This window comes from Salmo trutta, chromosome 38 (assembly GCF_901001165.1).
Source record: "Salmo trutta chromosome 38, fSalTru1.1, whole genome shotgun sequence".
In the NCBI taxonomy this organism is placed as follows: domain Eukaryota; kingdom Metazoa; phylum Chordata; class Actinopteri; order Salmoniformes; family Salmonidae; genus Salmo; species Salmo trutta.
In genome coordinates, this window is record NC_042994.1 from 30321694 (window position 1) to 30438090 (window position 116397).

At 41.2% G+C, this 116397-nt stretch overlaps 4 protein-coding genes and 2 long non-coding RNA genes across 6 annotated transcripts; all 6 read right to left on the minus strand.

Annotated features, from left to right (window-relative positions):
* Positions 1 to 4169: 4169 nt before the first annotated feature.
* On the minus strand, positions 4170 to 7483 carry LOC115177720 (uncharacterized). Its single transcript, XR_003872467.1, has 2 exons — positions 7398 to 7483; positions 4170 to 4632 (listed from the first exon to the last, which is right to left on the minus strand). It is a non-coding gene; the product is annotated as an uncharacterized LOC115177720 (long non-coding RNA).
* A 13134-nt stretch (positions 7484 to 20617) lies between these two features.
* On the minus strand, positions 20618 to 39135 carry LOC115177647 (golgin subfamily A member 6-like protein 22). The gene is made up of 3 exons (XM_029738582.1): positions 38640 to 39135; positions 22258 to 22963; positions 20618 to 20791 (listed from the first exon to the last, which is right to left on the minus strand). The coding sequence occupies exons 1-2, from the start codon at positions 38866 to 38868 to the stop codon at positions 22332 to 22334; spliced, it is 861 nt and encodes a 286-aa protein (XP_029594442.1). The 5' UTR covers positions 38869 to 39135; the 3' UTR covers positions 20618 to 20791; positions 22258 to 22331.
* A 10188-nt stretch (positions 39136 to 49323) lies between these two features.
* LOC115178586 (zinc finger protein 850-like) lies at positions 49324 to 52140 on the minus strand (the record flags this gene model as incomplete). Its single annotated transcript, XM_029739842.1, has 1 exon — positions 49324 to 52140. A coding segment is annotated over one exon (2304 nt), but the record flags the coding sequence as incomplete, so codon positions are not given.
* Positions 52141 to 74861: 22721 nt separating this feature from the next.
* Positions 74862 to 86686, minus strand: LOC115177708 (uncharacterized). Its single transcript, XR_003872455.1, has 2 exons — positions 86215 to 86686; positions 74862 to 76531 (listed from the first exon to the last, which is right to left on the minus strand). It is a non-coding gene; the product is annotated as an uncharacterized LOC115177708 (long non-coding RNA).
* Positions 86687 to 90342: 3656 nt separating this feature from the next.
* LOC115177670 (zinc finger protein 239) lies at positions 90343 to 94570 on the minus strand. The gene is made up of 2 exons (XM_029738616.1): positions 93913 to 94570; positions 90343 to 91496 (listed from the first exon to the last, which is right to left on the minus strand). Exons 1-2 carry the CDS (start codon positions 94250 to 94252, stop codon positions 90694 to 90696), a joined length of 1143 nt encoding a protein of 380 aa, XP_029594476.1. The 5' UTR covers positions 94253 to 94570; the 3' UTR covers positions 90343 to 90693.
* Positions 94571 to 106824: 12254 nt separating this feature from the next.
* On the minus strand, positions 106825 to 112667 carry LOC115177662 (zinc finger protein 501-like). The gene is made up of 2 exons (XM_029738603.1): positions 112107 to 112667; positions 106825 to 108667 (listed from the first exon to the last, which is right to left on the minus strand). The coding sequence occupies exons 1-2, from the start codon at positions 112438 to 112440 to the stop codon at positions 107751 to 107753; spliced, it is 1251 nt and encodes a 416-aa protein (XP_029594463.1). The 5' UTR covers positions 112441 to 112667; the 3' UTR covers positions 106825 to 107750.
* Positions 112668 to 116397: the final 3730 nt, after the last annotated feature.

Genomic DNA, 116397 nt, shown 5'->3' on the forward strand with positions numbered 1-116397 from the left:
CTTATGTCAGGTGAAGCGTTGAGTCCTCACCAATGTAATGTTTGGATTCAGTCTTGTGTCAGGTGAAGTGTTGAGTCCTCACCACTGTAATGTTTGGATTCAGTCTTGTGTCAGGTGAAGGGTTGAGTCCTCACCACTGTAATGTTTGGATTCAGTCTTGTGTCAGGTGAAGTGTTGAGTCCTCACCACTGTAATGTTTGGATTCAGTCTTGTGTCAGGTGAAGGGTTGAGTCCTCACCACTGTAATGTTTGGATTCAGTCTTGTGTCAGGTGAAGGGTTGAGTCCTCACCACTGTAATGTTTGGATTCAGTCTTGTGTCAGGTGAAGCGTTGAGTCCTCACCACTGTAATGTTTGGATTCAGTCTTGTGTCAGGTGAAGCGTTGAGTCCTCACCACTGTAATGTTTGGATTCAGTCTTGTGTCAGGTGAAGCGTTGAGTCCTCACCACTGTAATGTTTGGATTCAGTCTTGTGTCAGGTGAAGCGTTGAGTCCTCACCACTGTAATGTTTGGATTCAGTCTTGTGTCAGGTGAAGCGTTGAGTCCTCACCACTGTAATGTTTGGATTCAGTCTTGTGTCAGGTGAAGCGTTGAGTCCTCACCACTGTATTGTTTGGATTCAGTCTTGTGTCAGGTGAAGTGTTGAGTCCTCACCACTGTAATGTTTGGATTCAGTCTTGTGTCAGGTGAAGTGTTGAGTCCTCACCACTGTAATGTTTGGATTCAGTCTTGTGTCAGGTGAAGCGTTGAGTCCTCACCACTGTAATGTTTGGATTCAGTCTTGTGTCAGGTGAAGCGTTGAGTCCTCACCACTGTAATGTTTGGATTCAGTCTTGTGTCAGGTGAAGCGTTGAGTCCTCACCACTGTAATGTTTGGATTCAGTCTTGTGTCAGGTGAAGGGTTGAGTCCTCACCACTGTAATGTTTGGATTCAGTCTTGTGTCAGGTGAAGTGTTGAGTCCTCACCACTGTAATGTTTGGATTCAGTCTTGTGTCAGGTGAAGGGTTGAGTCCTCACCACTGTAATGTTTGGATTCAGTCTTGTGTCAGGTGAAGCGTTGAGTCCTCACCACTGTAATGTTTGGATTCAGTCTTGTGTCAGGTGAAGCGTTGAGTCCTCCCCACTGTAATGTTTGGATTCAGTCTTGTGTCAGGTGAAGCGTTGAGTCCTCACCACTGTAATGTTTGGATTCAGTCTTGTGTCAGGTGAAGCGTTGAGTCCTCACCACTGTAATGTTTGGATTCAGTCTTGTGTCAGGTGAAGCGTTGAGTCCTCACCACTGTAATGTTTGGATTCAGTCTTGTGTCAGGTGAAGCGTTGAGTCCTCACCACTGTAATGTTTGGATTCAGTCTTGTGTCAGGTGAAGCGTTGAGTCCTCACCACTGTAATGTTTGGATTCAGTCTTGTGTCAGGTGAAGCGTTGAGTCCTCACCACTGTAATGTTTGGATTCAGTCTTGTGTCAGGTGAAGTGTTGAGTCCTCACCACTGTAATGTTTGGATTCAGTCTTGTGTCAGGTGAAGTGTTGAGTCCTCACCACTGTAATGTTTGGATTCAGTCTTGTGTCAGGTGAAGTGTTGAGTCCTCACCACTGTAATGTTTGGATTCAGTCTTGTGTCAGGTGAAGCGTTGAGTCCTCACCACTGTAATGTTTGGATTCAGTCTTGTGTCAGGTGAAGCGTTGAGTCCTCACCACTGTAATGTTTGGATTTAGTCTTGTGTCAGGTGAAGCGTTGAGTCCTCACCACTGTAATGTTTGGATTCAGTCTTGTGTCAGGTGAAGTGTTGAGTCCTCACCTTTGGTCTGATAATTTCTCCATGTTCTCCAAATTGTTGTCTTTTAATTGCTACCATGGGCATATGCTTATTATATTTCTTCTGTTAGAAACATTTCCATCTGGCTCAATCCACACAGGACAATTTCCACCAGTCTAAAGGGTTGAACCAACTTTGTATTTTTCCCCAGAACAATCACATGATGTCATTTCATCTTGTTTATAAAAAAAAAAAATCAATTTCATGTAAAAGTACAATGTCAAAAATGCCTATCTTCTCCCTTGGATTGAACTGTAGCCTAGTTGCATAACGTAGAGTACTAACCTGTGGTCCACGGTGGTACTGCAGGTGATCAGCTAATGTTATTTTATTTGGATTTTTTTACCAGTTGGGAGTGTACAAAACATTAAGGACCCCCCCCCCCCCCCCCCCTTCAGCCCTCAGAACAGACTCAATTCGTTGGGGCATGAACTTTACAAGGTGTCGAAAGCATTCCACAGGGGTGCTGGCACATGTTGACTCCAATGCTTCCCACAGTTGTGTCAAGTTGGCTGGATGTCCTTTGGTTGGTGGACCATTCTTGATACACATGAGAAACTGTTGAACGTGGAAAAACCAAGCAGCGTTGCAGTTCTTGACACAAACCGGTGCGTTTGGCACCTACTACCATACCCTGTTCATAGGCCCTTAAATCTTTTGCCTTGCCCATTAACTCTTTCAATGGCACACATTCACAATCTATGTCTCAATTGTCTCAAGGCTTAAAAATCCTTCTTTAACCTGTCTCCTCCCCTTCATCTACCCCGATTTAAGTGGATTTAACAAGTGACATCAATAAGGGATCATAGCTTTCACCTGGATTCACCTGGTCAGTCTATGTCATGGAAAGAGCAGGTGTCCTTAATGTTTTGTCCACTCAGTGTACGTCTGCCCAAAGTGTGATACATCAGGCAGATGTAGTATTGAGGGCGTTTGCACATAGGCAAGATGGCTTACATATGTATTTAGAATGCCTACATTCTACATTCTACAGTTCTACATAATTTACAAGTTGGCCAGGCATCAACATTTATTTTCTATTTGTAACTTTTACCCCTTTGGTCGCAAATGTTGTGATATCCAGTTGGTAGTTACAGTCTTGTCTCATCGCTGCAACTCCCGTACGGACGGGAGAGAGGCGAAGGTCGAGAGCCATGCGTCCTCCGAAACACGACCCTGCCAAACCACACTGCTTCTTGACACACTGCTCGCTTTAACCCGGAAGCCAGCCGCACCAACGTGTCGGAGGAAACACTATCCCGCTGCCGACCGAAGTCAGCGTGCACTGCGCCCGGCCCGCCACAAGGAGTCGCTAGAGCACGATGGGACAAGGAAATCCCAGCCGGCCAAACCCTCCCCTAACCCGGACAACGCTGGGCCAATTGTGCGCCGCCTCATGGTTCTCCCAGTCACAGCCGGCTGTGACAGCCTGGGATCGAACCCGGGGCTGTTGTGACGCTTCAAGCACTGCGATGCAGTGCCTTAAACTGCTGCGCCACTCGGGAGGCCCAGGCATCAACTTTCTATTCTGAATCCTCAGCAACGTCTTGCAATGTGCAAACGCTCTCCAAACTACATATTCTCTATCTCTTATATATCCTCTACCCCTCCATCTCCTCTTCCCCCTCCATCTATCTCCATCTCCTATATCCCCTCTACCCCTCCATCTATCTCCATCACCTCTACCCCTCCATCTATATCCTCTATCTCGTGTTGTAGTATACCCCTCTGTAGGGCTCCAGGAATGACACACAAAGAGAGTGAGTTTAAAATGGGCAATTTAATCACAGAGCATCTACATTCTTTCTGACATACTCCATATTCAGGTCATGTGTTGAAATAAAAACACACATTTATTTTTGAGTCTGCTTTTTATAATTTGATTTCATATCTCTTTCCACACTGAGAGCATTGATAACGTTTCTCTCAAGTGTGGACTTACATGTTGCTTTAACCAGGTAAGTTTAAATCCACAGCGAGAGCAGTGGTAAAGCTTCTCTCCAGAGTGTATTTTTCAGGCTCCCTAACCAGATAAAACTCTTGCAACACTGGGAGCGGTAATGAAGCTCATTCTGTGTGTTTCCTCTCATGTCTTTTCAGGTCCCCTAACCGGGTATAACTCTTTACACACTGAGAGCATTGGAAATGCTTCTCTCCTGAGTGTGTCCTCTTGTGTGATTTTAGGCACCATGATGAGGAAAATCTCATTTCACATTGGGAGCAGTGGTAAGGCTTCTCCCCTGTATGTATTCTCTCATGCCTTTTCATGCTCCCAAATTCTGTAAAACTCTTTTCACACTGGGAACATTGGAAAGGTTTTTCACTTTTGTGTGTCCTCTCATGCCTTTTTAAGTTCGCTAGCTGGGTAAATATCTTTTCACAGTATGAGCAGTGGTAGGGCTTCTCCCCTGTGTGTGTTCTCAAATGCCTTTTCAGGTTCCCTAACTGGATAAAACTCTTTCCACACTGGGAACATTGGTAGGGCCTTTCGGCAGAGTGTGTTCTTTTATGCTTTAGCAAGTCCCCTGATGAGAAAAAAGTATTTTCACAGTGGGAACAGTGGTAAGGTTTCTCTCTTGTGTGTGATCTCTCATGTATTTTCAGGCTCCCTAATTGGGTAAAACTCTTTCCACACTGGGAACATTGGAAAGGCTTTTCTCCTGTGTGTATTCGTTCATGTTCTTTTAGGTAACATAACCACTTAAAACTCTTTACACAGTAGGAACACTGGTGTGGTCTCACTGGTTTGGGCGTCTCTAGGTCTTGTTCCCCTGAAGGACTCTTCCTGCTGTCAGAGTGACAATGTGGTCTCTCTCCTGCCAAGGACAAACAGTGTATTTAGGTAAATACTAAACAGGGACCTGAATAAAACCTGCACATGATAAAACTGTCTTCCTCTGAGGTTTAATCCAGACTAGATCCCTCAATAACCCGAGGTCAGTATTTTAGGTTGTTTATTCCAAATCCAAATGATAATTTGTTGTTTTGATTCTGTCCTCTTCATCATTTGAAAAGAAACAAAGTCAAGATCTCAACCAAATGTCACAAAATCAGACATTAGTTGTAATAATAAAAGACATAAAATGTGGAGAGATTTCAAATCAGAACAGTCTAACATTTTAGTAATTTAGCTCTTATCCAGAGAGACTCACAGGAGCCATTAGGGTGACTTGTCTCCCTATACCTTATAGCTGAAATATTAAGGACCTAATAAAGGACTACGTGTCTCCCTTATAGCTGAAATATTAAGGACCTAATAAAGGACTACGTGTCTCCCTATACCTTATAGCTGAAATATTAAGGACCTAATAAAGGACTACGTGTCTCCCTATACCTTATAGCTGAAATATTAAGGACCTAATAAAGGACTACGTGTCTCCCTATACCTTATAGCTGAAATATTAAGGACCTAATAAAGGACTGTGTCTCCCTATACCTTATAGCTGAAATATTAAGGACCTAATAAAGGACTACGTGTCTCCCTATACCTTATAGCTGTAATATTAAGGACCTAATAAAGGACTACGTGTCTCCCTATACCTTATAGCTGAAATATTAAGGACCTAATAAAGGACTGTGTCTCCCTATACCTTATAGCTGAAATATTAAGGACCTAATAAAGGACTACGTGTCTCCCTATACCTTATAGCTGAAATATTAAGGACCTAATAAAGGACTACGTGTCTCCCTTATAGCTGAAATATTAAGGACCTAATAAAGGACTATGTGTCTCCCTATACCTTATAGCTGAAATATTAAGGACCTAATAAAGGACTGTGTCTCCCTATACCTTATAGCTGAAATATTAAGGACCTAATAAAGGACTACGTGTCTCCCTTATAGCTGAAATATTAAGGACCTAATAAAGGACTACGTGTCTCCCTATACCTTATAGCTGAAATATTAAGGACCTAATAAAGGACTACGTGTCTCCCTATACCTTATAGCTGTAATATTAAGGACCTAATAAAGGACTATGTGTCTCCCTATACCTTATAGCTGAAATATTAAGGACCTAATAAAGGACTGTGTCTCCCTATACCTTATAGCTGTAATATTAAGGACCTAATAAAGGACTACGTGTCTCCCTATACCTTATAGCTGAAATATTAAGGACCTAATAAAGGACTACGTGTCTCCCTATACCTTATAGCTGAAATATTAAGGACCTAATAAAGGACTGTGTCTCCCTATACCTTATAGCTGTAATATTAAGGACCTAATAAAGGACTGTGTCTCCCTATACCTTATAGCTGTAATATTAAGGACCTAATAAAGGACTGTGTCTCCCTATACCTTATAGCTGTAATGTTAAGGACCTAATAAAGGACTACGTGTCTCCCTATACCTTATAGCTGTAATATTAAGGACCTAATAAAGGACTGTGTCTCCCTATACCTTATAGCTGAAATATTAAGGACCTAATAAAGGACTGTCTCCCTATACCTTATAGCTGAAATATTAAGGACCTAATAAAGGACTATGTGTCTCCCTATACCTTATAGCTGAAATATTAAGGACCTAATAAAGGACTGTGTCTCCCTATACCTTATAGCTGTAATATTAAGGACCTAATAAAGGACTACGTGTCTCCCTATACCTTATAGCTGAAATATGAATGACCTAATAAAGGACTACGTGTCTCCCTATACTTTATAGTATAACTAAATGGGGATCCCTAATAACCCCCAGGAAGAGTAACTGCTGCCTTGGAAGGAACTAATGGGGATCCATAATAAACCCCAGGAAGAGTAGCTGCTGCCTTGGCAGGAACTAATGGGGATCCATAATAAACCCCAGGAAGAGTAGCCGCTGCCTTGGCAGGAACTAATGGGGATCCATAATAAACCCCAGGAAGAGTAGCTGCTGCCTTGGCAGGAACTAATGGGGATCCATAATAAACCCCAGGAAGAGTAGCTGCTGCCTTGGCAGGAACTAATGGGTATCCATAATAAACCCCAGGAAGAGTAGCCGCTGCCTTTGCAGGAACTAATGGGGATCCATAATAAACCCCAGGAAGAGTAGCCGCTGCCTTTGCAGGAACTAATGGGGATCCATAATAAACCCCAGGAAGAGTAGCCGCTGCCTTGGCAGGAACTAATGGGGATCCATAATAAACCCCAGGAAGAGTAGCCGCTGCCTGGGCAGCAGTTAATGGGGATCCCCAATTAAATACAAATACATAACAGCACTTACAGTAGACGGGGTCAGCTCTAGCAGGGCAGACATTTTTCGAACTGACTTGTTGGAAAGGTACCATCCTACGACGGTGCCATGTTGAAAGTCACTGAGCTCTTCAATAAGGCCATTCTACTCCCAATGTTTGTCTATGAAGATTGCATGGCTGTGTGCTCGATTTTATTCACCTGTCAGCAACAGGTGTGGCTGAAATAGCCGAATCCACTAATTTGAAGGGGTGTCCACATACTTTTGTATATATAGTATATTGTTAAACATACTTTAGAAACATGGGTATTTTGTAGACACACTTCCTCTCTGCTTACCTCATGTCAAAATAAAAGTCCCCCACAAGTTATTCCTTTTTTGTGCACACCTGCAGGACAAAATAAGCTCTACTTACTGGTGTTAATCAGATCTTGATCCGTCTCCTCCTCCTCTTTCACCCCCAAAACGTCTTCCTCCTCCAGTTTTATTGAGATCGCCTCCTCTTCCTCTTTTACTCTAGAAGGTTCTTCCTCTTCTTTCACTATAACATCCTCCTCCTCTTTTATTCTGAAATCTTCTACCTCCCCCTCTTCCACTGTGACAGCCTCTCTCTCTTCTTCCACTCCAAATGTTTTTTTATTTTCTTTCACTGTAACATGATCTTCCTCCTTTATCGTTCTGAAAGCTTCTTCCTCTCCTTTTACTGTAATATCCTCCTCTTCCTCTTTCACGACAATGTTCAGCCCCAGAGCTTCTTTCTCCGCCCAGCATACATTATCTTCTTTAGCAGGGGAGGAGTAGTTTAGTGAGCTCATGGTTGGGGTTGTCAGCTAGCTAGCTAGTTTGCATTAGCGACTAGCTTAGTGCTAGGCTGAGTAACAATTTCAACAAGCAAATTACTTTTAAGTTAACTAGTATATACGTTAACAGGATTGTGTTTAAAAAGAACTTCAATGTTTCGGTTTTACGTTGGCTAGCAAGCTGCCGAAGGGGTTGAATCGGTAGCTTTGTTGTTGTTGTTGTTGAAGATGTGTCCCGTCCACTAGATTATACGTCACCCAAGAAGCGCCACCTGAAAGACTCACATCGCCTGCTGCTGACTGTAGTGGGTAACGAAGTTTAGAAACAAACGCAAACAATTTCATAAAAATGTACAGACAATATTTTCCTATACACAGACTTAGACCTGAATATGAATATGTACATTATGAAGTAGAATAGTAATTGTTACAAAAAAAACGTAGCTAAGCCAATGTTGACAATATAATGTCAATTGGTTTCCATGAGAGTGCAGCACTAATTACATAGGTCCATTAGCTTAAACACTTACTGTTGTGAAGGGTTATGGCACCCCTACATACATGACTCTAATTGCCTCCAATTACCAAAGGCCACACTCCTTCCCTCCACACCTGTTCCCACTCCCTTAATCACCTCTCCTCTACATTTTTCACTCCTGTTTCCCCATATAAGCGTTCTGGTTCTTCCTGAGCACTAGTAATCCGTCATGCTTAGTGTTGCCATAGTAATCCGTCATGCTTGGTGGTTGCCATAGTAATCCGTCATGCTTGGTGTTGCCATAGTAATGGTTAATGCTTGGTGTTGCCATAGTATTGGGTCATGCTTGATTATGCCATAGTAATGTGTCATACCCCATAATGATGAAGGAAAAACAGGTTTTTAGACATATTTTAAAACAACATAAATACCTTATTTACATAAGTATTCAGACCCTTTGCTATGAGACTCACAATTGAGCTCAGGTGCATCCTGTTTCCATTGATCATCCTGTGGAAAATTGAATTGATTGGACATGATTTGGAAAGACACCCCCCTGTCTATATACGGTCCCAAGTTGACAGTTCAGCAAAAACCAAGCCATGAGGTCGAGGGGATTGTCCGTAGGATTGTGTCGAAGCACAGATGTGGGGAAGGGTACCAAAAAATGTGTGCAGCATTGAAGGTCCTTAAGAACACAGTGGCCTCCATCACTCTTAAATGGAAGAAGTTTGGAACCACCAAGACTCGTGACTCGTATGTGTATATTATATATATACACTGCTCAAAAAAATAAAGGGAACACTTAAACAACACAATGTAACTCCAAGTCAATCACACTTCTGTAAAATCAAACTGTCCACTTAGGAAGCAACACTGATTGACAATAAATTTCACATGCTGTTGTGCAAATGGAATAGACAACAGGTGGAAATTATAGGCAATTAGCAAGACACCCCCAATAAAGGAGTGGTTCTGCAGGTGGGGACCACAGACCACTTCTCAGTTCCTATGCTTCCTGGCTGATGTTTTGGTCACTTTTGAATGCTGGCGGTGCTATCAGTCTAGTGGTAGCATGAGACGGAGTCTACAACCCACACAAGTGGCTCAGGTAGTGCAGCTCATCCAGGATGGCACATCAATGCGAGCTGTGGCAAGAAGGTTTGCTGTGTCTGTCAGCGTAGTGTCCAGAGCATGGAGGCGCTACCAGGAGACAGGCCAGTACATCAGGAGACGTGGAGGAGGCCGTAGGAGGGCAACAACCCAGCAGCTGGACCGCTACCTCCGGCGTTTGTGCAAGGAAGAGCAGGAGGAGCACTGCCAGAGCCCTGCAAAATGACCTCCAGCAGGCCACAAATGTGCATGTGTCTGCTCAAACGGTCAGAAACAGACTCCATGAGGGTGGTATGAGGGCCCGACGTCCACAGGTGGGGGTTGTGCTTACAGCCCAACACCGTGCAGGACGTTTGGCATTTGCCAGAGAACACCAAGATTGAAACAAAACTACATAAAACTACATAAAGAGAGACCTAAGAACAACATAGCAAGGCAGCAGCACATGACAAGACAGCATGGTAGCAGCACAAAACATGGTACAAACATTATTGGGCACAGACAACAGCACAAAGGCAAGAAGGTAGAGACAACAATACATCACACGAAGCAGCCACAACTGTCAGTAAGAGTGTCCATGATTGAGTCCTTGAATGAAGAGATGGAGATAAAACTGTCCAGTTTGAGTTTTTGTTGCAGCTTGTTCCAGTCGCTAGCTGCATCGAACTGAAAAGAGGTCAACACAGAGATGTGTGTGCTTTGGGGACCTTCAACAGAATGTGACTGGCAGAACGGGTGTTGTATGTGGAGGATGCGGGCTGCAGTAGGTTTGTCAGATAGGGGGGAGTGAGGCCTAAGAGGGTTTTTATAAATAAGCATCAACCAGTGGGTCTTGCGCAAGGTATACAGAGATGACCAGTTTACAGAGGAGTATAGAGTGCAGTGATGTGTCCTATAAGGAGCATGGTGGCAAATCTGATGGCCGAATGGTAAAAAACATCTAGCAGCTTGAGAGCGCCCTTACCTGCCAATCTATAAATTATGTCTCTGTAATCTAGCATGGGTAGGATGGTCATCTGAATCAGGCTTAGTTTGGCAGCTGGGGTGAAAGAGGAGCGATTACAATAGAGGAAACCAAGTCTAGATTTAACCTTAGCCTGCAGCTTTGATATGTGCTGAGAGGAGGACAGTGTACTGTCTAGCCATACTCCCAAGTACTTGTATGAGGTGACTACCTCAAGCTCTAAACCCTCAGAGGTAGTAATCACACCGGAGGGGAGAGGGGCATTATTCTTACCAAACCACATTACCTTTGTTTTGGAGGTGTTCAGAACAAGGTTAAGGGCAGAGAAAGCTTGTTGGACACTAAGATAGCTTTGTTGTAGAGTGTTTAACACAAAATCCAGGGAGGGTCCAGCTGAGTATAAGACTGTATCATCTGCATATAAATGGATGAGAGAGCTTCCTACTGCCTGAGCTTTGTTGTTGATGTAAATTGAGAAGAGTGTGGGGCCTAGGATCAAGCTTTGGGGTAATCCCTTGGTGACAGGCAATGGCTGAGACAGCAGATGTTCTGACTTTATACACTGCACTCTTTGAGAGAGGTAGTTAGCAAACCAGGCCAAAGAGCCCTCAGAGACACCAATACTCCTTACCTGGCCCACAAGAATGGAATGGTCTACTGTATCAAAAGCTTTGGCCAAGTCAACAGAAATAGCAGCACAACATTGCTTAGAATCAAGGGCAATGGTGACATCATTTAGAACCTTTAAAGTTGCAGTAACACATCCATAACCTGAGCGGAAAACAGATTGCATGTAGATGTATGTAATGAACAGACTAGGTCTATACTGCTCCTACATGGTGTAACAATACATCATGGAGCTATATATAATGAACAGACTAGGTCTATACCGCTCCTACATGGTGTAACAATACATCATGTATATAATGAACAGACTAGGTCTATACCGCTCCAACATGGTATAACAATACATCATGTAGATGTATATAATTATCTATTGGTGTTCCACATTTTATTTTTTTCAAACACAATATTTTGCATTAATCAAATCCTGCCTGTTTGGCCCTGTCCGGGGGTATCATTGGATGGGGCCACAGTGTCTTCTGATCCCTCCTGTCTCAGCCTCCAGTATTTATGCTGCAGTAGTTTGTGTGTCGGGGGGCTAGGGTCAGTCTGTTACATCTGGAGTATTCTCTTGTCTTATCCGGTGTCCTGTGTGAATTTAAATATGCTCTCTCTAATTTTCTCTTTTTCTTTCTTTCTCTCGGAGGACCTGAGCCCTAGGACCATGCCTCGGGACTACCTGGCATAATGACTCCTTGCTGTCCCCAGTCCACCTGGCCATGCTGCTGCTCCAGTTTCAACTGTTCTGCGTGCGGCTACGGAACCCTGACCTGTTCACCAGACGTGCTTGTTGCACCCTCGACAACTACTATGATTATTATTATTTGACCATGCTGGTCATTTATGAACATTTTAACATCTTGACCATGTTCTGTTATAATATCCACCCGGCACAGCCAGAAGAGGACTGGCCACCCCTCATAGCCTGGTTCCTCTCTAGGTTTCTTCCAAGGTTTTTGGCCTTTCTAGGGAGTTTTTCCTAGCCACTGTGCTTCTTTCACATGCATTGCTTGCTGTTTGGGGTTTTAGGCTGGGTTTCTGTACAGCACTTTGAGATTTCAGCTGATATATGAAGGGCTATATAAATACATTTGATTTGATTTGATTTTTACAATCAGCACCTGAGTTTTCTCTGACATGGTGGAATAATACTAATGGGAATATTTATGAGGTAGTGAATGTTTTACATGTCAACAACTTAATGTTATCAGAACAACGTCATCACATTTTCATACACCTTTAGCTTGATGAATGGTACCAGAATGTATGCAATGAAACAACTAAATTCAAGAGATTAAAGTTAAAACAAAGAAATGCAACTTCCAATAATCTACATTTTGAAATATCCAAATCATAAAATGAACATCTAAGGATTGATACTATCCAATCAATCAAAGCTCCTAATCAAAACAAAATGTTAAAATCAGATTTTATACATGATCATGGTCTCAATAAAAAATAAAAAGTAGACCTATTCTTTTTTTGAAAGCTTTCATTCATACAATTTGGTTTTGTGTGGCATAAACAAAAACACATTCTCAATCAAAAACATAAGTCAGAACACAGCCTCTCTATTCTCTCATGTGATTGCAGGTCTTCTGACTGGGAAAATGTCTTTCCACATTGAGAGCAGTGGTATGTCTTCTCCTCCTGTGTATGTATTATTTCGTGCTTATTCAGATGCCTTAACCGGGTAAAACTCTTTTCACACTGGGAGCAGTGATAGGACTTATCCTCTCCTGTGTGTGTCCTCTCATGATGGTTCAAGTTTCCTAACTGGGTAAAACTCTTTCCACACAAGGAGCACTGGTAGGGCTTTTCACGCGTGTGTATCCACTCATGCTTTTTCAGGCTCTCCCACCGGGTAAAACTCTTTTCACAATGGGAACAGTGGTAAGGCTTCTCTCCTGTGTGTGCCCTCTCATGCGTTCTTAGGTGCCCTAACTGGGTAAAACTCTTTCCACAGTGGGAACAGTGATAAAGCTTCTCTCCTGTGTGTGCCTTCTCATGTGTTCTCAGGTTCCCTAACCGGGTAAAACTCTTTCCACAGTGGGAACAGTGATAAGGCTTCTCTCCTGTGTGTGCCCTCTCATGTGTCCTCAGGTTCCCTAACCGAGTAAAACTCTTTCCACAGTCGGAACAGTGATAAAGCTTCTTTCCTATGTGTGCCCTCTCATGCGTTCTCAGGTGCCATAAACTGATAAATATTTTTCTACACTGGGAGCAGTGGTAGGGCTTCTCTCCTGAGTGTGTTTTGCAGTGTTTTTTCAGGCTCCCTGAATGGGTAAAACTCTTTCTACATTGGGAACAGTGATGAGGCTTCACTCCAGAGTGTATTCTCTCATGTATTTTTAGGTAACATAAATGGGTAAAACTCTTGCCACACTGGAAGCAGTGGTGAGGATTCTCTCCTGTGTGTATTCTCTCATGTCGTTTCAGGCTGTCTATCTGGCAAAACCTCTTCCCAAAGTCTGAGCAGTGGTAAGGCTTTTCTCCTGTGTGTGTTCTCCCATGCTCTTTTAGTGTCCATAACCGCTTAAAACTCTTTCCACAATGGGAGGTGTGGTGTCGTCCCGCTGGTTTGGGCATCTCTGAGTCTGGTTCCCCTGAAGGACTCTTCCCGCTGTCAGAGTGAGAGTCTGGCCTCTCTCCTGCCAAATACAAACAGAGTATTTGGTTAAACAGCCCTAACTGAAATCACCACATGATTAAACTGAGGTTTAATCCAGACTAGATCCCTCATAAAAATGGTACATTTGGATCTTGAATGCTGAATGGTTGATAGCTGTTAATCACGATGATCCACAGGTAATGCCTGTTGACAGTTCCATTCTACACATCCACTGTCCCATCAGCCCAGCCAGGCAATTCATAAACTAATTTTATTACCCCTTAGATTCCAGTAGTCTAACATTTGGTTTGTATAAACTAGGGATGTGACAAATGTTTTTAGCTGATAGGACTGGAATCCGGTGAGGTCATCTGATGCAACAGCCAAGAGCGTGCAAAGCTGTCATCAAGGCAAAGCGTGTCTACTTTGAAGAACCTAAAATATAAAATATATTTTGATTTGTTTAACACTTTTTTGGTTACAATATTATTCTATAATAATAACCCCTCCTGTACTACCTGTTCACCCATGACTGCGCGGCCACGCACGTCTACAACTCAAATCATCATGTTTACTGACGACACAACAGTGTGATTACCTGATTACCTGATTACCAGCAACAATGAGACAGCCTAAAGGGCCTACAGGTAGGAGGTGAGGGCCTACAGGGAGGAGGTGAGGGCCTACAGGGAGGAGGTGAGGGCCTACAGGGAGGAGGTGAGGGCCTAAAGGGAGGAGGTGAGGGCCTACAGGGAGGAGGTGAGGGCCTACAGGGAGGAGGTGAGGGCCTAAAGGGAGGAGGTGAGGGCCTAAAGGGAGGAGGTGAGGGCCTACAGGGAGGAGGTGAGGGCCTACTGGGAGGAGGTGAGGGCCTACAGGGAGGAGGTGAGGGCCTACAGGGAGGAGGTGAGGGCCTACAGGGAGGAGGTGAGGGCCTACAGGGAGGAGGTGAGGGCCCTGGCGGAGTGGTGCCAGGAATATAACCTCTACCTCAACGTCAACAAAACTAAGGAGCTGATCGTGGACTTCAGGAGACAGCAGAGAGAACATGCCCCCATCCATATTGACGGGCCATAGTCGAGGGGGAAAAGTTAAGTTCCTTTGCTTGCACATCACCGACAACCTAAAATGGTTAATTCACAAAGACAGTGTGGTGAAGAAGGCGAAAAAGCACCTCTTCAACCTCAGGAGGCTAAAGACCCTAAAACCCTGACAAACTTCTACAGATGCACCATCGAGAGCATCCTGTTGGGCTGTATCACCGCCTGGTACGGCAATTGCACCGTTTGCAACCGCAGTGCTCTCCAGAGGGTGGTGCGGGCATTTTTGGACACCGATCATGGCCGATTACATTGCACTCCACGAGGAGACTGCGTGTCAGGCTGACTACCTGTTATGCGAGTGCAGCAAGGAGCCAAGGTAAGGTGCTAGCTAGTATTAAACTTATTTTATAAAAAACAATCAATCTTAACATAATCACTAGTTAACTACACATGGTTGATGATATTACTAGTTTATCTAGCTTGTCCTGCGTTGCATATAATCGATGCGGTGCCTGTTAATTTATCATTGAATCATAGCCTACTTTGCCAAATGGGTGATTTAACAAGCGCATTCGCGAAAAAAGCACTGTCGTTGCACCACTGTGTACCTAACCATAAACATCAACGCCTTTCTTAAAATCAATACACAAGTATATATTTTTAAACCTGCATATTTAGTTAATATTGCCTGCTAACATGAATTTCTTTTAACTAGGGAAATTGTGTCACTTCTCTTGCGTTCTGTGCAACAGAGTCAGGGTATATGCAGCAGTTTGGGCCGCCTGGCTTGTTGCGAACTGTGAAGACTATTTCTTCCTAACAAAGACAGCCGACTTCGCCAAACGGGGGATGATTTAACAAAAGCGCATTTGCGAAAAAAGCACAATCGTTGCACGAATGTACCTAACCATAAACATCAATGCCTTTCTTAAAATCAATACACAGAAGAATATATTTTTAAACCTGCATATTTAGTTAAAAGAAATTCATGTTAGCAGGCAATATTAAACTAGGGAAATTGTGTCACTTCTCTTGCGTTCATTGCACACAGAGTCGGGTATATGCAACAGTTTGGGCCGCCTGGCTCGTTGCGAACTAATTTGCCAGAATTTGACGTAATTATGACATAACATTGAAGGTTGTGCAATGTAACAGCAATATTTAGACTTAGGGATGCCACCCGTTAGATAAAATACGGAACGGTTCCGTATTTCACTGAAAGAATAAATGTTTTATTTTCGAAATGATCATTTCCGGATTTGACCATATTAATGAGCTAAGGCTCGTATTTCTGTGTGTTATTATGTTATAATTAAGTCTATGATTTGATATTTGATAGAGCAGTCTGACTGAGCGGTGGTAGGCAGCAGCAGGCTCGTAAACATTCATTCAAACAGCCCTTTTGTGCGTTTGCCAGCAGCTCTTCGCAATGCTTCAAGCATTGCACTGTTTATGACTTCAAGCTAGTTAGCGGGGTGCGCGCTAATAGCGTTTCAAACGTCACTTGCTCTGAGACTTGGAGTAGTTGTTCCCCTTGCTCTGCAGGGGCCGCGGCTTTTGTGGAGCGATGGGTAATGATGCTTCGAGGGTGGCTGTTGTCGATGTGTTCCTGGTTCGAGCCCAGGTAGGGGCGAGGAGAGGGACGGAAGCTATACTGTTACACTGGCAATACTAAAGTGCCTATAAGAACATCCAATAGTCAAAGGTATATGAAATACAAATGGTATAGAGAGAAATAGTCCTATAATTCCTACAATAACCTCAACCTAAAACTTCTTACCTGGGAATATTGAAGACTCATGTTAAAAGGAACCACCAGCTTTCATAAGTTCTCATGTTCTGAGCAAGGAACTTAAACGTTAGCTTTTTTACTTGGCACATATTGCACTTTTACTTTCTTCTCCAACACTTTGTTTTTGCATTATTTAAACCAAATTGAACATGTTTCATTATTTATTTGAGGCTAAATTGATTTTATTGATGTATTATATTAAGTTAAAATAAGTGTTCATTCAGTATTGTTGTAATTGTCATTATTACAAAAAAATGAATAAAATAAATTGTTCAATTTAAAAGAAAGAAAAATAAAAAATAATAATAAAAAATATTTTTTTTTAAAAATCGGCCGATTAATCGATATCGGCTTTTTTGGGTCCTCCAATAATCGGCATCGGCTTTGAAAAATCATAATCGGTCGACCTCTATTCTCTATAAGCATGCTGAAAGTTAATTTGTTTACAGAGAAATAGCATTGTATTTGGTCAAACACAATTTTTCCAACAGTTACCTAAGAGCTGGCAGCATGCTGATAGGTCTGCTGTTAGAACCAGTAAAGGCCGCTTTACCACTCCTGGGTAGCGGAATTACTTTGGCTTCCCTCCAGGCATGAGGACAAAGACTTTCCTCTTGGCTCAGATTAAAAATATGACAGATAGGAGTGGCTATAGAGTCAGCTACTGTCCTCAGTAGCATTACATCTAAGTTGTCAATGCCAGGAGGTTTGTCATTATTGATCGATAACAATTTTCCCACCTCTCCCACACTAACTTTACAAAATTCAATACTTGCACTGCTTTTCTTTCATTATTTGTTTTTTTATGCATGAATATAATTGCTCACTGTTTGTCGTGGGAATTTCCTGCCTAAGTTTGCCCACTTTGTCAATGAAATAATCATTAAAATAATTGGCAACATCAAATGGTTTTGTGATGAATAAGCCATCTGATTCGATAAAAGACAGAGTTGAATTTGTCTTTCTGCCCATAATTTCATTCAAAGTAATCAAAAGTTTTTTTCCATAATTCTTTATATCATTGATCTTGGATTCATAACGTTTATTATGTTTGTTGAGTTTAGTCATAATTTCTCAATTTGCAGTAAGTAAACTAGTCAGATGTACAGACTTATTAGCCACTCCTTTTTCCCTATCTCTTTCAACCATACAGTTTTTCAATTCCTCATCAATCCATATACATCTACATGATGTATTGTTACACCATGTAGGAGCAATATAGACCTAGTCTGTTCAAAATATATATCTACATGATGTATTGTTACACCACGTACGAGCACTTTAGACCTAGCTGCTCATTTTGGTATCTGTTTGACTGTTGACATTTCCATTCTATGCATCCACTGCCCCACAGCCCAGGCAGGCAATTCATAAACTAATCTCCACTGGAAAAAAGTATCTAGACATTTTTACCCCATGCTTTTAGTCCAACATTTGGTTTGCAACATTTGTATAAACTATCTGCCTCTCCAACAATGTTGCAATCTAGAAATGCGATCTACACCCTGCCTTAGAGAATAAAAATCACCGGATGAGAGCAACCTTTTCTGAGCCACTCGAAATCAATCATCATCAGCACTATTATGGATACATTTAAAGAAATTTCAATAGAAAAAAAGTTCTACGAAATTGCATCTGGTTTGCTGTCATTCCAGCTTCAGAGTTTGATGTGATTGTGTTAACTAGCTAGCAATGGAGATGCACGTTAGCCAGCCTGCATAGCAACCATTTCTGTTTAGAACAAACAACCAGTGTGCTTGGCTAGAAACTATGCCAATAGAAGGGACAACCAGTGCTTTTGTCTCTAAACCTCAGAAAATATAACTAAATACTGGCTTATTTCCGGACTACAGTGCATTCGGGAAAGTATTCAGACCCCTTCCCTTTTTCCACATTTTGTTACATTACAGCCTTATTCTAAAATTGATTACATTATTTATTTTCCTCATCAATCTACACACAATACCCCATAATGACAAAGTGAAAAAAGGTTTAAGGCTGTAACATAATAAAATGTGGCAAAAGTCAAAGGGTCTGATTCAACATTAGTCGACATTGACAGGAGCGCTCCAAACAAGACAATTAATAAATTGACCAAACTCGTAAATAGAATGAAATAATCCAAAACTTGCAAACAACGTGTCCACACCGACAATGACAACGGTACACGACTGTAAATAATATTTTAAATGCATTAAACAGAAATTACCATAAACAAACATTGTAGATGAGAAATTATGGGTAATTGTAGGCTACTACTGGTGATTTGTGTAATGGGGAATTGATAGACACTAACAATCAAAGGGCAAAACAATTCAAATTAGTTAAATTCAGAATTGACCAAAGTTAGCTCGCTAACTATCTCGCTACGTAGATTCCCATCAAATAGGGTACGACAGTTGAAATGTATTGGGCTTTAATACATTATAGTCTCCAAGAATCAATGGATATGCCTTTATTAGCCCAAACGTAGACCCCTTTTTATTAATTATTAGCCCAAACGTATACCACGGGAGGTGGTAGCATCTAACAATTTGATTTAATTATTTCCTGGGCACTGCTCGTTGATGTAAGGGACGACCTTTTAAAGAAACACTGCCTACTGACTATGAATATTAATTCTGACATGGAACAGGTGCTGCTACACGGATACAGATTTGGTCACTATGGAATCCAACGCATTTGCTATGGAACGCCAGAGACCCAATCTTATTAACTTCTCTAGGGTAGGGGGCAGTATTTTGACATCCGGATGAAAGGCGTGCCCAAATTAAACTGCCTGCTACTCAGGCTCAGAAGGTAGGATATGCATATTATTAGTAGATTTGGATAGAAAACACTCAGAAGTTTCTAAAACTGTTTGAATGATGTCTGTGAGTATAACAGAACTCATATGGCAGGCAAAAACCATGATGAAAAATTCAACCAGGAAGTGGGAAATCTGAGGGTTGTAGTTTTTTTTATTGATTGCCTATTGCCTATACAGTGGCTTAGGGTTCATTTTGCACTTCCTAAGGCTTCCACTAGATGTCAACAGTCTTTAGAACATTGTTTCAGGCTTCTACAGTGAACAGAGAGTGAACAAGAGTCAGATGACTGAGAGAATGACATGAGTTCAGTGGCGCGCATTCACGTGAGAGGTAGCTGTCTTCCATTAGATTTTTGAAGACATTGGAATTGTCCGGTTGGAATATTATTAAAGAGTTATGTTAAAAAGGCCCTAAAGATTGATGCTATACATCGTTTGACATGTTTCTATGAACGTAAACAGAACTTTTTTTGACTTTTCGTCGTGAAATTTTAGGCGCGCTTCCTATATTTGGAGTAGCTTACTGAACGCGCTAACAAAAAGAAGTTATTTGGACATAAATGGACTTTATCGAACAAAACAACATTTATTGTGGACCTGGGATTCCTGGGAGTGCATTCTGATGAAGATCAAAGGTAAGTGAATATTTATAATGCTATTTATGATTTTAGATGACTCCAAAATGGCGGGTATCTGTATTGCCTGATGTTGTTTTCTGAGCGCTGTACTCAGATTATTGCAAAGTGTGCTTTCCCCGTGAAGCTTTTTTTAAATCTGTCACAGCGGTTGCATTAAGGAGATGTTTATCTATAATTCTTTGAATAACAGTTTAATATTTTATCAACGTTTATGATGAGTATTTCTATAAATTGATGTGCTCATTCACCGGAAGTTTTTCGAGGAAAAACATTTCTGAACATTACGGGCCAATGTAAAATGTTTTTTTTTTATATAAATATGAACTTTATAAGTTATATCATATCTTATAATATATTTATATCATAAGGTGAATGCACCAATTTGTAAGTCGCTCTGGATAAGAGCGTCTGCTAAATGACTTAAATGTAAATGTAAACTTTATCGAGCAAAACATACATGTATTGTGTAACATGAAGTCCTATGAGTGCCATCTGATGACGATCAAAGGTTAGTGCTTAATTTTAGCTGTATTTCTGGTTTTTGTGACGCCTCCCCTTGCTTGGAAAATGGCTGTGTGGTTTTTCTTGTCAAGGTGATGTGCTAACATAATCTAATGCTATGCTTTCGCCGTAAAGCCTTTTTGAAATCGGACAATGTGGTTGGATTAAGGAGAAGTGTATCTTTAAAATGGGATATAATAGTTGTATGTTTGAGAAATTTGAATTATGAGATTTTTGTTGTTTTGAATTTGGCGCCCTGCTATTTCACTGGCTGTTGAATAGTGTGTCCCGCAGGTGGGCCGGTCACGTCCCACATACCCCAGAGAGGTTAATACATGAACTAATGAATAAAGGGGTCTAAGTTCGAGCAAGGCATATATATCATTACTTTAAAAATCCCCAAATGTATGGAACAATCACAGATTGCTCCTTTAACCTCTACGGGCCACGGGGGCAGTATTGAGAATTTTGAAAAAAATATGTGCCCATTTTTAACTGCCTCCTACACCAACTCAGAAGCTAGGATATGCATATTATTAACACATTCGGATAGAAAACACTCTGAATTTTCTAAAACAGTTTGAATGGTGTCTGTAAGTATAACAAAACTCATATTGCAGGCAGAAACCTGAGAAAAATAGATAAAAAAAAAAGAGAATTTTGTGGCTGTACTATTTAGTGTCATTGTTTTAAAGATACCACAGTGAGAAAGGATTCAGTTCGCAACTCCTACTGCTTCCACTAGATGTCAACGATCTTTAGAAAGTTGTTTGAAGCATCTGTGATAAATACACACCGAATTAGAAAGCTTACAAGTTGACACGTCATCACTTCATTTTTTGCGCCTGCGCATGAATCTGAGAAGAGTGCCTTTGTCATTATCGTTTATTCTAGACACTTGATAGGTTGTGTGAAAATATTACTGATGTTTACTGATGTTTCACGTTAAAAATGGAACAAAAGATTAGTGCTAAACAACGTTTGACATGTTTAAACAAACGTAAATAGATTATTTACTAGGTTTTCTTTAGTTTTTCGACGTGACTTTACACTGCCCACCTCATTTTGTGGGAGCCTACTGAACGCTAACTATTTGGACATAAATTATGAACTTTGTCAAAAGAAACCACATTTGTTCTGGACCTGGGATCTCTGGCAGCGCCTTCTGATGGAGATAATCAAAGGTAAGGGGATATTTAGAATGTTATTATCGATATTAGATGATGCTAATGCTAACGGTATAGCTTAGCTTAGCTTAGCATATAGCTTATTGTTGTTAGCATAGTACCCAGTTTATACAAAATGTGATTTCCCAGTAAAGTTATTTTGAGATCTGGCCCTTCGGTAGCAATTACGAGATGATAATATATTATTCTTTGAATGACAATATTATAATTTACCAATGTTTTCGAATAGTAATTCCGTGATTTGTAATGCTGGATTCACTGGGTGCATTCGAGCCGAAAAAAATTCTGAATTTCACCGCGACTGTAAATGCTGTTTTTGGATATAAATATGAACTTGATGGAACTAAAAATGCATGTATTGTATAACATAATGTCCTATGAGTGTCATCTGATGCAGATTGTCAAAGGTAAGTGCATAATTCTAGCTAGTTTTCTGTCTGTTGATGCCCTTCTTTGAATTGGCTAAACATTACACGCAGCTATTGTCAATGTACTCTCCTCACATAACCTAACTTTATGCATTCTCCGTAATGCCTCTGAAAATCGGACAGCGTGGTTAGATTTAGGAGATATATCTTTCAAATGGAGGAAAATAGTTGATTATTTGATTTTTTGAAATGATTACTCTTGCAGTTTTGAATTCCCCGCCATGGTCACATGACAATGAATCCCAATACCGGGATAAGATCGGGATAAGATCCTCAACAGGTTTAACAATTCCTACAGTACTGAACAACATATTCATGTGTAGAACTTCAGTAGAATTCCCCTTTAAAACCACACATTAGTTCAAGAACTGCATAGTTTGTGCCCCTGTTTAAGACGGTATTCACTGGTGTTAATCGGATCTTCAGGCTCCTCATCATCTCCGTCTTCTTTTACTCCCAAAACGTCTTTCTCTTTTGAGATATCCTCCTCTTCCACTCCAAAAGGTTCTTCCATTATAACATCCTCTTTTATTGAGATAGCCTCCTCTTCCTCTTTTACTCCAAAAAGTTCTTTCTCTTCTTTCACTGTAAAATCCTCTTCTTTTTTCAATGTGATAGCCTCCTCTTCCTCCTTTTTAATTCTGAAAGCGTCTACCACCTCCTCTTCCATTATGACAGCCTCTACCCCCGCTTCCTTTCTCATCCCAAAAGGCTCGTTCACTTCTTGGACTGTAACATCCTCTTCCTCCTTTTTCATTCTGAAAGCTTCTACCTCCTCTTCCACTGTGACAGCCTCTATCCCCTCTTCCACTCCAAAAGGTTCTTTCTCTTCTTTCACTGTAACATAATTTTCTTCTTTCAATGTGATAGCCTCCTCTTCTTCCGTTTTCACTCTGAAAGCTTCTTCCTCTTCTTTCACTGTAATATCCTCCTCTTCTTTTACGACAATGTTAAGACCCAGAGCTTCTTTCTCCATCCAGCAGAGCTTCTGTTCTGTAGCAGGGGGGGAATAACTTAGTGAACTCATGGTCGGGGATGCTAGCTAGCTAGCTAGTTAGCATTTGCGACTAGCCTGGTGCTGGTATACCTTTTTTGACAAATTGGTAAATTTTTACAAGCAAATGACTTTTACGTTAATACGTACACATAATTGTCTTTAAAACACGGATTAATATACACAAGAATGGTCTAAAGAGCTTCAATGTTTCGCTTTTATGTTGACTAGCAAGCTACCGAAATGGTTGAATAAGTGGCCTTGTTGGTCGTTGAAGAAGCGTCCAGTCCCGTCCACTAGATTATACGTCACGCAAGAAGTACCACATGAAAGACTCACATCGCCATCTGTTGACTGGAGTGCGTAACGCAGTTTCGACAAATAATCATGACATTGTTTATTCTAGCAAACTATTTCAAAATAAGTAATTTAAAAACAACCAGTTTGAAAAAGGATCTTGTCAAACATTTTTAAAAAAACAGTTTGTGTAGAGGGGGGTCATCTTAAAAGTAGAGAGCCTGTACCAATCCCAAAATCATCCCCTAAAACCTATGCCCTTGTGGACATCTGAGGGGGATTTGATTCGTATAAGATTGACCCACTTTATGACAACAGTTTTTTTTTAATGGACCCTTGAAGCTGACCCTTTGTTTTAATCTGAGATTAATTGCTGCTCTGGAATGTCTCCTGTTGTCATATTTCAAGAACACAGTAAAAAATGTGCGGTTGAAAGTCTGACTGTCTCTATTATCATTCAGTAGGCCCCATAGAATTATATGGTCACTCCCAGTAAGGTCAACTTTGAGTGATTGATATCCCAGGCTTATATGCGCTGTGCTCAGGAGCCTGGGGACAAGGTGTCTGTGTATTGACCATGTTGAGTGGTTAATGTGTGGTCTATCTATGGTCAGAGGGAGCTGGGGTGCAGACGGTGAGAGGAGGTGGAGAGGACGGTCGGAGTGGAGAGAGTGAGGACGGTGGGAGTGGAGGTGGTGGTGTTGTTTGGGGTGGAGAGGACTGTGGGAGTGGAGAGAGTGAGGACAGTGGGAGTGGAGGTGGTGGAGAGGACTGTGGGCGTGTTTGGAGTGGAAAGGACAGTGGTGGAGGTGTTTGTGGTGGAGAGGACTGTGGACTCAGCGGAGGACATCCCAGCCACTTGGCAGTGTGGCACTGCTACTTCCTACCTGACGGGTAAGATGACATCACTGCTAATTATACAATCAATCAATCAATCAAACTTAAATGTAAATTACATGGTTATTATATATGGCCCTTTTTTATTTTATTTGTATTTTTTTTACATCAGTCGTTGTCACAAAGTGCTTTTACAGTAACCCGGCCAACACCAGAGAATCCCAGGACATACAGGGCACCACTGCTGCTGCCATCTCGTTTTCCCTGTGTGATGTCATATCCTGTTCCTGTTTAGGCACCTAGCCTGCCGAGTGCCGATGGGCTCTTCCGTCAACATGAGGCTCCTGCTGCTCCCGCCCCTAATACACCCACACACAATTAGGAATGCTCCCCTATTTCCATGTTTGTGTGTATGAGTGTTGTGTGCCAGAGAAGAGGAGTCTGGTATGGGGGGGGAGGACATATTAGTGTTTCCCTACACCCTACCATTACCCCCTACTGTCACCTTAACCCCCTTACTGTTAAACCACAAAAGCGACATTGCTTTTGTTGAATAAACCTGGGTCAATGTGGCTAAGTTTTACCAGGTATACTAATAGAAAACAAAATATCTTATACACTAAGGACCCGGGGAAGAGTTGCAGGGTAGAGGAGGACAGAAGAATGTGCCTATTTGAAGGATAGATTAAAAAAAAAATGTAACTCATGACGTAATGCTAGAAAAGGTTGAAGACCCCTGCTCCAGGGCAGAAAGGTTGGAGACCCCTGCTCCAGGGCAGAAAGGTTGGAGACCCCTGCTCCAGGGCAGAAAGGTTGGAGACCCCTGCTCCAGGGCAGAAAGGTTGGAGACCCCTGCTCCAGGGCAGAAAGGTTGGAGACCCCTGCTCCAGGGCAGAAAGGTTGGAGACCCCTGCTCCAGGGCAGAAAGGTTGAAGACCCCTGCTCCAGGGCAGAAAGGTTGGAGACCCCTGCTCCAGGGCAGAAAGGTTGGAGACCCCTGCTCCAGGGCAGAAAGGTTGAAGACCCCTGCTCCAGGGCAGAAAGGTTGGAGACCCCTGCTCCAGGGCAGAAAGGTTGGAGACCCCTGCTCTAGGGCAGAAAGGTTGGAGACCCCTGCTCTAGGGCAGAAAGGTTGGAGACCCCTGCTCCAGGGCAGAAAGGTTGGAGACCCCTGCTCCAGGGCAGAAAGGTTGGAGACCCCTGCTCCAGGGCAGAAAGGTTGGAAACCCCTGAAGAATGGGTCTCGGGTCTCTGGTTGGCTTTTAGTGTATTGATGTGTATAGTTGTTGTAACCACAGGGCTGATCTATAAAAAGAGATCTTGGGTCTGTAAATGCTAAAGAAATAAAAATGTGTATAGTTGTTGTATCCACAGGGCTAATCTATTAAAGAGACCTTGGTCTGTAAATGCTAAAGAAATAAAAAAGTATTGATGTGTATAGTTTTTGTAACTACAGGGCCATCTATAAAATATACCTTGGTCTCAGCATGACTAAAGGTTAAATAAAAATAAAAAATACAACAACAAATCGGTGTCCTCAGTCCTGGTACCTTCAGTCTGGCGTCAGACCAGATATAAGACTGATATAAGAACATTCCAGAACATTCAGTATCAACTCAAGTGACCATTAGCCCATACACAATTAAAGTGTCACACTTAAGATCTGTGGAAATAATGTATATTACAGACAGGGAAAACATAGAAATAAGCTAAGCCTTGTGTTAATTACTCTTAACTGAATATAAACTGCATTCATCTTAAATGTCCCCAATACAGCTTGATTTTGTTTTCTGTTGCAAAACATTTCACTATGGTGTGCACTAATGAATATGACCCTGAATTAAATCTCCCCATGATAAAATTGTCTTCCTGTGAGGTTGAATCCAAATCAGATCCCTCGACCTGAGGTCAAGTTTATTACTATGACAAAGACAAACTGTGCGACTGTCACGCCCTGATCCGTTTCACCAGTCTTTGTGATTGTCTCCACCCCCCTCCAGGTGTTGCCCATCTTCCCCATTATCCCCTGTGTATTTATACCTGTGTTCTCTGTTTGTCTGTTACCAGTTCTTTTTGTTTCATCAAGCCTACCAGCGGTTTTCCCTCTGCTCCTGTCACTATTGTTCCTGTTTTCACCTTTCTGCCCGCCCTGCCGGCACCTTTGCCCCACTACTCTGGATTAACGACCCCTGCCTGCCTTGACCTGTCATTTGCCTGCCCTTGTTGCTGAAATAAACATTGTTACTTCGACAGTCTGCATTTGGGTCTTACCTTAAACGTGATAGCGACAGCTAAAAGGGGTAGCTTAGTGAGCTCATGATGGAGTGTGAGCTAGCTAGCATTTGCGTCTGCTCATTTATACAGCCAGCTAGCTAACAAACGTAAATGTGAAATTAAATGGGGTAACTAGTATATACGATGGAAGTGTGTTAAACACAGTGGCTAATATATACGGAAAGCGTTCTAAAGAGGTACAATGTTTTGGTCATGTTGACTAGCTGTTCTTGTTGAAGTATTGAAATTCACACAAAATAATGTTAACGTTCTCGGAACTATTTGAGAACATTCCCAATGTCAAACCATTCAGAGAACGTGACCAAACATTTAATTAAATATAATCATGTTTGAACTTTTAGGAAACGTTCTGTTACAGTAATGAAATACCAAGAAAATTATTTCGTCAAGTTCCTTAAATACGCGGAGAATATTCCAAAGCCAATCAACTATACTGCACCATTCCCAGAACGTTGTGGAAAGTTTGAATGCAAAATAACCTTAAGATGGCCACGCTCTTAGAAACATATTGTTCTCAGAACTTTGTTTTATCTTGGAAATGTCCATTGTTATCCACACAGATTCCAGGATGGTAAGAGGTAACAGAAAGCATTGTAATCCAGGTGAGGTGTAACAGCTTCCAATCAATCAAATGTATTTATAAGCCCTTTTTACATCAGCCGATATTACAAAGTGCTGTACAGAAACCCAGCCTAAAACCCCAAACAGCAAGCAATGCAGATGTAGATGTAGAAGCACGGTATCCAAGTGATAAAGTTGGCAAAAAGGGCAAATCCCAAAGTAAAAAAAAAGCATAAAAATAGCAGTTTGTCAAAGTAAAATCTGTCTGACTCTAGCTAATGTTACCTGACCATCGCTCCAGCTAGCTAACCTTCACCAGGCTAGTTAAGGGCCACGGGCCACCAACAAGTGACGTTAGTTAGACAGGGATCTTATATTAAAAGACACCAAGCATTGAGCTAAAGCTAGCAAGAAAAAAGAAAAATAACTTCTGTCAGTTGAAAGATAATGCTGGGCTTACCGGTGATGTTGTACAAAACGATTTAAGTCAATAATTCATTTTGTGGAAATCCATGTCAATGGTCTTTCATAGATAAACTGACTTGCAAAGTCATTTGACTAAGTTTCTGATAAGGGCTGGGTTTAGTTCATTTGTAACCATCTACAAACATACTCCACGTGTGAGCTTATTACTTCCTGTTCATGACCTGTTGCTACAGTGGTTTACTTCTGTCTGCAATGCTGGATGGGCTGATGGTGAAACGGGGAGAAAGAAAAAATATATATATATTTGATCTGAGTTCGGTAGCGATTAGCAAAGCCACTCTGACTGCCACCCAAGTGCTGCGAACTTGCTTTCATGTCGGGGGTTGTTGTTGGACGGCCCAGAGCCTGTGGGCTGTGCCAGAGACTGGGGGGAACGTGAGGTGTGCTCACTCAATTCATTCATATTTTTTAAAAGGAGCTAAACATCTCAATTCATCCATATTTATAAAAGGAGACATGTTGCTGTTCAGAAGTTGGAACTAGAGGTACATTTCCACTGTAGAACCGCAATGACAAACATTTTGTGACAATTGCCTTCGTTTGTGGCACTAATTGTTTTCTTGGTCTGTTATCTTTACAGGACCATACTATTCCCTTAAAGCCTGTACATATTGAATGCAAATGTTAACAATAGAGCAACCGCGTCACTGGTAAATGGCACTTGAGAGTGCTCGAGTAATGGCACACACAGATGAACACAACACACACAGCCGGAGTTGAAAAATTACCATGTAATCGCACAGAGCATACACATTCAAACTGACATATTGGTAGTCTACAATCAAACCAATGTATTTCATATTCAATGTCTTGAGATTTAAAAATACAAACTACACTTTCGTCAAATGGGATAAAAAGTATATAAAACGGTTCATTCTGAACATCAGTGAACTACATCACTAGACACAGGTTTCTTCATTATTCATTTAAAAAAAAAACATTTACCAGGCAAGTTAATTAAGAAAAAAATCTTATTTACAATGACTTCTCTCCTGTGTGTAAATGCATCTCTACTGTGTGTAAAGGCTTCTCTACTGTGTGTGTTCTTTTATGTGATTTCAGGTAATCTAACCGGGTAAAACTCTTTCCGCACAGGGAGCAGTGGTAAGGCTTCTCTCCAGTGTGTATTCTCTTATGTTTTTTCAGACAACTTGATTGAGAAAAACTCTTTCCACAAACAGAGCATTGATAAGGCTTCTCCCCTGTGTGTGTTCTTGTATGGGATTTCAGGTGGGTTGACTGGGTAAAACTCTTTCCGCACAGGGAGCAGAGGAAAAGCTTCTCTCCAGGTTTTTCTCCTGTATGTATTTTTTCATGCTCTTTCAGGTACTTTGCTAAGGAAAATCTCTTTCCACACTGGGAGCAATGGTAGGGCTTTTCTTCTGTGTGCGTCCTCTCATGCTGTTTTAGGATCCCTAACTTGGTAAACCGCTTTTCACACTGAGAGCAGTGGAAAGGTTTTTCTCCCGTGTGTACTATTTTATGTTCTTTCAGGTGTGCTAACCGGGTAAAAGCCTTTTCACACTGAGAGCATTGGTAAGGCTTCTCGCCTGTGTGTATTATTTGATGTTGTTTTAGATTCTGTAACCAGGTAAAACACTGTCCACACTGGGAGCATTTGTGAGGCTTCTCTCCTGTATGTATCCTCTCATGTTTCTTTAGGTCCCCTAACTGGTTAAAGCTCTTTCCACAGTAGGAACAGTGATTTCGTCTTGCTGGTTCGGACGTCTCTGGCTGTGGTTCCTCTGAGTCTGGTCTCTCTCCTGCCAAAGACAGAGTGTTTATTTAAAGTGGAACTGACAGCATTTTAACTAATTTGCAGATATGAAACAAACAGACAATCATAAATCAGTCAAAATTATAAAATTCCCAGTTTATGCTACAAAACCAACTTTAAGAGGTTTTTAAAAATAGATTATATATGACTCAACATTCTGTGACATACACTAAGGCATTGTTGGCAGAACAGATGGATACAGTTCAATGCATGAATAATATAATTCACCAATATATTTCTTAGTAGTCCAAAAAATATTGCTCTCAGGTTGTAAATCACAGCTGGCCTGGTACATTGTTTGCTGCCTCCATTCGGGATGCACTGTTTCAGTTTCAATGACTCAATATTTTGGACAAAAACAGACACATGTAACTAAGGCTGGGAATGTCAATACAATCAGACTAGCAAGGGCAATGATCACAAGTCAGTCATGTGGCTAATGGGCTAGCGTTTCTATTTAGGTAGCAAGCTAAAAACATGGAGCTAGCTAATAGGAGGATGTCATGTGATGTCATTGGAGGAGTAGGTGAGTGACTGACTTTTCCCCCTCATTTAGTTTTTGTGGCTACACAGCTAGAGATGCAGGAGTCATTTGGTTAGCTAGCAAGAACTCTCGTCTGAGTGTACCAGAGCGCAGAATAACTGATGAATTTATAAACGCGAAACACCTGTTGAATGAAATATATATATATGAACCTTTATTTAACTAGGCAAGTCAGTTAAGAACAAATTCTTATTTACAATGATGTCCTACATCGGCCAAACCCGGACGACGCTGGGCCAATTGTGCACCGCCCTATGAGACTCCCAATCTTGCCGATGTCAGTAAACATTGTTAAAAGTTACACTGGGGTTGATATCCTTGCCCTGTTTTTTTACTGCAGTTATTCGCCCCCTTGATTGCTGAATCATTAACCTGACGATGATATCTGGTACTATCCCCAAGGTTTGGAAGGTGGCCCATGTACTCCCCTTAACCTGACGAAGATATCTGGTACTATCCCCAAGGTTTGGAAGGTGGCCCATGTACTCCCCTTAACCTGACGAAGATATCTGGTACTATCCCCAAGGTTTGGAAGGCGGCCCATGTACTCCCCTTAACCTGACGAAGATATCTGATACTATCCCCAAGATTCTTTGCACATGACAAAAGCCTATGGAATTTTTTTTTGCTTCTAAATTCTGTTTGTGTGCCAAAAGTGAAGAGCAAATGTTTCTTAGTGAAGAAGAAAAACCCATTGAGAACCACATCTATTATTTATACTACATTATATTAAAGTTAAAATGACAGAGGTTTGTTTCTTGTGTTCTATCAATTATTATCTGGAATAGCCTGCCATAGAACCTGAGGGGAGATGAAACTTCTAAAACTTTAAAAAAGACCTTCAAAACATTTTTAGATTTGCTTTTCCTCAAGGTGCTTTTCAGTTGATGTGATTCTTAGTTTTTTTTATGTTTATCTTGTGTAGTAAATTTTTCAGCTTTTATCATTCATACTTTTTTTCATCCTGTAAAGCACATTGCGTTGCATTCCATGTCTGAAACGTGCTGTACAAATAAAGCTTGATTTGATCAAAACCCTTTCCATGTTTTACCCACAGAAATAGAATGAATAGAACAGACATGACCATTCAAGTCAGTGATGTCATAATGAGTAAACTGGCAGCCATTGCAAGTGTATCATTGCAGGTAGTAAAAGCAGGAAGTTTTCCCTTCAATCTGTGCTGTGATTTGTTGAGTTAAATTGTGTGATTTGTTGAGCCTTCCACTCTCCCCACGTAAAGCCAGGGCAGGCCTGCTCCCCTCCCCCGGCTAAAGCGTCACAATACCACGCAGCTGTTGTTAGTGTACCCATGAGTTGACCAGTGAAATTGCCAGGTTTGGAGGTTCCGAGTCCCTTCTACTCATTCTCGTTTGATGGTTTGACCTGTGTCTCTGACTGCCTGGCTGTGACTGAGATTACCGTAGTCATTATTACCCCCTTTTTTTGTGATTACGATCTTGTCTCATTGCTGCAACTCCCAAACAGTCTCGTCCCCCCAAAACATGAGGGACTGTGGGACTGGAATAGAACCCCATGCTGTAGTGACACCGCAACACCGCGATGCAGTGCCTTAGACCGCTGCGCCACTCGGGAGGCCCCCAATACTGTCATTTTTAACACAGCAGTCACCCTATTTCCTGTAGTCTCAAAATGACAAAAACATTTTCTTCATGTAATAAAGTTATTTTTATAATTCAAATGGAACACACTTTGTTAACAACATATTGTCATTTAAATAAGTTTACTAGGTATACCTGGATGCACACATAGGGCTGTTGCGGTGACCAAATTACTGCCACACCGGTGTACAGCAATGCCGTCTGGGGAACGCGCACCCCCAGGGGTACAGCAATGCCGTCTGGGGTACGCGCACCCCCAGGGGTACAGCAATGCCGTCTGGGGTACGCGCATCCCCAGGGGTACAGCAATGCTGTCTGGGGTACGCGCACCCCCAGGGGTACAGCAATGCCGTCTGAGGTACGGCAAATAAAATGTGATTCACGTTTTTATTTTTTATTTAAAAAAAAAATACAAAAATGGAAAATGTTCTTCACATTTTCAAACAGTCCATTTAGTAAGGCGTCCATAGACACACATATCAGCTCTACTGGTAGTACTGCTACTACCAGCAGTACTACACCTGCTACTACCAGCAGTACTACACCTGCTACTACCAGCAGTACTACACCTGCTACTACCAGCAGTACTACACCTGCTACTACCAGCAGTACTACACCTGCACCTGTCGACAACACAAGTTGTTCTGCTTCCACGAGCACATCCAATGCTAGCATCAGTAATTCTACATGTGTTGTTAGCCCAGCTAGCATGGACACTGACAGTTGTGAATCTGATGCAGCCGAAGAGCTACTGCCCCCTTACCCGGGAAAGCACGGAACAACAGACAGGGATGTTGGACCATCGAAGAGGCGCAAATATAATAACTACATTGATTTGGAATTTCACTTATATTGGGAGTAGTGCATTTTCCTGGGTACTATCTCACAACTAAATGAAATCTTCACTCTTGCACAGACTTTTAGAAACAAAACAAGACAATTTGAAAAATAAGCCACAGGAGTTTTCTGAGCGAGAATTAAGACGACTTTCGAGTAGTAAGACATTGGATGGATGAGTCAACAGACGTGGCGGGCCTGGCACAGCTACTGATATATGTCCGTTAGGTTTATGGGGGGGTCAATTAAGGAAGATATGCTCTTCTGAAAACCACTGGACACCAGGACAACAGGAGAGGATATTTTTAAAGTAATGGACTTCGGTGGTCAAGATGTGTTGGTATCTGTACTGATTGCGCAAAAGCCATGACTGGGAGACATAGTGGAGTGGTAATGCGCGCGCAAGCAGTTGCTGCCGACGCCACTTGGGTACACTGCAGCATCCAACAAGAGGCTCTTGCTGACAAAGGAATGCCTGACAGCTTGAAAGACGTTTTGGACACCAGAGTGAAAATGGTTAACTTTGATAATAAGGATCCGCCCCTTATTTTCAATTTTCGCCTAAAATGACATACCCAAATCTAACAGCCTGTAGCGCAGGCATTGAAGCAAGGATATATATTTTCTTGATACCATTTGAAAGGAAACACTTAAGTGTGTGGAAATGTGAAATGAATGTAAGAGAATATAACACATTAGATTTTGTAAAAGAAAATACAAAGAAAATAACAACCGTTTTTTGTACCATCATCTTTGAAATGCAAGAGAAAGGCCATAATGTATTATTCTAGCCCAGGCCACAAGATAGCAACAGTGTATGTGCAAAGTTTTAGACTGATCCAATGAACCATTGCATTTCTGTAAAAAATAAATGTATCAAGAAAGCCCAAATGTGCCTAATTGGTTTATTAATAACTTTAAGTTCATAACAGTGCACTCTCCTCAAACAATAGCATGGTATTACTTCACAATTGGACAGATCAGTTAGCTTACATTTTTGTTAATCTTTCTGCCAATATCAGATGTGTGTGTGTCCTGGGAAATGTTCTTGTTACTTACAACCTCATGCTAATCGCATTAGCCTACGTTAGCTCAAACGTCTCGTGGGGGACACACCAATCCTGAAGAAGTTAAAGCAAGGCCCCTGAACTCTTGTGCATTTTCTGCGCTATGCAATGATATGGCAGCGACCATGTAACGCTTTTACAACATACAGAAAGAAGTACGCTGTTATCAAGGGGCAAAGTATCGACACGTTTGAGGGATGAGCTTAAAGTTCTTTAATGATCATAATTTTCCCTTGTCTGACCGCTTGCATGTTGACGAGTTTCTCACACGACTGGTGTATCTGGGTGATGTTCTGAATAATCTGAATCTAGGATTACAGAGACTCTCCGCAACTATATTCAATGTGCTGGACAAAATTTTAGGCTATAATTCAGAAGTTGGAGCTCTTCTCTGTCTGCATTAACAAGGACAACACACAGGTCTTTCCATCATTGTATGATTTTTGTGTGTGCAAATGAACTCAAGCTTACGGACAATGTCAAATGTGATATAGCGAAGCACCTGAGTGAGTTGGGTGCACAATTACGCAGGTACTTTCCCGAAACGAATGACACAAGCAACAGGATTTGTTATCCCTTTCAAGCCCTACCTCCAGTCCACTTACCGATATCTGAACAAGACAGCCTCATCGAAATTGCAACAAGCGGTTCTTGAAAATGTTATTTAAAATCAGAAGCCACTGCCAGATTTTTGGATTGGGCTGCGCTCAGAGTATCCTGCCTTGGAAATCGAGCTGTTAAGACACTGATGCCCTTTGCAACCACGTACCTATGTGAGAGTGGATTCTCAGCCCTCACTAGCATGAAAACTAAATACAGGCACAAACTGTGCGTGGAAAATTCTTGGACCTGTAACCAAAAGGTTGCAAGATCGAATCCCCGAACTGACAAGGTAAAAATCTGTCGTTCTGCCCCTGCCCCCTCATGTAGCCTAGCTGATAGGCCTATATCTTTTAATAAGGTTTGTATCACAACTAAAGTGGACAAATAACACATTAATCCGCTTTACAAAGGGTGTAGAGCGTAACCGGCATTAATAAGCAGCGCCATTATTAAAAATAGTTTTTATAATAAAAGCATTACATGCATGCATTTGCGGTCACTTTTGATAATGGTGTTTTCCGCAAACGGAACATGTGTGCTTATAGCCTACTACCATGTGCGCATTGCTGCGCTTATAATGTGAAGAAATAGCCTAATAGTTCATCAACATATTAAGCTAAAAGTTCTGATCTGTTTTGCGTCACCCACGTTGCATAAAAAACTTTTTTTGATGCTAGTGCTTGTATTAATTTTGGATCTATCGCATCCCTGTCCCAGGCTGCAGAGAATAGGTCAACTTTTATACTATGGGGGATAGTAGATAAATACATCCCTCACTGAGGGGGCGTGTGGTTGGGCATGTTTTGCACTGGGTGAAAATTGACTGCAATCGTTTTGGAACCCCAAAGCGAGGTCGGCTCAAAACAAAGTGACATAGAGCATGTGGAGCAATGAGTAGGATTTGTTTTTTTCTCTCCACATGCCTTCCCAAAGAAAACTAGTTAGAAAAGAAGTTGTATGTTTTTGGATGATGTACCATGCTGCCTTGTTGACAGATTACTGTTCTATTTGAGGTCGTTCCTCCCTCCCTGCTTTCGACCTGATGACATGACTGGCCTTTACAGCACTTTGTGACATCAGCTGATTGATTGATGACATGACTGGCCTTTGATTATGCTGAGCCACGGTGCACCAGACAAACACGCTCCATTGCTTTAAGCCACACCCGCACCCTGGCACACCCACCAAACAGAGCAAACATACCTCAAAGTCTGTTCAAGAACGTTTTGGTAAACTTGTCGTTCAGCACAAACCGTTCCCCAACGTAACAAACGTTAAAGCGAACTGAACGCACCCCTTCTCTATTCAATGTGGGAGGTGTAACTATTTTGGAGCTGACAAATCCAAAAGTAGCTCCCAGTGTTATAGAGTAGTACAGTATAATACCCATAAAACCTAGCGGTCAAACAAGGAAATGGTTCCATCATTCATTTTTCCCATAAGGGATTTTAGTAACACTAAGGCTTACTCTGGAGTGATGTTTTGACAAGATGGCTTTTATCAATATATTCGCCTGTATTTACCCCCTAAAAATGTTATGCTAATTAGCTGCTAATGTGGCTATCACAAATAACTACAAATTAGGGATGCACGATATATCGGTGAACATATCGGAATCAGACGATATAATCTAAAAATGCCAACATCAGCCCCGATGTCTAGTTTAACGCCGATGTGCAAAACCGATGCCAAAGCTGACGTCCATACCGATATAACGTAGGTACATGATGTAATGACGACACATAAAATGTCGCGCTACACAGCATTCCTAAACTAGCCCACAATGTCTGCTGTGTGGATCGAGCAGTCATCAAGTCGAGCAGTCATTTGAAAGAGTAACAAAATTCCAGCGAGACAACTCAAAGGCAAAATCCATTAAAGCCAAGATAATGGAATTCATTGCCCTCGACAAGCAACCGTTCTCTGTCGTGGGTGATGTTGGCTTTCACCGACTGGTCGAGCACTGGTACACACTACCAAGTGCGCTATTTTTCAGATGTTGCCCTACCGGAGTTACACAGTAATAGCATCACTGCTATTAGCTTCATGACATACATACCATGGAACGCCGTTTGGGTCTTTGCGTGTCAAAAAAGATACAGTAGCACTGTCAAAGCTGTACATAAAAATCTGCATACAAGCAAACACCGGCCACAAACGATGTGTTTACAATACCGAGTTGGTAATAAAGCATCATTGTTCGACCGCAACTACTGGGGTAGCCAGCTTTAGCTTTGTACCTAGCTTGCACCAATACAACCAGCCTGAAAACAATGACCAGTAGAATCTGCAGTCATTTTCATTATTCTTAGCAATGATTTAGGAATCCTTGTGAGTAAGTATTAGCTAGATAGCCACTTGTTGTTCTACTATTGAAACTGAACTTCAGTTCATGAAAATAAATAGCTAGCCAGCTACTTAAAACCTCTTACTGACCCCTTCAGGATAGGGGGCAGTATTTTCATATTCGGATGAAATACGTGCCCATATTAAACTGTCTCCTACTCAAACTCAGAAGCTAGGATATGCATATTATTATTAGATTTGGATAGAAAACACTCTGAAGTTTCTAAAACTGTTTGAATGATGTCTGTGAGTAAAACAGAACTCACATGGCAGGCAAACACCTGACAAAATACTACCAGGAAGTGGAAATCTGATGCGTGGACTCTTTGCAAGTCATTGCCTATCGAACACACAGTGACGTGGTAATCATTGTGCCCTTCCTAAGGCTTCCACTAGATGTCAACAGTCTTTAGAAAGTTGTTTGAGGCATCTACGATGAACAGAGACCAAATGAGAAGGCTGGGAAGTTGTAGACCCAGGGAAGGACATCAGTTCATTGGCGCGCGTTCACGTGAGGAGGTAGCTCTGTTCCAAAACGTTTTTCAAGACACTGGGACCGTCCGGTTGGAATATTACTGAATTTTTCACGTTCTAAAGGCCCTAAAGATTGATGCTTTACAACGTTTGACATGTTTCAACGAACGTAAATAGATTTTTTTTTTTTAACTTTTCGTTCCGCTTCCTACATTTGGAGTAGCTGAACTGAACGCGCGAACAACAAGGAGCTATTTGGACATAAATTATGGAGTTTATCTAACAGAACAACATTTATTGTCGACCTGGGATTCCTGGAAGTGCCTTCTGATGAAGATCAAAGGTAAGTGAATATTTCTAATGTAATGTATGATTTTAGATGACTCCAAGATGGCGGGTATCTGTATAGCCTAGTGTATTTTTCTGAGCGCAGTACTCAGATTATTGCAAAGTATGCTTTCCCAGTAAAGTTATTTTTAAATCTGTCACAGCGGTTGCATAAAGGAGATGTTCATCTATAATTCTTTGAATGACAGTTTAATATTTTATCAACGTTTATGACGAGTATTTTTGTAAATTGTAGTGCTGATTCACCGACAGTATTGGAGGCAAAATATTTTCTGAACGTCACGCGCCAATGTAAAATTCTGTTTTTATATATAAATATGAACTTTATCGAACAAAAAATGCATGTATTGTGTAACATGATGTCCTAGGAGTGTCATCTGATGAAGATCGTCAAAGGTTAGTGCTTCATTTAGCTGTGTTTTGGGTTTTTGTGATGCATGTAGTTGCTTTGAAAATGGCTGTGTGGTTATTTGTGTCGATGTACTCTCCTAACATAATGTAATGTTTTACTTTCGCTGTAAAGCCTTTTTGAAATCGGACAATGTGGTTCGATTCAGGAGAAGTGTATCTATAAAATGGTGTAACATAGTCCTATGTTTGAGAAATTGAAATTATTAGATTTGTGGTTTTGAATGTGGCGCTCTGATTTTTCACAAACTCGGTGTCAGTAAGAAGTTTTAACCCTGTTGCCCAAAGCTAAAGTTATAAGCAGACAGCTAGCTTCATCTGGCTAGTGAGGCTCGACCAGACTGGGTTATGTGTTGTGAAGCTGGCCACAATAAGGATTAGGCAGAAGAGTGGAATTTTCGGTTAGCCTTCAAAATAAAAGTATGTCATTGACAGTGATGCAAATGACTATAAAATATTTGAATTAGGCCAAACTTGTATTTTGAAGGCTAACAGCATAGTCCACTATTGTGTCTAATCCTTATTGTGGCTAGCTTCACATAGATGGGTGCGACCACCATTAATCAAATAAGAACTGTCTTATAGATTAGGGTTATTTTAGATGACACCTTGCTATGTAGTTAGCTAGCTAACTATAGCTACTGAAACAGATTGTCGTTTTGCTATGTTTTTGGGGAAGAACATTGTTTGCATCCATGAGCTAGTTAGCTTTTTTTAATGACCAGCACTGTAGGTGCGCGAGACACCTTCACCAGCATCATAGCATCGATGAATCGTTGTGACATATGAAATTCGAGCGATCATGTAATCAATGTGTAATAACTACGTAAAAAAATGAATGAAAGCGTTAAATTATTATGTGACGTGCCGTCATATTCAGGTCATGATTGGTCAACAAGCTTAATTGACACGTCAAATCGTGTTAAATAGTATATTTTTTGACACTGAAGACCCAAATGGATGGTCAGTCCTTGTATTCATAGCTATTTTATGGAATTTGACAGTTGTTACATATCGGTGTCTCCAGCACCCAACCTTTAGCTGTTCACCATAACGAGTGTCATGGCGGCCATTTTGTTGTTGTTTGAATCACGGATTTCCACTTCGAAAATCCACATCAGTTCAACAAATTGGCAGAGTTTGTGCTCCTGTTTTTAAGATAGTAACATTACTCACGGCTGTTAATCAGATCTCCAGTCTCATACTCTTCTTCCTCGTCCTCCTCTTTCATTGTGACAGTAATCTCTTCCTCATCTTTCACTCTGGAAGTTTCTTCATCGCCTTTCACTGTGACATCCTCCTCTTCCTCTTCTTCTTTCACGACAATATTAAGCCACATACCCTGTTTCTCAGTCCAGCAGACATCCTCTTCTTTAACAGGCGGGGAGTAGTTTAGTGAGCTCATGGTCCGGAATGTTATTAAGATAGCCAACTTAGATAGTTAGCATAAGCGACTAGCCTAATGCTAATTTAACCAGTTACCTACAATATGAAGCGGGGGATAACTAGTAGACACGACAGACGTGTGCTTAAAACACAGTGATTAATATACACCGAAAACGTCTAAATAGCTCAAATGTTTCAGCTATATTGGTTAGCAAGCTATCTAAGCGACTGATTAGCTGTCGTTGTAGAAGCGGTGTCCCGTCCACTAGATTATACGTCACACTTTGCAGCTTCGCCTGTAAAACTCATATCGCCATCTGCTGACTGGAGTAGATAATGCAGTTAACGGAAATATTTATTTTATTTTCAGAAAATACGTTTATTTTTCATTTATTTCATTTGCGTTTACACAGGCAACCCAATTCTGCATTTTTCCCCCCCACTAATTGGTCTTTTGATCTTTTCAAATCAGATACTTTTCAGATCAAAATACCAATGAGTGAAAAAAAGTCTGAACCAGCCAATTTCTCCTTCATGGTGTAACAATACATTATGTAGATGTATAGTACAGGTCAAAAGTTTGGACATACCTACTCATTCAAGGGTCTTTCTTTACTTTTTGTTTTCTACATTTTAGAATAATAGTGAAGACATCAAAACTATGAAATAACACATATGGAATCATGTAGTAAGCAAAAAAGCGTATATCAAAATATATTTGAGATTCTTCAAAGTAGCCACCCTTTGCCTTAATGACAGTTTTGCACACTCTTGGCATTCTCTCAACCAGCTTCATGGGGAATGCTTTTCCAAGAGTCTTGAAGGATTTCCCACATATGCTGAGCACTTGTTGGCTGCTTTTCCTTCACTCTGCGGTCCAACTCATCCCAAACCATCTCAATTGGGTTGAGGTTGGGTAATTGTGGAGGCCAGGTCATCTGATGCAGCACTCCAACACTCTCCTTCTTGGTCAAATAGCCCTTACACAGCATGGAGGTGTGTTTTGGGTCATTGTCCTGTTGAAAAACAAATGATAGTCCCACTAAGCTCAAACCAGATGGGATGGCATATCGCTGCAGAATGCTGAGGTAGCAATGCTGGTTAACTGTGCCTCAAATTCGAAATAAATCACTGACAATGTCACCTGCAAAGCACGCCCATACCATCACACCTCCTCCATGCTTCACAGTGGGAACCACACATGCGGAGATCATCCGTTCACCTACTATGCGTCTCACAAAGACACGGCTGTTGGAACCAAAAATCTCAAATTTGGACTCATCAGACCAAAGGACAGATTTCCACTGGTCTAATGTCAATTGCTCGTGTTTCTTCGCCCAAGCAAGTCTCTTCATCTTATTGGTGTCCTTTAGTCGTGTTTTTTTGCAGCAATTCGACCATGAAGGCCTGATTCACACAGTCTCCTCTGAACAGTTGATGTTAAGATGTGTCTGTTCCTTGAACACTGTGAAGCATTTATTTGGGCTACAAATGCTGAGGCTGGTAACTCTTATGAACTTATACTCTGCAACAGAGGTAACTCTGGGTCCTTTCCTGTGGCGGTCCTCATGAAAGCCAGTTTCATTATAGAGCTTGACGGTTTTTGCGACTGCACTTGAAAAAAAGTTGCCTGACCTTCATGTCTTAAAGTAATGATGGACTGTCGTTTCTCTTTGCTAATTTGAGCTGTTCTTGCCATTATATTATGGACTTGGTCTTTTACCAAATAGGGCTATCTTCTGTGTACCACCCCTACCTTGTCACAACACAACTGATTGTCTCAAATGCATTAAGAAGGAAAGAAATTCCACAAATTAACTTTTAACAAGGCACACCTGTTAATAATTGAAAGGCATTCCAGGAGACTACGTCATGAAGCTGGTTGAGAGAATGCCAAGAGTGTGCAAAGCTGTAATCAAGGCAAAGGTGGCTACTAAGAATCTCAAATCTAAAATATATTTTGATTTGTTTAACACTTTTTTGGTTACTACATGTTTTGTATGTGTTATTTCATAGTTTTGATATCTTCACTATTATTCTACAATGTAGACCATCTACAATGACTGGTACTGTATATAATGAACAGACTAGGTCTTTACTGCTCCTAGATGGTGTAACAATACATCATGTAGATGTATATAATGAACAGACTAGGTCTATACTGCTCCTACATGGTGTAACAATACATCATGTAGATGTATATATAAAGTAACGTCCACTAGTGGCATTCCACATACTATTCAGACAAAAATGTATTGGATTAATCCAATCTTTTTCACAAATCCGCACAGGTTTTCTCTGACATGGTGAAATGATACTGATGGAAACATTCATGAGGTAGTAAATGTTTTTAATAATACTGATAGGAATATTCACGAGGTAGTAAATGTTTTTAATGTCAACAACGTATCAATGTTATCCTCAGAACAACACCATCACATTTTCATACACGTCTAGCTTGATGACTAGTACACAAATTAACTCAATTAAACAACTACATTCAAGAGGTTTTCAAGGTTAAAATTAACATTTTTAAATATCTTGTATTCAATCAATCAAATCCATAATCAAAATAAATTACACAATTTAAAAGAGGGCTGAACATACTGATTTTGAGACTAACCTGGATAAATAACACTAGGAAAGGTTTATCATTGAGACTAACTAAGGTATTAGAAATTCATCAAAACACAATCATGTTGAAGTAAAGATCCAACAGGGTCTAAAATGTACTTTTTGGGGTCCACCAGCGACTGTGGCAGGTAGATAAAAAAAAAAGATATACAAACCACTCAGATTTTTTACCAGGCCAAAAATGGCTTAAACTACACCAACAAAACACAGAAAAACGGATGAACATGCTTTGTAATGTTTCTAAAAGAATAAATGTATTATTAGTAAGAAGTAATGTGGTATATTGTTAAATAAAATAAAAAGTGACCTGAGTCCATTTAGTCATCGTGTTATTGCTTATATACAATATAAGCATTCAGAATGTATTCAGACCCTTTCACTTTTTCCACATTTTGTTTACGTCACAGCCTTGTTATAAATTCGATAAAACGATCTGTTTAATGAAATGAGAAAACAGATACCACAAGCAGCCAGGTCTGTAACAATGCTCCCTAAAAGCACGACTTCCATACGGAATTGACTTTTTCGTAAGAGAGCATTTTCGCTATCCCTAACCCTTTTCCTAACCTTAAACTAATTATCTTAACCTGCAACATGAATTATCATAACCTCCTGCATAAGTTCTCCAAACCTGGGGCTTCATTTATAAAACGGACTTACGATCAATTTTGATCTTAAGTATGACTAACGCAGAAAACCACGTATAAGTAGTTATTTATAAAAGTAGTTATTTATAAAACTTTACTTTGACGTGGAAATGATCTTATCTCTACGCAAAGTCTAGACTTGACGTAAATGATTTTCCTGCTGGTTATGTAGTGGTATTGGAGTTTGGGACGCAAATGCATCCAAGCCTGTGGTGAACTTTGCATTAGCTTTATGAACAATTTGTGAGGAATTATCAATTAAATGTGTGAGGAATTAATTGCCAGACGCAAGGTGTTTTGAATTAAAAACAGAATGCGATGTTCTATAAATAGTGTGTCAAATTAGAAAAAGTAACCATGGCTGTTCTTGCGTTATTGGAAGACATTGAAAACCGAGCTTTTAGAAGGGAGAGAGTTTTCAGAGACCGGAATGACTTTTTTTGCGCATGACGATCCATGGTTTATAAATCGCTATCGTCTCCCAATAAATGTTCTGTTAGATTTGTGCGCGGATTTAGCACTTAATCTGGAAAGGAAGACACGCTGTAATCATGCCATACCCTTATCTGTCAAAGTACTGTCCACTCTGGGATTCCTCACTGCTGGGACATTCTAGAGCGAAATGAGTGACAGGTCGCAGGTCGGGGTATATCACAGCCATCATTCAGCCGCATTCTGCCACAAGTGATCGAGGCGATTCTACACGTATTGTCCACGAGATACATTAGTTTCCCATACAGTCGACTAACAGGCAAAGCCGAGTTTGTCCGCTCATTTAATTTCTCAGGGGTCATATGTGCAGTTGACTGCAAGCATATTGCATTACGCGCACCGTCTGTCGATGAACATGCATATGTTAACAGGAACAATTTCCATTCATTGAATGTTCAGATCATCTGCGATGCCCGTATGCAACTACACAATCTATGCTCCAAGTGGCCAGGGTCAACGCACGACTCATTCATTACACGTCACAGAGTATGCCTGCGTCTAGAAGCTGGTGAGAGTGGAGTCGGGTGGCTTCTCTTGAGTTCTCCCCCCCAGTCTATAATAGCCTATTAACCGTGCAAAAATAATGTGACAACTGTTTTACCCTATTAGGTGACCGGGGCTATCCACTGAAAACGTGGCTTCTCACTCCATTTGCCGATCCCCGAACAGCAGAGGAAATACGCTACAATTTGGCGCAAGGCAGAACAAGGTCGGTTGTGGAGCACACCCATGGGACTGCTGAAGAGCAGGTGGCGTTGCCTTTATGCATCAGGCGGAAAACTCCTCTACAAGCCAGAGAAGCTAATTTAACAAAAATACAAAACTTAAATGAAGTTTAAAATTGGTCAACATATAGCAACATTTTATTGAAATTGCACACACAAAAGGTTCTGGCCAAATAGCTGAAAACAGTTTTTAATTTGGCCCTAAAGTTACTGAGATGACCCCTTGAAGCATGTTCGTTTTGTAGCAATGCTGGTGTAAATGAATGGAATCAGCTGGTGTAAATGAATGGAATCAGCTGGTGTAAATGAATGGAATCAGCTGGTGTAAATGAATGGAATCAGCTGGTGTAAATGAATGGAATCAGCTGATTCCATTCGTTTACACCATCATTGCTACGAAATGTTAACAGATTTCAAGGGGACATCTCAATAACTGTAGTGCTCATTAGTAGTGCAAGTTTGTTTGACAAAAACATTGGGGTGTGAAATTTCAAACCTAAATATAAGATGTTGGCCTGTTTTAAGAATGAATGGTTTCCCTCCCCAATCAAAGGTGACACGCATATTACTGGCATGTGGTGTGCTCCACAACATAGCCCTGAGGCATGGTATTGAAATGGATGCAGAGATTAGAATGGACCCCCAACAGCCTCCTAACCCACCACCCAATGGAGCACCTGCCCCGGCTGATGCATTGAGGAGGCGGCAGCTCATACAGAGATCGGGGGTAAGAAACAGAATACCAGATAATATATAAAGCAAAGGTTTTTTATTCATGTTGTGGAAAACGTTCAACAACTGCATTATGTAAATGAATCAAAACCCTGCATATTCTTCCGAGTTCAGTCACAATCTGCCCAACCAATGTGTTCAACTCGTTCTGGGTTTGCAGGACTAAGGCGGTCAACATGCGAACTGTAGACGTGGAAACAGACGTAGATGGACCCTCTACACCTGTGGCCAAACATTCCCCCTCACTCCTGGCACCTGTGGGTCTGCAACGCTTGGGAAACGGGCCTCAAGGACTTCATCCCGGCGCACGGATGCAGACGTGGAAGGACCCTCGACAACTGTGGGCAAACCTTCCCCCTCACTCCTGGCACCTGTGGGTCTGCAACGCTTGGGAAACGGGGCCTCAAGGACTTCATCCCGGCGCACGGATGCAGACGTGGAAGGACCCTCGACAACTGTGGGCAAACCTTCCCCTCACTCCTGGCACCTGTGGGTCTGCAACGCTTGGGAAACGGGGCCTCAAGGACTTCATCCCGGCGCACGGATGCAGACGTGGACAGACCCTCGACAACTGTGGGCAAACCTTCCCCCTCACTCCTGGCACCTGTGGGTCTGCAACGCTTGGGAAACGGGGCCTCAAGGACTTCATCCCGGCGCACGGATGCAGACGTGGAAGGACCCTCGACAACTGTGGGCAAACCTTCCCCTCACTCCTGGCACCTGTGGGTCTGCAACGCTTGGGAAACGGGGCCTCAAGGACTTCATCCCGGCGCACGGATGCAGACGTGGAAGGACCCTCGACAACTGTGGGCAAACCTTCCCCCTCACTCCTGGCACCTGCTGCTTTGGGAGCCTCTCGTACTTTATCCCTGGGTGGAGGGCGCAAGGGCTGCAACGCAGCTTCCCCCGTTTCTATGTAAATAAAATAATAAAATAAATCAGTGCATGTCTTTGTATATTAAGTTACCGACAACCAAGTTTCACATTCTTTTAATTACTTACTGTGATCCAGTGATGCAGTCATGGGGGTTTCGTGCGCCGACTTCACCGTTTCCGTGCACAATCAAGTCCCCAAGTAGAAGAAACCTATTGATTTTGTGACCACTTGACCTTTCCTCTAGCGCCACCATCAGGTACAGTTATTTAAAGCTTTGAATGGGTTGATTGGGTTCTGGAGGTGTGTGGTTACAGAAATTGTGCAGGGTTGGTGTGGCCTGTGACGGTGGGGCCCAATGTGATATCTTTTCACGGGGCCCAAAATCCCTGGCGGTGCCCCTGAGTCCACCTAATAATACGTGTTGCCTGTCTTCAATCTACTCTACCATCACCGTGATCTCGTCTTCCAAAAAGTTTGCTTCTCTCTTTTGGTCCTTTTTGGGCTCTTCCTGACTAAACCGTCATTTGTACTAGCATTCTATACGGGGAAATCGCTGAAATAGCCTTCCCTGTGGCTCAGTTGGTAGAGCATGGTGTTTGCAACGCCAGCACGGTGTGTGCAACGCCAGGGTTGTGGGTTCGATTCCCACAGGGGGCCAGTACAACAAAAAAAAAATGCATGAAATTAAATGTATGAAATGTATGCATTCACTATTGTAAGTTGCTCTGGATAAGAGCGTCTGCTAAATGACTAAAATGTCAAATGTAAGGAATGTTCAGGTGCCATCAATATTAAGTTAATTTGAGATTTATAGATCACAGGTACGTTAAGTTACAAATGGGCTTCTTAGAACCTGCGTAAGCAAGGTTTTCTTATGCTCGGTATCTTTTATGAATTGAACGTAAGCACACCGTCGGGAAATGATCTTACGACTAAGTTCAAGTATAAATCTAAGATTTTTTTATTTATAAATGAGGCCTAAATGCTACGAAAAAGTGACTTCCAGTCGTAGCTATATGGTATTTTTATGGAGTCTAGTAACAGTGCATAGATGTATGTAATTAACATCCACTAACACAGTTAAAAATAATGGCTAACACTGTCACAAAAATTCATTTTATTTTTCAGATTGTCGTGTCTTTGGCATCATTAAAACTGAAGACTTATTTATTAAATAACTCTGTAATTATTACGTGATCAAACCGATTAATCATGTAACTGTAATTAACTAGGAAGTCGGGGCACCAAGGAAAATATTCAGGTTACAAAGTTATAATTTTCCTAATATAACTTTCAGATATTTTAATATCTGATCAATTAGTCTTCAATTTAATGAATTATTCTTTACCTCACGTTAGTCTCATTCCAAACGTCGTAAATTGTTGGTTATCTACACGAACCCAGTCTTCACTATGAGTCATCCATACATCAATTGTCTTAAAATCATTTATTTACTAACTAGGTAATTCACAGAAATGCTTAACAAACAGTAGGTATGGTTACAAGGAAATGATAGGAGAATGTGCCCTAGTGGGCTAAACCGGCATGGCGGCTTGTAAGACAAAAGGGGAGTGTGGGGTCAGCTGAGGAGGCACGACAGAGTTGATAATTCTAACAATTGAAATGCTAATCCTTTGCACCAGAACGCTCACTAATTCGGGAATAATTGCAATCAATATATATATTTACGCTCAGTGTGTCGTCGGGATCTCTGTTGAAAAGTTAGTTTCTGTTGGAGAGTTTGTCCGCTCTCTCTCTGTCGTGGTTAGAATGGATAGTTCTGAGTGACATTCATTCATGTCGTTATAGAATAGATGTTTCGGCGGTTGTCGGTCTTCACGTTCAATGATACCAAATTCCTAGCTGCAGACTAGTAATTAATATCAAAGACTTGTTCTTATTCTGTCGGTATCGATAGTCTAAGAGTTTAACCACGTGGTATGGTTAAAAGTTCAGCAAGAGAAATGCATGGAGAGAAATCCAACCTTTAGCCATCTCGTAATTGAGGTAAGCTTGGTCTCCTCTCAAACCTTGGCCCTCTCGTTATCGAGGTAAGCTGGTCTGAAATGGGAAAACCCAGGTGGGGGTTTTATTCGGAAGAGCAGAAAAGGGCCTGTCCCATGACGCCAGACCATAACTGTGCTCATGGGCTGTCCTCTGATTTAGTTAAACTCCAAAGAAAATTGGAGTTTCCTTCATTAAACAGTCCAAAATCACATTACACAATTTCACAAACAGTTCCATCCCCACTCATTCATTTTATACAACAATTAGATGTAAGCCTCATAGCTGAGGCTATTGTATAAACAGCGTTATGGTAATGTGGCCGTATTGTCTCTCATGAGTTTCACAAAATTGTACCAAACGGACCAGTTCGTGGCTGGATTCTTCACCGATCTTTTATACCTTCTCCAGAACATAAATGTTGTTCGGTTCTCCAGTTCTGTGAGGTGGAAGAAATTCCTTTGTTTTCTCTATGAAACTTACTCTCTCTCTATACTGTGGCCATGAGGAGAGGATCTCCTCCAGGAATTTACGACCTCTCTTACAGAGCCTGGTGTCAGGATTATAGAGAGGGAGAGGGTGATGGTGCTCGCTGTACGCAAAGAGTGCAACGTCATGACAAGATAATATGTTGCATTAATCAAATTCTTTTAGTTATCTGACATGGTGGAATAATGCTTATGTGAACATTCATGTGGTGGTGAATGTTTTAAATGTCAACATCTTATCAATATCATCAGAACAACATCATTACATTTTTATACTCCTTTAACTTGAAGACTAGTACAGGAATTAACTCAATGACACAATTCAAGAGGTTTCAAAGTTAGAATCAAAAAATGCACATTCTACTGATATACAGTGCCTTCGGAGAGTATTCAGACCCCTTGACCTTTCCACATTTTGTTACATTACAGCCTTATTCTAAAATTGATAGAAATAGTTTTTCCCCCTCATCAATCTACACACAATATCCCATAATGACAAAGCAAAAATGCTTTTAGGTTTTTTTGTTGTTGCTAATTTATATATATAAAAACTGAAATATCACATTGACATAAGTATTCAGACCCTTTACTCAGTACTTTGTTGAAGCACTTTTGGCAGCAATTACAGCCTCAAGTCTTCTTGGGTGTGATGCTACAAGCTTGTCACATCTGTATTTGGGGAGTTTTTCCCATTCTTCTCTGTAGATCTTCTCAAGCTATGTCAGGTTGGATGGGGAGCGTCACTGCACAGCTATTTTCAGGTCTCTCCTGAGATGTTCAATCGGGTTTAAGTCCGGCCTCTTCACCCCAGTCTGAGGTCCTGAGCGCTCTGGGGCAGGTTTTCATCAAGAATCTTTCTGTACTTTGTTCCGTTCATCTTTACCTCGAACCTGTCTAGTTTCCCACTCCTTGCTGCTGAAAAACATCCCGCTGCTGAAAAACATTCCCATAGCATGATGCTGCCACCACCATGCTTCACCGTAAGGATGGTGCCAGGTTTCCTCCAAATGTGATGGTTGGCATTCAGGCCAAAGAGTTCAATCTTGGTTTCATCAGACCAGAGAATCTTGTTCTCATGGTCTGAGTCTTTAGGTGCATTTTGGCAAACTCCATGCAGGATTTAATGTGCCTTTTACTGAGGAGTGGCTTCCGTCTGGCCACTCTACCATAAAGGTCTGATTGGTGGAGTGTTGCAGAGATGGTTGTCCTTCTAGAAGTTTCTCCCATCTCCACAGAGGAACTATAGAGCTCTGTCAGAATGACCATCAGGTTCTTGGTCACCTCCCTGACCAAGGCCCTTCTCCCTCGATTGCCGAATTTGGCCGGGCGGCCAGCTTTAGAAAGAGTCTTGGTGGTTCCAAACTTCTTCCATTGAAGAATGATGGAGGCCACTGTGATCTTGGTGACCTTCAATGATGCAGACATGTTTTGGTACCCTTCCCCAGATCTGTGCCTTGGCACAATCCTGTCTTGGATCTCTACGGACAATTCCTTCGACCTCATGGCTTGGTTTTTGCTCTGACATGCATTGTCAACTGTGGGACATTATATAGACAGGTGTGTGCCTTTCCAAATCATGTCCAATCAATTGAATTTACCACAGGTGGACTCCAATCATGTTCTAGAAACATCTCAAGGATGATCAATGGAAACAGGATGCATCTGAGCTCAATTTTGAGTCTCATAACAAAGGGTCTGAATATTTATGTAAAAAAGTTATTTATGTTTTTATTTTTAATAAAATTACTACAAATTCCAAAAACCTGTTTTTGCTTTGTCATTATGGGGTATTGTGTGTAGATTTCTGAAGAATGTGTTTTATTTAATCAATTTTCGAATAAGTCTGTAACATAACTAAATGTCAAATGGTCTGAATACTTTTCAAAGGCACTGTAATTTAATCATTTACATTTTGCAAAATCCAAATCATGTAACCAATGAAATTCAATTTGCAACATCCCAAAACATATATCCAATCAAATGTCTTTACTAATAACCAAATCATATCAAATCCAAGAGGTTTCAAGGTTACAATCAAGAAATGCACATTCTATCATTCTATTAATCTATTTAATCATTTACATTTTGAAATACCAATATCCAACACTAGACTTGTATTCAATCAATCAAAATTCATAATCAAAATACAAAAATATATATTCTGATTTTAGATGTGATCATGACTTGAGAAGAATAAAGAAAAACAAAGGTAGGTCTATTTTAGAGGAAGCTTTCATACATACAATATGATTTGATGTTGCATAAACCAAAACACAAATTATTAGTCAAAAATATAAGTCAGAACCACAGCCTCACTTTTCTCTCATGTGATTTCAGGTCCTCTGACCGGGAAAATGTCTTTCCACAATGACATTATTGGAAAGGCTTCTATCCTGTGTGTGTTCCTTCATGCCTTTTCATGTTTGCTAACTGGGTAAAACTCTTTCCACATTGGGAGCATTGGAAAGGCTTATCTCCTGTGTGTGTCCTCTCATGCTTTTTCAGTGTCCCTAACTCTGTAAAACTCTTTCCACACAGGGAGCATTGGAAAGGCTTCTCTCCTGTGTGTAATCTCTCATGCATTTTCAATGTCCCTGACCGGGCAAAAAAAATTCCACAATGGGAGCATTGGAAAGGCTTCTCTCCTGTGTGCATTCTCTCATGCATTTTCAAGTTCCCTAACCGGGGAAAACTTTTTCCACACTGAGAGCATTGGGAAGGCCTTTCTACTAAGTGTGTTCTCTCATGTGCTTTCAGGTCCCCTAATGAGGAAAATGTATTTTCACACTGGGGGCATTGATATGGCTTCTCTCCAGTGTGTGTTCCTTCATGCCTTTTCATGTTCGCTAACTGGGTAAAACTCTTTTCACATTGGGAGCATTGGAAAGGCTTCTCTCCTGTGTGCGTCCTCTCGTGCTTTTTCAGTGTCCCTAACTCGGCAAAACTCTTTCCACACAGGAAGCAGTGGAAAGGCTTCTCTCCTGTGTGTATTCTCTCATGCATTTTCAAGTTCCCTAACCGGGGAAAACCTTTTCCACACAGGGAGCATTGGAAAGGCTTATCTCCTGTGTGTGTCAGCTCATGTGTTTTCAGGTCCCCAATCTGGGTAAATCTTTTTCCACAGTCTGAGCAGTGGTGGGGCTTCTCCCCTGTGTGCATTCTCTCATGTGTTTGTAGATTCCTTAACTGGGTAAAACTCTTTCCACAGTGGGAGCATTGGAAAGGCCTATCTACAGAGTGTGTTCTCTCATGTTTTTTCAGGTCCCCTGATGAGAAAAATCTCATTTCACACTGGGAGCATTGATATGGCTTCTCTCCAGTGTGTATTCGTTCATGCACTTTCAAGTTCCCTGCGTGTCTAAAGCCCTTTCCACACTGGGAGCAGTGGAAAGGCTTCTCTCCTGTGTGTGTCATTTCATGCGTTTTCAAGTTCCCTAACTGGGTAAAACTTTTTCCACACTGGGAGCAGTGGAAAGGTTTATCTCCTGTGTGTGTGCGCTCATGTGATTTCAGATTCCCTAACCAGGTAAAACTCTTTCCACACTGAAAGCATTGGAAAGGCTTCTCTACTAAGTGTGTTGTCTCATGTGTTTTCAGGTCCCCCGATAAGGAAAATGCATTTTCACACTGGGAACATTGATATGGTTTCTCTCCAGTGTGTGTTCCTTCATGCCTTTTCATGTTCGCTAACTGGGTAAAACTCTTTTCACATTGGGAGCATTGGAACGGCTTCTCTCCTGTGTGCGTCCTCTCGTGCTTTTTCAGTGTCCCTAACTCGGCAAAACTCTTTCCACACAGGAAGCAGTGGAAAGGCTTCTCTCCTGTGTGTATTCTCTCATGCATTTTCAAGTTCCCTAACCGGGGAAAACCTTTTCCACACAGGGAGCATTGGAAAGGCTTATCTCCTGTGTGTGTCAGTTCATGTGATTTCAGGTCCCCTATCTGGGTAAATCTCTTTCCACAGTCTGAGCAATGGTAAGGCTTCTCCCCTGTGTGCGTTCTCTCATGCTTTTGTAGATTCTCTAACTGGGTAAAACTCTTTCCACACTGAGAGCATTGGAAAGGCCTCTTTATTGAGTGTGTTCTCTCATGTTTTTTCAGGTCCCCGGATGAGGAAAATGTTATTTCACACTGTGAGCATTTATAGGGCTTCTCTCCAGTGTGTCGTCTTTCATGCACTTTCAGGTTCCCTGCATGTCTAAAACCCTTTCCACACAGGGAGCAATGGAAAGGTTTCTCTCCTGTGTGTGTCATCTCATGTGTTTTCAAGTTCCCTAACTGGGTAAAACTTTTTTCACACTGGGAGCAGTTGAAAGGCTTATCTCCTGTGTGTGTCCGCTCATGTAATTTCAGATTCCCTAACCAGGTAAAACACTTTCCACAGTCTGAGCAGCAGAAGGGCTTCTCCCCTGTGTGTGTTCTCTCATGTGTTTGTAGACTCCCTAACAGGGTAAAGCTCTTTCCACACTGAGAGCATTGGAAAGGCCTCTCTACTAAGTGTGTTCTCTCATGTTTTTTCAATTCCCCTGATGAGGAAAATGTATTTTCACACTGGGAGCATTGACATGGCTTCTCTCCAGTGTGTGTTCCTTCATGCCTTTTCATGTTCGCTAACTGGGTAAATCTCTTTCCACATTGGGAGCACTGGAAAGGCTTCTCTCCTGTGTGTGTCCTCTCATGCTTTTTCAGTGTCCCTAACTCGGTAAAACTCTTTCCACACTGGGAGCAATTGAAAGGCTTATCTCCTGTGTGTGTGCGCTTATGTGATTTCAGATTCCCTAACCAGGTAAAACTCTTTCCACACTGGGAGCAGTGGTGTGGTTTTGCTGGTTTGGTCTTCTCTGAGTCTGAAGGACTCTTCCTGTTGTGAGAGTCTGGTCTTTCACCTGCTGAAGGCAAACAGAGTATGTGGTTAAACAGAGAGATCTAAATGAAACCTCTACATGATACAACTGTCTTTCTACAAGGTTTCATCTAGACTAGATCCCTCAATAAAATGCATAATCTTCAAGACCCTGGTGCTTGGTTACGGAGCAGTAAGGGGAACTGCTCCTCCGTTCCTTCATTCTATGATGGATGCAAGAGATTAGCTGAACAACTTCTGTATCGTTTTATTAAACAAAGATGTGCACAGGAAGACTGCAGAGACTAAATGACTCTTCTACATGGTTGTAACACTGTGCCACCCTCCTGGAGGGAGGGCAGACCTAAATACTCTGACCTTAACTGTTCCTTGTTTCATCCATCCCTGGGTTAAAACATTAAATCAAGGCTGACTTGGGGGTTGAATAGACGTTACATTTGAATCACTTCAGGACACCCATGGGTTGATGTACCAATCACTAAGACCTGCTTTATGGTGACCTCTGACCTTATAGAGGGTACCTAGAGGTCAAATTCCAATAGGAAATCATCATCAGAATAGTGTTCTTTCAGAGGAGCTCCAAATGGAACCTATTGGTTGTGTGGAAAAATGGCTTACTATAGTATTCCATGGAACTGGGGAGGGACATGTACTGTAGGGTTTGTGGTGACAGCTATGAGAACTGTTCAGAATAATGAGAGGGATCTGAAGGCTTTGTTTAAAGACTACAGACCTCCTGGAATGAGGAGAGATAAGAGATCTCTGGCAGGCATCACTCACACTCAGGCACATGCCTCCAGGTTCTTTGGGGGTGTTTTTTTCCTGGGTATGGAGTTGCATGTGAGTTAAATCAAATTTGAGACATCTCTAGCCACAGAGAAAATTGGCAATGCTACTCGAAATGCCCTGGAAGAATTAAATAGGTAAATGAAAGAATTGCGTAAGTTAGCTCTGCAAAACAGAGAGGTCCTTGACTATATTTTGGCAGGTCAAGGGGGCACATATGCAATCATTAATGAATGTTGTACTTTTGTCCCAGATCACTCTTCTAATGTGACTGATCTTGCTGAATACATTGCCACTGTTGCTAAAAATAATTATCCAAAACCAGATTCGACACTTGCAACTTGGTTTGAATCCCTGCTTGGAAATTGGGGATCCCAAATTGCCCAGTGGGCTGCAGTGTGTATTTTTTGTTTAGTTTGTTTAATTGTGTTATTAACATGCTTTAAGGTGATTTGTGCCTCTCTGGCTGGTAAGATTTCAGCAGCTATCATGTTTTGTGCTCCTACAGAGAACAGTGAAACTATTGAGCTGCCAACACTGGATGAGAGTCCCATTTCCCCCTGTAGATGCAGACTATGATTAATGGTTGAAGGTTGTTTTCTTTGGTTGAGGGTGAGGTCATCTAAACCCTTAAACCCGTTTTACATTATGTGGGACACTGAGCTGATGAGCACCAACCTTTTGAAGATCTTAGCAGAATTGTTAAACAACAGGGTTTTAGGTTTATGTCCCAGGGGCAGTTAGTGAAAAACACAGGTCAATCCAACCCGACTGTGGAAAGAGGTATGGAAACAATGGATAACATTGAGAGAGTTATTCACCTCTGAATCTACAGATGCCTTGTGTATGTATGTGTGTATTCTTTGTCATATACTCACTCACATTGGTTAGAACTTTCTGATTGTAGGTTTTTAGCTTGATTTAACTTGTCTAGTTAAATAACAGTTACATTTTTTAATTTATTTATTATAATATCATGTTATAGAAACTCCTTTTGATAGAAGCTAAAATCTAAATGCTTACTTTAACATGTAATTATTGTTATCACACAAGTGATAAAAGGATGGAATGTACTTTGGTGTCATAAACAATCCTTGGTTCCTGTCTGTGTCTGGCCAAGAGATGAGGGGGAGGGGCCCCTCCAGAGGAACATCTGTCAGAACGCCCAGAAAATGTTCTTTATGTTAAGATAGACGGAGCCAGTCACATGTGAACCGATCCAACGAATCATGTTTATGTAGGTTTAGATATCAGTATAAGGCTCTATGTAAGGAAGGCCCTTTCACAGCTCACTTCAGACCGGTACTTACGCATCTAAGTTTGACTATGACCTCTCCAGCTCGCTGACAATAAAAAGTGATTCATTTAATATTGACTTTTAGTGTCCTATATAAGAATGTCCACAACAATCCCTAGTGTGAAGCATGGTGGTGGTGCCATCATGCTGTGGGGATGTTGTTCAGCGGCAGGGACTGGGAAAGTAGTCAGGATCGAGGGAAAGATGAACGGAGCAAAGTACAGAGAGATCCTTGATAAGGACCTCAGACTGTTCACCTTCCAACAGGACAACAACCCTAAGCACACAGCCAAGACAACGCAGGAGTGGCTTCGGGACAAGTCTCTGAATGTCCTTGAGTGGCCCAGCCAGAGCCCAGACTTGAACCCGATTGAACATCTCTGGAGAGACCTGAAAATAGCTGTGCAGCGATGATCCCCATCTAACCTGACAGAGCTTGAGAGGATCTGCAGAGGTTGAGCAGACCACTATAATCTGGCTCTCCAGAGCTCTATAATAATAGATCATGTCATGCCTTTAGGCTGAACAGAGCTCTATAATAATAGATAATGTCATGTTTACAGGCTGAACAGAGCTCTATAATAATAGATAATGAAGACTACAGTATTTCAGTTAGGGCTGATCCCAATTAGTTGACTGGTCATTAGGCTGTTGGTTGACCGAGATGGTTTTAGTCAAGCAGTAACACACATGTATATTTGCGCCCATCTCAATGAACTAATCCATTGCGGAGGCCTAGACTAAAAGCAAATGTATGCTTGATCTGAAAATGTGGTTGGTGGCTCCATATGGAGGGTGTGACGCAATTATGAAGCATCCGGAGGCATGCAGAGGCCAAATCAAGCTCTGTACCGCATCGCCATGGCTCTGTATAGCTCTGCATTGACATGATTGGTTGACGGTAGGTGGGGGCGATACATCCTGTATAAACACAAACTCACTTCCTTCACAACAGCTCAGCACTGCTCCGCGAAGCAAAGAAGTATGAATTCCCTGACTTCTGCTGAGGTCGTATCACCGTAAAACTACACGGTCAATACAGACGTTGGATTGACCATGCGCCCAGACGCACGATGCACTTCTCTCTCCAGAACGCACTCTCTCCTGCCAATTTGTGCACATTGTTTCATAACTTCATTCTTTGAATAGTTTGAGTTTTAGTGCCTATCAATTCCCCATTACAAGTACCACCAGTAGAAAATGTGCTGTTAATTCCTATCATTTCTAATCTACAAAATGTGTTACTTTGGTTGCAGTAATGTTTGAGAATGCATTCAATATTATTATTCCAGTCTTCCGTTATCATTGTCAGACATTGTTTGCACGACCTATGAAACACTTGTGAGAAACAAGTTTTGGTTTATTTCATTTCATTTATGAGTTTTGGCAATTTAGTCATTGTCTTTTGTTTGGAGTGCTCCTGTCAATGTTGAGTAAGGACGCGTCTGCATAAAAGTAGGCCTATAGGCTGCCTGGTAGAGGTCGACCGATGATTTTTAAACACCGATACCAATACCGATTATTGGAGGACCAAAAGGAGCTGGTGCCGATTATTTGTAGGATCAAAAAGTGATACCGATTATTTGGCCGATTTTTAGATTTACATTTGTAATAAGGACAACAATACTGAATGAACACTTTTATTTAAACTTAATATAATACATAAATAAAAACTATTTAGTCTCAAATAAATAATGAAACATGTTCAATTTGGTTTAAATAATGCAACAACAGTGTTGGAGAAGAAAGTAAAAGTGCAATATGTGCCATGTAAAAAAAGCTAACGTTTAAATTCCTTGCTCAGAACATGAGAACATATGAAAGCTGGTGGTTCAATATCCCCAGTTCTTCAATATTCCCAGTTAAGAAGTTTTAGGTTGTAGTTATTATAGGAATTATGATGCGTTGACTATTTATCTCTATACCATTTGTATTTCATATACCTTTGACTATTGGATGTTCTAATAGGCACTTATCTCGGGAGTTGATAGGCTTGAAGTCATAAGCAGCACTGTGCTTCAAGCATTGCTTAGAGCTGCTGGCAAAACGCAGTAAAGTGCTGTTTGAATGAATGCTTACGAGCCTGCTGCTGCCTACCACCGCTCAGTCAGACTGCTCTATCAAATCATAGACTTATAATATAATAAACACAGAAATACGAGCCTTTGGTCATGAATATGGTCAAATCAGGAAACTATCATTTCGAAAACAAAATGTTTATTATTTCAGTGAAATATGGAACCGTTCCGTATTTCATCGAACAGGTGGCATCCCTAAGTCTAAATATTGCTGTTACATTGCACAGCCTTCAATGTTATATCATAATTATGTAAAATTCTGGCAAATTAATTACGGTCTTTGTTAGGAAGAAATGGTCTTCACACAGTTCGCAACGAGCCAGGCGGCCCAAACTGCTGCATATACCCTGACTCTGCTTGCACTGAACGCAAGAGAAGTGACACAATTTCCCTAGTTAATATTACAGTGTAGTTGAACAATTCCTACAGTACTGAACAACATATTCAAGTGTTGAACTTCAGTAGAATGCCCCATTTAAAACCACACATTGTTCAACAACTGCAGAGTTTGTGTCACTGATAGATAGTACTCACGGGTGTTAATCAGATCTCCAACCTCCTCTTCCTCCTCCAATGTGACAGTAATCTCCCCCTCCTTCACATCAAAAACGTCTTCCTCTTCTTTCACTGTGATAGTCATCTCCTCCTCTTCCTCTTTAACGCCCAACACAGCATCGTCATTTTTATCTTCCTCCTCTTCCTTCACAGTAACCTCCTCCTCCTCTTTCACAAAAACGTCTTCTTCTTTCACCGTAACAGCCTCATCTTCCTTATCTTTCTCTGTCCAGCAGACCTCTTCTTCTTTAACAGGGGGGGAGTAGCTTAGTGAGCTCATGGTCAAGGTTGTTAGCGTGGTAACGTTAGCTAAATATCATTAGCGACTAGGCTACTGCTAACTTAACCAGACAGCTAGTTGACTAATATTAATGTAAATATGAAAATTAAGGGGTAACTAGTGGATACGACATGCATGTATTTTTAACTCCCCGAAACGGTCTAAAAAAAACGTCAATGTTCCGGTTGTATGTTGGCTAGCAAGCTACCTAACAGTTAGCTGGTTGGATCAGTAGCCGTGTTGTTCTCGTTGAAGAAGCGTCCCGTCCACTAGAATAGACGTCACACTAGCAACAGCGCATGAAAGACGCATATCGCCATCTGTTGATTGGAGTTGGTAAAGCAGTAGAGGAAAATGTTTATTTTTCATTTAATTCATTAAAGAATAATATTACGTAAAGAAGTACAAAGGAAAACTTGTGTTGATTGATTAGTTCCAAAACAAAATTATGAGTGAGAAGTTAGAACATCTACTACACAATGTCTTATTCATTTTTACTCAGATAAACATATGTTACATGATCCTTTTTACAATCAGCACCTATATTCTCTGAAATGGTGGAATAATACTGATGGAACATTCATGAGGTAGTGACTGTTTTTAATGTCAACAGCTTTGATGACTAGTACTGTAGTGGCTAAAGGTTCCTAGATAAAAAAAATAACAAAATAAAAGCCAAAGAAATTCTAATCTAATTGTATTGGTCACATACACATGTTTAGCAGATGTTATTGCGAGTGTAGCGAAAATGCTTGTGCAACTAGTTCCAACAGTGCAGTAATATCTAACAATTCCACAACTACCCAATACACCCAAATCTAAGTAAAGGAATATATAAACTTCTTTCACCTTTATTTAACTAGGCAAGTCAGTTAAGAACAAATTCTTATTTTCAATGACGGCCTAGGAACAGTGGGTTAACTGCCTTGTTCAGGGGCAGAACGACAGATTTTTACCTTGTCAGTTCGGGGATTCGATCTTGCAACCTTTCGGTTATCGGTTATTTTTGGGTTTACTACCTTTTTATTTGGGCATTTTTATTGTTCAGAAATGTGGTGGGTACTCTCCGTTCGCGGGACTTTATCCTGCTAACTGTTCCAAATGTCCGAACTGAATTTGGTAAAAGGGCTTTTATGTACTCTGCGCCATCGTCTTGGAATGCCTTACAAAATACTTTTAAACTGGAAGAACTTGTCCCGATTGGTATTTTTAAATCACTGATGAATGATCTTGAGACTGATTCCTTGACATGTCAATGTTTTTAATTAGCTGTTTTTGATATTGTTATATTCTTTGTTAATTCTATGGTTTTTACTAGATTAATTGTAGTTTTTCATGTTGTTTGTCTGTAATTTTTGTAATGACTTGGCGCTGCCTATCTTGGCCAGGACGCTCTTGAAAAAGATATTTTAAATCTCAATGAGCCCTTCCTGGTTAAATAAAGGTTAAATAAAATAAAAATAAATAGTCCAACGCTCTAAGCGCTAAGCTACCTGCCGCCCATAAATATATGGATGAGCAATGACAGAGCGGCATAGGCAAGATGCAATAGATGGTATAATATACAGTATATACATATGAGATGAGTAACGCAAGTTATGTAAACATTATTAAAGTGGTATTATTTAAAGTGACATTTACAAATAAAGGTGCCAAATACAGGTTTAGTGCCAATGCTTTTCCATTGGTGAGATGAGGTTACTGTTGGGGTCAAATTATATTTTTTTACTTACAGAATGAACCCAACAAGCACATTCGGTTCCTTGAAAGTTGTGGGAACATGTGTTTTTGGTTTCCCATCGGGAACGAAGCAATACATTTCCTGACCGGCCAGACAGAGAGTGACGCTTACCTAGCTGGCTATCCAACACTGGAACTCTTCCAAGGCAAGGTAAGCTTTTGGTTTTATACATTTATTGCAGCTGGTGTAGCTGCTAAACTATGGTGATAACGATGTAGACCGTGTGTAGCGGTTAGCTGCTATCCCAGCAGGCACACAAAGTCATTTTGACATCTTATTCTGGGTATAGTCTGGTCACGACATCATCTTGTTTTATAAGTCTTTATTATGACCAAAAAAATAGCATTTCGCCTAACATCTTCCCAAATGACTCAAACCAGACGTCAGCTCTCATGGCATTCGTTATTTAAAACAAATCTTAAAATAGTGAATTTTCTTTGTCACATGCACAGATAAGACTCTACCTGTGTAGAGCACATGCCCTTTTGCCCTGCCTGTCTCTAAAGTGTCCTTTTGGGTGGTGGCATAATTTCACCCACGAATTGTTTTCTGTATAACTTTTTTGTAGTTTTTCTGAATCCATTGCTTGCAAGTCTTCATTAAATTCTCATCTATGCTTCAGAACCGAAAAGTTGCGCCGCGCGTCTTGATTATCAGTCAATATCCAAATCGTTAGCACTGGGACGCAAAGGCTAGCGCCATTATCCAGATTAGTGACCAGAAAGAACTTGTCCTAAAGTATGTACCGGACAGACCAGTCACAGGAAAAGGGACCTCAGACTGGTGATAAAGTATGCTCCAGACAGACCACAGTTACAGGAAAAGGGACCTCAGACTGGTAATAAAGTATGCTCCAGACAGACGCAGTAATGGAGGACAAACACTAATTATTTCTTGTTTGGTTGTATTCATAATATAATCTCCCCCATCTCCCAGTTAATAAAATACGTTATTTGACATAGAAATTGTATTTCTTTACTAATGCGATTTTTATATACAAACTAAATGTTCAACAGTTATAGCTAATGGGACCTGAGGATATTTTAGTTATTTTAAATATTGTGAATTAGCAGTGTAAAGTACTGTACAATATATATAGATTGATTTGCATCCATTGCTGTGGTGAGATGCTTGAGCACAGCATTACATTATTATTATTATTATTATTGGGAAGTTATAAACTGGTTTTGGTTGGATAGGAGTTCTAAAGTCGTCAGAAATAAGATGGCTTATTAGCAAGGTACAGGCTTATTAGCAATACCTATAGTTAGAACCAAGGTACAGGCTTATTAGCAGTACCTAGGATTAGAACCAAGGTACAGGCTTATTAGCAGCACCTAGGGTTAGAACCAAGGTACAGGCTTATTAGCAGCACCTAGGATTAGAACCAAGGTACAGGCTTATTAGCAGCACCTAGGGTTACAACCAAGGTACAGGCTTATTAGCAATACCTGTAAATCAAATCAAATCAAATCAAATTTATTTATATAGCCCTTCGTACATCAGCTGAAATCTCAAAGTGCTGTACAGAAACCCAGCCTAAAACCCCAAACAGCAAGCAATGCATGTGAAAGAAGCACGGTGGCTGGGAAAAACTCCCTAGGAAAAACTCCTGAGAAAGGCCAAAAACCTAGGAAGAAACCTAGAGAGGAACCAGGCTATGAGGGGTGGCCAGTCCTCTTCTGGCTGTGCCGGGTGGATATTATAACAGAACATGGTCAAGATGTTAAAATGTTCGTAAATGACCAGCATGGTCAAATAATAATAATCATAGTAATTGTCGAGGATGCAACAAGCACGTCCGGTGAACAGGTCAGGGTTCCGTAGCCGCAGGCAGAACAGTTGAAACTGGAGCAGCAGCATGGCCAGGTGGACTGGGGACAGCAAGGAGTCATCATGCCAGGTAGTCCTAGGGCTCAGGTCCTCCGAGAGAAAGAAAGAAAGAAAGAAAGAAAGAGAGAATTAGAGAGAGCATATTTACATTCACACAGGACACCGGATAAGACAAGAGAATACTCCAGATGTAACAGACTGACCCTAGCCCCCCGACACATAAACTACTGCAGCATAAATACTGGAGGCTGAGACCTGTACCTTCACTGTAGCCAACGTGAGTTTAACATTTCAACGTGTTAACCCTCGCAAGGCTGCAGGCCCAGACAGCATTCCCGGCCACGTCCTCAGAGCATGCGCAGACCAGCTGGCTGGTGTGTTTACAGACATATTCAATCAATCCTTATCCCAGTCTGCTGTCCCCACATGCTTCAAGAGGGCCACCATTGTTCCTGTTCCCAAGAAAGCTAAAGTAACTGAGCTAAATGACTACCGCCCTGTAGCACTCACTTCCGTCATCATGAAGTGCTTTGAGAGACTAGTCAAGGACCATATCACCTCCACCCTACCTGACACCCTAGACCCACTTCAATTTGCTTACCGCCACAATAGGTCCACAGACGATGCAATCGCCATCACACTGCACACTGCCCTAACCCATCTGGACAAGAGGAATATCTATGTAAGAATTCTGTTCATCGATTACTGCTCAGCATTTAACACCATAGTACCCTCCAAACTCGTCATTAAGCTCGAGACCCTGGGTCTCGACCCTGCCCTATACAACTGGGTCCTGGACTTTCTGACGGGCCGCCCCCAGGTGGTGAGGGTAGGTAACAACATCTCCACCTCGCTGATCCTCAACACTGGGGCCCCATAAGGGTGCGTTCTCAGCCCTCTCCTGTACTCCCTGTTCACCCATGACTGCATGGCCATGCACGCCTCCAACTCAATCATCAAGTTTGCAGACGACACTACAGTGGTAGGCTTGATTACCAACAACAACAAGACGGCCTACAGGGAGGAGGTGAGGGCCCTCGGAGTGTGGTGTCAGGAAAATAACCTCACACTCAATGTCAACAAAACAAAGGAGATGATCGTGGACTTCAGGAAACAGCAGGGGGAGCAGCCCCCTATCTACATGGATGGGACAGTAGTGGAGAGGGTGGAGAGTTTTAAGTTCCTCGGGGTACACATCACGGACAAACTGAAATGGTCCACCCACACAGACAGTATGGTAAAGAAGGCGCAGCAGTGCCTCTTCAACCTCAGGAGGCTGAAGAAATTCGGCTTGTCACCAAAAACACTCAAACTTCTACAGATGCACAATCGAGAGCATCCTGTCGGGCTGTATCACCGCCTGGTACGGCAACTGCTCCGCCCATAACCGGAAGGCTCTCCAGAGGGTAGTGAGGTCTGCACAACGCATCACCGGGTGCAAACTACCTGCCCTCCAGGACACCTGCACCACCCGATGTCACAGGAAGGCCAAAAAGATCATCAAGGACAACAACCATCCGAGCCACTGCCTGTTCACCCCGCTATCATCCAGAAGGTGAGGTCAGTACAGGTTAGGGCTGGGCGATATGGACCAAAAGTCATATCCCGATATATTTAGGCTGAATATCGATATAAGATATATATCCCGATATTTTTTCCGCAAAGTGAGAGCAAATGTTCAGTCAAAGTCAAAGCCAGATATGACATGTCTCAAGTAGTTTTATTGAAACCGGCTATTTCAGTGAACAGTTGAAAAATCAAATGAATAAATAGTAAACAGGGCTCTTCACCTGGTTCAGATTAAATGCTCAGCTGTTCAAATAACATGTAAACATAAACACTGTATAACAACAGTAGTACCTTTTTTGAAATCAAAGCTCCATAAGGTGCCTGACTTCAGTGTACATTTGTGGCAGTGCTTCTCGTGCAAAGTAGTTGCGACTGGGAAGCTCATATCTCGGGTCCATAGTTTTCAGTAGCTTTTTGAATCCGACTTGTTCCACAGTTGCAACAGGGACCATATCTTTAGCAATGTGATAGGACACCGCTTTAGTTATAGTACACCACTTGCCAATTTTCTTTTCATAAGGCACACTGCGGGAAAATGAAGTTTGCAGTGAGCTTTGTTTCGGGGCTGGAGCTTTTTCGGGTTGTCGACGGCTTGCGGCTGGGGCTTCTGCAGCGCGCAGTTTCACACACTCTTCGTATTGCAGTTTGTGCCACTGTTTTAGGTGGTGAAAAAGATTTGTAGTGCTTCCACCCCTGGCTGTAACTTTTTTATGGCACTGCCTACATATAACGTGATTTTGTTGCTCATCTGATACTTTGAATCCGAACCATCTCCAAATTACTGAGCCAATGCTTTTTCTTTTACTAACCAATTCCTCCTCAAAACGCTCCGCAGACGCTGTTGCTTCCTCCATGTTTGTTGAAGTGTCTGTTCCTGCCCCTCCCCCCTCTGTGCATGAAAGAGGAGGCGCGGGGAGCAGCGCAGAGAGCTCCGGGTCTGCAGCTTGCTTGGAGCAAGGATCAAAGCGCAAATTTGAACTATATCGATATATGCGAAATGGTCTAATTTCATGTCACATTTTAAAATATATCGATATTTTTTTATATCGATATATCGCCCAGCCCTAGTACAGGTGCATCAAAGCGGGGTGTTGGCATGTGGACTAATATGTTGTTGAGTTGTGTTCTTACACTGGTACAGTCATGCCCTATGAGAGATGTATGACTGCGCATGTGCGAAAATAAATAAAGTGCATTTTCCCCCGTTCTGGTTAAGACACCAATGATGAACATGTGTGTTTATTCCTCCGTTAAGTAAACCGGTATTCCTGTCCTGAAGATGTCAGCACCAACAGGTTATGGGCCCAGGAGGGAACATGGAAGCCGATGGAATAGATTATATTTCGACGGAGATGAAAAAAAGTACGAGTTATGGGAGACAAAGTTTTTGGGGCACTTGCGTTTGCTTGGGCTAAAGGCCGCCATATTGAGCGTGGATGAAGATGAAGAAGACAGAGAGAAAAATGAAGAAGCCTACGCCGAATTGATACAGGTTTTGGATGATAAAAGCCTTTCCCTGATAATGAGAGAAGCAGCAGATGATGGGAGAAAAGCGTTGAAGATATTGAGGGAACATTATGCAGGTAAAGGGAAGCCACGTGTGATTAGCCTCTACACTGAACTAACTTCTCTTCAGAAAGCCGCTGACGAAAGTGTTACGGACTATATCATTCGTGCTGAGACGGCTATTACAGCACTGAGAAATGCTGAAGAGACTTTAAGTGACGGGCTGTTGATTGCAATGATTCTGAAAGGTTTGCCCGAATCATTTAAGCCGTTTGCCATCCACATAACGCAGAGTGACGAGCCGACAACTTTTGGCGAGTTCAAAACCAAGTTGAGGAGCTATGAAAGCACCGAGAAGTTTAGCGCCGTTTCCACTGACGACAACGTGATGAAGGCAAGTAACATTAAAGTTAGCTGGCCAAGAGGGAGAGATAAAGGGACCGAGATAACCTGCTTCAACTGTGGCCAGAAAGGGCACAAGGCCCGGGAATGTACCGTTACTGGAGAGCGCAAAGAACGGAGAAAGTGGTGTAGTTTTTGCAAGAGCTCCACTCATACTGACGCAAATTGCAGACGAAAAAGAAGAGACAATGTGAAACAAGCAACAGATGCTGAAAGCCACTCATTTGCATTCAGAATAAGTGACTGTCAGGTCAGTGGACTGAAACAGAAAGGGCTGATGGTTGATACGGGAGCAACGTCACATATAGTCACGGACATCGGGAAGTTTAAGGAGTTTGACGAGACTTTCAAACCGGAAAAACATTCCGTGGAGCTGGCTGACGGAACAAGAACGAATGGTGTCGCGGAGAGGAGAGGTGCAGCGGAGGTTTACCTGAGAGACAACACGGGTCGTCGGGTAAAAACAACGCTGATGAAGGCGCTGTACGTGCCGTCGTTTCCACAGGACATTTTCTCTGTTAAAGCAGCGACAGCCAACGGAGCTTCAGTCAACTTTCGACAGGGGTGTAACAAGCTCATCCACAAGAACGGTACCACTTTTGACATCGAGGAGTACGATAGACTTTACTATCTTAACACTGTAAGTGATGAATATGATGATGGATGTCATGGGTGCTATGATATTCACACATGGCACAAAATTCTTGGCCACTGTAATTTTGAGGATGTGTCAAAGTTAGAAAATGTGACAGAGGGAATGAAAATCACAGGTAAGATTGACAAATCTACCCTCAACTGTGAAATCTGCACTCAGGGAAAATTTGTTCAGAGCAGAAACAGAGAGCCTGATGAAAAAGCAAAAGCGGCTCTTGAGCTTGTGCACACTGATTTGGCTGGCCCTATTGAGCCAGAGGCGAAAGATGGGTTCAGATATACTCTAGCATTTACGGATGATTATTCAGGGGCAGTTTTTGTGTATTTCCTAAAAGCAAAGAGTGATACTGTAAAAGCTACTGAGAAGTTTATTGCTGATGTGGCCCCTTATGGGAAAATAAAGTGTGTCAGGTCAGATAATGGCACAGAATTCACAGCCAAAGAGTTCCAGTCACTGCTCAGTAAGAACGCCATAAGACATGAAACTTCAGCCCCTTACTCACCCCATCAAAATGGGACGGCTGAGAGAAATTGGAGAACATTGTTCGAAATGGCAAGATGCATGCTACTTGAAAGCAACCTACCAAAGAACTTGTGGACATATGCTGTAATGACTGCTGCAGTAATTCGCAATAGGTGTTACAATAAGCGTGTAGGACAGACTCCACACTACATGTTTACTGGGAGAAAGCCTGATCTTTCAAAGATGAAAGAATTTGGATCTGTTTGCTATGCATATAGACAGAACAAGAAAAAGTTAGACTCAAGATGTGAAAAGGGTATTTTTGTCGGGTATGATAAAAATAGTCCAGCATACCTAGTCTACTACCCAGACACTGGGAAAGTTCTTAAAAACAGATTAGTCAAGTGTGTTACAAAAGGTGTAGTCGAACACCAAACTCAGACAGATTTGGAAATCAGTGATGATCTTCATGGGGAGAGATTTGAAAACCCCATGCCGAAAGCCAAGATGGCAGATCAAAACTCAGAAGAGACACAAGATGTGCAAATTGAGACATCAGATGGTCAGAGTCCACGCTATCCAGACAGAGCGAGGAAGAAACCCCAGTACTTAAAAGACTATGAGTGTAAAGTGAAATGTGATGACCAGATACCACCTAGTGTTGACTACTGCTACAGAGTAATGTGCAATGCACCACAAACCTTCAAAGAAGCAATGATTTCACCAAAATCAGAGATTTGGGCTACTGCTATGAAGGAGGAGATGGATTCCCTTAGGGAAAATGATACATTCACATTAACCACACTGCCAGAGGGTAAAAATGCAGTGGGGGGCAGGTGGGTCTATGCGGTCAAAAACAATTCAGATGAGACTGAGACATACAAGGCAAGATATGTTGCAAAGGGGTATAGTCAAGTGGCAGGAATAGACTATAAGGAGACTTTTTCTCCAACTGCAAATATGACATCAGTACGCTGTTTGATGCAGCTAGCAGCTCAGTATGACTTAGAGTTACATCAGATGGATGTCAAAACAGCATATCTACATGCTCCTATTGACTGTGAAGTGTACATGGAGCAACCAGAGGGTTTTGAAGTCAGGTCAGATACAGGTGAGCAACTAGTCTGCAAACTGAACAAGTCACTGTACGGCCTGAAACAGTCAGGAAGGAACTGGAACAAAATGTTGCATGATCACCTTAGTGAAAATGGTTTTACACAGAACCCAGCTGATCACTGTGTTTATAACAAACAAACTGCAACAGAAAGGATCATTTTGATAATTTGGGTCGATGATCTAATTATCGCTGCTAGTGATAGTGACTCACTCACAAGTGTAAAAGAAATGTTACGTGAAAAATTTAAGATGAAAGATCTTGGGAGGCTTGGACATTTCCTAGGCATTGATTTTACACAAAGTGAAGGGAAAATAACGATGAACCAAACAAGGTATATAACCAAGATACTGGAAAGGTTTGGTATGTCAGACTGTAAAACAAGGTCAACACCATGTGAACAAAAACCAAACTTTGATGGTGATGGTGAACTTATTGATTCAAAAAGGTATCGTGAAGTGATAGGCAGCTTGATATATGTGATGACATGTACAAGACCGGATATCAGTTGGATTGTCAGCAAGCTGTCACAATACCTATCAGAACCAAAAGAGCAACACTGGATAGCAGCTAAACATGTGTTGAGGTACTTGAAGGGAACAATGAATCAGGAGTTGTGTTACAAAAAGGGGGTGGAAAAACTCAACCTCATAGCATATAGTGATGCTGATTGGGCAGCAGATCAAAGTGACAGACGAAGCATAACAGGGTATTGTTTTAGTTTAACTAAATGTGGACCTGTCATTTCATGGAGGTCTAAGAAGCAGCCAACAGTAGCTTTATCTACATGTGAAGCAGAGTACATGGCACTGGCTGCTACTACACAAGAAAGTTTGTACCTTGTACAGTTATTGGGCGAGATGGATAGTGAGTGCCAATATACACCAGTAACAATCTTTGAAGATAACCAAGGTGCAATTGCTCTGTCAAAGAACCCAGTGTGTCGTCAGAGATGTAAACATGTCGACATCAGATATCATTTCATTCGATCTGCACTCAGTGATGGTAAAATAAGTATTGAATATTGTCCAACGGCAGACATGGCTGCAGATGTTTTGACTAAACCTGTAACGAAGTTCAAAAATGAAAAATTCTTGGGTTACATGTTTGGAATATAAACTGACATTTGTGAGATGAATAACTGTAAGCTAAATGTGTTGATAAAGTTAGGTTGAATACGACTTGTACAGTATAAGAGCAAGTGGGGGTGTTGGCATGTGGACTAATATGTTGTTGAGTTGTGTTCTTACACTGGTACAGTCATGCCCTATGAGAGATGTATGACTGCGCATGTGCGAAAATAAATAAAGTGCATTTTCCCCCGTTCTGGTTAAGACACCAATGATGAACATGTGTGTTTATTCCTCCGTTAAGTAAACCGGTATTCCTGTCCTGAAGATGTCAGCACCAACACGGGGACTGAGAGACTGAAAAACAGCTTCTATCTCAAGGCCATCAGACTGTTAAACAGCCATCACTAACATTGAGTGGCTGCTGCCAACATACTGACTCAACTCCAGCCACTTTAATAAAGGGAAAATTGATGTAATCAATTTATCTCTAGACACTTTATATTATATAATGTTACATACCCTACATTACTCATCTCATATGTATATACTGTACTCTATACCATCTACTGCATCTTGCCTATGCCGTTCGGCCATCACTCATTTATATTTTTATGTACATATTCGTATTCATTCCTTTACACTTGTGTATAAGGTAGTTGTAGTGAAATTGTTAGGTTATATTACTTGTTCGATATTACTGCATGGTCGGAACTAGAAGCACAAGCATTTCCCTACACTCGCATTAACATCTGCTAACCATGTGTATGTGACAAATACATTTGATTTGATACCTATAGTTAGAACCAAGGTACAGGCTTATTAGCAATTGTCCACTTCCCCAATCTTCTCGTGCAAACGCAGGGAGACAAAGATGCTCCAAACCACGTAGATTTCATCCAGAAGCTGATGGCTTAAAGCTTAATTTAACAGCCCATGTCTAATAGTTCATAGTGCACTTTTTGCATATGCAACCACTTTTGTTCTTCAGTAATGTTCGAAAGAAGTTGCAATTCATTCATGTTCTTAGTCTCATTTAATGGACATTTTATTTAACAACATGTTTCCTAAGTCGTAGACGAATATGTTTGTTACTACGCTGTACCACAGCGCCCGATAAAGGACGATATCCATCCGGACCTTTGCAACCGAGGAAATTTGGTATCCTCTTTCTCTTCCTCCTTTTTCCACTCTGAAAGCTTCTTCCATTGAAACGTCTTCTTCTTTCACTGTAACAGCCTCATCCTCGACTTCTTGTTTAACTGTGACAGCCGTTTCCTCCTTCTCCTCTTTCCACGTCCAGCAGACCCCGTCTTCTTTAGCGGGGGGGAATAGCTTAGTGAACTCATTGTCGGGGACGTTAGCTAGCCTGGTGCAATTGCTAATTTAACCAGCCAGCTACCTGACTAACAACAACGTAAATATGGAAATAGTAGATACGACAGACGTGTGTTTAAAACACAATGACTAATATACACCGAAAACGTCTAAAGCGCTCCAATGTTTTGCTATGTTGGCTAAAAAGCTACCGAGGTGGCTGACTAGCTAGCTGTTTTTGTTATTGAAGAAGCGTCCCGTCCACTAGATTATACGTCCCTCTTGGAGCGTCACTTGAAATACGCACTCTGCAATCTGCTGACTAGAGTGCGTAGCGCAGTTGGGAAAACGTTTATTCCAGACAAAAAGCGTATTCTTAATCTATTTCATTAAATAATATTTTATGGAAACGTACATATAGAAACATGTGTTGTTTCTAAACATGTGTTGTTTCTATACGTGAGAATTCAAAACAAACAACTACTGCACATCTGTAGTATAGTCCAACAAACAGATATTTTGTCAAACAAATAGATATCACAGGAAGAAGCTAGGTCTACACTGCTCCTACATGGTGTAACAATGCATAGATGTACAGTCAGGTCCACAATTGATAACACGGATATTACATTTTCAGTGGGGTCCAAAATTATATTCTATGCTCAAAATAATGGGGTCATTCTTTTATTTTCTACTAATACAATTGCTAAGATGAAGATATTTTTTTTCAACAATTATTATTTTTTCAACAATTATTATTTTTTATCTAAAAAAAGATAAGGGTCAAAATGATTGGCACCCCTGTTTTCAGTACCTCACCTGGCAAGGATAATGGCACTGAGCTAAAATGTTTTATGATATTGGAGAACACATTGGAAGGAATATTAGACCATTCCTCTACACAGCATCTGATTGGACAACACATTGGAAGGAATATTAGACCATTCCTACACTCCGAATCTGATTGGACAACGACTGGCGAGTCATAATGAGTGGAAGAGGAAAATCAGTGACAATCACTCCTACCCAACCTCCAGGCATGTTCACATCAACACCTCCTACCCAACCTCCAGGCATGTTCACATCAACACCTCCTACCCAACCTCCAGGCAAGTTCATAACACCTCCTACCCAACCTCCAGGCATGTTCACATCAACACCTCCTACCCAACCTCCAGGCATGTTCATATCAACACCTCCTACCCAACCTCCAGGCATGTTCACATCAACACCTCCTACCCAACCTCCAGGCATGTTCACATCAACACCTACCCAACCTCCAGACATGTTCATATCAACACCACCTACCCAACCTCCAGGCATGTTCATATCAACACCTCCTACCCAACCTCCAGGCATGTTCACATCAACACCTCCTACCCAACCTCCAGGCATGTTCACATCAACACCTCCTACCCAACCTCCAGGCATGTTCACATCAACACCTCCTACCCAACCTCCAGGCATGTTCATATCAACACCTCCTACCCAACCTCCAGGCATGTTCATATCAACACCACCTACCCAACCTCCAGGCATGTTCATATCAACACCACCTACCCAACCTCCAGGCATGTTCACATCAACACCTACCCAACCTCCAGGCATGTTCACATCAACACCTACCCAACCTCCAGGCATGTTCATATGAGGCCATTGTGATTTCAAACCATACTCCTCATTATTATGACCCTCAAGTTTCTTAGACCGATCAGTCCCTCTAATTCATGGCGTATTAACCCTCAGACTTTATCGGATGTCAAGTTACAGGAATAAAAGTCTTGGTAGGCAAAATGAGACCGTGACTCCACCTAGCAACAACACAACGTTTACATGCCGTTCAAAATGACACCGCGTGTTTCTTTGTCATGCCCAGTAGCCAGATCGGTTTGTGTTTAGTCAATGTCTCTCTCATTTCTAGCCGTGTTAAACATTCCCGGAGAATGGAAAAATATCAACTACAGCATTTCTATATTGTTAATAGAATATAATAATATAATACAATGGGTTCTATCAAGAAAATCATTGACAATAATAATAATAACTAATGAAATACACTCGTACTCTTTTAAAGCAGTGTGTGTGTGTGTGTTAGTGAGTGTCTGAAAACTAGCCCTCAAATGCTTGCTTCCTCTGTCCTTGTTTCCAACACTCCCGTTTTGAAAGTGCATTTGTGCTTTGAACGGGAGGTGAGGAATGGAGGAAACATGGGGAGAATCTCAATTTCATTTCCTTGATTCCTCAGGTCCTCTCTCCTTGCCTCTTTCAAAAACCCATTGGATAAGAAGGTGAAAGGGGAGGGACGTCTGACCTTCTCATCCAATGGGTTTTCAAATATAATGTATGTCACATGTGCGCGAATACAACAGGTTTTATTGTGAAATGGTTAATTACAAGCCTTTTCCCAACAATGCAGATTTATAAAGTAAGAAAAAAAAGTTAATAGTAACATAATATAAAAGGAGTAACGAGGCTATATACAAGGAGTACCGGTACCGGGTCAACATGCTGAGGTACCAGGTAGTAACGAGGCTATATACAAGGACTACCAGTACCGGGTCAACATGCTGAGGTACCAGGTAGTAACGAGGCTATATACAAGGAGTACCGGTACCGGGTCAACATGCTGAGGTACCAGGTAGTAACGAGGCTATATACAAGGAGTACCGGTACCGGGTCAACGTGCTGAGGTACCAGGTAGTAACGAGGCTATATACAAGGAGTACCGGTACCGGGTCAACATGCTGAGGTACCAGGTAGTAACGTGGCTATATACAAGGAGTACTGGTACTGGGTCAATGTGCTGAGGTACCAGGTAGTAACGAGGCTATATACAAGGAGTACCGGGTCAACGTGCTGAGGTACCAGGTAGTAACGTGGCTATATACAAGGAGTACCGGGTCAATGTGCTGAGGTACCAGGTAGTAACGAGGCTATATACAAGGAGTACCGGGTCAATGTGCTGAGGTAGCAGGTAGTAATGAGGCTATATACAAGGAGTACCGGGTCAACATGCTGAGGTACCAGGTAGTAACGAGGCTATATACAAGGAGTACCGGTACTGGGTCAACATGCTGAGGTACCAGGTAGTAACGAGGCTATATACAAGGAGTACCGGGTCAATGTGCTGAGGTACCAGGTAGTAACGAGGCTATTTAAAGGAGTACCAGTACCGGGTCAACATGCTGAGGTACCAGGTAGTAACGAGGCTATATACAAGGAGTACCAGTACCGGGTCAACGTGCTGACGTACCAGGTAGTAACGAGGCTATATACAAGGAGTACCAGTACCGGGTCAACATGCTGAGGTACCAGGTAGTAACGAGGCTATATACAAGGAGTACCGGGTCAATGTGCTGAGGTACCAGGTAGTAACGAGGCTATTTAAAGGAGTACCAGTACCGGGTCAACGTGCTGAGGTACCAGGTAGTAACGTGGCTATATACAAGGAGTACCGGGTCAACATGCTGAGGTACCAGGTAGTAACGAGGCTATATACAAGGAGTACTGGTACCGGGTCAACGTGCTGAGGTACCAGGTAGTAACGAGGCTATATACAAGGAGTACCGGGTCAACATGCTGAGGTACCAGGTAGTAACGAGGCTATATACAAGGAGTACTGGTACTGGGTCAATGTGCTGAGGTACCAGGTAGTAACGAGGCTATATACAAGGAGTACCGGTACCGGGTCAATGTGCTGAGGTACCAGGTAGTAACGAGGCTATATACAAGGAGTACTGGTACTGGGTCAATGTGCTGAGGTACCAGGTAGTAACGAGGCTATATACAAGGAGTACTGGTACTGGGTCAATGTGCTGAGGTACCAGGTAGTAACGAGGCTATATACAAGGAGTACTGGTACTGGGTCAATGTGCTGAGGTACCAGGTAGTAACGAGGCTATATACAAGGAGTACTGGTACAGGGTCAATGTGCTGAGGTACCAGGTAGTAACGTGGCTATATACAAGGAGTACTGGTACAGGGTCAATGTGCTGAAGTACCAGGTAGTTGAGGTGATTGAAGTAATATGTACAGTAATAGTCAAAGGTTTGGACACACATCATTCAAGGGTTTTTCTTTATTTTGTACTATTTTCTACATTGTAGAATAATTGTGAAGACATAAACTATGAAATAACACAATTGGAATCATCTAGTAACCAAAAGTGTTAAACAAATCAAAATATATTTGAGATTTTTCCAAGTAGCCACCCTTTGTCTTGATGACAGCTTTGCAAACTCTTTGCATTCTCTCAACCAGCTTCACCTGGAATGCTTTTTCACCTGGAATACTTTTTCAAATTCCAGGTGAATATTTTATGTATTCACTGTATTTTTTTTAGATAAAAATGTTGCATTAATCAAATTGTTTTAGTTCTCTGACAAGGTGTAATAATACTAATGTAAACATTCATGTGGTGGTGAATGTTTTTCATGTCAACATCTTATCAATGTCATCAGAACAACATCACATTTTTATACTCCTTTAACTTGAAGACTAGTACAGGAATTAACTCAATTACACAATTCAAGAGGTTTCAAAGTTAGAATCCAAGGTCCCATGGGCCTCAGTTGGTAGATCGTGGTGCTTGCAACGCCCGGGTTATGGGTTTCCCACGGAGGACCAGTACAAAAATGTATGCACTCAGTACTGTAAGTCGATCTGGATACCGCCCCACTAGATCCACAGACGATGCAATCGCCATCACACTGCCTTATCCCATCTGCACAAGAGGAATACCTATGTCAGAATGCTGTTCATTGACTATAGCTCAGCATTCAACACCATAGTACCCTCCAAGCCCATCACTAAACTCGAGGCCCTGGGTCTGAACCCCGCCTTGTGCAACTGGTCCTGGATTTCCTGACAGGCCGCCCCCCAGGTGGTGAAGGTAGGAAACAACACCTCCACCGCTGATCCTCAACACAGGGGCCCCACAAGGGTGTGTGCTCAGCCACCTCCTGTTCACACATGACTGCGTGGCCATGCACGCCTCTAACTCAAATCATCAAGTTTGCAGACGACGCAACAGTAGTAGGCCTGATTACCAACAATGACAAGACAGCCTTCAGGGAGGAAGTGAGGGCCCTGGCAGAGTAGTGCCAGGAAAATAACCTCTTCCTCAACAAAACACAGTGTGGTGAAGGCATAGCAGCGCCTCTTCAACCTCAGGAGGCTGAATAAATTCGGCTTGACCCTAAGACTCTCAAACTTTTACAGATGTACCATTGAGAGCATCCTGTCGGGCTGTAGCACCGCCCTTCAATCGCAGAGCTCTCTAGAGGGTGTTATGGTCTACCCAACGCATCACAGGGGGCACACTGCCTGCCCTCCAGGACACCTACAGCACTTGATGTCACAGGAAGGCCAAAAAGATCATCAAGGCCATCAACCACCCGGACCACGGCCTGTTCACCACGCTATCATCCAGAATGTCGATGTCAGTACAGATGCATTAAAGCTGGGACCGAGAGACTGAAAACCAGCTTCTAGCTCAAGGCCATCAGACTGTTAAATAGCCATCACTAGTCAGCTACTCAACCCTCACCTTAGAGGCTGCTGCCCTATATACATAGAGATGGAATCACTGGCCACTTTAATGTTTACATACTGCTTTACTCATCTCATATGTACATACTGTATTCTACTGTATTTAGTCAATGCCACTGACATTGCTCGTCCTAATATTTATATATTCCATTCTTTTAGATATGTGTATTGATGTGAATTGTTAGATACTACTGCACTGTTGGAGCCAGGAACACACGCATTTTGCTACACCTGCAATAACATCTGCTGAATATGTGTATGTGACCAATAAAATATGATTTGATAAGAAGCGTCTGCTGAATGACAAACATGTGAAATGTAAAAATGTAATTAATGCACGTTAAATTTTTTTATTTTATTGAATTTGAAAAATCATACAATCTACCTGCAGTGAAGCTGCTCAATATTTACATTGCATTCAGTCATCTAGCAGCCATTCCCATCTAAAGCGACCCACAATAGTAACTAGGGTCAAGCGCCACGCCAAGGGGCAAATCGACAGATCTCACACACAGTCGAATCGGGGACCCAAACCAGCGACCACTCGGGCCACCGGCCCACGCTCCCAAACGCCAGGCCACCAACCATCCAAGACCCACACACAGTCCTCCCCCGAAAAACCTCTGTCAACATCCTGGTACTCAAATAAAACTGGTATACTTAGCTATTTATGCTATTTTTGTTTCTCCACCAATTTTGATCCTGATCTAATCATTTACACTTTGCAATATCCAAATCATGCATCCAATCAAATTTCTTCAGTAATATCCAAATCCAAGAGGTTTCAAGGATAGAATCTAGAAATGCACATTCTATTAATCTATATAATAATTTACATTTTTAAATACCAATATTCAAATCTATACTTCATAATCAAAATACAGATTTAAAAATATATATTTTGATTTGAGATATGATCATGTCTTAAAGAAAAACAAAAGTAACCCTGTTTTTGAGTAAGCTTTCATATACATTGATTTGATGTGGCATAAACCAAATCACAATTTCTTAAGTCAAAAATATAAGTCAGAACACAGCGCCTGTATTCTCTCATGTGATTTCAGGTCCTCTGACAGGGAAAATGTATTTCCACAATGAGAAGATTGGAAAGGCTTCTCTCCATAGTGTCTTCTTTCATGCACTTTCAGGTTCCCTGCATTTCTAAAACTCTTTCCACACTGAGAGCAGTGGAAAGGCATCTCTCCTGTGTGTGTGTCATCTCATGCATTTAAGTTCCCTAACTAGGTAAAACTTTTCCACAGAGTGTGTCCACTCATGTGATTTCAGGTAGCCTAGCTGGGTAAATCTATTTCCAGTCTGAGCAGTGGTCGGGCTTCTCCCCTGTGTGTGTTCTCTCATGCGTTTTCAGATTCCCTAACCAAGTAAAACTCTCCGCACTGGGAGCAGTAGAAAGGCTTCTCTCCTTCTCATGTGTGTGTGTCATTTCATGCGTTTTCAAGGCCCCTAACTGGGTAAAACTTTTTCCACACTGGGAGCAGCGGAAAGTCTTCCCTCCTGTGTGTGTCATCTCATGCATTTTCAGGTTCCATGAATGGGTAAAACTTTTCCCACACAAGGAGCATTGGAATGGTTGTTCTCCTGGGTGTATTCTCTCATGATCTTTCAGATGCGCTAACTGAATAAATCTCTTTCCACATTGGGCGCATTGGAAAGTCCTCTCTACTAAGTGTGTTCTCTCATGTTTTTTCAGGTCCCCAGATGAGAAAAATTTATTTCCACACTGGGAGCATTGATATGGCTTCTTTCCAGTGTGTGTTCGTTCATGCAGTTTTAGATTGCCTGAGTGTCCAAAAGCCTTTCCACACTGGGAGCATAGATATGGCTTTTCTCCAGTGTGTGTTCTTTCATGCACTTTTAGATGCCCTGAGAGTCTAAAACCCTTTCCACACTGGGAGCAGTGGTGTGGTCTTGCTGGTTTGGTCTTCTGTGGGTCAGGTTCCCCTGAATGACTTTTCCCGCTGTGAGAGTCTGGTCTTTCACCTGCTGAAGACAAACAGAATATTTGGTTAAACAGAGAGACCTGAAAGAAACCTCTACATCAGTGGTTCCCAAACGTTTTATAGTCCCGTATCCCTTCAAACATTCAACCTCCAGCTGCGTACCCCCTCTAGCACCAGGGTCAGCGCACTCTCAAATGTTTTTCAAACTCTCAAATCATTGTAAGCCTGCCACACACACACTATACAATACATTTATTAAACATAAGAATGAGTTTGTCACTTCCTACGAGCCGGGTTGCGACAAAGAGCTGTTATAGTACCAGGGCACAAATAATAATAATCAATAATTTTGCTCTTCATTTAACCATCTCACATATAAAACTTGATTTGTTAATCGAAAATTGTGAGTAAGTCACCACAGATTAATGAGAAGGGTGTACTTGAAAGGATGCACATAACTCTGCAATGGTTGGTTGTATTGGAGAGAGTCACAGTCTTAAAATCATTTTCCACACACAGTCTGTGCCTGTATTTAGTTGTCATGCTAGTGAGGGCTGAGAATCCACTCTCACATAGGTACGTGTTTCCAAAGGGCATCAGTGTCTTAACAGCGCGATTTGTCAAGGCAGGATACTCAGCGCAGCCCAATCCAGAAATCTGGCAGTGGCTTCTGATTTAAATTCAATTTTCACAGAACCGCTTGTTGCAATTTCAATGAGGCTCTCTCGTTCAGTGGACTGGAGGCAGGGCATGAAAGGGATAACGAATCCAGTTGTTTGTCATCCGTTTCAGGAAAGTACCTGCGTAATTGCGCACCCAACTCACCTCAGGTGCTTCGCTATAGCACATTCGACATTGTCTGTAAGTTTGAGTTAATTTGCACATAAAAAAAATAAATAAATCATACAATAATGGAAAGACCAGTGTGTGTTGTCCTTGTTAACGCAGACAGAGAAGAGCTCCAACTTCTTAATCATTGCCTCAATTTTGTCCCGCACAATTGAATATAGTTGCGGAGAGTCTCTGTAATCCTAGATTCAGATCATTCCAGTGAGAAAAAACATCACCCAGATAGGTCAGTCGTGTGAGAAACTCGTCATCGTGCAAGCAGTCAGACAAGTGAAAATTATGGTCAGTAAAGAACTTTAAGCTCGTCCCCCAATGTAAAAAAAAAAGTCAATATTTTGCCCATTGATAACCAGCACACTGGTGTCGTGTCTTCGGCTATGCCGGATTAAGTGATATGACATGCTATTCTATAAAATCCTTTCTCTGTAATTAATATTACCTGATTGAGCTAATCATGTAAATGTAATTAACTAGAAAGTCGGGGCACCACGGAAGAACGTTTATAGAGTTGTTATCTTCCGAATAAACTCTTGAAGACCTAGTAATCTTTTACATCAATAGCAGTCCACATTAATCGTCACCTTATTTTCAGTCTCATATGAAAGTTGTAAATTCTCGGTTATCTTCACGAACGCTGGCTAACAAGTTGAATCAGCAATACAAAATTGGGTTTAATTATTTATTTACCAAATACCTAAACTAATCACACAGAATTACATATACACAGAATACAAATGTCGTCATACAGAAAACGTCCCTGGTGGACGGAACCTGTATGAGGCTTGTTACACAAAGAGAGGGGGTTGGGCTTGAATGAAAGAGCGGGAAGACTGAGGAACAAAGGGAGAAGCTGTGCTATCGTAAATACAGAATCTTATGCATTCTAAATTACCGCCCCTTTGGAAAAGGAAAATGCAATAAATATTTACTCTGAGCTGTGCTTCGGTAGGTTGGTCATAGATGCTGGCCGTGTTGACCAACAGAGATCTTCCTGTCCTTGGAAGAATGTCACTGGTGGTAAATTGGATACGTTGTAGTATCTTTGTTGTGTGTTAGACTGGATACGTCGTCCGTTCTTTCCTAGCCCACGTTTACAGCGGCCGCTGCTAACTCAACGGCTAGGAAGTATCACTTCTGTAGTGAATAAGAGTTCAAGGTTCATACCATTCACAACCAAAGCTCACGCTGAGGTTGGCTTAGTTCTGTACTTAAAATGTTAGTCCTTTTAACGCAGAGGCTGCAGACCTCACGTACCCGGAACAGGCTGGTTACCTTTTCGTCAAAGGCTTATATAGTGGAGAGGGAGAAGGGTGTGTTTCATCGTTGATAACCCATGTCTCTTCACAGGGACGGGCCACTGATTAAGCAGGGCACTTTCCTTATGAAAACCCAATTCTCTCATTTGGAAGCTAAAATTACATTTAATCTTCTAACAAACAGTTTCAATATCAAACATTTAAATTGCATAACAATTCCATGTTACTCTGATAACTAGAGGGTGTATACCTTCCCAGGTACAGTTTATGTCGTCCTGTCATCAGTCATAATGTCTCAGATGACAACCGAGCTGACATCCATACTCATTAAGTTCCAACGCATATTTCCAACTGGTTCTATTACCGAAATATGGTTCCTTTCCCCCCACTTGTTTGATGTTCCCAGACTCTCTATATTTAACAAAGGCTATTCAAAAGTCCTTCAGTAGGGTCAGAGAGAGAGAGGGGAAGGGAGAAAGGTATTTATGGGGGGTCATAAACCTTACCCAGTGTCATGAAGTTGGCCTGTGGGTATGTTGTAAAAGCGTTACATGGTCGCTGCCCATATCATTGCATAACGCATAGCCTTGTTTTTCAAACTGGCATGTTTTGTTTCTAAATGTCTGTGCAAGAGAGAAGGTTTCATCAAGTTGTGAGATGGTACTTTTGCACATAACACTGTGACTGAGGAAAGGCACTACTCCCAATATAAGTGAACCCCAAATCAATGTAGTTATTATATTTGCGCCTCTTCGATGGTCCAACATCCCTGTCTGTTGTTCCGTGCTTTCCCGGGTAAGGGGGCAGTAGTTCTTCGGCTGCATCAGATTCACAACTGTCAGTGTCCATGCTACCTGGGCTAACACCACATTTAGAATTACTGATGATAGCATTGGATGTGCTCGTGGAAGCAGAACAACTTGTGTCGTCGACAGGTGCAGGTGTTGTACTGCTGGTAGTAGCAGTACTACCAGTAGAGCTGGTATGTGTCTCTATGGATGAAGGCCTTACTTTTTTTAACCATTTCTCAATTTTTGAAAAAACGGAATGAGCAGCAGCTACGTTTGGCTACCTACGGACTGTTAGTTGAATTCCCGCAAGAGAGTAATGGTTAATATGATTGGATGTTAATTATTTAACTAGGCTACCTGTATTTGACATTGTGGTGTTATTTCACTGAACACTAGATGGTTGAATTTTATTTTTGGTAATGATACGAGACTACTAAGGTGATTAAAAAAAACTCACCGAAATCTATAGCCCCGTTGGAAAATATAAATGGACTGTTTGAAAAATGTGAAGACCATACATACATACATACAATGTGAATCACATTTTTATTTGGCATACCCCTGGGGGGAATAACTGCTCTACATGACAAAACTGTCTTTCTACAAGGTTTAATCTAGACTAGATCCCTCAATAAAATTATTAATCTTCAAGATCCTGGTGCTTGGTTATGGAGCATTAAGGGGAACTGCTCCTCCCCTTCCTCCAGGCTATGATGGATGCAAGAAATTAGCTGAACAACTTGTATATTTAAGAGTTGTATTAAACCTAGATGTGCACAGGGAGACCGCAGAGACTAAATGACTATTGTACATGGTTGTAACACTGTGCCACCCTCCTGGAGGGAGGGCAGACCTAAATACTCTGGCCTTAACTGTTCCTTGTTTCATCCATCCCTGGGTCATAACATTAACCTCTTACATCTAGATGTTCCGCTAGCGAAACACCGCTCCAATATCCAATGATAGGGCGTGGCACGAATTACAAACTCCTAAAAAATCCCCAAACTTCCATTTTTCAAACATATGACTATTTTACACCATTTTAAAAGACAAGACTCTCCTTTATCTAACCACATTGTCCGATTTCAAAAAGGCTTTACAACGAAAGCAAAACATTAGATTATGTCAGGAGAGTACCCAGCCAGAAATAATCAGACACCCATTTTTCAAGCTAGCATATAATGTCACAAAAAACAAAACCACAGCTTAATGCAGCACTAACCTTTGATGATCTTCATCAGATGACACTCCTAGGACATTATGTTATACAATACATGCATGTTTTGTTCAATCAAGTTCATATTTATATCAAAAACCAGCTTTTTACATTAGCATGTGACGTTCAGAACTAGCATACCCACCGAAACTTCCGGTGAATTTACTAAATTACTCACGATAAACGTTCACAAAATACATAAATTATTTTAAGAATTATAGATACAGAACTCCTTTATGCAATCGCGGTGTCAGATTTTAAAATAGCTTTTCGGTGAAAGCACATTTTGCAATATTCTGAGTAGATAGCCCGGCCATCATGGCTAGCTATTTTGACACCCACCAAGTTTGGCACTCACCAAACTCAGATTTACTATAAGAAAAATTGGATTACCTTTGCTGTTCTTCGTCAGAATGCACTCCCAGGACTTCTACTTCAACAAATGTTGGTTTGGTTCCAAATAATCCATAGTTATATCCAAATAGCTGCATTTGTTCTTGCGTTCAAGACACTATCCGAAGGGTGACGCGCCGGCGAGTATCGTGACAAAAAAAAATCAAAATATTCCATTACCGTACTTCGAAGCATGTCAAACACTGTTTAAAATCAATTTTTATGCGATTTTTCTCGTAAAATAGCGATAATATTCCGACCGGGCGACGTTGTTTTCGTTCAAAGACTGAAAATGTAAAATGGACACTTCACGTGCACCCGTTTCATTGTTCTCAGATCGACCACTATCCAAATGCGCTACTGTTTTTCAGAGTCATCATTCCACTTTCTGGCGCCTTCTGAGAGCCTATGGGAGTCTTAGAAAATGTCACATTACAGCAGAGATCCTCTGTTTTCGATAAAGAGGCTATAGAAGGCCAAGAAATGGTCAGAGAGGGCGCTTCCTGTTTAGAATCTTCTCAGGTTTTGGCCTGCCATATGAGTTCTGTTATACTCACAGACACCATTCAAACAGTTTTAGAAACTTTAGGGTGTTTTCTATCCAAATCAAACAATTATATGCATATTCTAGTTTCTGGGCAGGAGTAATAACCAGATTAAATCGGGTACATTTTTTATCCGGCCGTGGTCGGAATATTATCGCTTTTTTACAAGAACAATAGCATAAAAATTGATTTTAAACAGCGTTTGACATGCTTCGAAGTACGGTAATGGAATATTTTGAATTTTTTTGTCACGAAACGCGTCAAGCGCATCACCCTTCTTTACCATTCGGATAGTGTCTTGAACGCACGAACAAAACGCCGCTATTTGGATATAACTATGGATTATTTGGAACCAAACCAACATTTGTTATTGAAGTAGAAGTCCTGGGAGTGCATTCTGACGAAGAACAGCAAAGTTAATCAAACTTTTCTAATAGTAAATCGGAGTTTGGTGAGTACCACACTTGGTGGGTGTCAAAATAGCTAGCCTGTGATGGCCGGGCTATCTACTCAGAATATCGCAAAATGTGCTTTCACCGAAAAGCTATTTTAAAATCGGACATAGCGAGTGCATAAAGGAGTTCTGTATCTATAATTCTTAAAATAATTTATGTATTTTGTGAACGTTTATCGTGAGTAATTTAGTAAATTCACCGGAAGTGTTCGGTGGGAATGCTAGTCACATGCTAGTCACATGCTAATGTAAAAAGCTGGTTTTTGATATAAATATGAACTTGTTTGAACAAAACATGCATGTATTGTATAACATAATGTCCTAGGATTGTCATCTGATGAAGATCATCCAAGGTTAGTGCTGCGTTTAGCTGTGGTTTGGGTTTATGTGACATTATATGCTAGCTTGAAAAATGGGTGTCTGATTATTTCTGGCTGGGTACTCTGCTGACATAATCTAATGTTTTGCTTTCGTTGTAAAGCCTTTTTGAAATCGGACAGTGTGGTTAGATTAACGAGAGTCTTGTCTTTAAAATGGTGTAAAATAGTCATATGTTTGAGAAATTGAAGAAATTGCATTTCTAAGGTATTTGAATATTGCGCCACGGGATTACACTGGCTGTTGAGTAGGTGGGACGCAAGCGTCCCACTGGCCCAGAGAGGTTAACCCAACCAGAAAACTCTGTTCCGCCACCTCTGGTGTCTTGTCCCTCCCACCCCTACCGGAGGGCAGCTCCCGCTCAGCCCAGTCAAAGCTCTTCTCTGTCCTGGCACCCTATTGGTGGAACAATCTTCCCCCTAATGTCAGGACAGCAGAGTCCCTACCCATCTTCTGAAAACCAACCTTTTTAAAGAGTATTTTAAATATCCCCCCCACACACTTGCAGTCTTAATATGAGCACTGACTTCGCTGATAACTACTTCATTGTGGTAGGTTGTTGTCTCACCTATGTAAGTCTCTCTGGATAAGAGCGTCTGCTAAATGACTCAGTACTGTAAGCCTCTCTGGATAAGAGCATCTGCTAAATGACTCAGTAACGTACATCTCTCTGGATAAGAGTGTCTGCTAAATGGCTGAAATGTAAATGTAGAACAGCAGAGTGCGTCATCACAGAGTGACTGTAGTGTTAAAGTGATAATACCAAATGCTAACCTCTCCTGTTATTGTAATGGTGAGAGGTTAGCATGTCTTGGGGCTATGACATATAATGCTAACCTCTCCTGTTATTGTAATGGTGAGATGTTAGCATGTCTTGGGGCTATGACATATAATGCTAACCTCTCCTGTTATTGTAATGGTGAGAGGTTAGCATGTCTTGGGGCTATGACATATAATGCTAACCTCTCCTGTTATTGTAATGGTGAGATGTTAGCATGTCTTGGGGGTATGATATTTAAGTGATAATACCAGAGTAGCCGGTGTTTGGAGGGTATATTTTAGGTGTTCTGCCTCGGCCACCCAACTGTGCCAATATATCCTCCAGACACTGGTTTCCAAGACATTATCACTTCCTAACGACGGGTTAGCAACATATTCAAATAATGACTGACATATATTCCTTAAAAATGTTATTTTAAAGAATTTATTTCATACCATTTCATCCTTCCATGAGCTATTATAGTCCCAACACAAATCTAGGGTTGCTACCCATGGCAGTTAGGTTACTAGAGATGCGCCCCAATCGTGAAATCCTTTTGTTCTCCATCTATGGACGCAACCCAGTCATTCGTTTTAAAAGGTCCTGTTGCCCTGCTGGCTGGCAACCCTCTTATCCCCTTGTTTGCTAGCTAGCCATCTACAGCTAACACTGTCACATCAAACAATGTATCCAGAATAACATAAAAGTAGCCGTATTTGCCTTTAAGCTGTTTGAACAAAAATATAAAAAATGCAACATAATCCATCCACCTGACAGGTGTGGCATATCAAGAAGCTGATTAAACAGCATGATCATTACACAGGTGAGCCTTGTGCTGGGGACAATAAAAGGTCACTAAAATGTGCAGATGTGTCACAAAATAATGCCACAGATGTTTCAAGTTGAGGGAGCATGCAATTGGCATGATGACTGCAGAACAGCCCATGACAGCTGTTAGAGAATTAAATGTTCATTTCTCTACAATAAGCCGCCTCCAGCGTCATTTTAGAAAATGTGGCATTGTGTCCAACCGGCCCCACAGCCGCAGACCATGTGTAACCAAGCCAGCCCAGGATCTCCACATCCAGCTTCATCACCAGCGTGATTGTCTGAGGCCAGCCACCCGGACAGCTGTTGAAACTGTGGTTTTGTACAACCGAACAATTATGGAAACAGTCGCAGAGAAGCTCATCTGTGTGTGCATCGTCCTCACCAGGGTCTTGACCTGGCTGTAGTTCGGTGTTGTAACAGACTTCAGTGGGCAAATGCTCACCTTTGAAGGCCACTGGCACTCTGGGGAAGTGTGCTCAATGTTTGAATCCTGGTTTCAACTGTACCAGGCAGATGGCAGAAAGTGTGTATGGCATCGTGTGAGCAAGCGGTTTGCTGATGTCAACGTTGTGGACAGAGTGCCCCATGGTGGCAGTGGGGTTATGATATGGGCAAGCATCAGATACACACAACGAACAATTGCATTTCATCAACAGCAATTTGAATGTACATTGTCATGCCATTCATCCGCCGCCATCACCTTATGTTTGAATATAATGCACATAACAATGTCGCAAGGATCTGGACAGTTCTTGGAAGCTGAACATGTCTGTTCTTCCATGACCTGCATACTACATGTCACCCATTGAGCATGTTTGGGATGCTCTGGCTCGACGTGTACAACAGAGTGTTCCAGTTCCCGCCAATATCCAGCAACTTTGAAAAGGAGTGGGGCAACATTTCACAGGCCACAATCAACAGCCTGATCATATGCGAAGGAGATGTGTCGAGGCAAATGGTGGTCACAACAGATACTGACTGGTTTTCTGATCCACGCCCCTACTTTAAAAAAAATAAATGAAGGTGCACTACATGACCAAAAGTATGTCGACACCAGCTTGTCGAATGTCTAATTCCAAACTCATGGCCATTAATATGGAGTTTTTCCCCCTTTGCTGCTATGTCATGTCAGGATATCTATTGAAATTATGCATTTGGGGAGAAATACAGATCCATAAATGATCAAGTAATAAATACCAAAATCATGGCATTTAATATGGAGTTGGTCCCCCTTTGCTGCTATTACAGCCTCCACTCTTCTGGAAAGGCTTTCTACTAGATGATGGCACATTGCTGCGGGGACTTGCTTCTATTCTGCCACAAAAGCATTAGCGAGGTCGGGCACTGATGTTGGGCAATTAGGCAATTAGACATGAAACTGATAGCTGGGAGGGCATACAGGCTGGGCTGAAACATGAAACTGATAGCTGGGAGGGCATACAGGCTGGGCTGAGACATGAAACCAATAGCTGGGAGGGCATACAGGCTGTCGCAAATGTATTAACGCACAATTTGCCTAAATGAGTATTGGAAACACTTAAAAGTACAAAAATCTGTCATTCTGCCCCTGAACAAGGCAGTTAACCCACTGTTCCTAGGCCATTATTGTAAATAATAATTTGTTTTTAACTGACCTGCCTTGTTAAATAAAGGTTAAATATCCATAATGAAAGTGAAAATGGTTTTAGATTTTTATGCAAATTAAAATTTTAAAAAATCATACAGAAATACCTTATTTACATAAGTATTCAGACCCTTTGCTTTGAGACTCAATTGAGCTCAGGTGCATCCTGTTTCCATTGATCATCCTTGATGTTTGTACAACTTGATTGGAGTCCTCGACTAGGCTGATATCTTGTTTAATGAGTTTTTGTAAACAAACACTATATAGTTGGAAAACCTGGTTAAAACTATAATTTTTTATCTTATGGATGGTGAGTCATTGTATTCATAGCTTTTTTTATATATAGAATTTGAGAGTGGTTACATACCGGTGACTCCAGCCCCCATCCCTTAGCTGTTTACAAAAACAAGCTTTGGGCCAGTAACTGAAACGTCGCTGATTCGAATCCCAGAGCCAACTAGGTGAAACATCTGTCGATGTGCCCTTGAGCAAGTCACGTAACCATAATTGCTCCTGTAAGTCGTTCTGGATAAGAGCGTCTGCTAAATGACCCTTTTTTTTAAGCGTCATGGCGGCCATTTTGTTGTTGTTTGACAAGGTTTTGCTACTGTTTTTAAAATAGTACTCACTGGTGTTAATCAGATCTCCAGTCTCGTTGCCTTTCACTGTGACATCCTCCTCTTCCTCTTCATCTTTCACGACAACATTAAGCCACAGACCCTGTTTCTCGGTCCAGCAGACATCCTCTTCTTTAACCGGCGGGGAGTACCTTGGTGAGCTCATGGTCAGGGATTTTAGCTAGCTTGTTAGCATAAGCGACTAGCCTTGTGCTAACTTAACCAGTCAGCTAGCTGACTAACAACGTAAATACGGGGGGGGGGGGGGTGAAATGGTTAACTAGTAGATACGACAGACGTATGTTTAAAACACAATGACTAATATACACCGAAACGTCTAAAGAGCTCCAATGTTTCGGCTGTTGGCTAGCCAAGATACCTGAGATGGCTGATTAGCTGTTGTTAAAGAAGCGTCTCGTCCACTACATTTAATGCCACGTCACACTCTGGCAGCATCGCCTGTAAAACGCATATCGCCATCTGGCTCACTGGAGTGGGACGGGTAATGCAGTTTTATGGAAATATTTATTTAATTTTTCATGTTGGTCTTTTGACCAGTGGCATGTAATATTTTAACATTAGATATTTTTCAGAGCTGATCTGTTAGGTCCCCAAAAAATATCTGAAATGGTCTGCCTTTGTAAACAGCCTACTGCTCCTGCATGGTGTAACAATACATCATGTAGATGTATATAATGAACAGACTAGGTCTATACTGCTCCGACATGGTGTAACAATACATCATGTAGATGTATATAATGAACAGACTAGGTCTATACTGCTCCTACATGGTGTAACAATACCTCATGTAGATGTATATAATGAACAGACTAGGTCTATACTGCTCCGACATGGTGTAACAATACATCATGTAGATGTATATAATGAACAGACTAGGTCTATACTGCTCCTACATGGTGTAACAATACATCATGTAGATGTATATAATGAACAGACTAGGTCTATACTGCTCCTAGATGGTGTAACAATACATACAGCTCTGGAAAAAATTAAGAGGCCACTGCAAAATTATCAGGTTCTCTGGTTTTACTATTTATAGGTATGTGTTTGGGTAAAATGTACATTTTTGTTTTATTCTATAAACTACTGACAACATTTCTCCCAAATTCCAAATAAAAATATTCTCATTTAGAGCATTTATTTGCAGAAAATGACAACTGGTCAAAATAACAAAAAAGATGCAGTGTTGTCAGACCTCGAATAATGCAAAGAAAATAAGTTCATATTAATTTTTAAACAACACAATACTAATGTTTTAACTTAGGAAGAGTTTGGAAATCAATATTTGGTGGAATAACCCAGATTTTCAATGACATCTTACATGCGTCTTGGCATTCTCTCCACCAGTCATTCACATTGATGTTGGGTGACTTTATGCCACTCCTGGCGCAAATATTCAAGCAGCTCGGCTTTGTTTGATCGCTTGTGACCATCCATCTTCCTGTAGATCACATTCCAGAGGTTTTCAATGGTGTTCAGGTCTGGAGATTGGGCTGGCCATGACAGGGTCTTGATCTGGTGGTCCTCCATCCACACCCTGATTGTCCTGCTGGAAAAAACAATCCTCATAGTTGGGGAACATTGTCAGAGCAGAAGGAAGCAAGTTCTTCCAGGACAACCTTGTATGTGGCATGATTCATGCGTCCTTCACAAAGACAAATCTGCTCGATTCCAGCCTTGCTGAAGCACCCCCAGATCATCACCGATCCTCCACCAAATTTCACAGTGTCTGCGAGACTGGCCTATAAGCCAGTGTCTCGCACCCACTGTGAAATTTTGTGGAGGATCAGTGATGATCTGGGGGTGCTTCTGCAAGGCTATTGAAATTGAACTTCAGTTCATGAAAAAAAACTACCGGGTTATGTGTTGTGAAGCTAGCCACAATAGTGGAATTTGCGGTTTGCTTTCAAGATAAGAGTTCAGAGTTCTTAGACTCCAACATCCCCATTGCATTGTTTTTCCTATGGAATAGTGTTCAATACACATAGTTGGTTGACTGGTACTTTAAATGTGGCTCAATTCACAGTGGTTTGAGTCCCGCAATAAGAGCTACGACACTAATGTTCTCTGGGAGCCACTGAGTAGACTGATACCCCATGTCATTGATCCACAATCCATAGGTAAGGCTGTACAGTGAAATGAATATGCCCCAAATGCAATTCTAAAGTCTAATACATCCAGTGTGATTAAAACAGATTTTTAGCATGATCTATTAAATTATGACATAATTCCACTATTTGTATTCATTTGCATCACAGTCAATTACATACTTTTATTTTGAAGGCTAACCGCAAATTCCACTATTGTGTCTAATCCTTATTGTGGCTAGCTTCACACAGATGGGTCCGACCATTAATCAAATAAAAACTGTCTTATAAATTAGGGTTATTTTAGATGATGACACCTAGCTAGATAGTTAGCTAGTTAACTATAGCTACTGAAACAGATTGACATCGTCCACGCGCTTCCTACATTTGGAGTAGCTTACTGAACGCGCGAACAACAAGGAGTTATTTGGACATAAATTATGGACTTTATCGAACAAAACAACATTTGCTGAGGACCTGGGATTCCTGGAAGTGCCTTCTGATGAAGATCATCAAAGGTAAGGGAATATTTCTAATGCAATTTATGATTTTAGATGACTCCAAGATGGCGGCTATCTGTATAGCCTGGTGTATTTTTCTGAGCTCAGTACTCAGATTATTGCAGTGTGCTTTCCTCGTGAAGCTTTTTTGAAATCTTTCATAGCGTTAGCATAAAGGAGATGTTCATCTATAATTCTTTGAATGACAGTTTAATTTTGTATCAACGTTTATGACAAGTATTTTTGTAAATTGTGGCGCTGATTCACCGGCAGTATTTGAGGGAAAATATTTTCTGAACTTCACGCGCTGATGTAAAATGCTGTTTATAAATATGAACTTTATCTAACAAAAAAATGCATGTATTGTATAACATGATGTCCTAGGAGTGTCATCTGATGAAGATCGTCAAAGGTTAGTGCTGCATTTAGCTGTGTTTTGGGTATTTGTGATGCATGCTAGTTGCTTGGAAAATGTCTGTGTGGTTATTTTTGTCGATGTACTCTCCTAACATAATCTAATGTTTTGCTTTCGTTGTAAAGCCTTTTTGAAATCGGACAACGTGGTTCGATTCAGGAGAAGTGTATCTATAAAATGGTGTAAAATAGTCCTATGTTTGAGAAATAGAAATTATTAGATTTGGTTTTGAATATGGCGCTCTGATTTTTTTCACTGGCTGTTGATCCCGCTAACGGGATCGGAGCGGCAAGATTAATGAAAATAAATAGCTAGCCAGCTACTTAACCCTGTTGCCCAAAGCTAACGTTATAAGCAGCTGGCTAGTGAGGCTCGACAGGACCGGGACTGATTCCCCTTGTCATTGTTCCACAATCCATAGGTAAGGCTGTACAGTGAAATAAGAATGCCCCCAATGCAATTCTAAAGTCGAATACATCCAGTGTGATTTAAACACATTTTTGTCAAATTAACAAATTGCCTTTTGTTGATTTTATATAAACATCATTCTAACCTTATTTAGCATGATCTATTGAATTATGGCATAATTCCACTATTTGTATTCATTTGCATGACTGTCAATTACACACTTTTATTTTGAAGGCTAACCGCAAAGGCCACTATTGCGGCTAATCCTTATTGTGGCTAGCTTCACATAGATGGGTCCAACCATTAATCAAATTAAAACTGTCTTATAAATTAGGGTTATTTTAGATGACACCTAGCTATATAGTTAGCTAGCTAACTATAGCTACTGAAACTGATTGTTGTGTTGCTATGTTTTTGGGGAAGAACACTGCATCCAAGAGCTAGCTAGATTTTTTTTATGACCAGCACTGTAGGTGCGCGAGACAACTTTACCAACATCATATCATATGAAATACAAGTGATCATGTAATCAATGTGTAATAATAACTACGTAAAAGATTATAAATGTGTTAAATTATTATGTGAAGTGCCGTCATATTCAGGTCCTGATTGGTCAACAAGCTTATGACACGTCAGTGTTTTTTAAACAAAGACCCAAACGGCGTTCCACATCCCCAACACACACACACAGAAAAACACAGAGCCAGAGTAAAAAAAGAAGACTATTTAATCACAGAGAGTGTGTACATAGAATCTACATAAAAACTGACACACTCCATATTAAATTCATATATTGGCATTTGAGTAGGTTTTCTCCAATTTGATTTCATATGGAAATAAGATCATAAACAAAACCACAAAACACCAATTTTCAGTAAAAGATGAGACAAGTGTGTGAACAATGTGTGTGTGTTACCTCATGAATTGTAAGTATGTGAAAAATCACTCTCCACACTGGGAGCATGGGTAAGGCTTCTCCCCTCTGTGTTTAACCTCATTCTTTCAGGTGCCTAAACTGGGTAAATATCTGTCTACACTGGGAGCATTCGTAACATTTCTGTCATGTGTGGATTCTTTCATGTGATTTCAGTTGCCTTAACCAGGTAAATTTAATTCCACACTGGGAGCACTGGAAAGGCTTTTCCCCAGTGTGTCTTTGCTCATGATTCTTCAGGAAGCCTGATGAGGTAAAATTCTTTCCACACTGGGAGCAGTGATGGGGCTCTTCTTCTTTGTGTGTCCTCTCATGTGATTTCAGGTTACCTAACCGGTTAAAACTCTTTCCACACTGGCAACATTGGAAAGGCTTTTCGCCTGTGTGTATTCTCTCATGTATTTTCAGGCTCCCGAACTGGGTAAAACTCTTTCCACACTGGGAACATTGGTATGGCTTCTCTCCAGTGTGTGTTCTCTCATGCTCTTTCAGTTGCCTTACCCAGCTGAAACGCTTTTCACAATGGAAACAGTGGTAAGGCTTTTCCCCTGTGTGTACTCTTTGGTGTTCCTTCAGGTTACTTAACCGCTTAAAAGTATTACCACATTGAAGGCATTTGTGAGGCTTATCTCCTGTGTGTATTCTCTCATGTGATTTCAGGCAACTTAACTGTGAACATCTCTTTCCACACTGGGAGCATTGGTAAGGCTTCTCTCCTGTGTGTATTCTATTATGTATTTTCAGGCTCCCTAACTGGGTAAAACTCTTTCCACACTGGGAACATTGGTAGGGCTTCTCTCCAGTGTGTATTCTTTCATGCACCTTCAGTGTCCGTAATTGGGTAAAACTCTTTCCACAGTAGGAACAGTGGTGTCGTCTTGCTGGTTCAGACGTCTCTTGCTCTGGTTCTTCTGAGTCTGGTGTCTCTCCTACCAAAGACAAACCGTGTGTTTAATTTAACAGTGAGATCAGGGTCGTATTCACTAGAAACTAAAACGAAACGGTGTTCACTAATGAATACGACCCTGAATTAAACCTTCACATGATAAAAACTGTCTTCCTATTAGGTTTAATCCAAATCAGATCCCTCAATAACCTGAGGTCAAGTTCCATGTGTTTTTCTGGTGCTCATTATGAAAAATGAGTCAGTAGCCAACAATCAGACAATAGAAAGGTGGAGTCAATTAGGCCTATTTCATAAGTTCTCGTTGGTCAGCATTTGTCTCCTGTTCTGTCTTTCGATGTCAACAATCCTTAATTAAACACAGTCCTCGTCATATTAGCAGCCCAGGCATCTTTAGATCTCTTTCTAAGTTCCTGACGGAGATGTTTAACAATGGTGTTGTCCTGCGAATTGCATTTTGGCAAATGTTTGAAAAGGATGTTTTATTGGCTGCTTCAATACAGGAGTTGCATGTTGTTAATATTAATTACCATAATCCTAATCTAAATATGATTTCTGTAATGGCCACATTCATAATTAAGTTGGAAATTGCATGCATTTTGGCCATTACAGAGTAGGAGGGCAAGTCTCAAAAAAGGCTTTTCAGTCGATCATATTTCATGTTTTTTTGAAAGAGCTCACAGAGCTTGTTCTCCACTCACAGCTATCCCCAGTGTTAGTTATAACATGGATAGGCATATCGAAGGAAAGGCTTGGCTGAACACAAACCAAAAAATGTAAGATTGTAACATTATTACTTCAGAGAGGAAAACAACCGTTATGGATGTTACAGCCTTCATTATGGATGTTACAGACGGACAGACATTCAGATCTGAAATATTTCTTGATTCAAATCTATCATAATACATTTGCTTACATTTGGAATATTTTAAGTAGATGGGCAAAACAAGTGACCTAAGAGACTGAGCGTCGTCGTCAGTGCCAGGCGGGCCTGATCCAGTGTCTCAGAAATGGCCACCCACCCTCACGCCTAGTGTCTAGGGTTGGAGGCAAAGAAGGGTCTGACCCGGTACTAGATGGGTGTACCTAATAAATTGGCTGATGAGTGTCTCTTAATTGTTAATGTTTTCTCTAAATAAGCATTTTTGTACAATTAAAGGTCAAATACACTACATTTAAAACAGTCATCAGTAATCGAATGAATTCAGGGCATGTGAAATTATACCTAGGCTAAATATATGCCTTCCACAACCATACATTTAAACAGTTTAACCTACTTTTATGCAATAATCTCAATTGAAGAAAAATAAATAGTACAGGACTATTCACAGATAGTTGATAAACACCCTTCTCATCTTTCTAAAAAAATAGTACTGCCATGTATGAGATTCATTTCAGCATATATATATATATATATAAATAAATAAGAGAGAATCTTAGCCAGAACACATCATTTTTCAAGATATCAACAATTGCTTATGGATGTTAGCAATCTCATAGCGCTGAAAAAGTAAACCGAAAGGAGAGAAACCAATATAAACCATGTAAAAACCTTGATGAAAGTTCTCTTTACAGATGAAGTTTTAATATGATCCGATGTATGCTGCAGTTTTTACAAAAACATTTCCTCTCCCAGTCACCCCCTCCTCCCTATCTTTACAAGACTGTAGAACACACAAACAAAACTCAAGACACTTCAATGTGGCCTGTACTGCTTCATTAACATCTTCTTAATTAATACTGAAGGAAAGCTGTGAGTGGAAAAAAACAAGCTCTCTGAGCCCTTACTAAAAGCCATGAAATATGATTGACTGAAAATGATTATTTTTAGACTTGGCCTCCTACTATGTAATGTCAAAATTCAGGCAATTTCCTCCCTAAACGTTTCAATTAAAGCCTGAACTCCAAAATATAGACCTGCAAAGGGCTGATTTGGGATTTTGCCACTGAGGCTCTTCAGCTACTTTCCCAGAATCAGATGAACTTGTGGATACCATTTGTATGTCTCTGTGTCCTGTATGAAGGAAGTTAAAGGTCGTTTTGCGAGCCAATTGCTAACTAGTGTTAGCACAATGACTGGAAGTCTACAGGTATCTGCTAGCATATACCCATATACTTCCAGTCATTTTGTCAATTTCATGTAACATCCATAAAGCTTCCATTCGTTTTATTTATCTAACATGCCAATATTTAGAATTCAGATTTCCCGGATATACACTCTGCCCAAGGGCTACTACAGACAAACAAATCAAACGTTTAATTTATATTTGTCTTTCCATTCTGTGAGACATTACAGTTGTGATGTAATGTCCATAACGCTGGAATCGCCCATAACTTCAGTAGAATGACCCTTTAAAATAACATCAGTTCAACAGAAAGAGATATTCAGGGGCATCAGTTCAACAACTCGAGTTTGTGCACCTTTTAAAGACAGTACTCACTGGTGTTAATCAGATCTCCATTCTGCTCTTCTTCCTCCTCCAATGTGACAGTAATCTCCCCCTCCTCCTTCACTCCGAAAACGTCTTCCTCCTCTTTCACCGTGACAGTCGTCTCCTCTTTCACTGTAAAAACTGCACTCTCTTGTTTAACTTCCGCCTCCTCTTTCACTGAAACGTCTTCCTCTTTCACTGTAACAGCCTCGTCCTTTACTTCTTGTTTAACTGTGACAGCCTTTTCTTCCTTCTCCTCTTTCACGAGAGCTTCTTTCTCCGTCCACCGTTCCTCCTCTTTAGCAGGGGGGTAGTAGCTTGTTGAACTCATGGTCGGGGATGTTAGCATTAGCGATTAGCCTAGTGCTACTGCTACCTTAACCAGACAGCTAGCTTACGTACATTTTATATGAACAGGGGTAACTAGTAGTTACGACAGAAGTGTGTTTAAAACAGTGGCTAATAATCACCGAAAGCGTATAAAGAGCTCACATGTTCCTGCTACGTTGGCTAGCAAAGCTACCGAGGTCGCAGTTGTGGTTGTTGAATAAACTTCCCGTCCATTAGATTATACGTCACAATGGCAGCATTGCCTGAAAGACGCCATTCGCCATCTGCTGACTAGAATGGGTAACGCAGTTTAAGAAATTAATATGTATTTTATTTATTTTCATTTATTTCATTAAATAATGTTAAACGAAAACGTACAAACAGAAGCATGTGTTAATCGCTGCAGATCTTCAGTAAGGGCTCCCGAGTGGCACTGCATCTCAGAGCTAGAGGCGTCACTACAGACCCTGGTTCGAACCCGGCCTGTATCACAACCGGCCATGATCGGGAGTCTCATAGGGCGGCGCACAATTAGACCAGTGTCGTCCTAGTTAGGGGAGTGTTTGGCCGGGGTAGACCGTCATTGTAAAACAGTAATTTGTTCTTAACGGACTTGCCTAGCAAAATAAATAAATAAATAAATAAAAAATAAAACCATTATAATAATTTAGAAAATCAGTCAAACAAACAGATATCACAATAAGCAGAGATGTCTATACTGCTCCTACATGGTGTAACAATACATCATGTAGATGTATATAATGAACAGACTGGTTCCATACTGCTCCTACATGGTGTAATAATACATAGATGTTTATTATGAACAGACTGGTTCCATACTGCTCCTACATGGTGTAACAATACATAGATGTTTATTATGAACAGACTGGTTCCATACTGCTCCAACATGGTGTAACAATATATAGATGTTTATAATGAACAGACTAGGTCCATACTGCTCCTACATGGTGTTACAATACATCATGTAGATGTCCAGTGCATTCGGAAAGTATTCAGACTCCTTGACTTTTTCCAAATTTGGTTACGTTACAGGCCTTATTCTAAAATTGATTAAACATTTTTTTCCCCTCATCATTCTACACACAATACCCCATAATGACAAAACGAAAACAGGTTTTTAGAAATGTTTGATGACAGATTTGCACACTCTTGGCATTTTCTCAACCAGCTTCATGAGATAGTCACCAGGAATACATTTAAATTAACAGGTGTGCCTGTGTCAGACGTCATCAGAGCGCGCAACAGGACACTGTACTGTCTACACTCGGTTTGTTGTTTACATTTTAAAAAATCATTAAATCGATTTGAATCCGAACTAAAGTTTTGTTACTAAGGATTCCACAACGAGGTTAGCCTTTACGGCTGGGACTGCAAGTTTGTGTTCCTTTTTTTGGTGTGGATTCCACGAGTGCTAGCTGGCTGTACTACAGACACCTGTCATCGTCATGGCAAAGTCTCGTTTTCTTTTCGTAAAACAACTGGTTGCAGTATAGAGCCAATCTGGATACCAAGGAGATCCAGAGGGAAATCGATGAGTACCAACAGCTTTACACTATGGAGGAACAACATACTCCTTCGTGGAAAGATCCAACCACCTCACAAAATAACTTTAACCCGACAAAAAAAAAGAAAAACAGATTCATCTACAGACACGGACGATTTACTTACCATTGAGGTAGAGGCTAGTGCTCTGGCTGGAATCCATGCAACAGTGGAAAAGTTGTGTGAGGAGGTAGCAGGGCTGAGGGGGAGTTTGGAGTTCAGCCAGAGTGAAATTCTCATGCTCCAAAGAGAAAACAAGACACTCACAGCCAAGGTAAAAATACACGATTCCAACATGGATTGTCTACTCAGGGAAAACAGGGTGATGAAGGAGACGCTACTAGACATACAAGTCGTAGCACGCGTGAAAATCTATTTTTTTCTGGTATTCCGTCGTAAGAGACTGTATCCGGTACAAAGACAACAAAGGAAGGATGTTAGGCGTGCCTTTATCATTGTGGACAAACTCTTTATAGATGGACAGCTATTCCGAGACAGCTCCATAACACCGTGGCTGTTCTAAATTCTACAGGGACTTCAGGTTACAAAAAAAAAGAAGGTATGGGAACTGTTTAAAATATCTGAACATTATGAAGCGGATATGAACACACATGTACTCAACTACGTGCTTGCTTACACATACGGACTTATACATACACACACACACACTTGATCTCGCTCTCTTCTCTCACTCTCTCTCCTCTTCTCTCCCTCTATTGTCAAGAACTGTTTTATAATGTAATGTGTTTATTGTTTGTCTATCTTTTTTATGTATTTGTCTACAAGTTTATATATGTTTACAACAAGCAAGGGGAAGATATCAAAATAGGGGCATTGGGAAATAACAACATATTGTACGGAATACATTTGTACTGTAGTGAAGACGTCTCTAGAGTAATGCAAGGTCTCTTTCATGATCATGTGAAACATCAATTGCTATGGAAATGCTGGGATGTGTCTTTCAATGATGTTAAAGGTAATTATGATGCAACTATGTTGGTGATACGATATGGATTACAATTATGAATATTAAGGCTATACGCACTACATGTTACACACATAGACACTCACAGTTATTATTTATTTGGACATCACACATTATAGTTTTACTCTTATACAGACATCATACACACTCTCATTATATCATATCCAATATAATACACATCAACCTACTCAGATTTGTTACACACATAATTTGTTTCAATTTTCTAACATCTGTGGCATTGGCTCACAGGCACAGGCAAGGGAATAAAACAAATATTGCTAGAACCTATTTCTTGAATTCTAAATATCAGACATTTGAAAGCTCTAGTTTTGACCGTCATAATACCTCTGATGGCAGTAACTTTACAAGCACTAATTATGGTCAATTTAGCCTGAGAATAGTATCTAGTTATGGTAAGGGGTGAAATAAGTATAGCCAGTTATAATTGTAATGGTTTGGTAGATTATAAAAAAGAAGATCAGTCTTTACATGGCTAAAATAAAATTAATATAACATATACTGTTTACAGGAAACTCACTCTACATCCTTAGATGAAGATGCGTGGAAAAGGGAATGGGGTGGTGAAATAATGTTCTTTCATGGACAAAGGAACTCAAAGGGTGTGATGATATTAATTAACAAAAATTTCAATCTGAATGTGCAAATAATCAGGAATGATTCGCAAGGAAGGTGGATCCTTTTGAATATGAAAGTGGATGAAAAAGAGATTTGGCTCATTAATCTTTATGGTCCAAATCAGGATGATCCACACTTCTGCGAAAACATTTATACCAATTTATTGAACTTACAGGCAACAAATGATCTAATCATTATGGTAGGAGACTATAACACAGTGTTAAGTACCTCAATGGACCGTAAAGGTAACCCCTCTACAAACTATCATCACCGTGCCCTTAAGGAAATCACAAATATTATGGACACATTAGAAATAGTGGATATTTGGAGACTAAAAAACCCCGACCTAGTGAGATATACATGGAGGAGACTTAATCAAGCTAGTCGTCTTGACTACTTTCTTGTCTCTTTCATCAAAGGTTAAAAAAGTTTTAATAGGAGACGGAATGCGATCGGATCATCATCTAATTGGCATTCACATAACTCTTATAGTTTTTCCACGTGGACGGGGATATTGGAAATTTAATCAAAGTTTACTGGAGGATAACTTATTTTTAACTAAGACAAAATAATTTATAACTGAATTGTTCCAGTATAATATAGGTTCAGCAAATCCCCTTATTGTTAGGGATACCTTTTAAATGTACCTTCAGGGGTCATTCAATTCAATAGTCATCAATAATAAAAAAAACAGTTTCTGGCTAAAGAAACAAGACTAACAAGGGAAATCCATGAACTAATAGTACAGGTAGATAGCAATAAAAATGATACTACAGAGATACAAAATAAGTTAGAGGAAAAACAAAAAGAACTTGAGGAACCTATTCAAGAACGATCTAATGTAATCTATTACAAAAATAAAGCAAACTGGATGGAATATGGAGAAAAATGCACAAAATTCTTCATGAATCTCCAATACAGGACCGCTAACAAAAAGAATTTGCAGAAACTCGTTACTGAAGACGGAGTCATCTATGATTCTCCGAATGATATTCTAAAAGAGGAAGCAAATTATTTTAGGCAGATGTTCTTTTTTCCTTCTCATCCTCTCCCACTGAATGAAGATTACGGTAAGGAATTATTTCCAAATAATATAAAAAAATGGAAAATTAACAAATGTACAGAAAGGTCAGTGCGAAGGCCAAATTACAGAGGAATAACTTTTTGAGGCTATTAAATCCTTTCAGTCTGGAAAAACCCCAGGGCTTGATGGCATACCGGTAGAGGTATATCAAGTATTTTTTGATATACTAAAAGCTCCATTGTTAGATTGTTTTAACTACTCTTATAGAAATGGTAGTCTGTCAGGTACTCAGCAGGAAGGTCTGATTTCTCTATTATTAAAACAAGACCCAGATGGCAAATATAAAGATCCAGTCCATCTAAAAAACTGGAGGCCTCAATGTTATGATGCAAAAATACTAGCAAAATGGATAGCACTCAGAATTGAAAGGGGTTTACCAGGTATTGTTCATCCTGATCAGACAGGTTTTTTACATGGACGATACATTAGAGATAATACACGACAACTACTAGGAATAATAGAACATCATGAAACATATAAGAAGCCAGGAATGGTATTTATAGCGGATTTTGAAAAGGCATTTGATAAAGTAAGACTGGATTTTATTTATAAATGCCTGGATTTTTTCAATTTCGGTAATTCTCTTAAAAAATTGGTAAAAATAATGTATAGCAACCCCAGGTGTAAAATAGTAAATAACGGCTACTTCTCAGAGAGTTTTGAATTGTCATGGGGAGTTAAACAAGGGTGTCCGCTGTCACCATATCTATTCATTATGGCCATCAAAATGCTAGCTATTAAAATCAGATCCAATAACAACATTAGAGGATTAGAAATCCGAGGCTTAAAAACAAAGGTGTCCATGTATGCCAATGACTCAAGTTTTATGTTAAGTCCACAAGCTAGATCCCTGCAATGTCTCATTGAAGATCTAGATAACTTTTCTGTACTCTCTGGACTAAAACCTAGTGTACAAGTGAACAATATTACGTATTGGATCCTTAAAAAAATACAACTTTTACATTACCCTGCAGCTTACCTATAAAATGGGCTGATGGTGAAGTAGACATACTCGGTATTCATATCACTAAATATATAAATAAGCTTTCCACAATGAATTTCAATAGAAAACTTTAAAAAATAGACAAGATCCTGCAACCATGGAGAGGCAAATACCTGTCTATATATGGAAAAATTGCCCTGATTAACTCCTTAGTCATATCTCAGTTTACTCACTTACTTACGGCGCTGCCTACTCCTGATGATTCGTTTTTCAAATCATATGAGCAAAAAATATGTTGCTTTATCTGGGACGCTAAACCAGACAAAATAAAACGAGCCTATCTATATAATGAATATGAATTGGGTGGGTTGAGATGATTAAATATAAAAGCACTAAACCTCTCTTTAAAAGCTTCAGTCATTCAAAAGTTTAATTTGAACCCTAAATAGTTCTCAAGTAGATTAATAAGAAAAGCTCATCCATTGTTTAAAAGTGGCCTTTTTGCCTTTGTGCAGATTGCCATGTCTTATTTTCGATTAATTGAAAATGATACTTTTTTCAAAGTATCTGTCTTTTTCAAACAAGCATTGCAGAGCTGGCTACAATTTCAATTTCATCCCCCTGAAAAGATACAACAAATATTATGGCTGAACTCAAATGTGCTGGTTGATAAAATACCTGTATTTATGGGAAAGATGTTTGAAAAGGGCATTTTGTTCTTAAATGATATTGTAAATTGTAATGGTAGAGTTATGTCCTTCATGGAGTTATCAGAATTGTACGGGAAGGTCTGCTGAATCCAAGAGTACAACCAATTGATTACAGCATTGCCCCAAAAATGGAGGAGGCGTGTGGCAGCGGGAGGAGGTAGGGAACTGGTCTGTCTGCCCAATATAAAAGGATCAAAACTGGCGGAGGAATAAAAATAGCATAAATAGGAAAGTATACCAGTTTCATTTGAGGACCAGGATGTTGACAACTGTGTCATACAGATTGCAAAATAGTTGGGAAGAGATTTTTGATGTACCGATTCCATGGTATGAGTTGATATATAAAACAACGCAAGATTCAAGACTTCGTGCTTTTCAGCTAAAATTATTATACAGAATTCTTGCCACCAACAAAATGTTGAATATTTGGGGCATAAAATCATCGAAGCTCTGCAGATTTTGTTGTGAGGATACAGAATCAATAGACCATTTATTTTGGTATTGCCCTCAGGTAGCCTGTTTCTGGTCTCAGGTTAAGGAATAGCTGAAAATGCATAGCATTGATCTAAAATTGACCCTAGAAATAGTACTGTTAGGAGATCTGGAGAGACCGGGTCAGTCAATTTCTAATATACTAATACTCTTAGTAAAAGTATTTATCTTCAACACGCAATCTGTAGATTCGATTCAATTAGACAGATTTAAATTGTACGTTAAACATCATAGCATAGTTGAAAGATATGTGTTGCATAGAAACACGAAGTGGGTGGCCAGCAGAGATAGATGGGATGGGCTGAGGGAAGCTGAGGGTTGGTATGTGGAATTGGAGACAAGTGGGAGTGGAGTTGCTGTGTGTGAGAGAGAATGATGGTCAAAAGATAAAGGGAAGAAAAGTCTAAATAAAACATAATAAAAGTACATTTGAATGACACTAAGTGGCAGTGTTTTTACAACTAATGCCGGTTTGCCTGAGGCTGATGCCGTGCAGGTGTTTGTACACATGCATATACACACACTCTCTTTCAAATAAACACATACAAGAACACACACATACATGTAATAGTGCCAGACATGCACACAAACATATACAGTTGGCATTGCTGTTATGATTTCAGTTGTCCTTGATGTCCTTTGTTTTAAATGTATTATTTAGTATAATTTTTTTTGCATTGTTGATTGCTGTTTTCTTCTGTCTTTTCCTTTTTTCTCTTTTGTTCATTCTCTTGGTTGTTGGTGCACTGGGGGGGGAATGGAATGGAATTAATTTAATTTTTTATTTATTTTCTTCCGGGGGGGGGGGGGGGGGCTGTGGGAGGGGTCTCGAATGGTTGAGGGACAGCTATTGGGGAACTGTGGGGGGATCTTGGAGGGTTCGGGATTCACAAGATTGTGATCATGAAAAAGGAAACTATGACATATTTTATATCACTATCATGCACACGCACCCTCACACATAAGGATGGCTCTGTTACGGAAAGACTGATACATGTTTGATAGTGTCTTGATACTGTATTGTTTGTCCTTCATGTTCTAATACTTTAATACTTTGTGTTTTTTGTAATAAATCATTTAAAAAAAAATAAAAAGAAGGTGTGCCTGTGTGAAATACTTTCTTACATACATTGGCTATTACAAAACAATTGCACAAGGTAGCACAGCAAAATATTTAGGCGCATATGTGACCAAAATGGTCTCACTGTAGAGTCCTGCTAGATGAGCTGCTATACCTCACTGAATACTGAATAGTTACGTTTTGCAAATATGGGTCAATGGATAAATATTGATTGATCAATAAACTGTTACAGAAGCAGATTGTAGTCTAATCCACTCAATGAATCTGAATCTCCCTCTCTTAGCCAGAATGGCTTATAAAGACATGCTCGCATTTTAAACATGTGTACCTACCTGGAAATAACTTTTAAAAGCATGAATAGCTTTTAAAACATATACTTACCTGGAATGGTCCTTTAAAAACCTCAACCAATACTTACCAGTTCTGGAAAGGACCTGACCTGTGCTAAACCTTCTCTGCCCGCTCCTGTTGGACAAATAAAAACAGCTCATTACAACAACAACCACCACTCATCCAACTACTTATTCACAGCCACAAAGCACTACCCCAGACCCCCCCCCCCCCCTCACACTGCCCTACCCCTAAACCGGGTTCAGATCATGTACCCAAACTTACCCCTAAACCGGGTTCATATCCTGTACCCAATTCTACCACTAAACCCTTACACTAAACCGGGTTCATATCCTGTATCCAACCCTACCTCTAAACCGGGTTCATATCCTATACCCAACCCTACCCCTAAACCAGGTTCATATCTTGTACCCAATCCTACCACTAAACCCTTACACTAAACTGGATTCATATCCTGTAACCAACCCTACCCCTAAACCGGATTCATATCCTGTAACCAACCCTACCCCTAAACCGGATTCATATCATGTAACCGAAAAAAGCTTCTTATGACCTATGATTCTATGACCGAAAAGAGCTTCTGGACATCAGAACTGGTGATTACTCACCTCAAATTGGAATAAGAGTTCTTCTTCAATGAGTCGGATGGGAGGGATATACTACTACAGACACCCGACCAGGCCCAGATCCCTGTGATTCGCTGGATAAGGAAACAGAGGTTTCGCGGAAAGAGATCAGGGTGCCTTGTGAGGATTAGGCGATGAGTGGCTAATCTGCTCTTGCCTTCCAGCCTGAGATTTTGAATAAATATGTTAAAAGACTATTTTGTAACAAGAGTGAGACTAATGGTGACATCAGATGAACAGCTTATATGTATTGGGGTGAAGGGAAATGACTGTCTGCAATGGTAAACTTGGTGATAGTTGGTTTTAATATGGCCCCGGTACACCAACATCTGAAAACTGAGATTGAGGCAAAAGATCAGGGTGCCGTGCGAGGATCAGGCGACGAGTGGCTAATCTGCCCTTGCCTTCCATTCTGCTAGCTAACGTTCAATTGCTGGAAAATAAATGGGACAAACTGAAAGCACGTATATCCTACCAACAGGACATTCAAATCTGCAAAATCTGATGTTTCATCGACTCGTGGCTGAATGACGACATTAAGAACATACAACTGATGGGTTATACACTCTATCGGCAGGACACAACAGCAGCCTCTGGTAAGACATAGGGCGGGGGCCTGTATATTTGTAAACAATAGCTGGTGCACGATATCTAAGGAAGTCTCAAGGTTTTTCTCACCTGAGGTAGAGTATCTTATGATAAATTGAAGACCACACTATCGACCAAGAGAGTTTTCATCTGTATTTTTTGTAGGTGTCTACATACCACCACAGACCGAGGCTGGCACTAAAACCGCACTCAATGAGCTGTATTCCGCCATAAGCAAACAGGAAAACGCTCGTCCAGAGGCGGCGCTCCTAGTGGCCAGGGACTTTAATGCACTGAAACTTAAATCAGTTTTACCTAATTTCTATCAGCACATTAAATGTGCAACCAGAGGGAAAATATTCTAGACCACCTATACTCCACACAGAGACGCGTACAAAGCTCTCCCTCGCCCTCCATTTGGCAAATGTGTCCATAACTCTATCCTCCTGATTCCTGCTTACAAGCAAAAATTAAAGCAGGAAGCACCAGTGACTTAGTCAATAAAAAAGTGGTCAGATGAAGCAGATGCTAAACTACAGGATTGTCTTGCTAGCACAGACTGGAATATGTTCCGGGATTCTTACGATGGCATTGAGCAGTACACTACATCAGTCACTGGCTTTATCAATAAGTGCATCGAGGACGTCGTCCCCACAGTGACAGTACGTACATACCCCAACCAGAAGCCATGGATTGCAGGCAACATTTGCAGTGAGCTAAAGGGTAGAGCTGCCAAGTTCAAGGAGCGGGACTCTAACCCGGAAGCTAATAAGAAATCCTGCTATGCCCTCCGACGAACCATCAAACAGGCAAAGCCTCAATACAGGACTAAGATCAAATCGTACTACACCGGCTCTGACACTCGTCGGATGTGGCAGGGCTTGCAAACTATTACAGTCTACAAAGGGAAGCACAGCCGAGAGCTGCCCAGCGCCACGAGCCTACCAGACGAGCTAAATCACTTCTATGCTCGCTTTGAGGCAAGTAACACTGAAACATGCATGAGAGCATCAGCTGTTCCAGACGACTGTGTCATCACGCTCTCCGCAGCCAATGTGAGTAAGACCTCTAAAAAGGTCAACATTCACAAGGCCATTGGGCCAGACAGATTACCAGGACGTGTACTCCGAGCATGCGCTGACCAACTGGCAAGTGCCTTCAATGACATTTTCAACTTCTCCCTGTAATACCAACATGTTTCAAGCAGACCACCATAGTCCCTGTGCTCAAGAACACTAAGGTAAACTGCCTAAATGATGTCTGTAGCCATGAAATGCTTTGAAAGGCTAGTAATGGCTCACATCAACACCATTATCCCATAAACCCTAGACCCACTCCAACTTGCATACCGCACCCAACAGATCTACAGATGATGCAATCTCTATTGCACTCCACACTGCCCTTTCCCACCTGGACAAAAGTAACACCTATGTGAGAATGCTATTCATTGACTACAGTTCAACACCATAGTGCCCTCAAAGCTCATCACTAAGCTTAGGACCCTGGGACTAAACACCTCCCTCTGCAACTGGATCCTGGACTTCCTGACGGGCCACCCCCAGGTGGTAAGGGTAGGTAACAACACATCCGCCACACTGATCCTCAACATGGGGGCCCCTCAGGGGTGCGTCCCCTCCAGGACTCCCTGTTCACTCATTACTGCACGGCCAGGCACAACTCCAACACCATCATTAAGTTTGCTGATGACACAAAAGTGGTCAGCCTGATCACTGACAACAATGAGACAACCTATAGGGAGGAGGTCAGAGACCTGGCCATGTGGTGCAAGGATAACAACCTCTCCCTCAACGTGATCTAGACAAAGGAGATGATTGTGGACTACAGGAAAAGGAGGACCGAGCACGCCCCCATTCTCATCGACGGGGCTGTAGTGGAGCAGGTTGAGAGCTTCAAGTTCCTTGGCATCCACATCACCAAAAAATGAACATGTTCCAAGCACACCAAGACAGTCATGAAGAGGGCACAACAAAACCTATTCCCCCTCAGGAGATTGAGAAGATTTGGCATGGGTCCTCAGATCCTCAAAAGGTTTTACAGCTGCACCATCAAAGGCATCCTGACGGGTCGCATCACTGCCTGGTATGGCAACTGCTCGGCCTCCGACCGAATGGCACTACAGAGGGTAGTGCTTATGGCCCAGTACATCACCGGGGCCAAGCTTTCTGCCATCCAGGACCTCTATACCAGACAGTGTCAGAGGAAGGCCCTAAAAATTGTCAAAGACTCCAGCCACCCTAGTCATAGACTGATCTCTCTGCTACCGCACGGCAAGCTGTACCGGAGTGCCAAGTCTAGGTCCAAGAGGATTCTAAACGGCTTCTACCCCCAAGCCATAAGCCTCATAGACAGCTAATCAAATGGCTATACAAACTATTTGCATTGCCCCCCCACCCCCTTCTATGCTGCTGCTACTCTCTGTTATTATCTATGCATAGTCACTTTAATAACTCTACCTACATGTACATATTACCTCAATTACCTCGACACCGGTGCCCCAACACATTGACTCTGTACCAGTACCCCCTGTACATAGCCCCGCATTTGTTATTTACTGCTGCTCTTTAATTATTTGTTATTCTTATCTCTTACTTTTTTTTTGTATTTTCTTAAAACTGCATTGTTGGTGAAGAGCTTGTAAGCATTTCACACACCTGTTGTATTTGGCTCATGTGACGAATAACATTTGATTTGTAACCAACCCTACCCCTAAACCAGGTTGATATCCTGTACCCAACCCTACTACTAAACCAGGTTCATATCCTGTACCCAACCCTACCCCTAAACCAGGTTCATATCCTGTACCCAATCCAACCCAGGGTTCATATCCTGTACCCAACCCTACCCCTAAACCGGGTTCATATCCTGTACCCAATACAACCCCGGGTTCATATCCTGTACCCAAACCTACCCCTAAACCGGGTTCATATCCTGTACCCAATCCTACCCCTAAACCGGGTTCATATCCTGTACCCAATCCTACCCCTAAACCGGGTTCATATCCTGTACCCAACCCTACCCCTAAACCGGGTTCATATCCTGTATCCAACCCTATCCCCTAAACCGGGTTCATATCCTGTATCCAACCCTACCCCTAAACCGGGTTCATATACTGTACCCAACCCTACCCCTAAACCGGGATCATATCCTATACCCAACCCTACCCCTAAACCGGGTTCATATCCTGTACCCAACCCTACCCCTAAACCGGGTTCATATCCTGTACCCAACCCTACCCCTAAACCGGGTTCATATCCTGTACCCAACCCTACCCCTAAACCGGGTTCATATCCTGTACCCAACCCTACCCCTAAACCGGGTTCATATCCTGTACCCAACCCTACCCCTAAACCGGGTTCATATCCTGTACCCAACCCTACCCCTAAACCAGGTTCATATCCTGTACCCAACCCTACCCCTAAACCGGGTTCATATCCTGTACCCAATCCAACCCCGGGTTCATATCCTGTACCCAACCCTACCTCCGCTTTATTTGTATTATCTTCTTTACATGTTTCAAAGCAAATAAAGTATATTTTTATTAAGTCAAGCCGAGGACGACAAAAAATGGTGAACTACAATGCCCCTCACCCTTGTCCAACCCCAAACCTGATCCAGAAACAGAGAAGACGGAACAAAGCCCTGAGCTGTCCCTACAACACCTGATCCAGAAACAGAGAAGAGGGAACACAGTCCTGAGCTGTCCCTACAAGTCCCAAAGTTCTTTGTCTCTCAGGAAAATGTATAATTAAAAATACATTTGAGACATATTAAAAAAATAAACACAAAGACCGCACGGGGGCTTTAAAGCCACATTCTCTAAGATGCATATCCATCACATATGTAAACAACAAATCATGCTTAACAACATATAGCACTCCATTAACAACATATAGCACTCCATTAACAACATAGCACTCGATTAAAAAAACACAAAAAACACAGAGTAAAAAAAGAAAGACTATTTAATCACAGAGTGTGTGTACATAATCTACATAAAAACTGCTACATACCATATTAATTTCATGTCTCTGGATTTTAAAAAACAAAACAAATGTATTTTTGAGTAGGTTTTCTCCAATTTGATTTCATATGGAAATAAGGGCATTAACAAAATGACAAAACACCAATTTTCAGTCAAAAATATGAGACAAGTGTGGGAGAAATGTGTGTGTTACATCATGATTTGTAAGTATGTGAAATATCGCTCTCCGCACTGGGACCATGGGTAAGGCTTCTCCCCTGTGTGTGTAACCTCGGTTTTTCAGGTGCCTAAACTGGGTAAATATATTTCTACACTTCATAACATTTCTCTCGTGTGGATTCTTTCATGTGATTTCAGTTGCCTTAACCAGGTAAATGTCATTCCACACTGGGAGCAGTAGAAAGGCTTTTCCCGTGTATGTCTTTGCTCATGAATCTTCAGGAAGCCTGATGAGGTTAAACTATTTCCACACAGATCAGTGATGTGGCTTTCCTCCTGTGTGTCCACTCATGTGATTTCAGGTTACTTAAGCGGTTAAAACGCTTTCCACACTGGGAACATTGGTAGGGCTTCTCTCCGGTGTGTGTTCTCTCATGCTCTTTTAGTTGCCTTAACGTGCTGAAATTCTTTTCACAATGGAAACAGTGGTAAGGCTTTTCCCCTCTGTGTACTCTTTCATGCTCCTTCAGGTTACTTAGCCGCTTAAAAGTATTACCACATTGAGGGCATTTGTGAGGCTTATCTCCTGTGTGTATTATCTCATGTGATTTCAGGCAACTTAACCGTTTACATCTCTTTCCACACTGGGAGCACTGGTAAGGCTTTTCTCCTGTGTGTATTCTATTATGTATTTTCAGGCTCCCTAGCTGGGTAAAACTCTTTCCACACTGGGAACATTGGTAGGGCTTCTCTCCGGTGTGTGTTCTCTCATGCGCTTTCAGTTGCCTTGACCAGCTAAAACTCTCTTCACAATGGAAACAGTGGTAAGGCTTTTCGCCTGTGTGTACTCTTTGATGGTCCTTCAGGTTACTTAACCGCTTAAAAGTATTACCACATAGAGTGCATTTGTGAGGCTTATCTCCTGTGTGTATTATCTCATGTGATTTCAGGCAACTTAACTGTGAAAATCTCTTTCCACACTGGGAGCATTGGTAAGGCTTCTCTCCTGTGTGTATTCTATTATGTATTTTCAGGCTCTCTAACAGGGCAAAACTCTTTCCACATTGGGAACATTGGTAGGGCCTCTCTCCAGTGTGTATTCTTTCATGCACCTTCAGTGTCCGTAATTGGGTAAAACTTTTTCCACACTGGGAGCAGTGGTGTCGTCTTGCTGGTTCAGACGTCTCTGGTTCCTCTGAGTCTGGTCTCTCTCCTGCCAAAGACAGAGTGTTTATTTTAACAGAGAGATCAGGGTCGTATTCACTAGAAACTAAACGCAAGCAAACAGGCCGAAATGGGGAGGGACAACTAGCGGAACTTGTCCAATAAGAAACGCTTGTTTCTGCTTTCCATTGCAAAACATAGGAGCTCAGTCAATGAGTGGACTGCCTGAGGACAAAGGACTTGGTGATGCGCGAGCCCGCCAGCGCGCCCCTCCTTTTTCCTCTGTAATGAATACGCCATTGTCCGGTTGGAATATTACGGACGTTTTATGTTAAAACGACCCTAAGGATTGATTGTAAACAACGTTTGACATGTTTCTACAAACGGTAATGGAACTATTTGACTTTTCGTGTCTGGATTTACGCTCGCGCGTTATGTCTTTGGATAGTGATCTGAACGCACGAACAAAACAGAGGTTTTGGACATAAATATGGAGTATTTCGAACAAAAATAACATTTCTTGTGGAAGTAGGAGTCCTGGGAGTGCATTCTGACGAAGATCAGCAAAGGTAAGAGAACATTTATTTGACCCCAGAACTAGGCGGGTATCTGTATAGCTTGCTTTGATGGTTGAGCTATGTACTCAGAATATTGCAAAATGTGCTTTCTTCGTAAAGCTATTTTAAAATCTGACACAGCGGTTGCATTAAGGAGAAGTATATCTATAATTCTTTCAATAACTGTTGTAAATTTTATCAACGTTTATGATGAGTAGTTTTGTAAATTGATGTGCACATTCACCGGACGTTTTGGTGGGAATACATTTTCTGAACATCACGCGCCAATGTAAAATGGGATTTTTGGATATAAATATGAACTTTATCGAGCAAAACATACATGTATTGTGTAACATGAAGTCCTATGAGTGCCATCTGATGAAGATCATCAAAGGTTAGTGAATATTTTAGCTGTATTTTTGTTTTTTTGTGATGCATGTCCTTGCTTGGAAAATGGCTGTGTGGTTTTTCTTGTGAAGTTTATGTCCTAACATAATCTAATTTTATGCTTTTGCCTTAAAGCCTTTTTGAAATCGGACAATGTGGTTAGATTAACAAGAAGTTTCTTTAAAATGGTGTAAAATAGTTGATTGTTTGAGAAAATGAACTTATGAGATTTTTGCTGTTTTGTATTTTGCGCCATGCTATTTCAATGGCTGTTGAATAGTGTGTCCCCATAGAAGTTAAAGGAGGAATGAACACAGCGATTCCACATGTGTTTTCTGGTGCTCATTATGAAAAATGTGATCTGGGTCTTGGGGATGTGGTTGGGGGTGTGGTTTCAATGTGAGAGTGTTATGTTGCATATCATACATTTACATTTTAGTCATTTAGCGGACGCTCTTATCCAGAGCGACTTACAGTAGTGAATGCATACATTTCATTTCATGCCTTTTTTCCCCTTTTTTTTCGTACTGGCCCCCCCGTGGGAATCGAACCCACAACCCTGGCGTTGCAAACACCATGCTGGTGTTGCAAACACCATGCTCTACCAACTGAGCCACAGGGAAGCAGTTGGCAGTTACTGTTGTTTGTTGCTCCAAATTCACCATAGCAACAAGATAGCCACTACCACTTCCTCAAAATAGGCTAGTCAGAATGAATCTAAGCTAGATCAAGAAATCTGTCATTCATTTTGACGTTTTTGCTAAGGTCTTCGTCACGTAATTTTACATCCAGCTAAGGTGTTTGGTGCAGTATTTCTCATGTTAAAAAAATGTGCATGGAAAACTAGTCAGTGTAGTGCATACAGTAAGTATCGAGTCAGTTGCGGACTGATTTCTTAGAACACGTTTATAACATCATCACCAGCAAGCTGTCAAACTACTGTTAATAAAGCACAAGCTGCTACACGCTGTTTATCAGTGCCTTGCTAGCTATCTAAATTCACTGTTTATCAGTGCCTTGCTAGCTAGCTAAATTCACTGTTTATCAGTGCCTTGCTAGCTAGCTAAATTCACTGTTTATCAGTGCCTTGCTAGCTAGCTAAATTCACTGTTTATCAGTGCCTTGCTAGCTAGCTAAATTCACTGTTTATCAGTGCCTTGCTAGCTAGCTAAATTCACTGTTTATCAGTGCCTTGCTAGCTAGCCAAATTCACTGTTTATCAGTGCCTTGCTAGCTAGCTAAATTCACTGTTTATCAGTGCCTTGCTAGCTAGCCAAATTCACTGTTTATCAGTGCCTTGCTAGCTAGCTAAATTCCAATGTTGTTTGTAAATGAAGCTAGAAAGTAGGTAGACACATTGAGCAGCCATGCCACAATCAGCTTATCAAGTCACTGGCTTCAGACACATTTAGTTATTTACAACTTTCTCACCATATCTATTACCAGAGTGAGAGTCTGTCTGGCAGTGTTTCATTGCGAACAATTTTACAAAACAGGCAGCCGGACACATAATGGTCACGAATGGGTTTAGAATTTTGGAATATTGACAAGTGGCAGTTGGGATACAAGTGCGCATTGTCTCAATACTTATTTTGCTCAAAACAGTCGCAGACTCGAGGTAATAAATATAATTGCCGCCAGCCAAATTGAACGTTATACATGTATTTTTTTTAAACATAGCAAAATAACGCTTTTATTAATTAATGGAAATACCTGTCAATGTTAATGCATTCAACCTGTCAGTCTATAGGTACATTTGCATCATTTAGCGGAATGAAATTGCAGCGTGTGTATTTTCTTTAGTTGTCAAGTATCTTATCACACGCGCACAGCATACAGAGCCTATGAACGGAATATCACCTGCTGAGAGCCTGACAGAAGAGCCTGCTTCAGCTCTTTAAATACCTTGTTGCTGCTGGAGTGAACCATCTGCTTCAATAAGCCCAGACAGTGTGCAACAATTCTAAATGCAATCACATGTAAAAAAAAATATAATAATAAAAAATATCTACAATTTGTATTTCTCAACTGGTAATTGAAGCGCAGCTCCCATTCGCCATTTAAGTGCATAGCCAACGGTAGGCAGACTTGCAATGTGAGCTGGAGGCAGTATGCATTTTGAAAACATATACCTAATTGTTTGAAACACAAACTTTTTACTTCATATAATGAAGGCTGTCTTACTTTGCTTCAAATTAGCCGAGCCAAAATCTGACAATAGATACGTGGGGTCAATTAAGCCTATTTTATTGGTTCTCATAGACTTCCGGTCATTTTATTCCTGCTGGTTAGCAACTTCCTTCAAAATACTCGCAGAGACATACAAATTATAGCAACGAGTTCATCTGACTCTGGGAAAGTACATAAAGGGCCTCATTGCCAAAATCAGTGACTTTGCGTGCAAATGTAATGTCCATAACGCTGGAATCGCCCATAACTTCAGTAGAATGACCCTTTAAAATAACATCAGTTCAACAGAAAGAGATATTCTGGGACATCAGTTCAACAACTCGAGTTTGTGCACCTTTTAAAGACAGTACTCACTGGTGTTAATCAGATCTCCATTCTGCTCTTCTTCCTCCTCCAATGTGACCGTAATCTCCCCCTCCTCCTTCACTCCGAAAACGTCTTCCTCCTCTTTCACCGTGACAGTCGTCTCCTCTTTCACTGTAAAAACTGCACCCTCTTGTTTATCTTCCCCCTCTTTCACTGAAACATCTTCCTCTTTCACTGTAACAGCCTCGTCCTTTACTTCTTGTTTAACTGTGACAGCCTCCTCTTCCCTCTCCTCTTTCACGAGAGCAATTCTCTCCGTCCAGCAGTCCTCTTCAGCAGAGGGGTGGTAGCTTTTTGAAGTCATTGTCGGGGATGTTAACATTAGCGACTAACCTATAGCTACTGCTACCTTAACCAGACAGCTAGCTGAATAACACCAACATAAATGTGATAATAAAAGGGGTAACTAGTAGTTACGACAGAAGTGTGTTTAAAACAGTGGCTAATAATCACCGAAAGCGTATAAAGAGCTCACATGTTCCTGCTACGTTGGCTAGCAAAGCTACCGAGGTCGCAGTTGTGGTTGTTGAATAAACTTCCCGTCCATTAGATTATACGTCACAATGGCAGCATTGCCTGAAAAACGTCATTCGCCATCTGCTGACTAGAATGGGTAACGCAGTTTAGGAAAATACGATGCATTTTATTTTCAGACCAAAAGTTTATTTGTCATTTATTTAATTGAAGAGTAATGTTAAATGGAAACCTACAAACAGAAGCATGTGTTAATAGGTGCATATATTGAGTGAGGGCTCCCGAGTGGCGCAGCGGTCTAATGCACTGCATTGCATCTCAGTGCTAGAGGCGTCTCTAGTTCCTGGTTTGATCCCTGGCTGTATCACAACCGGCCATGATCAGGAGTCCCATAGGGCGGCGCACAATTGTCCCAGGTCAGGGCAGGGTTTGGCTGGGGTAGGCTGTCATTGTAAAACAAGAATTTGTTCTTAACTGACTTGCATAGTTAAATAAATAATTAAACAATAATACAGATTTTGGAAATCAGTCAAACAAACAATATCACAATAAGCAGAGATATCTATACTGCTCCTACATGGTGTAACAATACATAATGTAGATGTATATAATGAACAAACTATAGTTTTGGCAAGTCGGTTAGGATATCTACTTTGTGCATGACACGAGTAATTTTTACAACAATTGTTTACAGACAGATTATTTCACTTATAATTAACTGTATCACAGTTCGAATGAGTCAGAAGTTTACATACACTGAATTGACTGTGCTTTTAAACAGCTTGGAAAATTCCAGAAAATTATGTCATGGCTTTAGAAGCTTCTGATAGGCTAATTGACATAATTTGAGTCAAATGGAGGTGTACCTGTGGATGTATTTCAAGGCCTACCTTCAAACTCAATGCCTCTTTGCTTGACATCATGGGAAAATCAAAAGAAATCAGCCAAGACCTAAAGGAAAAAAAATTGTAGACCTCCACAAGTCTGGTTCATCCTTGGGAGCAATTTCCAAATGCCTTAAGGTACCACGTTCATCTGTACAAACAATAGTACACAAGTATAAACACCATGGGACCATGCAGCCATCATACCGCTCAGGAAGGAGATCAGTTCTGTCTCCTAGAGATGAACGTACTTTGGTGCGAAAAGTTTAAATCAATCCCAGAACAACAGCAAAGGACCTTGTGAAGATGCTGGAGGAAACAGGTACAAAAGTATTTATATCCACAGTAAAACGAGTCCTATATTGACATTACCTGAAAGGCCGCTCAGCAAGGAAGAAGCCACTGCTCCAAAACCGCCATAAAAAAGCCACACTACGGTTTGCAACTGGACATGGGGACAAAGATTGTACTTTTTGGAGAAATGTCCTCTGGTCTGATGAAACTGTTTGGCCATAATGTCCATCGTTATGTTTGGAGGAAAAAGGGGGAGGCTTGCAAGCCGAAGAACACCATTCCAACCGTGAAGCACGGGTGTGGCAGCATCATGTTGTGGGGGTGCTTTGCTGCAGGAGGGACTGATGCACTTCACAAAATAGATGGCATCATGAGGGAGGAAAATGATGTGGATATATTGAAGCAACATCAAGACATCAGTCAGGAAGTTAAACCTTTGTCGCAAATGGGTCTTCCAAATGGACAATGACCCCAAGCATACTTCCAAAGTTGTGGCAAAATGGCTTAAGGACAACAAAGTCAAGGTATTGGAGTGACCACCACAAAGCCCTGACCTCAATCCTATAGAAGATTTGTGGGCAGAACTGAAAAAGTGTGTGCGAGCAAGGAGGCCTACAAACATGACTCAGTTACACCAGCTCTGTCAGGAGGAATGGGCCACAATTCACCCAACTTATTGTGGGAAGCTTGTGGAAGGCTACACAAAATGTTTGACCCAAGTTCAGCAATTTAAAGGCAATGCTACGAAATACTAATTGAATGTATGTAAACTTCTGACCGACTGGCAATGTGATGAAAGAAATAAAAGCTGAAATAAATAATTCTCTCTACTATTATTCTGACATTTCACATTCTTAAAATAAAGTGGTGATCCTACCTGACCTAAGACAGGGGATTCTTACTAGGATTAAATGTCAGGAATTGTGAAAAACTGAGTTTAAATGTATTTGGCTAAGGTGTATGAAAACTTCCGACTTCAACTGTATTTTTACACACACATGTTGTCATCAAGGCAAAGGGTGGCTACTTTGAAGAATCTAGAATATATTTTGATTTGTTTAACGCTTTTTAGTTTATGTGTGGTTTTGATGTCTTACCTATTATTCTACAATGTAGGATTATTATTTTGTGCTAAATGCTCTACTACAAAGCTTTCTTAGTGTCCAATAAGCTTTCTCTACCCTTAACCTTGTTCTGAACACCTCCAAAACAAAGGTCATGGGGTTTGGTAGGAAAAATGCCTCTCTTCCCACAGGTGTTATTACTACCTGTGAGGGTTTAGAGCTTGAGGTAGTCACCTCATACAAGTACTTGGGAGTATGGCTAGACAGTACACTGTCCTTCTCTCAGCACATATCAAAGCTGCAGGCTAAAGTTAAATCTCGACTTGGTTTCCTCTATCGTAATCGTTCCTCTTTCACCCCACTGCCAAACTAACCCTGATTCAGATGACCATCCTACCCATACTAGATTATGGAGACATAATTTATAGATCGGCAGGTAAGGGTGCTCTCGAGCGGCTAGACGTTCTTTACCATTCGGCCATCAGATTTGCCACCAATGCTCCTTATAGGACACGTCGCTGCACTCTATACTCATCTCTGTATACCCGTAGCAACACCCACTGGTTGATGCTTATTTATAAAACCCTCTTAGGCCTCACTCCCCCTTATCTGAGATATCTACTGCAGCCCTCATCCTCCACATACAACACCCGTTCTGACAGTCACATTCTGTTAAATGTCCCCAAAGCACATCCCTGGGTCACTCCTCTTTTCAGTTCACTGCAGCTAGCGACTGGAATGAGCTGCTACAAACACTCAAACTGGACAGTTTTATCTCAATCTCTTCATTCAAAGACTCAATCATGGACACTCTTACTGACAGTCGTGGCTGCTTTGTGCGATGTATTGTTGTCTCTACCTTCTTGATCTTTGTGCTGTTGACTGTGCCCAATAATGTTTGTACCATGTTTTGTGCTGCTACCATGTTGTGTTGTCATGTGTTGCTGCCTTGCTATGTTGTTGTCTTAGGTCTCTCTTTATGTAGTGTTGTGTTGTCTCTCTTGTTGTGATGTGTGTTTTGTCCTATATTTATATTGTATCTATTTTATTTTTTTAATCCCAGGCCCCCGTCCCCGCAGGAGGCCTTTTGCCTTTTGGTCGGCCGTCATTGTAAATAAGAATTTGTTCTTAACTTACTTGCCTAGTTAAATAAAAGTTAAATAAAAGTTAAATAAAAATAAAATAGGAATCACTACAAAACTTATTGTATGACCTCTTATACAATTTCAGACCCAGGTTTTGGAACTTCGGTTTTCCTAGATATGGCTACTATATTGTGATCACTACATCCGATGGATCAATACGTGTTGATGATTTCTTTCCTGTACTGTTTGTAAATACCCTGGTAGGTTGATTGATAACCTCAACCAGGTTGCAGGCACTAATTACAGTATGAAGATTTCTCTTGAGTGGGCAGCCTGATGAAAGCCTGTCAATTTGTAAATCACCCAGAAAGTAAATCTCTCTATTGACATAACATACATTAACAAGCATTTCACACACGCTATCCAGATACTGACTGTTAGCACTTGGTGGTCTATAGCGGCTTCCCACCAGAATGGG

Excerpts from the sequence above, each read along its gene's own strand:
- LOC115177647 (XM_029738582.1), bottom strand. The coding sequence starts at position 38,868 with ATGAGCTCACTAAACTACTCCCCGCCTGTTAAAGAAGAGGATGTCTGC. Across the intron at positions 22,964-38,639 it reads TGGAGATCTGATTAACAGCC|AACAGAAGCTCTGCTGGATG; the intron begins GTGAGTAATGTT and ends CCCCTGCTACAG.
- LOC115177670 (XM_029738616.1), bottom strand. The coding sequence starts at position 94,252 with ATGCTAACATCCCCGACCATGAGTTCAACAAGCTACTACCCCCCTGCT. Across the intron at positions 91,497-93,912 it reads TGGAGATCTGATTAACACCA|GAGAGACACCAGACTCAGAA; the intron begins GTGAGTACTGTC and ends TGTCTTTGGTAG.
- LOC115177662 (XM_029738603.1), bottom strand. The coding sequence starts at position 112,440 with ATGTTAACATCCCCGACAATGACTTCAAAAAGCTACCACCCCTCTGCT. Across the intron at positions 108,668-112,106 it reads TGGAGATCTGATTAACACCA|GAGAGAGACCAGACTCAGAG; the intron begins GTGAGTACTGTC and ends TGTCTTTGGCAG.